Genomic DNA, 144179 nt, shown 5'->3' with positions numbered 1-144179 from the left:
AGCTCTGCAGCTGCCAGCCCCTGACTCCTTGTAGCACTGCGCCCACAGAGCTCCTGATGTTCTTTTCCTATATCTGCTTCTCTTCTCTGTCTCTACTTCTTCTCTACTCACTAACCCTGCCTCAGCCCTAGGTTTATATAGGGGAAGTTCTTCCCCTCCCAGGACTGGGCAGGAGGTGTGGCATGCACAGGATCCCTGACCAAGAGACCTCCCACCTGCTCTCAGACATAACATTGCTGTTACTGTGGAAACCAGACCCCTGGGGTGCCACATTCCCCCCTAGTGAAATTTAGTACTCCGGGACTAAACATATTTTTAAACATAACAAGGTATAAACAATAATAGTACAATAAGAAAAACATATAAAGATGGTCACGGCGTGTCCGCAACCGGGTGCAGTTTTTGAAGAAAAGCAAGGTGTCCATTTCACCAAAACAGGGAGACGTAACCAGGTAGGGGTCTGTCCTGCCCCGAGTCCTTAACAGTCTTTAGTCCATTCCTAGGTTACGCTCCAACCATGTACAAGGATTCCCGGTAAATCCACCAAGGACTCCTATAAATAACTAGAAACACATAATTATACACAAGCAACAAGAAAAACAGGTAACCACAAATAAAACAATTTATACACTTCAAATCCTCCAACGTGCGGGTAACTGGCCTCTAGTGGCCCTAGTGGACCTACGGAGCTGACTGTCTAGCCCTGAACTACAGGGTGTAGGAGCTGTCAAGGGTAAACTGGGCAGCTGTCTACCGGCTCTTTGGCTCACTAGGGGTACGGCAGGCTCACTATAAGCAGAGGGTTGATCCTCCTGTTCTGCTTGTGTGGAGTCTTCTGCCTCCTGGACCGGCTGCTCTTCCAGCTCTACCTGTTGCTCCGTAGGCACTTGGGATGCTGGTTGGAGGAACGTGAGGACGGGTACCACAACTGCACCATTGACTTGAGTCCAGGACCGAGGGAAGTCTCCGAGCACAGTACTAACCATATCTTCCCTTTCCTCTACGGGTCGATGGTCTTCTTGTTCCTCTTCAGGGTTCCGTAGCTGTTCAGGACACTTCTTCAGGTGATCCCGGGATACAATGGCTATGGTCTCCCCTCCGTCTTTACTGATGGTACAGACTTTCGGGTTCTCGTGGCTTGAGGGCAGTACGGTGTACGGGTCCTTCTCCCACTGGTCGTCCAACTTGTGGAGCCGTCTTTTCCTCTTCAAGACCTGCTCTCCGGGTACCAGGGGAACAGCGGGAGCATACTGGTTGTAAGTTTTCTCTTGTCTTTCCCTAGCCTGACAGAGACTTCGCTCCACGCTCTCCTGTACTTTCCGGTACTGCCGCTGCCTCTCTGTGTCCCAGTCTGCTTCTGGTGAAGTGTCCTCGGGTGTCAGGACTCCCATTTCCAGGTCAACAGGTAACTTACCAGGTCTCGCCCTCATTAGGTAAGCCGGGGTACAGTTGGTGGAACCTACCGGGATGTGGTTGTATAGGTCCACTACATCGGGCAGCTTCTCAGGCCACAGACTGCGTTCTTACAGGGGCAATGTTTTCAGGAGATCCATTACCACCTGGTTCATTTTCTCACAAAGTCCATTAGTTTGCGGATGATAGGGTGTCGTCCTTATCTTCCGGCAGCCATACAGATTGCAGAATTCCTGGAAGACCTCCGCTTCAAAGGCAGGTCCCTGGTCCGTCAGCACTTGGTCCGGGTACCCGTGTGGACGGCAGAAGTGCTGCTGGAAGGCTCTAGCTGCTGTTTGAGCCGTTAAGTCCTTAACGGGGACGACAACCAAGAACCGGGAGTAATGATCCACAATGGTTAACGCGTAGACGTAGCCACTTCTGCTTGGGGTCAGTTTTACATGATCCAAGGCTACCAGTTCCAACGGCTGCCGGGTGACGATGGACTGCAGGGGAGTCTTCTGGCTGGCACGGTCCTTCCTTCTTAGGTTGCACGGGCCACAGTCTCTGCACCACCTCTCGATGGTTCCCCTCATGCCTACCCAGTGGAACCGCCCACGCAGCAGGAACTCCAGCTTCTTCCATCTGAAGTGTCCAGCCCCGTCGTGGTATGCCTCCATCACCATGGCTGCGTCTCTCCGTGGCACCACTACTTGCCAGATTAGTTCATGCGTCCGGGAGTTAACCATTCTGCGGCACAACTTCCCGTTGTAAAGGAGCAGTCGACTCTTCTCAGCCCACAGTTGCTTGGCTTCCTCCGGAGCGTCTGGGTCAAGGCGAGCCTCTGGCCGAGTCAGCATCTCCTTTACCAGCCGGACGGCAGGGTCACTGTCTTGCGTTTCCTCCCAGTTGTAGTGAGGCAAGGGGTTAAACGTAGCGACATGCTTACTCCTTACCCAAAGGGAATACTGGATAGTCCCATGACGGTGGAACACGGGGAGTTCGACTTCTTCCAGTCCCTCTGGATCTTCTCCTACGTCCGGTAGGTTTGGCATCCTGGACAGGGCGTCCGCGTTGGTATTGGAGCGTCCTGCCCGGTATTTGATTGTGAACTCGTAGTTGGACAGACGGGCCATCCATCTCTGCTCTAGGGCACCGAGTCTTGCCGTGTCCAGGTGTGTCAACGGGTTGTTATCCGTGTACACGGTGAACCGGGAAGAAGCGAGGTAGTGCTTAAAGCGTTCGGTGACTGCCCACACCACTGCCAGGAACTCTAGCTTAAATGAGCTGTAATTCTCAGGGTTTCTTTCGGTGGGTCGCAGTTTTCGGCTAGCGTAAGCGATTACTCGTTCTTTCCCCTGCTGGATCTGGGACAGTACGGCTCCTAGCCCGATGTTACTTGCGTCGGTGTAGAGGATAAAGGGCTGGCTGTAATCAGGGTACGCCAGGATTTCATCCCCCGTGAGGGCCATCTTCAGCTGGCGGAAGGACTCTTCTTCTAACTTCTCCCATTTGAAGGGCGGCTTCTGGTTCTTGGCCTTCCGGGACTGGCCTATCAGGAGGTCCTGCATAGGAGCTGCCTTTTTGGTGAAACCGGGGATGAATCTGCGGTAATAGCCTACCAACCCGAGGAACTGCCGCACTTCCTTTACACTGGAGGGACTTGGCCATTCCTTAATTGCGGTGATCTTATCAGGGTCGGGAGCCACTCCGTCAGCGCTCACCACGTGTCCCAGGTACTGCACCTTTGGTTTCAAGAGGTGACTATTGGAGGGTTTTACCTTTAAGCCGTAGCCTGCCAGAGCTTCGAACACTTCCGCCAGGTGTTTCAGGTGGTCCTCATAAGTCTTGGAATATACGATGACATCGTCCAGGTACAACAGGACCGTCTCGAAGTTTCTGTGGCCCAGACAGCACTCCATTAATCGTTGGAAGGTTCCCGGTGCGTTGCAGAGTCCGAACGGCATGCAGGTAAACTCGCTAAGTCCCATCGGGGTGGTGAATGCGGTCTTCTCCCGGTCCGCCTCTGCTACAGGAACCTGCCAGTACCCGCTAGTGAGATCCAAGGTAGAGAAGAAGTTAGCAGATCTTAAAGCAGCCAAAGACTCCTCTATCCTTGGTAAGGGGTACGCATCCTTGTGTGTGATACGGTTAATTTTCCGGTAATCTACACACATCCTCATGGTGTTGTCTTTCTTTTTGACTAAGACTAGTGGAGCTGCCCAGGGGCTACAGCTATCCCTGATCACCCCAGCCTCCTTCATGTCCCTAAGCATCCCCTTGGCGTGTTGGTAGTGTGCAGGGGGTACGGGTCGATACCTCTCTTTTATGGGAAGATGGTCTCCCGTGGGGATGTGGTGTTCTACCCCTTTGACTCGCCCGAAGTCTAACGGGTGTTTACTAAACACTCTCTCGTACTCTTGAACCACCCGATAGACTCCCTGTTTCTGGTGTGAGGGAGTGGAGTCAGTACCCAAATGTAGTTGCTGACACCAGTCCTCCATTGTTTCCTTAGAGCCGTTACCTTCCTCCGGGGAAGATGGAGGCAAGGGCTCCACGGACTGTATGGAATTTTGATTGATGGTATACAATTTGGCTAGCGTGGCATACCGGGGCAGGTACACTTCCCTCTTCCCGATATTTATTATGCGAACGGGCACCCTCCCATGGCGTACATTGACCACCCCCCGTGCTGTCAAAATGGTGGGCCTACTGTCTGAGTAAACTGGTTCTACCATTGCCTGGTAATCTCTACCTCTCAGACCAATAGCTGCCCGGCACCAAATCATCATTTCACTTTTTGGGGGCATGGCAATAGGGAAAGGGTCACACATTCTTACGCTACCAATCTCACCACCGGAGAGTTCTATCTGTTGCCGTCGCATCAGTGCCCGGATCTCTTTCTGGAGCACTCGCTGCTGGCCGGAGCTGGCGTTCTTGGCAACCTGTTGTAAAAGGAAAATCACCTCTGCAAGACAATTTTCAATTACATTAGTTCCTAGAGTTATCTTTGGGTGACTCTCGTGTTTATCAATGTCTACAATGATCAGTCCCTGTGCTGCCAGTTCGACTCTATCGATTTTAATGGTCACCTCTTTAAATCCAATCTGTGGCACGGGCTGACCATTGCTGGCGATGATACTCAAGTCGTCGTCAGGGTAGCGGGTGATATCCGAGTCATTCCAGTACTGCTTGAAGAGCACGTACGGGATAGTGGTGACCTGTGACCCGGTGTCCAATAGGGCACTCATAGGGATGCCATCCAGTACCACAGGCAAGACTGGACGTCCTCCCACATATCTGTCGCGCCAGTTCGATGGGCCTGATGATCTTTTTCCTGTGGGTTGGCCCTCTACCCCAGGTTGTGCCAGTTTAAAGGACAGTACCTTGCCATATGTCCGGGTTGATTGCAGCGGCGGCAGATGGGTTGTCCGTCCTCGTTGTATCGGTCGCTGGGTCTTCCTCTGGCCGGTGGGGTCCTCCTTGGTCGACGCCACGGGATGTCCTCCGGTCCGGATGCCAGCTGGATCTTCCCTGGAGTGGAAACCTGTAAAGACTGCACAGTTCGGGTTAGCGCAGCAACGTTTTTAGCTAGCTCTTGGACCTGATGGTGCAGGTCTGGAGCCGGGTCATTGTTCAAAGCCTGTGCATCAGCTCCCACAGGCCCTGCCGACAAGGGCGCCGCCTCCTGGTGGTAAGTGGTAGTGCGGCGTCTGTGGGTCACAACGCCACCTGGTGCTGGTTCTCGGAGCACCCGGATGGCTCTGTCCTTGAACAGTGCAAATCCCAGATGAGGGTCCTGTAAGGCCATTGCCCGCAACTGGGTTCGGTGGGCATTGCAATATAAACCCTCTATAAATTGTTCAGTCAACAGCCTGTCCTCGTCTCCCACGCCGTCAGGGTCGGTCTGCTTAATGGCTCTCAGGGCCTCTTGTAGGTTCAGGGCATAGTCCCTTATACTCTCATGTGCCCGCTGTTTGCACCCGTAGAATCTAAGCTTGATCTCGGCTGAGGTGCGGGTATCAAAGGTGTCCCTCAGCCGGGTTAGTATCTCTGCGACAGTCCTCCTCCCAGGTGGCCAGGACTTTACCTCCCTTTGGGCTGCCCCGGTTAATTGGGCCACCAGGATGCTCACTTTTTGCTCCTCTGTGAGGGGATACACCTGGAAGAGGCTATCCAGCTTTTCTCTAAAGTCATGCAGGGTATGTGACTCCCCTGAGTACTGGGGTAGCCAGGCTGCCCCCGGGATATAGGGCATGGTGAAAGGCATGACCGCAACAGCAGTGGCGCTGGCGGGGTTTGAAGCAGTGAAGCTCTCCTCCGTATCCGACATCCTTCTTCCCCCTAGTGGACCGTGGCCTACCTTGCGATGATCCTCTTCCGTAGGCCGCGGCTCCGCAGTGGATCGTCAGGGTTGAGGACCTTCCGTCGCGCTCCTGTGACGTCGGCGTCTGCTGGGCTCCTTCCAGGACCTTACGCAACGTCCGGACGTGAGGCGGGGCTTCAGTTTCTCGCGCGCTTTCGGAGTCCACGCCCCTCTTCTTCCCGCGCGGCGTCCTCAAGATGGCGTCCAATGGCGGGAAAACTCCACGGCTGGCGGGAAGAAGGCCGAAGATGGCGCCGAATGGCGGGAAAACTCCACCGATGGCGGGAAGGAAGCGGAAGATGGCGCCGGATGGCGGGAATCTTCACCACAGGTAAGTTTGAACAGTCTTTTTCAGGCACGCAGTACCCGGTGGTTGTGGGCACGAAATCCTGCCGACTACGCCAAAAGTTGACGCACCCCTGGGCCTGTATCGCGCAGCGTTGCGCACGCGGGAGCTTACCCGGAGCCGGATCTGTTGAGGGTTGTAGTCTCGTGGCGGTGACCCGGTCCGTGCCCAGGGAGTCAGACTAAGTGGCGCTGTATTAGCGGTAGATGTTGTACGACTACGCCACCCGTTGAATGCAGCGAAGGAGCTGCCGCTGCAGGGCAGACCGCTGAGGCCGGTGGTAGGATTGTGCAGCGTGATAGTATCACCCCCAACGGGAGGGGTATGGCCTCAGGGCAGCCGACGTGGATGATGGGGGTAGCAGGAACCACTCGGAGACGGTACGGTGTAGTTCAGGGTCTTTACTGGTGACAAAGATAGACCCTCCCGGAGTACTGCTAGCGATTGGGGCCTGGTCAGTCCTTGAGCAGATGGGATCTCCCCTGGCCAGGCGGAGTTGTAGGCCTCCCAAACTAACTGTACTCTTCTGGCTACCTTGCTAGAGGCGGGTATAAGTAGCCCACGTCCCTGAGTGTACCGTGTGGTGCTCACCCGTATGGCCGGTGACTCGGGGCCTTCTAGTAGCTTCCGCTCCACGACGGCGGTGCTGGTCCCACGCGTGTGACCGTGCCTTCGGGTTTCTTGGCCAGAGGACCTGAAATCCCCTGCCGGGCGGTTTCTGCTGCTGGGTAAGAGTTAGTCCCCACAGCCTCGGACTCCGGGTCCGGTGATAGCTTCTCAGTCAGGGCGAGCTCTGCAGCTGCCAGCCCCTGACTCCTTGTAGCACTGCGCCCACAGAGCTCCTGATGTTCTTTTCCTATATCTGCTTCTCTTCTCTGTCTCTACTTCTTCTCTACTCACTAACCCTGCCTCAGCCCTAGGTTTATATAGGGGAAGTTCTTCCCCTCCCAGGACTGGGCAGGAGGTGTGGCATGCACAGGATCCCTGACCAAGAGACCTCCCACCTGCTCTCAGACATAACATTGCTGTTACTGTGGAAACCAGACCCCTGGGGTGCCACACATGCGCCCGTCAAGATGAGGTTTCACTTATATGGCACATGCCTGGGTTGGAGTGCATCTGCACTCCAGTCCACTTCCTGTATATTTGATATGACACATTTCCAGGCCGCATCCTGAATTCCAGCCCACCTACTGCATACAATGTCCATGTGCGGCTCGGTCAGGGCTAAAGGCATTTCTGGGGTCGACATCCTAAATGGCGCCATATGTCCATTATGGCATGTGGTGACAACTTGGGCATCATTCCCTTGGCAATTTTAGAATGGATACTGTCCTCATGACCTAGAAACTACTTAACAAATGTCTGTTACACAGCTTTCTAACTAAGTATTCTTATTTGATATTTTTATACATGGGATTACCTCTTCCAAGTTTTTCTTGTCTATATGAGGTATGTTCTCCTGATGAACCTATTTAGGGGAAACGCTTTGAGAATAGTGACGAGCGAATGTGCTCGAAACTGCTCAGTACTTGCCCGAGCATCTCACTGCTTGAGATGTTCGGCGCTCGGCGAGTACTTTCGGGATATTCGGGCGGGAGCTCGAATCCCCACCCCTCATGTTTGGCACTGTTTTAACAGCGAATAAACATGCGGGGATTGCCTGCCACTCACTGTAATGCCGCAGCCATGTTATGGCATTACAGTGATTGGCTGGCCACATAGCGTCATCGGGTCTATATCAGACCTGATGACCCTATGCTTGTCACAGTCTACCTTTCAGACAGGCAGAGTAGGGAGAGCTTCAGCTGAGTGAGGGAGAGAATTGGTGGTTGATTTAGTCAGGTATTTGACAGCAATATACCTCTAAACTAACAGTCCTTCTAAGGACTATTTCAGATGCATATATTTATTACTGGTGATAGCAGGAGTTAGGTAGGCAGTGGACACTGTAAACAGCAGAATAAGGTCCATTGCACATTCTTTATGCTGCTGTTACAGATATCCATAGCCTCTAGATATCCGGGATAATTTTTTTTTGCTCTTAATCCTGAATATTTACTTAAAATGCAATACAGTACACCATTTTACTGCTCCATTTGCTTGTTAGCAGAATATAGCCAGATTTTTTTGATTGTAGTAGCATTGCTGTATTGTGGAAGCAGAGAAACTTGTCCATCAGACGTGATCCCATATTACTGTGGTAATAATTGTGACATTTTTTGTAGCGTGCCAAATATTACACTACAGTTAAAGTCTTCCAGTTGTGTGTTGTTCAACCTATTCACATTTAGTCCCTGACCAATACCATATCTCTAACGCCACTGCCTAAAATCGTGGTCATCAGACGTGATCCCATTTACTGCAGTAATAATCGTCACATTTTTTGGAGCATGCCAAATATTACACTCCAGTTAAAGTCTGCCAGTTGTGTGTTGTTCAAACTAATTCACACTTGGTCGCTGACCAATATCATACTAATAGGCCACTGCCTAAAACCGTGGTCATCAGACGTGATCCCATATTACTGCGGTAATAATCGTGACATTTTTGGAGTGTGCCAAATGTTACACTACATTTAAAATGGGCAAGGCACGTGGCAAGGGACGGGAAAGTGGATGTGATGCTGATGGTGCACACAGAGGCTGAGGCCATTGGCAAGATGGAACTGTGACTGCAAGAAAAAAGGCGTATGTTTTCTTTGTGGGAAAAAGGGACATTTTGTTGGGACCTGTCCTTCAATTTCTAAACAAAAAGAGACTCGATTGACTCTTGGTAGTCTGGAGTTGTATAAACAAGGGGTGCATTTATTGCCAACCTGCAGATCCCGCTTTATCCTGACAGCAGAGGTGGTGCTAGAGAGCAAAACCAAGAAAATGTCTGTGTCTGTGTTTGTTGACAGTGGAACCAGATGATTCCTGTTTTTTACTAGGTTCAATTTTGTTGTAACTTTTCGTCCAGGGGTCAAAATTGTCAAGGCTGATGCTTTGGTCCCTGAGCTTCCCTGGTGGTGGTGACCATGAGAACCCTGCCCCGATATTACAGAAAGGGGTAGTCATTTCAGCACTGTATCTTGAACTGGAGGGTGAGGTGTTGGAGGCTCAAGGGGACGCACCTGACTTCTGCCCTTCAGGAAGGTTATTTATGCCAGAAAATCTGCACCGCAAAGTAATTAAGGAACATCATAACTCTGTGCTTGCTGGGCATCCAGGTGGTAAGGCAACCGCGGACCTCCTCTCTTGTTGTTTTTGGTGGCCAGGGTTGCATTGGGATGTGATTGAACACGTAGCTGCTTGTAGTATTTGCGCGCATTCTAAGGTTTCGCATACCCGTCCATCTGGTACTCTTCTTCCGCTACCTATCCCTAGTGGGCCATAGACACACTTGTCCATGGATTTTATTACTGACCTACCGATTTCTGCAGGCAAAACGGTGGTTTGGGTGGTACTAGATGGGTTCAGTAAAATGGTTCACTTCGTTGCATTACCTGCACTTCCAAATGCCAAAACACTTGCTCAGGTGTTCATAAATGAGATTGTGAATCTTCACGGGCTTCCCTCCGATGTGCTGTCCTTTTCCTCTGCCTTCCACCCTCAGTCCAATGGACAGACTGAGCGTGTCAATCAGAATTTGGAGACCTATCTGAGGTGTTTCGTCTCCAAAAATAAGGAGGATTGGGCATCCTACTTACCGCTGGCTGAATTTGCCATTAATAATCATCATCAAGAATCCACTGGCAGGTCACTGTTATTCGGTGCATACGGTTAACACCCACAGTTTGGTACCTTTAGTGGGGGAGAAGCTTCAGAAGTTCCTGAGGAGGAACGGTTAACTCTCCTTGGTGTGGCAGGGTGTTCTGAGTAATTTAAAGATCATGGGAGACCGGTATACTATGATACCCCTTCAGTGCTATCTTGGTCATTGTGTGCAGACAGGAAGAGGAGGAGCCTGTTGGTGCTGGGAGTTTGTGCTGCTGTAGGAGCTGGGAAGGAGGGAAAAACATCTCCAGGACTTTTTCATCTGACCCCTTCCCAGCTACAGAGAGAGCACGTGACCGGAAGTGAGAGCGCGCGTGGGGTGTGAGCACGTGGGCTGTGGTGTGGCTGTGGTGAGCGGCGTGCGGCGAGGTCCGACTCGGCTCGCGGCCCTCCGGCGAGGGAGCCAGGCGGAGGTGACCGAGTGGACCGGGTGGACCGGTAGGAGGCGACCGGAGGGACGAGCGCAAGAGAGCGCTGTGATAGCATGCAGCGCCGGCCGGCGGAGGGCGCCAGGTGGTGGTGACCAGGAGGTGACCAGGAGGACCGGTAAGAGGCGACCGGAGGGGCGAGCGCGCTGTGATAGCATGCAGCGTCCCTAGAGGAGGTGAGTGAGGGGCAGGAGGCCGCGATAAGCGGCCCTACTGAACCCGAGTGTGTACTGTATTGTATTTGTATTTGTATTGTAATTGTATTATATTTAAGTGCTCCCCCCCGGCCTTATTTAAATTAACCCCCTGTCCATACTTGTTCGATCTCCCCCCTATCCATATTTAATACAACTCCCCCGACCATCTTTAGTGATCCCCCAGTCCTTATTTAATTGATCACCCCCGTTCATATTTAAATTGATCCCCTGATCACCCCCCGTGAATATTTAACTGATCCCCCTGACCACATTTAAATTGACCCCCCGTCCTCATTTAATTGATCCCCCAACCACCCCCGTCCATATTAAATTGATCCCCCTGACCACATTTAACTGATCGACCCCCCAGCCCATAATCAATTGATCCCCCTTGTCCATATTTAATAGATTCCCCCTGTCCACTTTTACTGATCCCCAGTCCCTTTTTATTTGCCTTATCCCCATCCATATTTAATTAACCCCCTGTCCATAATTAATTGATTGATTCCAAGTCCACAATTAATTATTTCCCCAGTCCATATTTATTGATCCCCAGTCCATAGTTAATTGACACACCGTCCATACTTAATTAATCCACCTGACCTACTTAGCTGATTCCCCCGTCCATACTTGATACTTAATTGATCCCCCGTCCATACTTAACTGATCCCCCGCTGATATCTAATTGATACACTTGCACATCCCTAATTGATCCCCGTCCATACACCTATATATAAATAATTGTGTTTTGTACTTGTATAAATATACTGACTGTATCCCCATATTTAGAATGACGTCCAAGTTGGCCGGAGCCGTGCAGTGTACATCTTGCGCAATGTATGCATTCCATGAGCAACCGCTCGAGGATCCATACTGCTGCGAGAGATGTGAGCATATCGTGCACTTGGAAGCCCAAATTCTGGATCTAAGTGCTCAGATAGCGATACTGGGGAGCATCGACAACATGGAACGGAGTTTGCTGCTCACCGAGCAGACACTCAATGGGTCAATACTGGGGGTGGAGCATAGAGGGGAAGTACAGGCTGAACAGGCAGGGAGCTGGATAACAGTTAGGAGGGATAGAGGGAAGAAGTATAGGAAGGCTGGTTCAGAATCGGCATTATTGGAGCACGACAGATCCTCTGACCGCCGGGGGAGTGTATGCTCCAGTAATGAGGGGGAGGGGGGAAGTGTAGGGCAGGCAAGACAGGTCCTGGTAGTGGGTGACTCTATTATTAGGGGGACAGACAGGGCAATCTGTCACAAAGACCGGGATCGCCGAACGGTGTGCTGCCTCCCTGGCGCTCGAGTCCGGCACATCGCGGATCGGGTTGACAGGTTACTGGGTGGGGCTGGCGAAGACCCAGCGGTCATGGTCCACATCGGACCAATGACAAAGTGAGTGGTAGATGGAGGGTCCTTAAAAATGATTTCAGGGACCTAGGTAGGAAGCTTAGGGCAAGGACCTCCAAGGTAGTTTTCTCAGAAATACTACCAATCCCGCGAGCCACACAGGAGCGCCAACGGGAAGTTAGGGAGGTGAATAAGTGGCTAAAGAGTTGGTGCAAGGCAGAAGGGTTTGGGTTCATGGAGAACTGGGCCGACTTCGCGGTCGGCTACAGGCTCTACCGTAGGGACGGGCTGCACCTCAATGGGGAGGGTGCAGCGGTGCTGGGGAAGAAGATGGCTAATAGGTTGGAGGAGTTTTTAAACTAGAGACTGGGGGGGGGACCAACGAGATAGGTGGGATGTGAGGCAAGTAAGGGGGAAGGGGAGAAGTGAATATATTGAGGGTGGAGAGGGGGGTGGGGATAGTACAGTTAGATCGTTAGAGAAGAATAGGATGCTAAATAACCCCAAAGTTTTATCTTGCATGCTGACCAATGCAAGAAGCCTGACCAATAAGGTGGATGAGCTGCGGGCGCTTATATCGGAGGAGAGGTATGACATCGTAGGTATAACAGAGACTTGGCTAGACGATAGCTACGACTGGGCGGTAAATTTATTAGATTATAGTTTATTTAGAAGGGACCGGAAACAGGGGAAAGGCAGAGGAGTCTGCTTATATGTAAAATCATGTCTAAAGCCCAGACTAAGGGAAGATATAGGAGAGAGAGAAGAGGGGGTCGAGTCCATGTGGGTAGAGATAGAGGGGGCAAAAAATAATAATAAAATATTACTGGGGGTCTGCTATAAGCCACCAAATATAACAGAGGAGAATGAGAATCTGCTATTAGGACAAATAGAAAAAGTAGCAAAACATAATGAAGTGATTGTAATGGGGGATTTCAACTACCCGGATATTGACTGGGAAACAGAAACCTGTAGATCTCAGAAAGGAAAAAGGTTCTTGACAAATATTAAGGATAATTATCTCTCCCAACTAGTGCAGGAACCAACGAGAGGGAAGACCGTGTTGGACTTAATATTGACTAATAGGCCTGATAGAATAACTGAGGTACAGATAGGGGGGCACCTAGGTAATAGCGATCATAATATTATCGACTTCAAAATGCCCTTCAGTAGGGTTATCAATAAGGGAACAACAAAAACATTAAACTTTAGGAGGGCGAAGTTTGATCAGCTGATAGAAAACCTTCAAGAAGTTTGATCAGCTGATAGAAAACCTTCAACTTATTGACTGGGACAAAGTTCTTAATCAAAGAATAGTAAATGGGAAACCTTCAAAAGAATTCTGAATACTCAGTGCGAGAGGTATATACCGTATGGGAATAAATGGGCCAGAAATAAGAGGAAACCAATATGGTTGAACAAGAACGTAAAAGGGGCGTTAAATAGCAAAAAAGAGGCATTCAAGAGATTAAAACAGGAAAACAGTAAGGAGGCACTAATGTGTTACAAGGAAAAAACGAGAACCTGTAAAAAACAAATAAAAATAGCGAAGGAGGAAACAGAGAAACGTATTGCTAGGGAAAGTAGATCAAATCCCAAACTGTTCTTTACGTATATAAATAGTAAAAGGATTAAATCGGATAATATTGGACCGATAAAAAGTGAGGAAGGCAAAATCATAGAGAAAGATGAGGATAAAGCTAATCTATTAAATAATTTTTTTTCGACAACTTTCACAAAGGAAATAGAACTAACAGGAGAAATGAGAAGTGACAAGCTTAATCCTCCACTAAGTATGACTAATCTAACCCAAGTTGAGGTACAGAAACGCCTCAGTAACATTAAAATAAACAAATCACCAGGACCTGATGGCATACACCCACGGGTACTAAGGGAACTAAGTAATGTGATAGACAGACCGCTATATCTTATATTTAAGGACTCTGTTGAGACTGGGTCTGTACCACTTGATTGGCGACAGGCGAATGTAGTGCCAATATTCAAAAAGGGAGCAAAAAGTGACGCCGGAAACTATCGGCCGGTGAGTCTGACGTCCGTTGTGGGCAAAATTTTTGAAAGCTTCATTAAAGAGGCAATTACGGAGCATCTTGATGCTAATAATCTTTTAATCCCGAATCAACATGGATTCATGAGGAATCGCTCCTGCCAAACAAACCTGATTGTCTTCTACGAGGAGGTTAGCTCTCGAGTAGATCAGGGGGAACCAGTGGATGTCGTGTATCTCGACTTCTCAAAAGCGTTCGATAGCGTACCACATAATAGGTTGGTATACAAAATGAGAATGATGGGGCTGGGGGAAAATGTTTGCAAGTGGGTAGCAAACTGGCTAAGGGATAGAAGGCAGAGGGTGGTTATAAATGGAATATACTCAGATTGGATAAGCGTCACTAGTGGGGTACCACAGGGGTCTGTACTAGGCCCAATGTTATTTAATATCTTTATTAACGACATAGTCAACGGGATAAATAGTAAAATATCAATATTTGCAGATGACACAAAGTTATGTAAAACAATTAATACAAAAGAGGACAGTGCAGACCTACAGAGGGATTTGGATAAGCTGGGTAGGTGGAGCATTAAATGGCAAATGAGGTTTAACGAGGAGAAATGTAAGGTCATACATATGGGAAGGAAAAATGGAAGTCACCAGTACTCACTGAATGGGAAATCATTGGGGAATTCAGAGATGGAGAAGGACTTGGGCATCTTGATTGATAGCAAACTAAATTGGAGTGCCCAAAGTCAGGCTGCTGCTGTAAGGGCAAACAGGGTAATGGGCTGTATCAGAAGAGGTATAGCTGCAAAGGATGAGAACATTGTTCTTCCACTGTACAAAGCACTGGTCAGACCACACTTGGAATACTGTGCTCAGTTATGGGCCCCAATATATAGAAAGGATATAAATGAGCTTGAAAAGGTACAAAGGAGGGCAACAAAATTAATAAAGGGAATGGAGGGACTGCAATACCCAGAGAGGTTGGCAAAACTAGGACTATTCAACCTGGAAAAGAGAAGGTTGAGGGGGGACATATTAAATGTGTACAAATATGTTAGGGGACAGTATAGAGATCTTGCCCGGGATTTGTTCAAAAGGAGGGATATTACGGTAACAAGAGGGCATTCACTAAGACTGGAAGAGAAAAGGTTTCAGCACCAGCATAGGAAGGGGTTCTTTACGGTAAGAGCAGTGAGAATATGGAAATCACTGAGTGAGGAGACGGTAATGTCGGATTCACTAAACCAGTTCAAGCGGGGACTGGATGCATTTCTAGATACCAGGCAGATTTCAGCGTATACTTAAAAATAAAATAAAATAGTAGGTTGATACAGGGATTTATTCTGACTGCTGGTTTCAGAGTCGGGAGGGAATTTTTCCTCAGGTGAAGCTTGGCTAAATCATTTGGGGTTTTTGCCCTCCTCTGGATCAACTTTAGCAATTACAGAACTAACAGGTCGAACTTGATGGACGCAAGTCTTCATTCGGCTTTACAAACTATGTTACTATGTTACTATATAAACATATGGATGACAGAAAACGGTTGCCAGGTCCGGACCTGAATGTGAGTGACTTTGTGTGATTGTCTACCAGGAATATAAGATTGAAAGTTCCTTCTTGGAAGCTGGGACTTAGGTTTATTGGTCCCTATAAAATAACCGCTGTCATTAACCCAGCAGCGTTTCGTCTTGAACTTCCTCAGGCCCTTAAGGTCCACAACGTGTTCCACAGGTCCTTACTCAAGAAGTATGTGGAACCTCTTGAGCCCTTACCTCTACCACCTCCCCCAGTAATTGTTGATAGTAATCTGGAGTTCCAGATTTCGGGGATTGTAGATTCTCGTCTCCAATGTCATTCTCTACAATACTTGGTGGACTGGAAAGGCTATGGCGAGAGGAGAGGATGTGGTTTTCAGCATCAGAGGTGAACCCTCCCAGGTTGGTTCGTTCATTCCACACCTCTTATCCTTATCCTGAGTTTCCCATAGACTTACATTGGGCTCGTTAGTCGGTCCGAGCACCTGAGCATTCCAATTTGCTCGACTTGAACAACGAGTACCCGAGCATTTTAGTGCTCGCTCATCACTAATTATCACTGATAGGTGCCTCCGCCTGTCAACTGAAAATACTAACAGGCTGACTTTTATAAAAATGAGCAAGGGCCGGATTGGGCCAGACTTCTCAACACCACCCGATGATAGTAGTGGAACATAGAGTCAAATCCGTGCTTTTTTGGGGGGGTCTATTCCCATGCACCTCTTCACAACCATACATGAATATACGCTTCCTGATTTTGTTTACTTTCTGTTGTCCTCCTCCTTCTCCTTCTCCTCATCGTCCACCACCATATCATCAGGGTGACCGTGATGCATCACCCACATAATTTTTTTGTAAGGGTGTTTATGATGCCCGAATGAAATTTTTTTAGAGGCCTACCTCTAACATTCTGTATGTTATACAGTATGTTATATAGTATGTTCATGTATACCCCTCAGGGGTAAATGTTTTTCAGCCCATGCACTTAGTATACTAGTATAGGAGGCCCACTCCTTAACAATGGTAACAATTTTATTTAATGAGGACCTCCTCTACGTTTCTTCAAAGGGGTATTGGAGTGTGTCCAATTTTTGGCAGCCCTTGCAGTTACTGCATGGGCATTACCACTATAGGAGACCCACCCCTTAATAATGGGACAATTTTTTCAATGAGGCCCTCCTCTATGTCTCTTCAATGGGGTATTGGGGTGCATCCAAATTTTTGGCAGCCCTTGCAGTCACTGCATACGCAATAACAATAGTGAGGGCCAACTGCTGGCCCTTCAACAATAGTAAGGGCCACCTGATGGCCTTGTAAAAATAGGCTTGGTGACTTTCAGAGTCCTTCCAAAAGGACTTTGATTTCATAAATGAAACAGGATGTGCCTGATCATGTCTCACACACCACATGGCCAGATAAGGTTAAAATGACATTTACTGGTGAGTGTATTTTTCACCATTGAAAGCAATGCAAAAATGCATCAACCAAAATTCTACTTGTGAACATAGCCCAAGGTGTGGAGGAGCATTTTTTGTTTGTTTGTTTTTTTGCCTAATATGCAAGTCATTACCCTGGAAAGAATGTTCCTTAATGTTTTTTCCAGGAAAATCCATTTTGGCTTCATTTTTGTTTTTGCATGTTTAATTGTGTGTCCGGAAAAATGGCGTAATACTCTGACAACATTGTTCACAGCAGTGACCTGAGAGTCAGAGATGCTTCCATTGATCTTCCCCATGCTGTTCCCATGTCATTTCAGCACTGTTCCCATTGATTTGGGTAATATTTAGGCCCCCTGTAGACCTTCGAGGGGGCCGCTGGAAAAATGCTTGAGTTTCCCATTGACTTACATTGGACTCGTTGCTCGGGTTGAGCACCCGAGCATTACGATTTGCTCGCCCCGAGCAAACAAGCACCCAAACATTTAGTGCTCGCTCATCAATATTCGAGAATAAGAAATACTGATAACATGACATGCTTCATAAATATATAGAGAATTGTGTTGAATTTGCTACATTTCTCTATACTACTAGGAATATTTTCCTTTATGCCTGATATACCGTAATTTATTGCACTACACTAATGGGATATGCTTAGTACTGTTTGCAGCTGACCTGTGTTTACTTCGTGGATCCTAAATCTACAGTACAATAAGAAATATGAGATACTGTATAAATTTTACCTAATCTAGTTTGGGATTATGTATGAGAGATATTTGTGGATATTATGATTTATTATTACACCATTATTATCTATTGTTACACCATTATATGCCTGACGCTTGATTAAGACTATACGAGTGGTTTATATAGAGTCATCTGTTTTGTGGCTTGATCATACGTTTGATTAGAGTATTCAGGTACATTGAGCAGATTGTTCTAAACAGTGAGATCAACCAATATAGATGACAATGACTACTATTTTTAACATCAAATGCTTGTTTATTATTTTATACATCTTTGCATGAGCATATTAGGACTAGCCTTAGGTGAGCGCGGGGTGCCACTTGCGTCCCTATGGTGCCAACCTCCACTGTAAATTTGGGATAGGATAGGCCGTTAACAGGGTCTTTCTTATTTCCTTTCCTATAGGTTTTTTTCTGGTCAGGTATTGGTTACCTGTATTTAATTTTAACATATTTTTGATAATATTTTCTTATTTTAACAGATTAATAAAAGTAATGTTTTAATATTACGTCTATAGAGTGCATGGTCCTAAGAATAATTTAATGTCTTTTATCATGATAATGTGAGTTATTCATGTTTTATCTCTGCAAATGCAGAAATATGGAACTTTATTTGATTAATATGAATATGTACAAGAGGTATTTAAAGGAGTTCTCTATAAGAGTACATTTCTGTGGGGTCAATCTGCAGTTCCCGTGAATATGTAGTACATTTTCCATGCAGAAAATGGTCTGCAAATTATAGTGGTAGATTTGTAAATGACATTTCACGAAATCTAATTCACACGCTGCTGAGAAAATCTGCAGCGGCAATTGATCAATGCTACAGATTTAAAACCCACAGCTTGTCAATTGGTGCTGTGGAGGTCACTTCGTATTTCACCCTTTGAAATGCATATGCTGAAAAGATGCGCCTTTCCTACAACGTAGTCTGAACAGGTATTTACTGCAGAGTGCTCCAACACATTTCCATTATTCTTACTGATTAACATGATTTAAAACACTATTTTTAGTAAATGCTCTCTAGAGAAGCATAGAAGCAAATAATACCTGTAGAGTACAATAGTGCATACTGTGCACAGGAGGTCCTACCACGTTGAGCAGCACATGCAGTACCATCTTGCAGGCAACCAATGTAGGATGCTTCGTTTTAAAGAAGTGTGACATGAAGAACAGTGACATTTACATCATTATTTTATTTTATTTTTTTTTAGTAAATGCCCTCGAAGTAAGTTTTAAAGAAAATAATAACTTTGGGGTAGAATAGTGCATACTGTGTATAGGTGGTCCAGCCACATTGAGAAGCACATGCAGTACCATCTTGCAGGTTATCACCTTGAGATGCTTCGTTTTAGCGAAGTGTGACATGAAGAAAAGTGACATTTATATAGTCAATTTTCTTATTAGTAAATGCCCTCTAAGTAAGCTTTGAAGCAAATAATAACTGTAGAGTAGAATAGTGCATACTGTGCACAGGTGGTCCGACCACGTTGAGTAGCACATGCAGTGCCATCTTGCAGGCAACCACCGTAGGAGGTTTAGTTTTAGAGAAGTGTGACATGAAGAATAGTGACATTTACATAGTCAATTTTCTTGTTTTAGTAAATGCCCTCTAAGCAAACATTGAAGCAAATAATAAGTGTAGAGTATATTGTGTGCACAGGTGGTCTTACCACTTTGAGCAGCACATGTAGTGCCATCCTGCAGGCAACCACCATAGGATGCTTAGTTTTAAAGAAGTGTCACATGAGGAACAGTGACATTTATATAGTCAATTTTCTTTTTTTAGTAAATGCCCTTTAAGTAAGTTCTAAAGCAAATAATAACTTTGGGGCAGAATGGTGCATACTGTGCACAGGTGGTCCTACCACATTGAGAAGCACATGCAGTACCATCTTGCAGGCTTTCACCTTGAGATGCTTAGTTTTAGAGAAGTGTGACATGAAGAAAAGGGACATTTACATAATCAATGTTCTTATTAGTAAATGCCCTCTAAGTAAGCATTGAAGGAAATAATGACTGTAGCATAGAATAGTGCATACTGTGTGCACAGGTGGTCCGACCACATTGAGAAGCACATACAATGCCATCTGGCAGGTTACCACCTTAGGATGCCTAGCTTTAGAGAAGACATGATGAACAGTGATGCTTTTCGATTTCTCTTTTTTTTCCTTAAATGATGTGAAGGTGTGATATAGTGCCTACTGATGCCTCGGTATATGACAGTTGAAAGCACAAGATAATGTTCACTATTGCTGCAATGATTTATTTTGCTTCTCAACATGAAAAATCACTAAATTATTTGTATTACTTTTGTTGGTTTACAACTATATGTAAAAACAAAAATGAAAGTCTGTCTGGTCTAACAGCATTTATTTGCATTGGTTTTCCTAGCGATTTTTGAGTCAAGAAATGCTGTGGTTAAATTTTGGCTGTAAGTCGATAGAAAATAATTACATTTATTTTGTGTTTCTTTATTTAAAATGTTTTGAACCATTGTCTTGTGCCCTGGATTTTTCTAATACTTACCGTATTCTATGTCTGGCATTTTTTTCAGGCCTTTCTTTTAGGACTGGAAAAAAGCATGAAAAACTCCACTCAAACAATGAAGAAAAAAAATAATGACATTTGTTAAAAGCCATCCAAAAAATGATTGCAAAAAAAAAAATTACATTTGTAGGCAATGTTTTTGAGTAAGCCTGTGAGCTCTTGCAGCCCCTCAACCAAAAATAGTGATTGACAAATTCGTAACCCCTTCCTGCTTATCGGCATACCTGTACGTACTGCGCTGGGGTGACAGTGTGGGCAGAGGGCTAAGCTCCCTCCATATGAAACAGATGTCGGCTGTGTTAAACAGCCAGCATCTGTCTCTAACAGCAGAGGCTGCTGCTGTGCTCCTATTGCTGTTAACCATTTAGATGCTGCTGTTAATCTCTGAGAGCAGCATTTAAATAATGTCATCGCTGGTGCACATGCGCCTGATCCATCGTCCCCCCACAAAATGATGACGAGACGCCGATGGGTTACCTTCTGAAGGTCTCCATCACTCCTATCTTCATACTCCTGTGAATCAAAGCCACAGACAGAGTTTCATATGAGACTGCGATTTACAATATATACTGCAATATTGTAGTCCCTTTGGGAACTTGAACCTGCGATTGTCAGACTGGTTAAATTATAAACTGCAATACCATATAATGTATATAAGGGGCATTGTTACTTTAAGGGGACACTCAAGGGTATTTATTTCTTGATGGGGGAACTTGAGGAATTATAACCTTCAGAGCAGAATAACGGCCTTATTACGTTTTAGGATGCACAATGGGGGCACTAATACTTTCTATGAGACACTATCAGTTTTAGAGGAACTCTCTATAACACATCCTGTCTGTGTAGCATTTATTTTGGAGGGAGTAATCGTAGTAATGACACCATTATTGAAGTATTGGGGTCACTGTTCAATGCCGCAGATGCAGGCAGGATGATGAGTTTTTGTAGGTTGGGAATAGGGACTGTGCTGAAAATATAAGAAGTAAAATGTTCTTTCTTTTAAGCTCTGCAGACGAGAAGAGGCTGGAAGAAGTTGTCATAATGGTCAGGCCCAACGTCTGCACCCGGTGCACCCGGGCAAGTGCCGGGGCCCTGAGCAAGCGGAGGGACCCACTCGCCGTCACGGACACCGGCGCGCTATGGGGTCCATGAGTCGGGTGAGCCCCATGCCAGTGCCTGCGAGTGGGTCCTTCTCACTTGCTCAGGGCCCTGGCACTTGCAATAATTACCTCTCACTGTTCCACCGCTGCCCGGTGTCTTCCACGTCTTCTGACTGTGATGTCTCAGGACAGAGGGTGTGATGATGTCACTACAGCATGCCCTCGGCTGAGCAGTCACAGTGCAGAGAGCGGGAAGTCGGTGAGGCTGAGGAGTCCGGAGCACTGCAGCGGCAGCAGGGAATGAGAAGAGGTGAGTATTTGATTTTTTTTTATGTATGGAGTATTATATGGGGCCCATTAAGTATGGAGCAATATATGGGTCCAAATATGTATGGAGCATTATATGGGGCCCATTATGTATGGAGTATTATATGGGGCCCATTATGTATGGAGCAATATACGGGGCCCATTATGTATGAAGCATTATATGGGGCCCATTATTCTGTATGGAACATTATATGGGGCCCATTATGTATGGAGAATTATATGGGGACCATTATGTATGGAGCATTATATGGGGCACTTACTATATGCAGCCCATTATTCTGTATGGAGCAATATATGGGGCCCAATAATTCTGTATGGAGCATAATATGGGGTCCATTCTGTATGGTGCAATATATGGGGCTCATTATACTGTATGGAGGACTATGTGGTGCCCATAATACTATATGGAGGACTATATTGTCCGGTCTGCACTGTGCGCTGCGAGGATTCGCCGGTTTCTGAGCTATAGTAGAATTTACAATAGATATCGGTCATGTAACGTAAGAAGTGAAATCTTTGGCATTGTACACTATATATATATATATATATATATATATATATATATATATATATATATACAGTACAGACCAAAAGTTTGGACACACCTACTCATTTAAAGATTTTTCTGTATTTTCATTACTATGAAAATTGTACATTCACACTGAAGGCATCAAAACTATGAATTTACACATGTGGAATTATATACTTAACACAAGTGTGAAACAACTGAAAATATGTCTTATATTCTAGATTCTTCAAAGTAGCCAACTTTTGCTTTGATGACTGCTTTGCACACTCTTGGCATTCTCTTGATGAGCTTCAAGAGGTAGTCACCGGAAATGGTCTTCCAACAATCTTGAAGGAGTTCCCAGAGATGCTTAGCACTTGTTGGCCCTTTTGCCTTCACTCTGCGGTCCAGCTCACCCCAAACCATCTCGATTGGGTTCAGGTCTGGTGAATGTGGAGGCCAGGTCATCTTGCGTAGCCCCCCATCACTCTCCTTCTTGGTCAAATAGCCCTTACACAGCCTGGAGGTGTGTTTGGGGTCATTGTCCTGTTGAAAAATAAATGATGGTCCAACTAAACGCAAACCGGATGGAATAGCATGCCGCTGCAAGATGCTGTGGTAGCCAAGCTGGTTCAGTATGCCTTCAATTTTGAAAAAATCCCCAACAGTGTCACCAGCAAAGCACCCCCACACCATCACACCTCCTCCTCCATGCTTCACGGTGGGAACTAGGCATGTAGAGTCCAGTTCACCTTTTCAGCGTCGCACAAAGACACGGTAGTTGGAACCAAAGATCTCAAATTTGGAGTCATCAGACCAAAGCACAGATTTCCACTGGTCTAATGTCCATTCCTTGTGTTCTTTACCCAAACTTGTCTCTTCTGCTTGTTGCCTGTCCTTAGCAGTGGTTTCCTAGCAGCTATTTTACCAGGAAGGCCTGCTGCACAAAGTCTCCTCTTAACAGTTGTTGTAGAGATGTGTCTGCTGCTAGCACTCTGTGTGTCATTGACCTGGTCTCTAATCTGAGCTGCTGTTAACTTGCGATTTCTGAGGATAAACTTATCCTCAGAAGCAGAGGTGACTCTTGATCTTCCTTTCCTGGGGCGGTCCTCATGTGAGCCAGTTTCTTTGTAGCGCTTGATAGTTTTTGCAACTGCACTTGGGGACACTTTCAAAGTTTGCCCAATTTTTCGGACTGACTGACCTTCATTTCTTAAAGTAATGATGGCCACTCGTTTTTCTTTACTTAGCTGCTTTTTTCTCACCATAATACAAATTCTAACAGTCTATTCAGTAGGACTATCTGCTGTGTATCCACCTGACTTCTGCACAACACAACTGATGGTCCCAACCCTATTTATAAGGCAAGAAATCCCACTTATTAAACCTGACAGGGCACACCTGTGAAGTGAAAAGCATTTCCGATGACTACCTCTTGAGGCTCATCAAGAGAATGCTAAGAGTGTGCAAAGCAGTCATCAAAGCAAAAGGTGGCTACTTTGAAGAACCTAGAATATAAGACATATTTTCAGTTGTTTCACACTTTTTTGTTAAGTATATAATTCCACATGTGTTAATTCATAGTTTTGATGCCTTCAATGTGAATGTACAATTTTCATACTCATGAAAATACAGAAAAATCTTCAAATGAGAAGGTGTGTCCAAACTTTTGGTCTGTACTATATATATATATATATATATATATATATATATATATATATTCCTCTGCCATATCTGTGTATCATGAATCGTGGTATGTGTTAAAGGGGCCCACTAAGACTCTTTCGCCCGGGGCCCACGAAAACCTGGAGCCGGCTCTGATAATGGTCTGGGCCAGATGGAAAAATTCCAGAAAAGTGAATGACTCCAATCAGAAAGAACGTCAGCTGTAAGTCACTATATTGTATATACCTGAACTGTAACCACTTATATGCTCTGCAGGACTGATATCTACTGCTATATGGCCACAGTATGGTGGCCACACAGTGTTTTTTTTTTTTCTCTTTTTTTTTATTTAGGATCAGTTTAATGTATTTAAATCATTATGTGGAAGGTATATGGTGGAATCAATAGTATTATTGTGTTTTGTTATGTAGAGATATTGGTGATATTATTATATTATGTACTAGCTATTGAACCCGTTCTACACCTGGGTGGCGAGCATTTTTATTGGTATATGGTCTCCCATGCTGGTATGTGTGGTATGTGCTGCCTCCCTCCTGGTATTTGTGCTGCCCCCATCCTGTCCCCACCATCCTATCCTGGTATGCATGGCACCCTTCATTCCTATTCTGGTATGCATGGCACCCCTCATCCCCAATCCCAGTATGCATGGCACCCCTCATCCCCAATCCCGGTATGCATGGCACCCCTCATCCCCTATCCCCGTATGCATGGCACCCCTCAACCCTTATCCAGGTATGCGTGGCACCCCTCACCCCCAATCCTGGTATGCGTGGCACCCCTCATCTCCAATCCTAGTATGCATGGTACCCCATCCCTCATCCCTATCCTGGTATGTATGGTACCCCATCCCTCATCCCCATACTGGTATTCATGGCCCCTCATCCAAATCCTGGTATGCGTGGCACCCCTCATCCCCAATTCCGGTATGCGTGGCACCCCTCATCCCCAATCCCGGTATGCGTGGCACCCCTCATCCCCAATCCCGGTATGCGTGGCTCCCCTCATCCCCAATCCCGGTATGCGTGGCTCCCCTCATCCCCAATCCCGGCATGCGTGGCTCCCCTCATCCCCAATCCCGGCATGCGTGGCTCCCCTCATCCCCAATCCAGGTATGCGTGGCTCCCCTCATCCCCAATCCCAGTATGCGTGGCTCCCCTCATCCCCAATCCCGGTATGCGTGGCTCCCCTCACCCCCAATTCCGGTATGCGTGGCTCCCCTCATCCCCAATCCCGGTATGCGTGGCTCCCCTCATCCCCAATCCCGGTATGCGTGGTACCCCGCACCCCCCAATCCTGGTATGCGTGGTACCCCTCACCCCCCAATCCTGGTATATGCATGTTCCCCTCACCCCCCAATCCTGGTATATGCATGGTCCCCTCACCCCACAATCCTGGTATATGCGTGGTCCCCTCACCCCAAAATCCTGATATGTGTGGCCCCCTCTTCCCTACACACATACAAAAAAAAAAAAACAGTTATACTCACCTTTCTTCTCTGTACTCCAGCGCTGCTGCGTCCTCTTCTGCCGGAGGCCGGGGGAGGAGAGCGGCGCCGGAGCACCGCGCTGTCCAGCGCCATTTTGCTGAAGACACACTGTAAATGTGTCTTCAGTAAAATGGCAAAGGATAGCGCTATGGCAAGCGCCGATCCGACGCCTCACTCCTGCCCCCGGTCTCCGGCCAGAAGAGAGGCGCTGCGGCAACGCTCCTCCCAGTCAGGTAAGTATGCAAGTATGGCGCCGGAGATCGCGGTATGCGTTCAGTGTGTACGCATACCGCGATCTCCGGCGCCATACACCTCCTCTTACCTGTAACGGCTGGATGCCTGCTTCTGTCTGGAGCCAGACTACGCGTCACGCATGCGCAGTCTATCGAGGCTTCAGACAGAGGTACACATCCCCGGTTATATTATAGATTCGCTATGTAGTGGTAATGGTAGTGGACATTGTGTACTTGTATTATTTGGGCTTGCATTGTAGTAATTGTAGTAACATAGACCTATGTATAGTGTGTTTTAAGGTTATCAACAGCAGTATGCAATACTTATATATGTATATATTCTCTATTTATTAACAATTGGTTGTTGGGGTGGGGGGTTGTATGTGGGGGTCATCTATTTTGGCGCTTGAGGCTCATCTTTTAAGACCCTAGCAATGCCCCTGCCTCTAGCAATGCCCCTGCCTCTGGCAATGCCCCTGCCTCTGGCAATGCCGTGTGAATACACCCTTAGACTGAAATCTTCACTGGCAGCTGCTGGATGTGCAATGAACTTTGGCATTAACTAGTAACACATTAGAAATATCTGGAGTCATGGAAAGCAGGAAATGGTGACCTCTCACACAAACAGATGTAAGAAAAGCTTCCATTACATCAAAGGTCCTGAATGAATTAACTCTTTCATCTAGGAGGGGAATCAATGTCACATAGATGGGTAACCTGGAAAAATAGATATCAATGACAATTTTTTAAAATAACCTTTACTGATTGCATTCAGTTCATTACTCATTACTGAGTAGAACAATTACTCAGTCATTTTTAATTATTAACTGTCAAAGGGAACCTGACAGCTCATACATCCTACGTGCCACGGGCAGCATGTATCAGACGCTAGGTGGATGATCGCTGCCAGGTATGTCTGACTCAGAAACGCTGAAGCATTTAAGAAAAAAAACATACTTTAAAAGCCACCAGGGGCAGAGCCTGCTTCTCTGCAGTGACAGGTTTCTCCTCGAGGCACCCAGGAGAAACTTGTCACTCCAAGGGAGCGGGCGGGAAGAAGTTGCCAGGGACCCAAGTGTCCGACTAGTCTCCCTTGTGGTTTGGTCCTTGATGGCCACTACAGTATGTTTTTCGCTGAAACACCACAGTGTTTCAGACTCTCAAGCATACCTGGCTGAAATCATGCAGCCAGTGTCTGATGTGTACTATCCGTGGATCAGGCTGCTTGTATCAGCTGCCAGGTTCCCTTTAATAATAACACCAAACATTCTGACATACAAATATAACAAACAAGTATCAATGGTAAAATGAATAATTATTCTACGATATTTATTGGAGAATTTTTTGCATGTCCTGTAGCCACTGTTAAAGTATATTTAATTTTTACACATTGGTGGTCTTCAAGCTTACTTCATTCAATATGGGATCCATTGCTGATAGCACCCAATATCTAAGCTGTTTATTTTGGGAGGGGTGTGATAATAAGGGCCTTGCTTTCTCTGAGTGAAAGCTATGACGCAATTCAGCCCTATAAAGAAGTTCAATAACAGGCCTTAGTCAGATTGCACTTATTGTTGGGGGGAAGGACAAAGAACAGGGCACAGAAATCCTATGTGTCAAATACTTATTCTCCACCAAAGTTTGTTATGGGAGACAAGCTACCCTAAGGCTAAGTGCCCACGATGCAGAAATGCTGCATATTTTTTTTGCATCTCCCTGGCAGGAAAAAACGCATGCGGATTTTACATGCGTTTTTCCCGCCAGGTAGAAGCATTTAAGCGTTTTTGCAGCATTTCCGCATGCGGGTTATCAAGCGCTTTTCCAAGCGATTTTAGCATCACTTGGAAAAGTGCTTGACAACTTGGTCACACTATAAAAATCCATACAACCGGCATAGATTTATATAGTGTGACCAAGTAATAGTTAAAAAAAAAGAAAAAGCATGGTAAAAAATAAAGATTATACTTACCTTCTGATGGCCCCCGGTCTTTTCTCTGCTGCGTTCGGTCTCTTGTGTGGCTCGCGGTGGTGTGAAAGGACCTTTCATGACGTCATTTAGTCATGTGAAAGGTCACGCGACCGCCGACGTCAGCAATCGCGTGACCTGTCACATGACTAAATGATGTCATGAAAGGTCCTTTTAGACCATTGCGAGCCACCCAACACACCGGACGCATCACTGAGGAGACCGGGGGCCATCGGAAGGTAAGTATAATCTTTATTTTTTATTTTAAATTCTTTTTTTATAGTACCCGGGTCTGGATGAGAGTCTCCTCTTCTCCAGACCCGGGTACCATCCGCACATTGAATCGCTTAATATCCGCATGTGCACATGTAGTCATGCGAATATTAAGCGATTCAATGCAAGTCAATGGCGACAATTACGCTGTGTGTCCGCAAAATTAATGGACATGTTGCATATTTTTCCGCAATGATAATCCGCAGCGGAAATTTCCCCAGCATGTGCACAGCACATGCGGATTATCATTGGGGACCATGGGGCACTTATTACCAAGCGTTTTTTAAGTGTTTTCGCTGTGGAAATTCTGCGGAAAAAATGCTTGAAAAACGCATAGTGGGCATGCAGCCTAATAAAAATTATTTTGCCAGTGATATTGGCCATCTAATTGGCCATTAGACTGTGATGGGTATCCCAAATGGACGACCTCAGTAATTATGAAGGGTGACATATCAACCTTGCCAGAATGGCTAATTATAGACAACAGATAATATCCAACACTAAATATAATGTTTATAAGAAACAAGACATGAAAACATAAGATCAGTGTGGCCTTCATCATCATCGTCTTCATCATCATCATCATCATCATCATCATAAAATACAAGAGCCATGGTTAATCAAATTCATCTCCAGCCATGTCATAGATACATTTTATATTAGTGAAACAGAGGTGTAACTATAGTGAGTATAGGGGTTGTAGTTGCACCCGTGCAATAAAGCACAGGGAGGCCCAAAATTTCCATTTGGCCCATATAATAATCAAATTCATTTAAAGACTCTTAATGAAGATTTTGCATTGGGGCCAACAAGCTTCAAGTTACACCATCGTGGTGATAACTATATTATAACTATATTATATGGTCTCCCTGCTCAGAAATGTATATTACTGAAATTTAAAACATTCTAGGAAAATGGCTATTGATTTGTAAACTTCCTTGCATAAAATACAGTGCCAAAGTTTGGTCCTTAATCTGTCAATAGCAATCTCTGAGTGGTGCCAAAGGAAACCAAAGTCATAGACTACAACAATTTGACATACTATAAGATCATTTTGACTTCTCTTTCCCTTGGGGACACACATTTAGGGTAAAGAGTAAGCAAGACAAAGATATGGTAATCTGAATACTTTCCACTGAAAGTCTGTGAAGCAAAACATTGCATCCTTAAAACAGAAGGTAGGATCTTACGTCCAAAGTTACTAACACAGTTAGTGGTGCAGATGCCGCCTTCCCTGCTCCTCCTGTGCAATTCCCAGGATCTACTAAAAAGCTCAGCTGTAAATCTCCTAACTATACCACAACACTTGGAGCCCTTCTTACTGAGAATACTATAGTTAGAAGCTCTTGAAGCTCATGGGCCCAAATGCAAAATGTTTAATAATTCCCTTCACTATGTCCTATTTAAAGAGAACCTTTCACCAAATGTTTCATGTTGAACTAGAAACATGATATAATTCTTTTTTTTTATTTTGCCTCTCCATTATGGAGATATTACCAAAGTATTTAGCATCCAATGAGTTAATTTGCATTACGTCCAAGTGGGTGGTATCAGAGTTTTCACTGAGGACATGTGATACCCCATTGTATGATGTTTACCAATCATAAGTAGGCAGAAACATTCAGGGGAAATAAGAGTATGCCCCAGTATAGCTCAGATCAGGCTACTCCTGGTGAGACCTCTGACAGCCCTGATCTCAATGCAGAGCTATTACAAGTTGCCCTCAACACAGCAGACCTGAGTGTCATTACTGAGAACTTTGAGCTTTTATCTCCTGCCATTTATATGTGGGAGGAGAGGCAGTATAGCTAAGTTTAACTGTGTTACATTCCAAACCCTTCTATCAACTCTCAGTTCATAGCACCATCACCTCTGATGTATTGCCCCTTGTAACATACCTGGCTGCGTTCTTGCATAGGGCACCATCTCCCACTATGCAAGATCGCAAACTTGATCATCAGTCCAGTCTGCTAGCCTGGCTTCTTTCCATGCTGTCTGCTTGCCTCTGTTCTGGCTCCTTAGGGCGGCGGCCCGGTCACTTCCTGTTTCTTGTAGCTGCTGTGGGCACACCCCTAATGCGTCCTCAGCCTATTGCTGTCTGTCACTGGATATTTAAACCAGCTTCACCTGGAAGCTGATGCTGAGCAACTTTAACATTCAGTGTTCTCCTTGACTCTGAATGTGCCAGGTCCTGTTCGGTTTTTCCCTGCCTGTCCGCCTTCCTGGAGGCTGTATTTCCAGGCCTGTCTGAACACGCTCCTAGCCTGTTCATTTCTGCCTCTGGGGGCTGTATACCCAGGCTCATTCCTGTATTTTGTTGCAGTAACAGTTCCTGTCTGAACTGTCTCCTAACCTGTTACTTGTTTTGTCTCTGTCCGTTTCCTCCCTTTTGCTGCAGTGTCTGAACCAGCACTTGGCTTTACCTAGGCTCGTTCCTGTATTTCGTTGCAGTAACAGTTCCTGTCTGAACTGTCTCCTAACCTGTTATTTGTTTTGTCTCTGTCCGTTTCCTCCCTTTTGCTGCAGTGTCTGAACCAGTACTTGGCTTTACCTAGGCTCGCTCCTGTATTTCATTGCAGTACAGTTCTTGTCTGAACTGTCTCCAGGCCTCTTACCTGTTTTGTCTCTGTGTCTGTTTCCTCTCTTTTTCTGCAGAGTCTGAACCAGCACCTAACTCCTACTCGTTGTCGCTATACTTCTGTTTGTGAGTTTGGAGCCACTCGTTACTTCTTTGCAAGTACCTTGTGTGTATCTGGTTCTGCCTTTCCCTTCCAGTCTGTTCTGTGTGAACAGAGCCCTGTCCCCTCTGCTCTGCTTTATTTACCGCTCTGGCGGTTTCTGCCTGCTCTGCTCAGCCTTGTCCACCGCATCTGCGGTTTCGCTCTGCTCAGCCCTGTCCACCGCATCTGCGGTTTCGCTCTGCTCAGCCCTGTCCACCGCATCTGCGGTTTCGCTCTGCTCAGCCCTGTCCACCGCATCTGCGGTTTCGCTCTGCTCAGCCCTGTCCACCGCATCTGCGGTTTCGCTCTGCTCAGCCCTGTCCACCGCATCTGCGGTTTCGCTCTGCTCAGCCCTGTCCACCGCATCTGCGGTTTCGCTCTGCTCAGCCCTGTCCACCGCATCTGCGGTTTCGCTCTGCTCAGCCCTGTCCACCGCATCTGCGGTTTCGCTCTGCTCAGCCCTGTCCACCGCACTTGTGGTTTCGCTCTGCTCAGCCTTGTCCACCGCATCTGCGGTTTCGCTCTGCTCAGCCTTGTCCACCGCACTTGCGGTTTCGCTCTGCTCAGCCTTGTCCACCGCACTTGCGGTTTCGCTCTGCTCAGCCTTGTCCACCGCATCTGCGGTTTCGCTCTGCTCAGCCTTGTCCACCGCACTTGCGGTTTCGCTCTGCTCAGCCTTGTCCACCGCATCTGCGGTTTCGCTCTGCTCAGCCTTGTCCACCGCATTTGCGGTTTCGCTCTGCTCAGCCTTGTCCACCGCACTTGCGGTTTCGCTCTGCTCAGCCTTGTCCACCGCACTTGCGGTTTCGCTCTGCTCAGCCTTGTCCACCGCATCTGCGGTTTCGCTCTGCTCAGCCTTGTCCACCGCATCTGCGGTTTCGCTCTGCTCAGCCTTGTCCACCGCATCTGCGGTTTCGCTCTGCTCAGCCTTGTCCACCGCACCTGCGGTTTCGCTTTGCATTGCTTGATGACCGCATCTGTGGCTCTGAACCCGTCTCCTAGTCTGTACTGGACCCTACCCAGCCTGTGCTCTAACCTGCCTGTTCCTGTATTCCCCGGTGTGGGTCAACAGCCGTGTCCAGGGTCTGACCTGGAGTCGCACCTGGTCCCTCTGCTCGGTTCCTCCCTGGTGCACAGGCGTCGTTAGCCGTCGTGCAACCTTTGTCGGATCGGGTAGATACTTAGTTACGCCCCTCCAGGCACTCTCCGGTTCATGGTCCAGTGGGATCACTAAACACGCACACGCCAGTCAGTACGGGCGTGTGCATAACACCCCTAATCTAACACTGCCTTAGATGAAAGCTCTACGGTGTGAGTAATGACACTCAGATCTGCTGTGCTCACAGCACCTTGTAATCATTTTGCAGTGAGATCAGCACGGGCTGTCATTGCATCTCACAAAGGAGTAACCTGTTCTAAGCTATGGTGGGAGAGTATTCTTCTTTTCCCTGCCTGTTACTGCCTGCTTAGAATTAGTCAATGTGTTACAGGGGGAAGAAGTACACGCCCCAGTGAAAACTCTGTGATAATGCCCACTTGTACTGGACGAAAATTAACTCATTAGTTGCCAAATTCTTTGATTGCTAATATTTCCACAAAGGAGAGGCGACATTAAAAAAACACAAAAACAACAAGATCACATTATGTCCAGTTCAACATGAAAAATTTGATGATAGGTCCTCTTTAATACTAATAGTATCTCAGAAGTATCCCAGAAGCTGTTGCAATCTTGACATCCTCCATAGCTATGCCTCGGTCATAGTTGAAATTGTTACTGACTATACAATAGCAAACAGACTTAACATTGACTACATCTCCAAATTACATAAGCCTCACATCAACTACAATTTGTCTGTTGCCAATTAAAAGAAACCATCTCTTACCAACAACATTTTGTTAATTTTTCTCTACTTTACTTCCACAGAAAACTTTCAAGTTCTTTCTTCAATTAATTAAAATACAGTATCACAAATTTCTCTATTAAATTGTTTTTGTGAGTTTTCCCTGAATAAATATTTTATAAGCTACTTGGATTGTACTCACAGAAACTTCATTAGTCTGTCACTCTTTAATTGGTTAATATTGGGCCATTGCGCTCAATACAATGTAGCTTTATAGTATGGTCTAAGTCTGACAACAGCAGGATCATAACAAGTTTTTTCTGTCTCCCGTAGGCGCCATGCTGTATATTTGGTCATGAATTTGCTGGACTATTACTATTTCTCCTTAGTGGATATGTAAAGGAGTGGAAGAAGTGTCAGCACCCCTTCTGAAGATCTGCTGTAAAACATATTTTTGAATGTGATACATTTATTTGCTTTAAAAGTGAATTTACATGCTTAGTGTTCTGCAGCAGTTTGCACTTCCATAGATTTAGCAGGAGAGCAGAGACACTGACCAACGTTGAGGGAAACACATCTGTGGCGACGTTTCAGGGGACCTCCCCATTTCTCAAAGTTATTTCTATTACTTGAATATATATACTGGAAGAAATATTTTGGGATAAATTATGAAGAAATACAACTTGTTGCGCCCTTTTCTGTTTTGTATGGACTATAGCCAGTTGGTGGGAGCAACTGCTATGCGGCTATTATAGGTCTGGGACTTTAGTATTAAATAAGTCACTTTTTCAGGTTTAAGTAGAAGCTTCCACTGACCAGGAAGGAGCATTGGGGACTGTACCACAGTGGAGGATATTGATAGTGGGAGAAGAAAGACTCTGTCACGCTGATACTGTAATGAACATCTTGTTATGATGTTTATTATGAAACAAAGCTACAGTTGTGCTCAAAAGTTTACATACACCAGCAGAATTTTTCCTTTCTTGGCCTTGTTTCAGAGAATATGAATGATGGCAAGAAAACTTTTTCTCCACTCATGGTTATTGGTTGGGTGAAGCCATTTATTGTCAAACTACTGTGTTTTCTCTTTTTAAATCTTAATGACAACCAAAAACATCCAAATGACCATAATCAAAAGTTCACATACCCTGGTGATTTTGGCCTGAAAACATGCACAGAATTTGACACAAATGGGTTTGAATGACTACAAAGGTAACATCTTCATCTGTTTGCTTGTAATCAGTGTGTATGAATAAAAGTTGAGAGAGTTTCGGGGATCCAGACAGACTCTTGCATCTTTCATCCAGCCATTAATGTTTCTGGATTGTGAGTCATGGGGAAAGCAAAAGAATTGTCAACGACTGTACGGGAAAAGGTAGTTGAATTGTATAACACAGGAAAGGGATACAAAAAGATATCCAAGGAATTGATAATGCCAGTCAGCAGCGTTCAAACTGTGATTAAAAAAAGGAAAATCAGGGGCTCTGTAAAAACCAAACTATGGTCAGGTAGACCAACAAAAATTTCGGCCACAACTGCCAGGAAAATTGTTTGGGATGCAAAGAAAAACCCACAAATAACATCAGCTGAAATTCAGGACTCTCTGAAAACTTGCGGTGTGGCTGTTTCAAGATGCACAATAAGGAGGTACGTGAAGAGAAATGGGCTGCATGGTCAAGTCGCCAGACAAAAGCCATTACTGTGCAAATGCCACAAAGTATCTCGCCTAAAATACGCCAAACAGCACAGAGTTAAACCTCAGAACTTCTGGTACAAGGTAATTTGCAGTGATGAGACCAAAATTTAACTTTTTGTCCACAACCATAAACGTTACATTTGGAGAGAGGTCAGCAAGGCCTATGATGAAAGGAACACCATTCCTACAGTAAAGCACGGAGGTGGATCGCTGATGTTTTGGGGATGTGTGAGCTACAAAGGCATAGGAAACTTGGTAAAAGTTGAAGGAAAGATGAATGCAGCACGTTATCAAACACTGGAGGCAAATTTGCACTCATCAGCCTGGAAGCTGCGCATGGGACGTACTTGGATGTTCCAACATGACAACGATCCAAAACACAAGGCCAAGTGGACCGGTCATTGGCTACAGCAGAACAAAGTGAAGGTCCTGGAGTGGCCATGTCAGTCTCCTGACATTAATAACATTAAGCCACTCTGGGGAGATCTCAAGCGCGCAGTTCATGCTAGACAGCCCAGGAATTTACAGGAACTGGAGGCTTTTGGCCAAGAAGAATGGGCAGCTTTACCATCTGAGAAAATAAAGAACCTCATCCACAACTACCACAAAAGACTTGAAGCTGTCATTGATGTTAGAGGGGACAATACACGGTATTAAGAACTGGGGTATGTGAACTTTTGATCAGGGTCATTTGGATGTATTTCATCCAATAAATGGCTTCACCCAACCAATAACCATGACTGGAGAAAACGTTTTTTTGCTATCATTCATATTCTCTGAAACAAGGCCAAGAAAGGAAAAATTCTGCCGGGGTCTGTAAACTTTTGAGCACAACTGTATGTGCTTTTGCCTTATGCAGAAGCAGTGTACAAGAGAATGCATGCCTGTTACCAAAGGTTGAGAACCATATTGAAGAATTCAATTAAACATGTTTTAATTGAATGATGATTTGCGGCATGAATTTAAGGAACACTTTCTATTGTACCACTTTTGGCGCAAACAGGGGAAAGCAACGAGTCTCCACAAAGCACATGCACACTCAGGGGTACCGGAGCAGGCTGTATAGGGACACGGAAGTAACCACTGGATGGTCTTGTCCCTTACAGACAACTTTTTGTTTACAGATGTTTTTGTAAAATAGTTTTTTTTTTTAAAATGACCAAAAGCTCTTCCTATTATCATGACTTTCCCATCAGACTGAGAATCTAAGGGTATGTGCACATGGCGTCTTGTAGAGTTTCCTCAGGCAAAGACACTTCAGGTAAACCTTGACAGTTGTTTCCCTGAAGTGGCTTCTCTGGAGTTTTTGCCATCATTCTTGCGTCGCCATTGTCATTTGTCATTTACCTTAAATAAATGCCACACAAAGAATGAGCATATCACTTTTTTAACCACTTCAGGGTTTTACATTTTGAAATTGCTGTACATTATGTTCATTTTATGGGCGTTTTTGGAATGCAGGAGGATTCCGGGAAGCGTCCACCTGAAAAAGACGCCGTGTGCACATACATTTAGAAGTTAAATCATTTATTGTTGCATTTGTTGATATTCCTATTTGACTTCTAAGGAAGTTTAGACTAATGTAAAAGTTAGTTTGCATCACTTTTGTCCCAGGAGTATCATGAAGCTCCTGGGTGCAATATATAACTTTTAGGGCTCGCGCACACGACCATAAAAATCGAACCAGTGCTATCTGTCATTTTGACGGATAGCACTCATCCCCTTGTTATTCTATGGGGCCGTGCACATGTCTAATTTTTCCTCGGACTCGATTGGATCGCACTTGGCGATTAACGTCTATGGGTTCATGGAAAATATCGCACTGCACTTGGATGACAGAGTGTGGTCTGATTTTCACAGACTGACAGAATGGAGAAAATGGAGAATTTTATTTTTTTATATTCTCCACATCCGAGAAAATTGGATCACACGCTGGTGAAACTCTGATCAGAGTTTGATCACAGTGTGATTAGCATAATCAGCCCAATTTTCTTGGATGAGAGAAAATTGTTTGTGTGACCCTTGCCTGATTCTGCAGGATTCTGTGATGACATAACTTCTGGTGAAGGTAGAAGGAAAACTGTGAAGTTGTCACGTGAGAGTGACACAGATCTAGTGATCAAGAAAAGCAAGCAGCATATATGAGCTCTCCACCCATGCTGTAATCCAGAATACGACCATGTGTCTTCTAAGGAAAAGGGGTGTTCTTAGGTATTAGATTCTAAGTGCAACTTCTAACTTTGCAGTGTCTACAGCTAGGTTTTTGAGATCTGTCATGATGATGGGTGAAAGAAGCAGATGCCAACAGCTATGTTCACATTAGTCTTTGTGGTTACCATTGTTTCTATTGCTCTAATAAAATTAATTAGGGTCAACACTAGTACAGAAAAGCTGCTTTACGGCCCTTTGATGCTCCTAAAAGAGATGTAGACTTTACAAAACTTCACGTTCCATAAATACTCGTATCGGTAGACATTTACATAGACTGATATAGTTCTGCTTCCTATTTTTTTATTCTATATCAGGAGCAGAAATCGCCTGAATTCAACACAAGTATAAAGAGAGATAAAAGAAAGGATAGAGAAATTATTTACAGTAATGGCATGTAGAGTATTAAATTGCACGGAAGCCGATATAGTTGTAGGCTGATACGAGTCAGCCGTGCCATTGTGTGCAGTTGTGCCGTGTTCTGGCATCCCGTATTTTCACAAATGGTTCTGCCTATTTTAACAAGGAATAATGAAAAATAAAGCAATTTAGTGAAACGGAACTATTTTTATACAGGGTCCAAAAAGTATTTTAAAAAACATACAATTCTAAGAATTGAAACGTCTTATTGAATGCCTTTGAAGTTTTCCAGGCTGTGTGACTATTTGGTGAGAATATATATATGCTTTATATACATAGCAAGTGAATAAATTAAAGGTGTTATTTCGGGCCAAATAACATAACGTTCCCAGGAGCAAGAAGATACAGTGATTTCTTGTAGAAACAAGTGGACTTATATTCTCTGTAGTTGTTTATCAGTGACCCATCATGTTCTTTAATGTGGAATTCTCAGAGCCTAAAAAAAAGAAACAAAGTAATACAGTATATATTAATCAGATGTATAAATGCAATGTACAACCTACAATCTGACTATACACTTATGCTACAGCAGAAGATCTGGCCTTTAGGGAAAAGGGCTATGAACAGTAATGGAATTGAATTATATACTGCTAAAAAATGTAGGATATCAATTATATAATGATCAGGAATAGTGTTATTCCTCATGTGTATACTAATGACAGCTTGACACTTGTGGAGAGATGAAAATCATATAAAAGGTTAAGAATAGTGTTATTCCTCATGTACACACATGACAGCTTATGTCACCTGTGGATGAGTGAGAAATGTCCTTTGTGGGACAACTGCTTTTATTTTTAACAACTTCTGCATAGTATTTGAGTATTAGGCAGGGTCGGACATACCATTGGTGCAACATGTGCAGCCGCACAGGGGTCCGAGTGTAATGGGGCTTACCTCCCCCTCCAAAGCAGCAAGGAGCTTCTATCATTGGAGAACTATTGGACTGCAAAGGGCCCATATACCGTTCTTGCACAGGGGCTCTTTTTGTCTGTGTCCACCACTGGTGTTAAGTGAATATTAAAAATGTTATGACTTTTCTTGCCTTTCTATTTTTTCTACATTATTTTATCATTATTTACACTGGTCTCCTATTACCTAAGCTTCAATATAACATGAATGCCACGGCCAGACTAATCTTACTAACCATTTCACTATCACCGCTTGTCTCTGTCAAGGGCTTCATAGATTGCCAATCAACTTCAGAATTCAGTCTAAATGTCTTAATCTGTGTCTTCTGTAATCTCTCCTTAGGTGTCTAGTTGAGCTCTCCATTTGGCAAAGAACTCCTAACTAAATATAGCCACCTACCATTTCCGTGTCCAAGACTTCTCCCATGCTGCCCTTCTTCTTTAAAATTCTCACCACTGTTCTATAAGACCAATGCATAACTTTTTGAGAGAGAACTCCAAAAATCCTACTCTTCAATGAAGCCTACCACGACAACTGTCATGTCAACTATACCACCGTTTCTTCTCTTTCTGTTCTATTGCTGTCTACACTTCCTCCTTGCTGAACTTTGGATCAGAGAACTACACTGGATGGCTGATCCACTCAACCGATTCTGCCCTTATGAATACTAGAGATGATCAAAACTGGAGAGATTCGAATTTAGGAAAATTTGGCTAAATTTATGAGAAATTTTATATGAATTGAATGGTACTTCTTTGCTTTGGGGGAATCTGAAAATCCCAGAACTTCACTGCTCACCTGTCCTTCAACCCCAGCATCCGGCCGTCTATTCCTTTAAATCTCACGTGCATTCTTTTTGATATGCTTCATTCTAAACCAGGTATTCCAGCACCAAGTAGGCTTGTAATCTCACTGTGCACTATGCCACCATGGTGCATGTTGTTACGTCATGATGTGCATCGACCGTGACCTAGTCAGCACCTCAGGGGACGCACGTTGTGATGTTATGACCAGTGTTGTGGAAGCATAAGCTTGCATTACATCAGAGGCCTACTTGGCACTAGAAGCCTCAGTGAAGGAGGCTGAAGTGGATGTGCATGACTGGTGTGGAGGACTGGACAGCAGATTGTGGGGCGGCTAGACAGGTAAGCAGTGAAATTAGTATTTTTTTTTTCACTGTTTACCGGCCCTGTATGGCTCATCAAAAGGCAGCCAACTGGTCTCTATTTTGTTGAGTTCACATGGAGAAAATTGCAAAAGCTCAGTATTTTTAATTTTTATAACATTCGAGGAGATTCAATTCTTCTTGACTAAATTTGCTGATCACATCACATCATAATTTAAGCTTGTTTGCTGATAATTATTGGTTGAGTAGTGCAATATATACAATCTACAAGCAAAGACAATGATACAGTAGGAACAAGCATAAGTTTGCCAACCAGACCCTCTCTCTTAATATTTTATTGTGAGATTGTATCTCACGGTAATTTCATGTCATTGCACCCTGTATATTTTGGTACAGTGCTGCACAAAATTATTATTATTACTGTTTTTATTATTATATTTTTTCGCTTTATTGTAAAGACCAGTTATTTTTTAAAGTAAATGTATAACATTTTTTTAAGAAAGATTATACTGAAAATATAATATACTACTGTTATCAGCACCTAAAGGTGAGCTGAGCTTTCCCTGGGTATTCATTTGTTATGTGGAAGGAAATTTCTGTGTCCCTGAGCGTGATCTGAATATTATTTGGCCCCATAGTGAGATACAAGTCTTACTACTGGCCCTATGAAAACCAGTGGTAGATTATTGCTGAACCTTGTGGTGAGATGAGAAAACTAGGTGCAATGACAGCTTGTCTAATACCTTATTTTAGCTGGAGGTTTCAGAAGGATAAGTAAGGGAATTACTAGAGAGAATGACATGCTTTTAGGACATTGATATGTGAACCGCACATGCATCCGATCTGCTGAGTAATCTACCTCTACAATTCGTACAAGTACAGTCATTTAGATTTCAATCCATTCTACCTGTTTTCATTATAAAAACATCTTTAGGTCTTCACCTCTCGTTCGAAGGTCTGGACCTCATTTATACCAAGGCTCAGGTTCTTCCTTCTTTACCCAACTAAAAAAGCAGCCAGAAAAGAAGATATAAGTCAAATGAAATTATTATTTTTCTCCCCGGCAATCGAACAGATAAAGGACATTAATGGACTGATCTTATGAGATTTGGAACACTGATTGGGTTAAGATTGCCCAAGAAGTTTCTTTCACGGCAGTTCTTTGAAGCTGATAGAATCAAACCCCATAAGTATTATACAGCAGCTCATTCAGCAGATGGAGTCAGTGTGACCGCGATACAAAGTAGCAGAAATCCCCATCAAAGCATAGGAAGTTCTGAGTGCTCACACTGCCCAGTATCTGCATCCAATTCAGGTCCTGAATCCTTCAGGAATAAAAATCCACCCTGGCTGACACCTGACCATAGCTCGTGCATGTAATTAGTGAGAGCATACACTCACAATATATTCACAAAGAAAACATATGAGCAGACACACAAACTCATTATACACATGTCCACTTACAAATACTGAACATACACACATTCACTAAATAGGTCACATGCACTCACCACATTAGGCTATGTTCGCACGTTGCTTTTTTGCTACTTTCTTTCTGCAGTTAAAACCATACATCTTGGCAGTAAAAAAGCTGCAGCCAAAACACAGGTTTTGCTGTTTTTCTTGCTGTGGTTTTGCTGCATTTTTCAGGATCCCAAAGTTCAGGTTTGATTCCACCTTACAAGCATGAATAATACAAGGTGTTAAGCCAAAAATGCAAGACGTATGTGAAACCATAAAACATTTTTGGAAAAAAGGGCAATGTCATCAAATTATTAAGTGGAAAAAGTTTTTTATGTCTGAAAAAATAGTGACTATTCTGAACAAAACAGCTGGATTCATCTATGAAGCACGACGGTGAACTAAGTTTACGTGAGTTCATGAAAAATTACACAATTTGCAAACGTTAAAACAGCAGGGGGAAGTTGCATTGGACGGGCATTGTTTACCTAACACATTGGTAGGGCATTGAGTTGGTAGGGCATTGTTTACTTAAACACATTTCACTAATTTAATTAAACTGTACTAATATCTACAGTAGTGGCCAAAAGTATTGGCACCCCTGCAATTCTGTCAGATAATACTCAGTTTCTTCCTGAAAATGATTGCAATCACAAATTCTTTGGTATTATTATCTTCATTTAATTTGTCTTCAATGGAAAAACACAAAAAGAATTGTCCTAAAGCCAAATTGGATACAATTCCACACCAAACCTAAAAAAGGGGGTGGACAAAAGTATTGGCACTGTTTGAAAAATCATGTGATGCTTCTCTAATTTGTGTAATTAACAGCACCTGTAACTTACCTGTGGCACCTAACAGGTGTTGGCAATAACTAAATCACACTTGCAGCCAGTTAACATGGATTAAAGTTGACTCAACCTCTGTCCTGTGTCCTTGTGTGTACCACATTGAGCATGGAGAAAAGAAAGAAGACCAAAGAACTGTCTGAGGACTTGAGAAACCAAATTGTGAGGAAGCATGAGCAATCTCAAGGCTACAAGTCCATCTCCAAAGACCTGAATGTTCCTGTGTCTTCCGTGCGCAGTGTCATCAAGAAGTTTAAAGCCCATGGCACAATGGCTAACCTCCCTAGATGTGGACGGAAAAGAAAAATTGACGAGAGATTTCAAAGGAAGATTGTGCGGATGGTGGATAAAGAACCTCGACTAACATCCAAACAAGTTCAAGCTGCCCTGCAGTCCGAGGGTACATCAGTGTCAACCCATACTATCCATCGGCGTCTGAATGAAAAGGGACTGTATGGTAGGATACCCAGGAAGACCCCGCTTCTTACCCAGAGACATAAAAAAGCCAGGCTGGAGTTTGCCAAAACTTACCTGAGAAAGCCTAAAACGTTTTGGAAGAATGTTCTCTGGTCAGATGAGACAAAAGTAGAGCTTTTTGGGAAAAAGCATCAACATAGAGTGTACAGGAAAAAAAAAGAGGCATTCAAAGAAAAGAACATGGTCCCTACAGTCAAACATGGCGGAGGTTCCCTGATGTTTTGGGGTTGCTTTGCTGCCTCTGGCACTGGACTGATTGACCATGTGCATGGCATTATGAAGTCTGAAGACTACCAACAAATTTTGCAGCATAATGTAGGGCCCAGTGTGGGAAAGCTGGGTCTCCCTCAGAGGTCATGGGTTTTCCAGCAGGACAAAACACACTTCCAAAAGCACTATAAAATGGCTTGAGAGTAAGCACTGGAGACTTCTAAGGTGGCCAGCAATGAGTCCAGACCTGACTCCCATAGAACACCTGTGGAGAGATCTCAAAATGGCAGTTTGGAGAAGGCACCCTTCAAATATCAGGGACCTGGAGCAGTTTGCCAAAAAAGAATGGTCTACAATTCCAGCAGAGCATTGCAAGAAACTCATTGATGGTTACCGAAGCGGTTGTTCGCAGTTATTTTGGCTAAAGGTTGTGCAACCAAGTATTAGGCTGAGGGTGCCAATACTTTTGTCTGGCCCATTTTTGGAGTTTTGTGTGAAATGATCAATAATTTGATTTTTGCTTCGTTCTCTTGTGTTTTTTCCTTGCAAGCAAATTAAATGAAGATAATAAGACCAAAGAATTTGTGATTGCAATCATTTTCAGGAAGATACTGAGTATCATCTGACAGAATTGCAGGGGTGCCAATACTTTTGGCCATCAATGTATGCTCATGTGAGAATACCAAGACATTAAACTTGGGAGAATCACAAAAATAAATGGGTTTCACATCCTACCCGCATTTTTTTTCACCAGAAATGCTGCAAAAACTGATGGCAGCGTTTTTGCTGCGATTTTGATGCTTTTTTGCACTTACTCATTGCTTTCTATGGGTGAAAAAATGCTGAAAGAATTGACATGCTGCAGGTTTCAAAAACACAGCAGTTTTCCAATTCTTTCAGGTAAAAACTAATCCAAGTATGTACATGAGTAATTTACTGGTACCAGTGGCATACCACCAATGGCGGCAGGCCATGCGACTGCGATGGGTCCCGTGAGCTGGGGGGCCCAGTATCAGCGTCCCCACCGGGTCCACCCTCCGCCTGTCAGCAAGGATGATGGAGGAGGGGGCGTCAGCAGATGCTTACCACCAGGGACGGCTCCAGGTTTTCGTGTGCCCTGGACGAAAGAGTCTCAGTGGGCCCCTTTAGCACATACCACGATTCATGATGCACAAATATGGTGGACAAATATAGGTATACACCACAGGGCCCAGCCTGCCCACTCATCCTTCACATATGCAAACATGCACGTACACACACAGTATGCAGACATGCACACAGTACGCAGACATGCACACACGCACGCACACACACAATACGCAGACATGCGCACACACAAACAATACACAGACACGCACACTTTCACAATATGCAGACACGCACACACAGTACGCAGACATGCACACGGTACACAGAAAAGCGAACACACATGGTATGCAGGCATGCACACACAGACACATGAACATGGTACACAGACATACACACACAATACGCAGACACGCACAGATACATACACCTACATATTTGAGCACATTCTTAAAAACACATAAAACAGACATAAATATATATACACAGTTATACACACTGACATTCACATCATTCATGCACACATACATTAGAAATATTTTTAATATGGGGATTGGGGAAGCTCGCTCACCTGCCCCCGGCCTGTGTCCCGTCCAGCTCCTCAGTCTTGTGGCAGTGGAGGGCCTCCGGTGTGCCACATGGCCACATGGTCCAGACATGGCCACGCGCTGTGCGCTGTGCGGCTGTGTCTGGTAGCAATGACGCGGCAGGTGCGACACACAAGCACAATTAAAGGCGCAGTGTCGCCCCTGCGTGTCATTACTACCAGACACAGCCGCACATCGCACAGCAAGCGGCCATGTCTGGTAAGTGACAGCACTAGACCTGATTGGTGGAGCAGCAGCACACTGACCGCACACTGCTGCTGCTGCATGAAGCAGAGCAGGGCTTGAACAGCACTGCTGGCCCAGCACAGATGCCGGGGAAGCGGCCCGGGCCCCTATGGTGAGTGGGCCCCCTTGATGGTCCAGGGCCCCGGCACTTGCCCGGGTACGCCGGGTGCTGACGCCGGCCCTGCTTACCACCCCCATCATTCTTCCTTGATGTCTGACATCAGATGTGCGGCACTTCACACCACACGCTCAGAAGACCAGAGCATTGGGTGGAATGAGGAGAGGTGAGTGTTGTATTTATTTATTTTTTTAAGTGACTGGTGGCCATAATAGAGTATGGAAGACAATGGGTAGGTGCATTCAATTCCATGGAGGACCATGGGGAGTGCATAACAGTGTATGGAGAACCATGGGGGTGCATTATATTGTATGGAGGACCATGGGGGTGCATTATATTCTATGGATAACCATGGGGACTGCATTATATTGTATGGAGGATAATGGGGAGTGCATTATATTCTATGGTGGACCATAGGGGGTGCATTATACTATATGGAGGATTATGGGGGGTGCATTATACTATATGGAAGGCTATGTGGAGCCATTATAATATTTGGAGGGCTATGTGGGGGCCATTATACTGAATGCAAGCAATTATACAGTGTGAAGATTTGTGTAAGGTCCATCATACTGTGTGGAGGGCTGTGTCGGGGCTATTATACTGTTTGGTGGGCTAGTGTGGGCCATTATACAGTATATAGGTCCATTAAACTGCATGGAGGGCTGTGTGGGGGTCACAGTTGGGGGATCATACTGTGTCGAGGTCACCATACTTTGCCTTGCGAGTTGACGTGGGGTACAGTAGCATGGGCGTACCCACCGTGGGGCAGCTGCCCCCCCCTAGAAGCAGGGCCGCACGCCGCACACCAGGGCCGACGTCAGCACCTGGCGCACCCGGGCAAATGCCGGGGCCCTGAGCAGGCGGGGGGGCCCCTCACCGTCAACGCCCGCTCCCCCCCGCTTTCACAGGGCTCCGGCACCCGGCAGAATACTTACCCCTCCCCGTGCCTCCGCAGCAGCTCCGGTCTCTTCTGCGACTGCTGCACTGTGACGTCTCAGGTCAGAGGGCGCGGTGACGTCTTTACACCGCGCTCTCTCCTGAGCAGTCACAGCGCAAAGCGGGATGAGGCCGGCGACGCTGAGGAGTCCGGAGCAGCGGCAGCAGCAGGTGAGACGTGAGGTAATTGTTTTTTTTTTTATTGTATGGAGGCATGGGGGAGTATAAGGGAGGGGGGTGAGGTGGGGGTGTGTGACATCCAGCATGGGGCATTATAAGGGGGGGGTGACATTCCTGCGTGGGGCATTATAAGGGGGGGGTGACATCCTGCATGGGGCATTATAAGGGGGGAGGGTGACATCCTACATGGGGCATTATAAGGGGGGGGGTGACATTTTTTTCAAATATATAACCCTTTGCATATATGTACATATAAAACATTTCTTTAAGTAGAAAACACAAACTATTTTCAGCAGCATTCTTGCGACGAAGTCTCTTTAGCAGGTCACAGTCCTTGTCGCGACCAGGCATCCATGTCACCTAACAAGGTGCAATTGTACTAAGTGCAACAAACATCTTCAGACATCTTTTTAGGTAGATGTATATAAAACCAGTAGAGGGCACTTTAAGAAGTGCAACTATTTACAAAATGTGGCTGCTCCCAGTCCTCAGCCGGATAGAAAAAGGGTTGGCTGCTACCAGTCCTCAGCCGGATAGAAAAAGGGTTGGCTGCTCCCAGTCCTCAGCCGGATTACTCACAGACCCTTTTTGGGTAACTTCCAGCAAACATATAAACTTTTACAACAACCCTTAACCGGGTAAACTTTCTGTAATCCACCAACGGCGTGGCACTGAACTTGTTCACCCTGGCGGGTAACTATGTACAATCTCTTATTGCTGCGCTTTAGTAGCGGTATCCTGGCACCTCATCCACTTCAGGCTCATCCGCATCCGGGTCCTCTGCATAGCAGGGTTCAGGGTAGTGGTGCTCTTCCACCCTCCGGACGTTAAAAGCGTACCACCCTCGCAGTCCTCGATGTCGGGTGTATGTTACCCGATCCCCCGGAAAGAGATCCCGTTTCGGATGACCAGCGGGCAGACGACTCTCCACATCCCCTCGGTCAACATAGAGGTCTGTGTCGGTTGTCGGGTCCCGAATAAAACCCCACCCCTTCTCCTGGTGGAATTTGACCACGTTCCCGGTTACTGTGGGACCGCGTACAGCTTGGGGGTCTCGGCGGGTCCGGGTCTTCTCTTCCGCGCTCCGGGCCTGCAGCTATTCCTGCCTCTGGCGCCACGCCCGCTTCTCCTTCTCTAGTTGTTCCATCTCACGGCGGCAGAATTCCCGCCTGCGAGCTGCGTCCGCCCGCGTCTCCTGCGAAAATCCCATTAGGTCCTCCCCGGTCTGGTCCCACTCTATCTGGACCTCTTCCTCCGGGAGCTGGGGGACGGTGACTGGCTGCGGAGCGGAGCAAGCTGGGCTTCGGCCCCTGCGGACAGGTCCCTCCGGTGGCAAGGGTGAACCCATCCGCGTGGCAGGGGGACCGGCTCTCCATGAGGCCCGGCGAGCTGGCTGTATAGGTCGGTCCCTAGGGATGGTAGTGCTGGGACCGGGGGCGCTCGCGGTTGGACGGCGCCTGGGGACATCAGGCCTTGCGACCGGGCCTGGAGCGGGCCGCTTCCGGCCGTACCCGGGATCAAGGGGCACGGCCTGGGAGGTGGTCCGGCGGCTGCGCTTGGGGTTTTGGGCCTAGGTGCAGGCAGCGGGAGCGGAGGAGGAGGTGCAGCGACTTCTGGGGCGATCGGCTCCGTGACGGGGTCCAGGGGCAGGTTAGTGGCGTCCCGGCTGGTATCAGGGGCATCCCCCTTACTTGCTACCTTTGCAGCGCTACTCTCGGCCTCCGATGGTCCTCCTCCATCCTCAGGGACAGGCACGTCGTCGTGTGGTTGCAGCGCCTCTTGCTGCCGGGCCGCGACCCGCTGGCCCATCTCTTCTCTCCAACCCGCGATGGCCTCCTGCTGCGCCCGGACCATCCTCCAGTCCAACTCCTCCAGTCCAGCCCGGAGGAATTCAGGGTCCTCTCTGGGGAGCTGGGCCATTAGCTCCGTGAGGCTGCACGGAGCCGCTCCAGCCTGCAGCAGGCCACTGGCACGGGTACTGGGGCTGGTGCTGCTCGCCATCTCCGGGTGTGGTCTGCCGAGACTGATCCAAACCACACCCTGCCCCTCAATTTTCTTGTCCTTCTGCCCCTGTTGGGGGTGGTCCTGGGGCAATCTGCTGACAATCAGTCTCAGGGGCAGCCCCCCCACGTTGATGGACATCTCTACAGCAACACTCATGGCTGTTGGGGGTGGGCTCCGTCTTTGGCGCCATTCTGGGACGTGGCTTCTTGTTGTCTTTTGGTGTGCACATCATGGCGTCCGTTCTTCTGGGGCGGGCGCCACATTCAATACAGTGAAACAGTCTCTAGGCACACAATACCCGATGATAACAGGTTGGTTTCGATCCTGCTGACTACGCCAAAGTTGACGCGCCCCCTGGGCCGTGTGTGTAGGGGAATACTCGGAGCAGAGTCTCTGTGTAACGCTGGGAGTTGTAGTCTCCGTGGCGGTGACCCGGTCCCGTGGCTCAGGGTGGTCAAACCAGTGGCGGATCTGTTTATTTGGGGTTTTGTAATGCTTAAATGTCCGACTACGCCACCCGTGGATTGCGGTCACTGAGAACCGCCGCTGCGGGCAGACCGCTGAGGCTGATGTTGTGTGCGCAGCAGGGGGTAGTATAACTCCCCACGGGAGGAGTATAGCCTCAGGGCAGTGAGTGCAGATGGTGGGGGTAATGGTGCACGGGAGCAGCAGTAATGACTCAGAGTCCAGTGATGCAGTCCAGGGTCTTTACTCACAGTTTTACACTCCAAGCCACTTCTGCAGATGATGGCTGCCCACGTCATACTGTGCTCACCACGTGAGGGGCTCGGCCAACTCCCAGGCACCTTTGGAATGCTTTTCATGACCCCCTTCGTGTGTCCTTTCGCTGGCCTGTCGTACCTCACAAGTGACCACGTTTCTGTCCAGCTGCCTCGGGCCTTGGCAGGCAAACGTATGTTCCGTTTTCCTGGGTCCTATGTGGTGCCTTCCTAACGGGTGTAGTGAGGGGCCGTGCACGTACAATGCCACGGCCTCCGGTTACTAGCTGAGGGTAGTTGCTCTCCTCCACTAGATGAGGGATCCGGTTCCCTTTCTTGGCCTGACCCCCCTACTCTGGTAGCGGCGGGCGTGCGGTGGCGGCTGGCCGGTCCGCACCCCTGGGGTCCCTTCAGTCTGCTCTTAGAGCTTCCTCCATTCTTCTTCCTTCCTTCCTTCTCCTCCAGGCCCAGGCCTTAAGACTTGGCCTGCCTGCGGAGCAGAGACCATGCAGAGCCTCTGCTCCCAGCCTCCTTCTCTCTCTTCCCTTCTACTACAACTCCTGACTCTAAGATGGTGCCCACAATATATACTCCCCTATACAGTGCACCCTGGATCTACTCTCCCCACACACACACACTACCGGGTTCCCCCTTTCTAGGTGTTCCCTCCCCCCATTCCAGCCAGGGACAGGGACAGTTGTGCTCACCCTTGGGAGCATTGTCGCCCTGTCCCCCAGAAATGTGGTGTAGTGCATGTGGGTGTTAGGGTCCTGAGCCATACTCCATCTTTACCTGGAAGTGAGATATCACACCTCTGGGTGAGATGCAATACCTCTGTAGCAACCGAACCCTCGGGGCGCTACATTTGCATTGTACTATATATATATATATATATATATATATATTTCTCTTCGGTATCTGTGACCATGGCTTGCCCCCTAGTTTTGATCCTGGGTACGCCCATGTACAGTAAGGTCATTATACTGTGCATGTAAAGGTTAATGTGGAGGAATTCACCATGGGGGTATCATACTATGTTTGGGGGGTGCAATGAAAGAGGAATTGAGGACTTCAGCAGGAGGAAAATTACTATGTAAAGGCTGGAAAGTTGTGAGATATGCTCTTCTGTGACCTCGACAATTATTTATTTATTTATTTTTTATTTGTGGGGGTAAGGCCCAATTAGAACTTCTGCTATGGGGCACCATGATTTCTATGTACGCCCATGACTGGTGCTGTGAAAAGCAGCTTTTAATTTGAAAAACGCAGCAAAAACGCAATGTGTGAACAAATTCAGAGGAATTGCAGAACTCTAGACTCTGGAGTTAATGCTACACTCTTATACCCAGGGTCTGCCCCACCTGGGACATTTGTGCCATAGCGACACAATATGCCATAAATTTCTGATAGCTGTAGTTCCCATATCTATCTATAGAATGGGAATTTAGAGGTGTTCAGCTTTCTCCATAAATTTGTATAGCAGTTAATTGCTGAAGATGCTTGAATAGCAATTTTCATTACTCTTATACAAGTGAATAGAAAGACGCTTACAGTGGGGCCGCGTTCTGGCAAAGGATACATGTCCCAACTGTCAGAAATGTATGTAATTTCCTGTGGATATGCCATAAATGTTGCAGATGAGAATAATCATTACCTTTTTCATGTGGGCATTAGTGCGGTAAGTTGCTGTAATACTGTGATATCTCAAGTTGCTTTTATTCAGATAAGCTACTGCGACATCAAAAGAGAAGCCGAGAAGTGAATAGGGAATCAGTAGGGAATCTGCGGTGACATCACAACAGTTTCAGTCAGGTAAACTGATATAACATTAAAGTTAGATAGTTTCACTCAGGAAACCTACCATGACATCACAAATGGGGTTTAGTCAGGTAGGCTGCCGCGACATCGACAAAGGATCTCGGTAGGGTAAGTTACTGTGATCTCACAAGCCGATCTCAGTCAGGAAAACTGCTGTGAGATCATAAGCCAATCTCGGTCAGATAAACTGTTGTAACCTCAGAAACGGATCTCATTTGGGTAAGCTGCTGTGACTTCATAAGAGAATCTCCGTCTGATAAGCTGCTGTGATCTCTTAAGGGGATCTCAGTTAGATAAACTGCTGTAACCTCACAATTGAATCTCAGGTAAGCTGCTGTGATCTCACAAATAGTGTTGAGCCACCCCCATAGTGTTCGGGTTCGGTTCGGTTCGTCGAACACCGGGATGTTCGAGGAACTGTTCGTCGAACACCTTAGAACACCGAACACCGTTAAAACCAATGGCAGGCAAACAAAAACACATAGAAAACACCTTCAAAGGTGTCCAAAAGCTGACAAACTGCTCAGAAGACACTCTCTTTAAAAAAGCCGGCCGGCAAATTCAGCAGCGGCATACACCGGTACCCGACAATTTAGACAAGAAGGAATAGAGCATCACACATAGATTAGATAGATAGAAGCATGTCAGTCACATATATAATAAGTACAGTGACAGTGTTGCTTACTGTACTTGTCATTTAGTGTAAAGGATTTATTTAAAAAAATAATAGTGTTTTCATGCACTGTCTCTTTAAAAAAGCCGGCCGGCAATTCAGCATCTGTACTCGACAATTTAGAACAGAAAGATAGAGCATCACACATAGATTAGATAGATAGAAACATGTCAGTCAGATATATAATAAGTACAGTGATAGTGTTGGTTACTGTACTTGTCATTTAGTGTTAAAATAAAGGATTTATTAAAAAAAAAATTAGCGTGGGGTTCCCCGTAATTTTAGTCTCTAGCGGAGGTTAAGCAGACGGCTGGGGCAGATGTTTGAAGCCTGGGAAGGGGGTAATACCCACGGAGCTTCCCAGGCTACTAATATCAGCCCCCAGCTGAATACCTAGCCTTTACTAGCTATTAAAATGGGTGACCCCCCAAAAAAATGACATGGGGTCCCCCCTATTTTAGTAGCTAGCAAAGACTAGGCAGACAGCTGGGGGCTGATATTAATAGCTCAGGAAGGGTGCCATGAATATTGGCCCCCTCCCAGGCTAGAAACACCAGCCGTCAGCCGCCCCAGAAATGGCGCATCCATAGGATGCGCCAATTCTGGCACTTAGCCTCGCTCTTCCCACTGCCCTGTAGTGGTGGCAGTGGGGTAATAGGGCTGGGGTTGATGTCAGCTTATAATGCCAGCAGACATCAAGCCCAGGTTAGTAATGGAGAGGCGTCTATAAGACACCCCCATTACTAACCCCATAGTCAAAGTTAAAAAAAACACAAACACCCAGAATAAAGTCCTTTAATTGAAATAAACACACAATTCTTTATTGTTCTAAATTAAACCATACTTACCGTCACGCCCATTCCAGCTGAAGCCAACGATCTCCTACAATAAAAATAAAATAATAAAGCAACATCATCCTTACCTTTCGATGGTTCCCAGGACAGCTCCAGCTCTGCTACATCGAGATGACAGGCTGGACCGCAGCAGAACGCTGCCATCCAGCCTGTCAACCCGCAGACACTGAGAAGAGCAGGCTTGCTTCGCTCCTCAGTGTCTCGCTGTGACGGCATCCAGATGAGCCGAGGTCATGTCCAATGAACTCGGCTCACCTCATGCACGTCACTGACAGCGTGGGAAAATTCTCCTGCACTCAGCGCTTCAGCGTGGGAGAATTCTCACGCTGAAGCGCTGAGTGCAGGAGAATTTTCCCACGCTGTCAGTGACGTGCATGAGGTGAGCTGAGATCATTGGACATAAACTCACCTCATGCACGTCACTGACAGCGTGGGAGAATTCTCCTGCACTCAGCGCTTCAGCGTGAGAATTTTCCCACGCTGTCAGTGACGTGCATGAGGTGAGCCGAGTTCATTGGACATGACCTCGGCTCATCTGGATGCCGTCACAGAGAGACACGGAGGAGCGCAAGCATGCCTGCTCTTCTCAGTGTCTGCGGGATGACAGGCTGGATGGCAGCGTTCTACTGCGGTCTAGCCAGTCATCTCGATGTAGCAGAGCTGAAGCTGTCATGGGAACCATGGAAAGGTAAGGATGATGTTGCTTTATTATTTTACTTTTATTGCAGGAGATCGTTGGCTTCAGCTGGAATGGGCGTGATGGTAAGTATGGTTTAATTTAGAACAATAAAGAATTGTGTGTTTATTTCAATTAAAGGACTTTATTCTGGGTGTTGTGTTTTTTTTAAATACTTTACTAGAAATTCATGGCGGTCATGTCTAATACTGGCGTGACCCCATGAATTTTGGGCTTAGGGCCAGCTGATAATACCAAGCTGGCCCTAATCCCTTTATTACCCAGTGAGCCACCGCACCAGGGCCCTGGATGAGTTGGGTACAGCGCCAGAAGATGGCGCTTCTATGAACGCGCCATTTTCCGGGGTGGCTGCGGACTGCAATTTGCAGCGGGGGGGGGGCCCAGAAAGCTTGGGCCTCCCTGCGCTGCAGATTCCAGCCCCCAGCTGCCTAGTTGTACCTGGCTGGACACAAAAATAGGGCGAAGCCCCACGTATTTTTTTTTTTATTATTTCAGGAAATTCATGAAATAATTAAGAAAAAAAGGCCTTCTCTATATTGTTGTGTCCGGCCAGGTACAAATAGGCAGCTTGTGGTTGGGGGCAGCCCGTTCCTGCCTGCTGTACCTGGCTGGACACAAATATAGTGCGAAGCCCCACTTCAATTTTTTTAAATTATTTCAGGAAATTCATGAAATAATTAAAAAAAAATTGACGTGGGGCTTCGCACTATACTTGTGTCCAGTCAGGTGCAGCAGGCAGGAACGGGCTGCCCCCAACCACCGGCTGCCTATTTGTACCTGGCCGGACACAACAATATAGGGAAGACCTTTTTTTTTAAATTATTTCATGAAATAATTTAAAGAAAATTGACGAGGGCTTCGCCCTGTTTTTGTGTCCAGCCAGGTACAACTAGGCAGCTGGGGGCTGGAATCCGCAGCGCAGGGAGGACCAAGCTTTCTGGGCCCCACCCGCTGCAAATTGCTGTCCGCAGCCACCCCGGAAAATGGCGCGTTCATAGAAGCGCCATCTTCTGGCGCTGTACCCAACTCATCCAGGGCCTTGGTGCGGTGGCTCACTGGGTAATAAAGGGGTTAGGGCCAGCTTGGCATTATCAGCTGGCCCTAAGCCCGAAATTCATGGGGTCACGCCAATATTAGACATGACCACCATGAATTTCTAGTAAAGTATTTAAAAAAAACACACAACACCAAGAAAAAAGTCCTTTAATTGAAATAAACACACAATTCTTTATTGTTCTAAATTAAACCATACTTACCGTCACGCCCATTCCAGCTGAAGCCAACGATCTCCTGAAATAAAAGAAAAATAATAAAGCAACATCATCCTTACCTTTCCATGGTTCCCATGACAGCTTCAGCTCTGCTACATCGAGATGACAGGCTGGACCGCAGCAGAACGCTGCCATCCAGCCTGTCATCCCGAAGACACTGAGAAGCGCAGGCTTGCTTGCGCTCCACAGTGTCTCTCTGTGAGGGCATCCAGATGAGCCGAGCTAATGTCCAATGAACTCGGCTCACCTCATGCACGTCACTGACAGCGTGGGAAAATTCTCCTGCACTCAGCGCTTCAGCGTGGGAGAATTCTCACGCTGAAGCGCTGAGTGCAGGAGAATTTTTCCACGCTGTCAGTGACGTGCATGAGGTGAACTGAGTTCATTGGACATGAGCTCACCTCATGCACGTCACTGACAGCGTGGGAGAATTCTCCTGCACTCAGCGCTTCAGCGTGAGAATTTTCCCACGCTGTCAGTGACGTGCATGAGGTGTGCCGAGTTCATTGGACATGACCTCGGCTCATCTGGATGCCGTCACAGAGAGACGCTGAGGAGCGCAAGCAAGCCTGCGCTTCTCAGTGTCTGCGGGATGACAGGCTGGATGGCAGCTTTCTGCTGCGGTCCAGCCTGTCATCTCGATGTAGCAGAGCTGAAGCTGTCGTGGGAACCATGGAAAGGTAAGGATTATGTTGCTTTATTATTTTTCTTTTACTGCAGGGGATCGCTGGCTTCAGCTGGAATGGGCGTGATTGTAAGTATGGTTTAATTTAGAACAATAAAGAATTGTGTCTTTATTTCAATTAAAGGACTTTATTCTGGGTGTTTGTGTTTTTTTTTAACTTTGACTACGGGGTTAGTAATGGGGGTGTCTTATAGACGCCTCTCCATTACTAACCTGGGCTTGATGTCAGCTGGCATTATAAGCTGACATCAACCCCAGCCCTATTACCCCACTGCCACCGCTACAGGGCAGTGGGAAGAGCGAGGCTAAGTGCCAGAATTGGCGCATCCTATGGATGTGCCATTTCTGGGGCGGCTGACGGCTGGTGTTTCTAGCCTGGGAGGGGGCCAATATTCATGGCACCCTTCCTGGGCTATTAATATCAGCCCCCAGCTGTCTGCCTAGCCTTTGCTAGCTATTAAAATAGGGGGGACCCCACGTCAATTTTTTGGGGGGTCCCCCATTTTAATAGCTAGTAAAGGCTAGGCATTCAGCTGGGGGCTGATATTAGTAGCCTGGGAAGCTCCGTAGGTATTACCCCTTCCCAGGCTTCAAACATCTGCCCCAGCTGTCTGCTTAACCTCCGCTAGAGCCTAAAATTACGGGGAACCCCACGCCAATTTTTTTTTTAAATAAATCCTTTATTTTAACACTAAATGACAAGTACAGTAACCAACACTATTACTGTACTTATTATATATCTGACTGACATGTTTCTATCTATCTAATCTATGTGTGATGCTCTATTCCTTCCATTCTAAATTGTCGGGTACCCTGCTGAATTGCCGGCCGGCTTTTTTAAAGAGACGGTGCATGAAAACACTAATATATTTTTTTAATAAATCCTTTACACTAAATGACAAGTACAGTAAGCAACACTGTCACTGTACTTCTTATATATGTGACTGACATGTTTCTATCTATCTAATCTATGTGTGAAGCTCTATTCTTTCGGTTCTAAATTGTCGGGTACCGGTGTATGCCGCTGCTTTTCATGTTTCACTGTGAGCACAGTTCTCATCGATTTGGGCAATCACTCTAATGCCACAACCACCATGGCTGTGGCATTACAGTGAGTGGCAGACATTCCCTGCATGATTGGTGCTCTAAATAGCGCCAGACATGCAGGACACGCTTTTGGTGCACGAACAGTTATCGAACATAACCTTGAACAGCCGAATTTTTTGCAAATCGTTCGGGTTCGTCGAACAACTCGAACACCGCCCAAAACAGCTCGAATTTGAGATTGGCGAACAGTTCTAGTCGAACACCGCTCATCTCTACTCACAAACTAATCTCAGTCAGGTAAACTTCTGTAATCTCATAAGGGGATCTCAGTGAGGTAAGCTGCTGTGACCTCACAAATGAATCTCAGTCAGGTAAACTGCTGAGACCTCACAAATTAAAATCAGTCAGGTATGCTGCTGTGACCTCACACAGCAGATCTTGGTCAGGTAAGCTGTTGTAACCTCACAAGCAGATCTCAGTCTGGTAAACTGCTGTAATCTCATAAAGGGATCTCAGTTAGGTAAGCTGCTGTGAACTCACAAACAAATCTCAGTCAGGTAAGCTGCTGAGACCTCACAAGGGGATCTCAAACAGGTAAGCTGCTGTGACCTCACAAACGAATCTCAGGTAAGCTGCTGTGACCTCACAAACTAAAATCAGTCAGGTAAGCTGCTGTGACCTCACAAACGAATCTCAGTCAGGTAAGCTTCTGTGACCTCACGAAGCAGATCTTGGTCAGATAAGCTGTTGTAACCTCACAAGCAGATCTCAGTCTAGTAAACTGCTATAATCTCATATGGAGATCTCAGTTAGATAAGCTGCTGTGACCTCACAAACGAATCTCAGTCAGTTAAGCTGCTGAGACCTCACAATCGGATCTCAATTAGGTGCTGCTGTGACCTCACACAGCAGATCTTGGTCAGATAAGCTCTTGTAACCTCACAAGCAGATCTCAGTCTAGTAAACTGCTATAATCTCATAAGGGGATCTCAGTTAGGTAAGCTGCTGTGACCTCACAAATGAATCTCAGTCAGGTAAGCTGCTGAGACCTCACATGCGGATTTCAGTCAGGTAAACTGCTGTGACCTCACACAGCAGATCTTGGTCAGATAAGCTGTTGTAGCCTCACAAGTGGATCTCAGTTGGGTAAAGCCCCCGTCTGACATAGCGAGATCGCTAGCGAGATCGCTGCTGTGTCACGGTTTTGGTGACGCAACAGCGACCTCACCAGCGATGTCGCTATGTGTGACACTTTGCAACGATCAGGCCCCTGCTGTGAGGTCGCTGATCGCTGCAAAGTGTCCTGGAACATTTTTTGGTCGTTGCTCTCCCGCTGGTCAGCACACATCGCTGTGTGTGACCAGCGGGAGCAGCGATCAGGCTGGTAACTATGGTAAACATCGGGTTACTAGGGTCACACGCGCACTTAGTAGCCCGCTGTTTATCATGGTTACGAGCCTGCTAAAGTGAGCGGTAACCTCCCGCTCACTGTAGCAGAGTGGTAACCATAATAAACAACGGGTTACTAGGAGCGCGTGTGCCCCTAGTAACCCGATGTTTACCATGGTTACCAGCCTGCTCCTGCTTCAGCAGGCTGGTAACCGGAGCAGGACATCGTGGAAAGATTCTTTCCACGATGTCGCTGCTCCCCTGATCGTTGGTGAGCCTGCCTGTTTGACAGCTCATCAGCGACCACATAGCGACGCAGCAACGATCCCTGACAGGTCGTATCGTTGTCGGGATCGTTGCAGGGTCGCTAAGTGTGACGGGGCCTTAAGCTGCTATAACCTCACAAGGGGATCTCAGTCAGGTAAGTGGCTGTGACTTAACATGTGGATCTCATTCAGATAGATGGCTGTGGACTCACGAGTGGATCTCAGTCACGTAAGGTGCTGTGATCTCACAAACAAATCTCAGTCAGGTAAGTTGCTGTAACATTACAATGGAAAATCAGTCAGGTGAGCTGCTGTGACCTCTCAAGTGGAACTCAGTCTGCTAAATTGCTGTGATATAACAGAAAGCTGTCAGCTATGTAAGCTGGTGTGACATTTCAAGGGGATCTCAGATAAGTCCACTGGTGTAACATTATAAAGGGCAGTCAGTCACATAAGTTTCTAGGACATCACAATGGGTTTTCAATCATGTCAGTTGCTGTGACATCACACTTGGTGTTAAAAGGGATTATCCAGAGAAAACAGGTTATCACTTTTTCACAGAAAAGCAGCTAACGTATTGATTGCTGGGTGTCCGATCACTGGGAGTAGCACTGATTGGCAGAAGAGGAAATTTGTATTCCTGATGGATAACTTTTACAAAATGGATCAGCAGGTCAGACACCATTCATGCTCTATGGGGCTGCTGGAAAAAGTCGAGCAAAGTACTCAGCAGTCCAAATGAATGGAGCGGCAGTCAAAAAAAGTTCCCTGTTCTGCTGATCGATGCAGGTTCCAGCAGTTGGGCACCCACTGATCAATCAGATATCATCTAATCTGTGCTAGCCACTTTTACACAACAAGGGGCCCTTTGTTATGTAGGCTTCAATGGTATCACAAGAGCATTTTAGTCAGGTAAGCTCCTGTGTAATCATAAGTGGTTATCAGTCAGGTAAGCTGGTGTGACATCACAAGGGGCTGTCAGTCATGTAAACTGCTTTGACATCACAAGTGGTTTTCAGCAATGTCACTTGATGTTAAAAGGGATTGTCCAGTGAAAACAAATTTTCACCTATCAACAGGAAAGGAGATAATTTATTGATTGGTGGGTGTCTGACCATTGGGACTAGCACCGATTGGCAGAACAGGAAATTTGTATCCCCTGATGGATCACTTTTATCCCTGTTACAAAATGGAGCAGCAGGTCAGATGTCATTTATTCTTTATGGTGAAAAAGCAAAGCAAAATACTTAGCAGCCCCAGAATGAATGGAGTAGTAGTCAAAAAAAAGATAACCATTCTGACAATCTGTGCAGGTTCCAGTGGTTGGATATCAACTGATCAATAAGTTATCACCTGAGCTGTGGAGGGGTGAAACCTTCTTATTTTCACAGGATACCCCTTTAAGTCAAGTAAACTACCATGACCACATTATTTCCGTTTATCCAAATTCTTTTATCTGAAATTACATAATACAGTGATTTTTATTCCCAAAGCTTTAATGTACTATACTTTTGGCTATACTGTACCTTATTTCTTGGTTGAAAAGGGCAGTTTTCATCAGGTAGATTGATGCATTTGTAATACCCAACGCTGTGAAACCAAGCAAAGGCACCAACTGCAGAGAGTGTAAGAAAGTAAAATTATTTTATCTTTTCAAATGATCTATGCCTATCAAATACAATTTTTGGCTACATAACATATAATACGAAGAGACATTATTATCTTTTCCAATATCATAGTGTCTCATTTTTTATTGGTTGTACACCTACATATTCTGCACTTTTGTATAGAGATTATCATTGCTGGGATTCACAATCTAAATTCCCACATGTAGCACACACATTTCACACATACACACTGTGGTAGATTGGTTCACTCGGCTGCACATGGAGGTAGACACAGGAACATTATCTCTTTAAATCTTCCGCTGGGTTTATTCAGAGTACTGCATAAACCATAGCAATGTTAGAAAAACAAACAAGGCCTTCCCAGCCTAACAGGAAAACAAAACATAACGTATGGCACAGTCCTTGTTAGTATTGGAAACCACCCGCTCCAGGAACAAACAACCCAAGGTTTTGCTTTCCTTCACATAACCATAAAGCTCCAGAGCTTGTACCTCCAGACCCACCCCCCGCCAAATGCTCTAAAAGGCTTGGAATTTATCCTCTGAACTCCTCTCTCTCTACAGGTGTTTAATCACCCTAGCACTAAACATGGCTAATTAACCTCTCTCTACACTTCGTGTGCTGGAACATTTTTTCTATGTTTATATTACTGGAGCTAACAATCTCAGTGCTACATATCTCTCCTCCAGTACTTTGCCAGTGACTTTGTCACAACAGATGCATACTCCCTAGTGACAGTTTCAAAAGAACCAATTCACCATTGAGCAATAATAAAAGAACCAGCAATATTTGAGTATTATGAGCTTACTTGGGTAAGCTCATAATGTCTAAAACTAACCCCCCCCCGTTTCTGGATACGAAACTTGAAACAGCCCTGTTAAACTTTATTCGCTCCCTGTTAATCCCCTTCACTGATCTAGCCTCCCTCCATTTTAGTCTTGGCACAATATCCAACCAAACTGTGAATACTTCCGGAAAAGACATCAACAATCTAAGAAAATCAAAACGTATGTCTCTTATCAATTCTCTATCAGGCCTTGGCCCCAAATCGTTCCCCCCCATGTGCACCACTAAAATATCTTGTGTTCTATCCAACCGTGTCGCCTTGTGGAATTCAGGAAGAAGCCTTCTTCAAACCATTCCCCTAAAACCCAACCACCGAACCACTACCTGCTCTCTGCAAAAACCCAGCTGCCTACCATCTCGTCTCACGTCAGCTCGCAACGCCCCCTAGTGCACGAACGAATGACCGAGAATCCATGCTAACAAGGGAACGCTACCTGTAACAACAACAACATATTATTCAGATGATAATTACACACTGCCCAACGTTGCCTAACTACGAACAAAAGACAAATACCCATTAGAACTCCACCTTCCAGTCCACTTTATCACCTCACCTAACCCTACCCTGCCCGCTTCAGACACCGCCCCTATTCTGAAAGAATGTGAACCATACACTTCCGGACTAAGGCCCAATTCCTGAATTCCTTTTTTGAAAACTGCTATAAATTGAAAGCGCGATAAAAACTCACCACTTTCATGACATAACGGATCTACTCTCCCTGACCAGACTTGCCAATATGCTACTAAACATGCTCTGCCCATTTGATCAGTCTTTGCACGCCTGATCCAAAAATCAATGCCCCCTGCCCAACAACTTACATTCTCAGCCAACAAACCTCCAGCTTTGTTTTTACTAGGAGCCACCAACTCTCCTACTCTCAAAGCCCCCAAAAATGCCAAAGTAAATGCTAACCGAAACAGTATTCCTTCGAAACTGGAACGACAGATCCGATCCAGCACTAAGCCCAACCTTTCCAACATACTAAAGGACAGTGGTCTACACTTATCCAGAGTCCTAACACCCCTCCTAAAACCCCTTAATGCCCGCTTAACCAAAAAGGATTTTGTCACATCAGTCATGCCTTGCAACTTAAAACCAAAAGCCTACCCTGCAATGAATTTGCTAACCCTGATCACTGACCACCCAATGTCCGCTGCCCTACTAACTAAAAACAGTACCGCTAATGTTCTATCTTCATCACGCTCCACCGGGCCCCATTGCGACAACCAGCTAAGCCATACTCGCCATGCTCCTTCGTATGATGACCAAGTCTGCTTTGTAATAGACTCCCTTATCAACTGTCCTGCTCGTCCATAACCAGCTGCCACAGATGCGAAGGGCATTGCTGTCCCACATCCACCACCTCCGACGCCAATGCCCGGAATTGATCCCAATGTAAATGAGACAAGGAATCTGCAATAGAATTCTGCACACCTAGGACATGGACCGCTGTAATCCAGGCATTCAATTCAAGACAACGAAGAACCAACTCCCTAACCAACTTAATCACCGGAGGAGATGTAGCTGACAAGCTGTTAATTAGGCTGCGTGCCCACGTTGCGTATTACAAGCGTATATGCTGCGGAATTTCCGCAGCGTAAACGCTTGTAAAACGCATGTATATCCGCACCCCATGGTCCCCAATGGCATTCCGCAATGTCAATGCCCATGCTGCGGATTTTTCCGCAGCGTATATGCTGCGGTCAAAAATCCGCAGCATGTTCATTAATTTTGCGGAAGCGCAGCGGAATCAATGTGCGGATGGTACCCAAGTCTGGATGAGAGGAGACTCTCATCCAGACCTGGGTACCAAAGAACCTGTAAAAAAAAGAAAAAATAAAGTTTATACTTATCTTCTGATGTCTTCCCGGTGTTTTCCCGCCGTCGCGCTGTTGTGTGAAGGACCTGCCACGTCATTGAGTCATGTGACCCATCACATGACTCAATGACATCACCCCGTTCCTGCACACAACAGCGTGAGCCGCTCAAGACTCCGGACGGGGCAGAGAATGCATCGGAAAGTGAGTATAAACTTTATTTTTTTATTTTTTACCATTCTGATTCTTTTATTTTAACTATTACTTGGTCACACTATATAAATCCTTGCCGGTTGCACGGATTTATATAGTGTGAACAAGTTGTCAAGCACTTTTCCAAGTGATGCTTAAATCACTTGGAGAAGTGCTTGATAACCCGCATGCGGAAATGCATGCAAAGACGCTGCAAAGACGCCTCACAAACGCTTCTACCTGGCGGGAAAACCGCATGTAAAATCCGCATGCAATTTTCCCGCCAGGGAGAAGCGTAAAAAATATGCTTCAGTTCCGCAACGTGGGCACATAGCCTTACTGACCCTACACCCATATTGTCACAATGGAAACACACTCTCCTATTTGCAAAATTCTCTCCCCAAATTGAAACTGCCACAAAAATAGGAAATAATTCCAACAATTCCAGGTTTTTTGTAAAGCCCTTCTCTATCCACGACTTCGCCCATTCACCAACACTCCACCGACCCTTACAATAGGCCCCATACCCGACGCCACCAGCCACGTCCGTATAAATCTCACAATCAAAACTGCTCATAAAACTCATGTTGAATTAGAGACCTACCATTATAATTTACCAAGAACAACTTCCAAACTCGCAAATCTCCCTTCAGTTCCTTGTTTAACCGGATGAAATGGTGGGGCGCCCACACACCTGTTCTTGTCTGTGACAACCTATGACAAAAAATCCTGCCTATTGCACGCAAAATTCAATTTACCTATCAGTGACTGCAACTCTTTCAAAGTCACCTTGTGTAACTTTCCAACTCTGACCACCTCTTGCCTCAGGAGACTCAGTTTATCCTCCTCCAAGCGACATTCCATCCTATCTGAATCAATTAAAATCCCTAAAAAACTTATAACGGTGCAAGGCCCTTCCATCTTCTCCTTCGCTAATGGAAATCCAAACTGCTCTGCTACCCACACCATTGTTGCCAACAAATTCCTACATACGAATGACTCCGGAGGGCCGATAAACAATAAATCATCCAAATAATGAATGACCGACTGCACGGATGCCACTTCCCTCACCACCCATTCCAAAAAGGTACTAAAAGTCTCGAACAAAGAACAGGAAATTGAGCAACCCATCGGTAAACATTGATCTACGTAATACTCGCCGTTCCAAAAACAACCTAACAACACGATACTCTCTGGATGCACAGGCAGCAACCGAAATGCCGACTCAATATCAGTCTTAGACTACCGTGACCCAGGCCCGTATCTCCTAACCCACTGCACCGCCGCATCAAATGAAGTATACTCCACTGAACATAACTCTTGCGCGATACCATCATTAATTGAAAGCCCCTTTGGGTACAACAAATGTTGAATCAACCGAAACTTATTGAGTTCCGTCTTAGGTACCAACCCCAGCGGAGAAATAATCACGTCATGACGCGGTAAACTCTGAAAAGAACCTGCCATCCTACCCAGCTCCACCTCCTTCCTCAAATTCTCGCTAACCACTCCCGGGTAAAGTGACTCCGACCTCAAATTTTTTACTGAAAACCGAACACTATGACTGGGTGGCGGAATCCTAAAACCTTCCGAAAAACCCTAAAAAATAACAGCGTCCTTCAACCGATCCTGATACCTATTTAGAAAGGGGGCCATAGCGTGAGGTCTCACTGGAGTCACCCCCTTGACTGGAACCCACTGAAGGATTCCCTTTCCCTTTTTTAAAACATTTTTGATGCAAATTGGGAGCTTCCGCTGCAATGGGAGCACACATGTTTAAATTTACAACTGCTCCCATATTTACACTGGCATTAAATTGCCAGCATGTTCCTGTCTTTGCTTTTGAACCTTGTGCCCCCTGATTGCTTCCTCCATGACCAACTTCTTGTGCCCCATTGCTTCCACTCCCGTGAAAGGACTGCCAATACCTAGCTGGAGCCATAACCTTTAGCCACAGCCCTAGGTCCTTTTGATTAGAGATGAGCGGTGTTCGACTAGAACTGTTCGCCAATCTCAAATTCGAGCTGTTTTGGGCGGTGTTCGAGTTGTTCGACGAACCCGAACGATTTGCAAAAAATTCGGCTGTTCGAGGTTATGTTCGATAACTGTTCGTGCACCAAAAGCGTGTCCTGCATGTCTGGCGCTATTTAGAGCACCAATCATGCAGGGATTGTCTGCCACTCACTGTAATGCCACAGCCATGGTGGTTGTGGCATTACAGTGATTGCCCAAATCGATGGGAACAGTGCTCACAGTGAAACATGAAAAGCCGGCAATTCAGCAGCGGCATACACCGGTACCCGACAATTTAGAACCGAAAGAATAGAGCTTCACACATAGATTAGATAGATAGAAACATGTCAGCCACATATATATGAAGTACAGTGACAGTGTTGCTTACTGTACTTGTCATTTAGTGTAAAGGATTTATTAAAAAAAATAATAGTGTTTTCATGCACCGTCTCTTTAAAAAAGCCGGCCGGCAATTCAGCAGCGGTACCCGACAATTTGGAATAGAAAGAATAGAGAATCACACATAGATTAGATAGATAGAAACATGTCAGTCACATATATATGAAGTACAGCGACAGTGTTGCTTACTGTACTTGTCATTTAGTGTAAAGGATTTATTAAAAAAAATAGTGTTTTCATGCACTGTCTCTTTAAAAAAGCCGGCCGGCATTTCAGCATCTGTACCCGACAATTTAGAATAGAAGGAATAGAGCATCACACATAGATTAGATAGATAGAAACATGTCAGTCACATATATAAGAAGTACAGTGATAGTGTTGATTACTGTACTTGTCATTTAGTGTTAAAATAAAGGATTTATTTAAAAAAAAATTGGCGTGGGGTTCCCCTTAATTTTAGGCTCTAGCGGAGGTTAAGCAGACGGCTGGGGCAGATGTTTGAAGCCTGGGAAGGGGGTAATACCCACGGAGCTTCCCAGGCTACTAATATCAGCCCCCAGCGGAATACCTAGCCTTTATGACGTGGGGTCCCCCCTATTTTAATAGCTAGCAAAGGCTAGGCAGACAGCTGGGGGCTGATATTAATAGCCCAGGAAGGGTACCATGAATATTGGCCCCCTCCCAGGCTAGAAACACCAGCCGTCAGCCGCCCCAGAAATGGCGCATCCATAGGATGCGCCAATTCTGGCACTTAGCCTCGCTCTTCCCACTGCCCTGTAGCGGTGGCAGTGGGGTAATAGGGCTGGGGTTGATGTCAGCTTATAATGCCAGCTGACATCAAGCCCAGGTTAGTAATGGAGAGGCGTCTATAAGACACCACCATTACTAACCCCATAGTCAAAGTTAAAAAAAAACACAAACACTCAGAATAAAGTCATTTAATTGAAATAAAGACACAATCCTTTATTGTTCTAAATTAAACCATACTTACCACCACGCCCATTCCAGCTGAAGCCAACGATCTCCTGCAATAAAAGTAAAATAATAAAGCAACCTCATCCTTACCTTTCCATGGTTCCCACGATGGCTTCAGCTCTGCTACATCGAGATGACAGGCTGGACCGCAGCAGAACGCTGCCATCCAGCCTGTCATCCCGCGGACACTGAGAAGCGCAGGCATGCTTGCGCTCCTCAGTGTCTCGCTGTGACGGCATCCAGATGAGCCGACAATGAACTCGGCTCACCTCATGCACGTCACTGACAGCGTGGGAGAATTCTCCTGCACTCAGCGCTTCAGCGTGAGAATTTTCCCACGCTGTCAGTGACGTGCATGAGGTGAGCCGAGTTCATTGGACATGAATGAGCTCACCTCATGCAAGTCACTGACAGCGTGGGAAAATTCTCACGCTGAAGCGCTGAGTGCAGGAGAATTTTCCCACGCTGTCAGTGACGTGCATGAGGTGAGCTCATTCATGTCCATTGAACTCAGCTGACCTCATGTACGTCACTGACAGCGTGGGAGAATTCTCACGCTGAAGCGCTGAGTGCAGGAGAATTCTTCCACGCTGTCAGTGACGTACATGAGGTGAGCTGAGTTCATTGGACATGACCTCGGCTCATCTGGATGCCGTCACAGCCAGACACTGAGGAGCGCAAGCAAGCCTGCGCTTCTCAGTGTCTGCGGGATGACAGGCTGGATGGCAGCGTTCTGCTGCGGTCCAGCCTGTCATCTCGATGTAGCAGAGCTGGAGCCATCGTGGGAACCATGGAAAGGTAAGGATGAGGTTGCTTTATTATTTTACTTTTATTGCAGGAGATCGTTGGCTTCAGCTGGAATGGGCGTGACGGTAAGTATGGTTTAATTTAGAACAATAAAGAATTGTGTGTTTATTTCAATTAAAGGACTTTTTTCTGGGTGTTGTGTTTTTTTTAAATACTTTACTAGAAATTCATAGTGGTCATGTCTAATATTGGCGTGACCCCATGAATTTCGGGCTTAGGGCCAGCTGATAATGCCAAGCTGGCCCTAACCCCTTTATTACCCAGTGAGCCACCGCACCAGGGCCCTGGATGAGTTGGGTACAGCGCCAGAAGATGGCGCTTCTATGAACGCGCCATTTTCCGGGGTGGCTGCGGACTGCAATTTGCAGCGGGTGGGACCCAGAAAGCTTGGGCCTCCCTGCGCTGCAGATTCCAGCCCCCAGCTGCCTAGTTGTACCTGGCTGGACACAAAAATAGGGCGAAGCCCCACGTATTTTTTTTTTTAATTATTTCATGAAATTCATGAAATAATTAAGAAAAAAAGGGCTTCCCTACATTGTTTTGTCCGGCCAGGTACAAATAGGCAGCTGGTGGTTGGGGGCAGTCCGTTCCTGCCTGCTGTACCTGGCTGGACACAAATATAGTGCGAAGCCCCACGTCAATTTTTTTAAAAATTATTTCATGAAACTAGATGGTGGCCCGATTCTAACGCATCGGGTATTCTAGAATATGTATGCGGCAGACCCGGCGCAATCAGCAGAGCGGTGTTTAAATTTGGCGCCAAAATCGCTGACTGGTCGCGGCCAGCAACCGCGACCAATCAGCAAAGCGGTGTTGAAATTTGGCGACTATATCACTGATTGGTCATGGCCGGCGGTCGCGAATAATCAGCAGAGCGGGGTTTAAATTTTGCGCCAATAATGCTGATAGGTTGTGGTCGCGACCAATCAGCAAAGCGGTGTTTAAATTTGGCGCCAATAATGGTGATTGGTTACGACCTCGACCATTCAGCAGAGTGGTGTTTAAATTTGGCGGCAACAATGTTGATTAGTCGCGGCCGGCGGTCGCGACCAATCAGCAGAGCGGGGTTTAAATTTGGCGCTAATAATGCTGATTGGTCGCAATCGCCGGCCGCGACCAATCAGCAGAGCGGTGTTTAAATTTGGCGTCAAAATCGCTGATTGGTCGCGGAAGGCAACTGTGACCAATCAGCCGAGCGGTGTTTAAATTTGGCGCCAATAATGCTGATTAGTCGCGGCCGGCATCAGCGACCAATTAGCAGAGCGGGGTTTAAATTTGGCGCCAAGCTCGCTGATTGGTCGCGGCCGCTATTTAAATGTGGCGCCCAAATCGGTGATTGGTCGCGGGCAGCGTCCGCGACCAATCAGCAGAGCGGTGTTTAACTTTAGCGCCAAGATCACTGATTGGTCGCTAATCGTATTGGTGAGGACCGGGGAGCGCTGCTGCCTGGTCGGATACTTCCGTTGCGAGAAGCTGGGAGATGAGCGACTGCTCGCAGCAGAAGTATCCCGACCCGCAGCGCCGCTCCCCGGTCCTCCCTTCACACCCTAGCCGCTGATGTCCCCACAGTATCTGCATGGTGTTACAAAGATCCGGATATTTGCGTTAAAAATCACTGATTGGTCGCTGGCGCTGCCCGCGACCAATCACCGATTTGGGCGCCAAATTTAAATATCGGCCGCAACCAATCACCGATCTTGGCTCCACATTTAAACACCGCTGTGCTGATTGGTCGCCGACGCTGGGCGCGACCAATCACCGATTTTGGCGCCACATTTAAATAGCGTCCGCGACCAATCAGTACAGCGGTGTTTAAATGTGGAGCCAAGATGGGTGATTGGTCGCGGAGGATATTTAAATTTAGCGCCCAAATAGGTGATTGGTCGCGGCTGATATTTAAATTTGGTGCCCAAATCGGTGATTGGTCACGGGCAGCGCCAGCGACCAATCAGCGATTTTTAACACAAATGTCCGGACCTTTGTAACACCATGCGGATACTGTGGGGAAATCAGCGGCTAGGGTGTGAAGGGAGGACCGGGGAGCGGCGCTGACATCCAATTGGTCGCGGCCACTATTTAAATGTGCCGCACAAATCGGTGATTGGTCGCGGTCTTGGCGCGCGACCAATCACTGATCTTGCCGCCAAAGTTAAACACTACCGTGCTGATTGGTCGCGGACGCTGCCCGCGACCAATCACCGATTTGTGCGCCAAATTTAAATATCAGCCTCATGCACGTCACTTACAGCGTGGGAAAATTCTCCTGCACTCAGCGCTTCAGCGTGAGAATTCTCCCACGCTGTCAGTGACGTACATGAGGTGAGCTGAGTTCATTGGACATGACCTCACCTCATGCACGTCACTGACAGCGTGGGAAAATTCTCCTGCACTCAGCGCTTCAGCGTGAGAATTCTCCCACGCTGTCAGTGACGTGCATGAGTTGAGCAGAGTTCATTGTCGGCTCATCTGGATGCCGTCACAGAGAGACACTGAGGAGCGCAAGCATGCCTGCGCTTCTCAGTGTCTGTGGGATGACAGGCTGGATGGCAGCGTTCTGCTGCGGTCCAGCCTGTCATCTCGATGTAGCAGAGCTGAAGCTGTCCTGGGAACCATGGAAAGGTAAGGATGAGGTTGCTTTATTATTTTTCTTTTATTGCAGGAGATCGTTGGCTTCAGCTGGAATGGGCGTGACGGTAAGTATAGTTTAATTTAGAACAATAAAGAATTGTGTGCTTATTTCAATTAAAGGACTTTATTCTGGGTGTTTTTTTTTTTTTTAACTTTGACTATGGGGTTAGTAATGGGGGTGTCTTATAGACGCCTCTCCATTACTAACCTGGGCTTGATATCAGCTGGCATTATAAGCTGACATCAACCCCAACCCTATTACCCTACTGCCACCGCTACAGGGCAGTGGGAAGAGCGAGGCTAAGTGCCAGAATTGGCGCATCCTATGGATGCGCCATTTCCTGGGCGGCTGACGGCTGGTGTTTCTAGCCTGGGAGGGGGCCAATATTCATGGTACCCTTCCTGGGCTATTAATATCAGCCCCCAGCTGTCTGCCTAGCCTTTGCTAGCTATTAAAATAGGGTGGACCCCACGTCATTTTTTTGGGGGGGTCCCCCATTTTAATAGCTAGTAAAGGCTAGGTATTCAGCTGGGGGCTGATATTAGTAGCCTGGGAAGCTCCGTGGGTATTACCCCCTTACCAGGCTTCAAACATCTGCCCCAGCCGTCTGCTTAACCTCCGCTAGAGACTAAAATTAAGGGGAACCCCACGCCAATTTTTTTTTTAATAAATCCTTTATTTTAACACTAAATGACAAGTACAGTAATCAACACTGTCACTGTACTTCATATATATGTGACTGACATGTTTCTATCTATCTAATCTATGTGTGATGCTCTATCTTTCTGTTCTAAATTGTCGGGTACAGATGCTGAATTGCCGGCCGGCTTTCTTAAAGAGATGGTGCATGAAAACACTAATATTTTTTTAAATAAATCCTTTACACTAAATGACAAGTACAGTAACCAACACTGTCACTGTGCTTCTTATATGTGTGACTGACATGTTTCTATCTATCTAATCTATGTGTGATGCTCTATTCCTTCTTGTCTAAATTGTCGGGTACCGGTGTATGCCGCTGCTGAATTGCCGGCCGGCTTTTTTAAAGAGAGCGTCTTCTGAGCAGTTTGTCAGCTTTTGTACACCTTTGAAGGTGTTTTCTATGCGTTTCTATGTGTTTTTGTTTGCCTGCCATTGGTTTTAACGGTGTTCGACGGTGTTCTAAGGTGTTCGACGAACAGTTCGACGAACAGTTCCTCGAACATCCCGGTGTTCGACGAACGAACCGAACCCGAACACTACGGGGGTGGCTCAACACTACTTTTGATCCCACCTGATCTCGGGCCTTACCGCCTTCCTCTGCCGAAACTGCTCATCATATCTTAACCACGTTTGCCCACCATAAATACGATGTGCCTCCCAAATAGAGTCCTGGTAACAAAAATGGCCCAAGCAATTTTCCGGTGCTTTTTCCCCCAATAACACTAGCTAGTATCGCAAATGCTTGCAGCCAGTTAACGAATGTCTGAGGAATCAGCCTCCACCTCCGCTTCTCCTCCTCTTTTTTTTTTTACTATCAGCCTTCTTCCCCTTATCCAAATTAAACTTTTCCAAAGGGAGGAGTGAAAAAATTTCCACATATTCATCCTTCCAAATTTTTTCTTTCACTTCCTTCTTCAAATGTACTCCCAACGGCCCCTCAAAGCACACGTAAACCTCCCCTTTTGCTCGATCGTCAAGTTTAAAGGCCTCCCCTTTCTCTTTCTCTGTCTGCACAGACACAGATACACCAGAGAATGCCCCATCCACACCTGCCACTGCCCTGCTTGACTCCCCACAGACCCGCGGTGCAACCAACTGCCTGGGAACCCAAGCCTCTGCGGGCGAAACCCCTTCCCCAACCGCTGACCTACCATCTAATCTTGCCAGAAACTGCGACAAACTAGTTAAAATATCCCTGAGCCCAGGTATAACTGTCCCAGTCACCCCGCTAACATTTCTCCCACTAGTCCCTCAGAAATGACTACCCTCCATTCCTAAAGACATTAAACCAACCGGTAGCAGACCAGACATTGAAGCATACTCAACGAGATGCGCAGGTGCTGTGTCCCCGCAAGCCGTAAGTCCCGACTCCCACAGATCACTTTCACCGATGCCGTCTCCACCAAAATCCGATTCCTCTGACTCCTGATGCTGCTCAAGGCCTGCGCCCCCGGCTTCCGCATCACCAGGGAGGACCCGAACAGATCCTGCATCACCCTCCTCGTCACAAACCACTGATCGCCTCAGTGCGCCGCTCCTTGCAGCAGCTCTAGACCCGTCCCGATCAGAAGACCCAGACGATCCGGCCTGGTCCTTGAAGCTCTGACGATGACTGCCAGGCAGCTCCCTGTTGCTGCCCGCCGCCCCACACGCCACACTCTGCATATTAAAACCAGGCTGCGGGTCCAGGAAACTCTGCTGCCTGCTTGCCGACCATCCTTGCGCCGCATCCCCGCTGTTGTGACTAGCAGGCACACCGACAGGAGCATTGCGTGGGCCTGCTTCCTCTGTGCCTGCTCCTTGCTGTCACGCGCAGCTGTGAGCCTCGTCTCCCGTGTCCACTTCTGTCAGAAGTTGTTTGCCTAGTCTGCCTGCGACCTCTGGGAGGCCGCGCTACTGATGCACCTGATGCACCCGTCGCAGGCCCCACTTCCAGTGTGGTGCTACCTTGATTCCGAGACCGCGATGTAGGCCGCACTTCCGGTGCGGCCGGCACTTCCGGAACGAGCAGCGTTCGCCGTGCTGCAGCGCCAGCAGACCGGCTGGGCGGATTCCCGCCGGTGCAAGCCCGCCTCACTCACCTCCCGCAGGGACCCCGGTGGGGCGCCGAAGCCTGCGCCTGGCGCACGTGGTCACCTCAGGCGAAAGTCTCTCGGGGGTCGTGTCCTCCTAGATCTCCTTCCTGACCCCGATGGCGCGTCCTCGCTCCTGGCAGTCCCAAGCAGGTCTGATAGCTGGGACTGCAGCCAACCATCGCTGCTGGAGCTCGCTGCGCCCCGCAGCTGATTGATGAGGGCCTCCACTGGATCCATGAGGTAGATATATATTTGACTGGCTGTGTCCTCTTCCTTTCATGCCTTCCAGAAGGAATGGCAGGTTCCCGCCTTTCCCTTTTATATATCCCCCCCCCCCTAGCTTCCTTGAGCCAGCCCCCCTGAGCGTTTCTACTCAATCCCAAACTCCCGCTTCTTTTAAATCCTATAATCCTACTTCCTGGCCCATCCCGGTCATGTGGGGCCTTCTTCCAGCTCTGCTTGCCTCCTGCCCCCTCCTGGAAAGGCGATGTCAACCAGGCGCCTCATAAGCAAAACAAATCATACAATACAACACATTTCATACAGACTAAATCATGTAGTCAATGACTAGTATTTTCAGCATGTCTACCATCGAATAATCACCCACAAGTTTTTAGATTGGCAAATGTTTATCACAATGAGGCAATTTTATAGTGATGTAACATGAGCACAATTTAGTGTATACGTTGTAAAGGAGTGAAAAGTTGTCTGACTTCCCCTGAAGACTTTTAAATTGTAGTTTTTAGGTGTTATTGTTTGTGAAATACAGTTGTAATAATTATTATTATAAATACAGTTATGTGATTGGAATTATTCCCCTGTTCTGGGCTGAGGAGATTAGGCAGCTGGGAAAGAAAGGATTAGTGCAGTTGACCAATCCAGATGGTGGGAGCAGTTGCAAATGAATGAGGGGGAAGTGCCTTCCTGTGTTTAGTCTTTTAAAGTTATAATTAGTGATGGAAGAAGGTGACATTTCCAGACCATCATATGGTAATGTGTGCTAAGGAGGGGATCTGGAAACACAGGTAGCAAGACCTAAAAGTAACTGGTGAAAGAAGTGGCAGAGAGACCAGAAGACAGCAGGCAAGCCGGAGTACCTTATTTGTGGGAAAGCGAGAAACTAGATCAGAGAATTCAGCTTCTGAAGTACAGAGCTAGAAGTCTAAAGGAGGTAGCAATGATTAGTGGGAACCCTGAATCGGCACAGTGGAATAGAGGGACTAAGGCTGATGTGTATGTGTGGCGCCCCTGAGGGTTCAGTCGCCACAGAGGTACTACAATTGGTGGTGCCTCACTCTCTGGTAAGGAAAGGGTACAGCCCGGGACCCCAACACCTGCATCCAACACTACACTGCTCCAGGCCGGCTGGAAGGGCAAGATGCACTGTGTTCTGCTGAGCCCTGTCCCTGGGGGGTACCAGAGTGAGGGGGAACCAAGTAGTGGGTGTGGGTAGAGGAAGGAGTTTAGGGGAGCATTTGTTAGGAGTATAAATAAGGGATCCATCTTAGTTATAGAGAAGTAAAAGTAGTGAGTCTGAGAGAGAGGAGCAGGTGCTCTGCAGGAGCTCTGCTCCAGGTTGGGCCTAGTGAATGAGGCCCAGCAGAGGAGAGAAGAGGAGGAGAGCAGAGGAGGAAGGCTCCGGCAACTGAAGGGGTCCCAGGGGTACGGAAGGAGCAGGAAGCCACCCGTACGCTCTAATCTGTCGAGTGTCAGAGGGACCAGGCCACAAGAAGGGAACCAGTCCCTGGACTAGTCGTGTCACTTTAGGTCTCGGCTAGGAAACCGGAGGCTTCTGGCCTTTATGGTACAGTTGCTACAGCCTCACCCTAGTCGCCGAGGAGGACCACAAGTAGGTCCGGGAACTCCAGGTTGCCCGGAGGGACTTCAGAGCACCCTATCGGGACTTTGTGTGGGGAAGCGCAGGGCTGGAGGGAGAAGACCCAGCGCGGAAAGTCGGCTGAGAAAAGGAACATATAGAAAAGGGGTCCTGATAAGTAGTCTCGAATTGCCGGAGGGACTTCTGAACCCCGGCTTGGTGAACGCAGCGGGAAGCGGTAACCTGTACAGTGTACCAAGGAATCTAGAAAGAACTGTGAGTGAAATCGGATGACTGCATTCCACCGTCCCTGTTGGTTATTACCGCTGCGCCATCATCCCTCCTACGTTACAAAGCTCTGCATCACATTCATCAACCCTGCCGCTCCGCCTGTGGGGAGCAGAAACATCCCAGCTGCCATCCCATCACCCCCCAGAGGTCTGCAGCAGTGCTGGTAACTATTACCAGAAACCACAGGTGGCATCACGAGACAAACTGTACACTAAAACCCCTTTTAAAGAGTGACCCAGAGGAAGGGCCCGGGAGCGGACTGCCATGACATCCCCAGAAGGTAAAGGCCCGGGTACCGAGTTTCCCCATATCTACCCTGGGCGAGACCCCACTCTTTCCTGGCGTCACGAACAGGATTTCGTGCCCGTTGCCACCGGGTACTGTGTGCCTTATTTGAACTGTTTTTCTTCACTGAATGTGGCGCCCGCCCCAAAAGAACGGGCGCCATTATGAGTGTACTCAAAGACAACAAGGAATCACCTTGGGTTCCAGAATGGCTCCAAAAGCGAGGCCCGCCCCAAGCAACCGTGACCATGTATGTAGATGTGTCCGTCAAAGTGGGGGGGCCGCTCCTGGGAGTGACCGACAACAGGCTGCCATGGAACCGCCCCCGAAAGGGGAGAGGAGGAGTAGAGAAGAAGTGGAGACAGGGTGTGGTCTTAACCAGTCTAGACAGACCGCACCTGGCAGCCAGCATGGAAGGAGGTCAGGACCAAACCTCTGCCTCTGGCCTGCAGGAGCTGGCGACCCCTCTCACCCTGGAGGGGGCATAAGTGAAGCTTTCCCCCGGAGGAGACCGAATTCCTCCAGGGTGAGGTACTGGATCTGAGCCAGCAGCTGGAAAAGACCCAGCAAGCGACGATCGCCAGGTGGAAAACGGAGCTGCTGGCAAAAATCACAGCCTGGCGGCAGTCAGCGCTGCGTGCCACCTGCAGCACTCCAGCCCTGGTGGAGCATGATGAGTGCCAGGAGGCCGCGTCCAGCACAGGAGCAGGTAGGAGAAGTTCCCCTGTCCCGGGCGCTGCAAGCACCGACCTGCTCCTGGGCCTCCTACAGCACCCTCCGGCCCCAGCCACGTACACCCTGGAGCAGCTGCTAAGCCCGAAACCACCACCCCCAGGCGCTGACTCCGCGGACCTCTTGCTCGGCTCCCTCCCGGAACCGCCAGCCCCGGCACCCAAGTGGGTGTACAGAGCGCCTTCGTTTGACTGGTCTGCCAAGTTCGAAGCCCAGCAGCAATGCCCTCTTCTTCCCGAACCAGCACCCCCGGCTGCCCGCCATGAAGGAGAAGAGTATAGGTGGGACAACCAGAGGGGGGACCTGATGGGGTTTCCGCAGGAGACCCAGGCCCAGGCCCTGCAGAGAGAGGAGTTCTGCAGACGGGAGCTCCAACAGCTGGCAAAAGAGCGGCGCACCCGGCAGGTGCGCTCAGAGCAATTGGAGGCCAGAAACAAGGCCGCCAAGGCGCAGGTAAGCCAAAATGAGACCATTCGGCCAAGTCCACGGGAGGAGGGACTAATAGTCAAATTCAACCTAGAAGCCGGATGGGGCTTTATTCGTGACCCAGAATTTGACCGGGACATTTTTGTGAACAGGCGGGATGTCGAGTCCCACCTAGAGCAAGGACACCCTGACCGGAATTTATATCCTGGTGACTGTCTCCTACACCAGGCACCATGGGGAACGCGGGTGGTATGCCCTCCGAGTCCATCGCGTGTTTAAGGAGGACGAGGACATGCCCCTGCAGCCTGAGGCTGATGACCCGGCCGGGTCAGTCGGCGAGCACCAGCAACATCCCCAGTGGGGATACCACTACTAGTGTAAAAGTAGATGGAACTGAAAACTGTACATAAGTTGCCCAGAAGGGTGCAGTGACTTAGTGTTTGTTACCCAGTTACTCGTAAGGGTACAAAGACTGACAGGCTGAGGACTGTGAGCAGCCAAAGACTTATATCTGTAGATAGTTTGCGCTTCTTAAAGTGCTCTTTATTGGTTTTATATACGTAACCACAGACCTCAGAACAAAAACCCATTTGGCGTGGCCGAAGCCGAGGTCCAATATCTGGATCGTCTATGCCCTGCAGCCACGCCCAGGGCCTACCTTGAGGGTTTTCGGACGGGTCCCTCATGCTGCTGATTTTGCACCTTGTTGAGAAGGAATGGACACCTGGTTACAGATCGCGCTGTAGCCGGCTGAAATCGTTTTATAAAAGAAATGTTTTAGTTTTATAATGTTTGATAACAGTACCAGTAACGTTCAAGTAATGTGCCTCCTATAAAAGGGAAGAAAAAGTTATGATCAATCTTATATGTGAACGCATTCAAAAATTTTTTGTATGTCTAAAATACCCTGTTTTTACTCTGTTCCAGCCTGCGGACGTGCTGTGTTTTACCAAGGGGGAGTGTGGCGCCCCTGAGGGTTCAGTCACCACAGAGGTACTACAATTGGTGGTGCCTCACTCTCTGGTAAGGAAAGGGTACAGCCCGGGACCCCAACACTACACTGTTCCAGGCCGGCTGGAAGGGCAAGATGCACTGTGTTCTGCTGAGCCCTGTCCCTGGCTGGAGTGGGGGGACCCAGAGTGAGGGGGAACAAGTAGTGGGTGTGGGTGGAGGAAGGAGTTTAGGGGAGCATTTGTTAGGAGTATAAATAGGGGATCCATCTTAGTTAGAGAGAAGTAAAAGTAGTGAGTCTGAGAGAGAGGAGCAGGTGCTCTGCAGGAGCTCTGCTTCAGGTTGGGCCTAGTGAATGAGGCCCAGCAAAGGAGAGAAGAGGAGGGGAGCAGAGGCGGAAGGCTCCGGTAACTGAAGGGGTCCCAGGGGTACGGAAGGAGCTGGAAGTCACCCGTATGCTCTAATCTGTCAAGTGTCAGAGGGACCAGGCCGCAAGAAGGGAACCCGTCTCTGGACTAGTCGTGTCACTTTAGGTCTCGGCTAGGAAACCGGAGGCTTCTGGCCTTTATGGTACAGTTGCTACAGCCTCACCCTAGTCGCCGAGGAAGACCACAAGTAGGTCCGGGAACTCCAGGTTGCCCGGAGGGACTTCAGAGCACCCTATCGGGACTTTGTGTGGGGAAGTGCAGGGCAGGAGGGAGAAGACCCAGTGTGGAAAGTCGGCTGAGGAAAGGAACATATAGAATGGGGGTCCCGATAAGTACTCCCGAATTGCCGGAGGGACTTCTGAACCCCTGCATGGTGAACGCAGCACGACGCGGGAAGCGGTAACTGTCTTGACCCAGGGGGATATATGGGGGGATAACTCGGTACCCGGGCCTTTACCTCCTTGGGATGTCACAGCGGTTGGCTTCCGGGCCCATCCTCTGGGTCACTCTTTTAAAAGGGGGGTTTTAGTGTTTTTGTTAATAGTTTGTCTCGTGACGCCACCTGTGGTTTCTGGTAATAGGTACCAGCGCTGCTGCAGACCTCCGGGGGGTAATGGGATGGCAGCTGGGATGTTTCTGCTCCACACAGGCGAAGCGGGCCCCCGGGGCAGGGTTGATAGAAGGGATGCAGGGCGTTGTAACATAGGAGGGATGATTGCGCAGTGCCAATAACCGACAGACCGTGGAGTGCAGTCATCCGATTTTACTCACAGTTCTTTTTTAGGTTCCACAGGTACACCGTACAGGTTATCGCTTCCCGCGTTGCGCTGCGTTCACCAAGCAGGGGTTCAGAAGTCCCTCCGGCAATTCGAGAGTACTTATCTGGGCCCCTTCTCATATGTTCCTTTCATCAGCCGACTTTCCGCGCTGGGTCTCTCCCTCCTGCCCTGCGCCTCACAAACTGAGTCCTAAGATGGCGTCCTCTGATCCCTCAGGGTCACCTGGAGTTCCCTGATCCTACACGGCTGCCCTTCTTGGCTACTCGGATGTGAGTATGGCAACTGCACCATAAAAGTCAGAAGCCTCCGGTTTCCTAGCAGAGACCTGTAGTGACACGACTAGCCCAGGGACCGGTTCCCTTCTTGCAGCCTGGTCCCTCTGACACTCGACAGATTAGAGCGTACGGGTGGCTTCCTGCTCCTTCCGTACCCCTAGGACCCCTTCAGTTACCGGAGCCTTCCTCCTCAGATCCCCTCCTCTGCTGGGCCTCATTCACTAGGCCCAACCTGGAGCAGAGCTCCTGCAGAGCACCTGCTCCACTCACTAGACTCAGAACTCTCTCCTTACTGACTGCATACACTCTCTCTAACTAAGATGGATCCCCTATTTATATTCCTAACAAATTCTCCCCTAAACTCCTTCCTCCACCCACACCCACTACTTGGTTCCCCCTTACTCTGGCCCCCCCCCACTCCAGCCAGGGACAGGGCTCAGCAGAACACAGTGCATCTTGCCCTTCCAGCCGGCCTGGAGCAGTGTAGTGTTGGATGCGGGTGTTGGAGTCCCGGGCTGTAGCCTTTCCTTACCAGAGAGTGAGACACCACTAATTGCAGTACCTCTGTGGCAACTGAACCCTCAAGGGCGCCACATAACCTGTACAGTGCACCGAGGAATCTAGAAAGAACTGTGAGTAAAATCGGATGACTGCATTCCACCGTCTCTGTTGGTTATTACCGCTGCGCCATCATCCCTCCTACGTTACAACGCCCTACATAACATTCATCAACCCTGCCCCGGGGGGCCCGCTCCACCTGTGAGGAGCAGAAACATCCCAGCTGCCATCCCATCACCCCCCGGAGGTCTGCAGCAGTGCTGGTAACCATTACCAGAAACCACAGGTGTCATCACGAGACAAACTGTACACAAAAAACCCCTTTTAAAGAGTGACCCAGAGGACGGGCCCGGGAGCCGACTGCCGTGACATCCCCAGAAGGTAAAGGCCCGGGTACCGAGTTTCCCTCATATCTCCCCTGGGTGAGACATATGCCAGACCTGTAAGCTACCAGATACTGAGCATGCCAGGCTGGGACACGTGTACTAAAAGAGAGAGCATAGGAAAAAGAGAGCAGAAGATGGAGGGTCCAGTTTATGTGTATTGTACAGTATTAAAGCAATGTTGTTCACAAGATGTGTACCGCCACTGCAAATCTAAGGCATGAACCCCTATATTGTGCAGGAGATGTAAACATTAAGTTTGATTCCTGCTACCTACCGTACATATGTTATACCTATTCATTCAATAAATAACCTTTATTTTTGTACCACTGAGCGACTCCTCTCCTATGAGGTTACTGGGTCCTGGTTTGTTGTGTCACCCAGCAATATGTGGTCAGGGAGAAGAATCAAGAAAAGCCACAACACATACAGACAAGCCTAGAAACTCGTTTAATTGGTGATTGGGGTTGCAGTGCTACTGTCACGCAACGTGTGGGAAAGGCTTGCAACATAGGGGGAAGAGGGAACAGGAGCCCAGACCCTAGGGTAAGGGGGGAATGGAGACCTCCTAGTCTGGACTAGTGTCACCCTGTTTCAACTATCGTCCCTATGTTGGCTCTTAATAAATCGCTGAACGCGTGCCTCGCCCTGACTTTCCTTGGCGTATGGCTAAGGCTAGGGAAGGAAGGAGATGAGCACTAGTCGTTCTCCACTAAACTCTATAGACAACAAGGGTAGACAAACAGGGGGAAATTGCTTAGCTTTAGAGGACTCCAAACAAATGTGCACACGGCCTCAAGCTCCAGAGAGGAACGAAGTACTGCTCTTGCTGAAGCCTCCCAAGTAGTAATGAATATCGCTGGCACCTCCCTCTCAGACACACCAGGTATTTATGCACCCAGGCCAGAAAGCTAATTAGCCAGAGGGAGGTAGCCGCTGGGTCCTAGAGACAGACAGCCTTTAAGAAGAGGTCTGTAATGCCAAACATAGAGATCTCCTGCAACCAACTGCAGGGCGACTGTCAGTCACCTCTTACACACCCGTGACAGCTACACCTCGACCCATACAACACTTACAATGTGATGGCCACATTACCTGTCCTTTCCATGTATCATTAGAGGATTTTATTATAATATAACCCTGGTATAGTAGAATTATGATAAGTCTTTACACTTGATGGGTCTGTACTAGAGCCCTGCAAATGCGAACTTACTCTATGACATTTAAGTATTCCACAAAATAGGATCAGCACAGTGTGCGGTCAACTAACATAGAAGGGAGAGGTCCAATGCTTTAGTATTAAAAAGAAACTTCTTCCAAAAGTGGAATTTCCCATTGGACTTTCCATAGGGGACCTTTATTTTTTGAATGCATTGTTTGTCAAGCAGCGACCAAAAGTCTTCAGGATAGTGCTTAGCTCCAAATATTACCGCAATGACAGCCATGTTACAGATATCGGGCATTTCTACTTACTATTTGGAACAATGAGCTGCCATGATGCAACAATGGCACATTATGGGTCATAATGTGCCAAAATTCCTACAAATTAGGCATTTCTTCACAACTCTATAGTGCAGAAAATTGGATCCTATGTGTAATATTTTCTTAGAAATTTAATTTTATATGGATTGTGCAACACTCGCTAGTTACAAATTGTGGATTGCTTTTCCTTAAGAGTAGGCAGCCTGCTTATAGATTAGTCAATCTTGAGACTAGTCTTGAGAAGTGAGCAATCTTAGTTATAGTAAATGACACCAACATAAATGTTAGAGGTGATCAAAAAGACCAGAATCATATAATCAGAAAAAACGTATCCATCCCATGAATTTGGACTGAAAAGTCACACATATGGGGGAGGAAAGAGATCAAAATTTTTTCATCTCACTTTGGAGCGCAGACTAATTTGGTTCTTTGTATCTCTGGGAGCCTAAAGGTGCATTTACACTGCATGATTATAGGGAGCGAGCGCTCCTACGAACCCTTATTACCTGATCAGGAGTGTAAACAGATTGCCAGTCACCCAATTAACGAGTTAAGCACTAATTTGCCAGTTGAAATTATTTTTTATCCCTTCACAATGGGGCCAATTTTTGTTTTTGCGTTTTCACTTTTTCCTCTCCTTCTTCCCGGAGCCATAATTCTTTTGTTTTTCTGTTCACAGACATTATGGAGGGCTTATTTTTTGCGGAACAAGTTGCACTTTTGAATGACACTATTCATTTTACCACATGACCTGCCAGATATAGGGTGGGCTCACCCCGTGATCCTGCTCCATACACCCCCTCCCGATTGGCGTCGTACATGTATGGCGCATGTGGCGATGAGATTAAGCTCATTCTCAGCAGCATATCATCCTGCATAAAGAGGACAAGTGCTGCTAAGAACAATAACAGTCTTCTGTGCACAGGACGATCTATTAACAATCGTTCTGTGCACATCAAAAGTTCAGTTGGCCTGTTTAAACACACTATTAAATGCTGCCAATCAGCAAGCAAGTAGTGGTCGTTCAGTGTAAATTGGAGCCTGAGAGCGCTGAAAATACAATGCTGCTCTTTTTCTAAATATGCAGTATATGTGCGTCAGAATGAAGTTAACCTTGAGAAAACTTGTATTATATCAAAGAAATTCTCCTTTACTATTGAAAGAATGAAATTAATTTTCTTCCCACCATGTAGCCCATAGTAATTGTGTTATTGAAGACTATGATGTCACAGCTCTGAATAATTATGTTACAGAACCATAGGTATTATTATAAGCTCTCGGTGGATTCTGATCTTTTTATTACTTATTTTTAGCAGCTACTTCTTTGAGACAGGTTTGAAAGTAACTGTAAATAGCTGAGATTTACCAAGTGTTCATACAGTATGTCATATAATATAGCGATAAACTTATATATCTATTATATCTCTTATTTTTACTGCGGGGGGAGGGGTGTAATGGACATCAACAAAGGGAAACATTTTATATAAACCATTTAAGTCACATTACGTTTCGTCTTGCACATTAATACAATATATATGACAGTTGTATATGCGTTTTCATTGTTCTTACGGTAGCATATTCCATCTGGTTAATACCTGAAACATAAGGGCAATTGAACCATGGATATAAGCAATGTGGCTGATATTTGGACCAGAATTTCCTGTATTTCTTAAGCATGAGCCACAAGTCTATTTTCTCCTTCAAGTCACAGGTAGGAGGACCAACAAGCATCAGGAACGGGGTGGTGTTCGGTTTGACATATTGCTCCTCTATGTTCACCTCTTAGTACTTCTAAGCCAGTAATATTAGGCTATTTTTATTATTTGCTACTACTTATCTTTATGGCATCTTTCCATTATAACATTGTTAAACTAATTTTATTAACATGTACTATAGACAAATCACACATGTAATCTGACTGAAAAATTCTGAAAAAAAACAGCTATTTGCTGCATTTTACAGGCAGCATTTTACTGCAAAGAGTGAAGTTTTGGCTGCAGAGAAAAATGCTGCAAAAGTGCCACGTATGAACGTACTCTGATTGGCAAATAGTCCCAGTTACCAACTGAAGTGGTTGTCAGTAGTGTTGAGCCACCCCCGTAGTGTTCGAGTTCGGTTCGGTTCGTCGAACACCCGTGTGTTCGCCGAACTGTTCGTCGAACTGTTCGTCGAACACCTTCGAACACCGTTAAAACCAATGGCAGGCAAACAAAAACACATAGAAACACATAGAAAACACCTTCAAAGGTGTCCAAAAGCTGACAAACTGCTCAGAAGACACAACTAACACATGGAAAAGTGACAAGTACATATAGTCATGCGAAAAGAAAAGAGGTGGAGGAGTAAAAGGAGGGGGAGACACAGATATAGGCATGTCATGCCCTTCTAAAATCCAAAAAGTGAGAAGCCGAGACGGCCAGTCCGCTCCTGCCCGTGCCACCTCCGTGTCGCCGGGTTTGTGCCAGAGCCGCGGTGAACCCTGACGGCCAGCCCCCCTCTCCCAATACTGGTGCCTGTCCGCTGGTGGGTCGAGAGAGCCCCCCTGTGGTGGAGGCAGCTCTAAGCTTTTTAATTTAAATTGTCCCTCTAATTTGAATGAATACACTTTAAATCCATTTACAAGGATCTATTGGAGGGCAAGTCTCATGCCAGCAGCCGCGTAATTCCAGCTCCAGTAGCATCCACTAAAGCTGCTGCAGTTAAAAAGCTTTTATAAGGATCGAGCTCGGCTGTCCACCGCAAGGCATCCTAGTGCCAGTCCCAGCCCCTATGCCTTGGGGTGCCTCCTGATGCTCTTCACTAAGTATCCCGTGGTCCCGAAGCATTTCCTTTGAAAAAATTAAGTGTCCAAACTACAGGTGGTGTAGCTTGCTTAACAGCCGGGATAATCCGCTGACTAGCAGACACTGCTACTAGGCACAAAGTATTTCCTGGGCTAGATGCAGTTAAAAATTTGTAAGTAGATACTCTTGTTGGATGCTGAGAAAGCATTCCATAGAGTCTCCTGGCACGCCATATATGATTCTCTTAAAAAGCTTGGGGTAGGGGTCTAGGGGACCCTTTTATAGCCAAAATCACGGCCCTGTATCACAATACGTCACCTAGGCTGAAGATAAATGGAACTGTAGCACCGAGGGCTCGGTTGCTACAGACGTATTGCACCTCACCCAGAGGTGTGATATCTCACTCTCAGATAAGGATGGAGTGTGGATCAGGACCCGACACCTGCATGCATTACACCACATTGCCGTGGGGCAGGGCGACCAATATGCCCCTGAGATGGGCACGACAGTCCCTGTCCCTGGCTGGAGTGGGGGGAGGGAACACTGAGGAAGGGGAACCCTGCAGTGCAGGAGCAGGGAGGAAGCAGTTCCTGGGTGCATTGAGAATGGAGTATAAAAGGTGGGCACCATCTTAGTTCAGTGCAGAGAAGTCTGAGCAGAAGTGGCAGGGAGCAGGGGCTCTGCATGAGCTCTGCTCCGGAGGCGGGCCTAGTAACAGAGGCCCAGGCCTGCAAGAGGGAGAAGGAAGGAAGAGGAGCGGAGAAGGCTCCAGGAACGAGGAATGAAGGGATCCCAGGGGTGCGGACGGGCGAGTCGCCACCGCACGCCCGAATCCACCTGCGTGGAGGGGTCAGGCCAAAGGGGGAGACCGGTCCCCGAACTAGTGGAGGCAGGAAACGACCCTCAGCTAGAAACCGGAGGCTCTGACATTTTATGTGGCGCAGCCCCTTGCTCCACCCGCTAGGAAGGCACCACATAGGGTCAGGGAAACTGGCGCCAAGTTTACCAAGAGGAGGCCCGAGGCAGCCGGACAGAACTGTTGGTAAGAAAGGCCAGACAAAGGACACACAAAGGGGGTCCTGTGAAGCGCTCCAAAGTTATCTGGGAGTTGTCTGAGCCCCTCACCTGGTGAGCACAGTACGACGTGGGCAGCCGTTACCTGCAGACGTGGTCTGGATAATAAGAACTGTGAGTAAAGGCCCTGAACTGCATCACTGACTCCGTGTCGTTACTGCTGCTGCCCTGCACCATCACCCCCATCCTCTGCATACACTGCCCTGAGGCTATACTCCTCCCGTGGGGAATTATGCTACGCTCTGCTGCACCCACAACACCAGCCTTAGCGGTCTGCCCTGTAGCGGCGGTTCACTCTGACCGCAATCCACGGGTGGCGTAGTCGGACATTTAAACATCAAAACCACATAAATAGTTCCGCCACTGGTTTGACCGCCCTGAGCCACGGAACCGGATCGCCGCCACGAAGACTACAACCACCAGCATCCACCAAAAAGGGTCCGGCTCCGGGTGTCCCAAGGCCCAGGGGGTGCGTCAGAACATTTTCATCACCTTTCACAATCACCAATGGGACAAGGCAGGGATGTCCTCTGTCCCCTCTCTTATACATCCTAGTGACGGAGCACCTGCTCTCATCAATTCGCCATAACCCCAATATTAGGTGGATTGAGGTGGGAGGCACCGAGTACAAGTGCTCTCTATTTGCTGATGATGTCCTAGTATATATCACTCAATCACATATATCCATCCCTGCTGTTATGGCTGAAATAGATCACTTTGTTACATGGTAAAATTTTAAAATCAATGCAGCGAAGTCTGAGGCCCTCGATGTCTCCCTCCCTAAATCCATATAGGATTCCATCCAGTCCAACTTTCCCTTTGCCTGGCCCTCACAGGGTATCAAATACTTAGGAATTCCTATTCATAGAGACCTCTCCCATCTATGTTATCTTAATTTTGGGCCCTTTATTGAACAATTCCATACAGACCACGGTTGGCAAGTTGGAACTGTGAGATTCACTACGTGCACCACTGGTATTTTGTGGAAAAGCACATGTAAGATTCTGCAACAGTCTCTGCTGATACTCCTGCATGCGTGCATCCCTTTCTATGGCAGGAATAATTTCTGCAAATTTACTTTTGTACCGGGGATCTAACAGTGTGGCAACCCAGTAGTCAGGATTATTTCTAATTCTCACAATTCGAGGGTCATGTTGCAGGTAGTGCAGCAAGAAGGCACTCATGTGTGTTGCGCATCCAGGAGCACCAAGTCCCTGTTGTGTTGGTGGCGAGGTAACAATCATGCTTCCTTCCTCTGTCCTCTCCCCCCAACCTCGCACAACAGAAATGTGATCAAGGTCTCCCTCATCTGATGAGTCTTCCATCAGTTCGTCCTCCACTTCTTCCTGGGCTCCTGCACCTTCCTCACTAGTTTGGCTGCTACCATGCGCCCTGGTAAAATCATCTCCCCCACCCTCACATGCCTGCCGCCCTGGTGCTGCCGACCGTCTGGACCTTGCAGATGTTAGCCCTTCCGCATACAACTCCTCCTCCTCTACTTCCTCCACCTCCTCTTGTGCCACCACCTGACTCCGAATTCTGTTTAACATGTGCTCCAGCATGTAAATCACCGGAATAGTCATGCTGATAATGGCATCGTTAGCACTAAACATCTTCGTCGCCATTTCAAAACTGTGCAGAAGGGTGCATAGGTCCCTGATCTGAGACCACTCCTCCAGCGTGATTTGCCCCACCTCTGAATCTCGTTGGCCCAGGCTATACGTCAGAACGTATTGCACCAGGGCTTGTCGGTGCTGCCACAGTCGCTGCAACATGTGCAGAGTTGAATTCCACCGGGTAGGCACATCGCATTTTAGCCGGTGAAGTGGCAGGCCCAACGACTTCTGTAGAGATGTAAGTCGCTGAGCTGCGGGATGCGAACGGCGGAAGTGAGCACACAGCGACCGTGCCCTCTGCAGAAGGCCATCTAGTCTGGGATAGTGGGCTAAAAATTGCTGGACAACCAGGTTCAACACGTGAGCCATACAAGGCACGTGTGTGACATTGCCCCGGCGAAGGGCCGCACCCAGGTTTGCAGCATTGTCGCACACGGCCTTCCCTGGTTTCAGGTCCAGTGGAGACAACCATTCATGAAATTGGTTCTCCAGAGCTGACCACAACTCCTCAGCTGTGTGACTCACATTTCCCAGACATTTCAATGTAAAAACCGCCTGATGACGTTGAGCCCTACTGCCAGCATAGTAAGGAGGTGTGCAGGATCCCTTCTGCGCAGTTAGAAAGCTTGTGGCATGACCAGACAGGCTTTGGGTGCAGGTGGAAGACCGAGAGGAGGTTGAGGAGGCAGAAGCAGTGGAGGAAAAATGACATAAAGAGGATTGACGCACAACTCGTGGGGACGGCAAGACTTGGACATCAGCCCCTTGTCCTGCTGTCACCATAGTTACCCAGTGCCCAGTCAGCGACATGTAACGCCCCTGTCCATGCCTACTCGTCCAAGTGTCTGTGGTGAAATGCACCCTGTCACACACAGAGTTTCTCAAAGAAGCGGTGATGTTGTGTGCGACATGCTGGTGGAACGCAGGCACACCTTTCTTTGAGAAGTAGTGCCGACTGGGCATCTGGTACTGGGGCACTGCGACGGACATAAGGTCTCGAAAATCCTCTGTGTCCACCAGGCGGAAAGGCAGCATTTCTGTAGCCAAGAGCTTGCAGATGGTGAAATTCAACCTCTTAGCTTTCTCATGGCTAGGAGGAAATGGTCTTTTACTTGTCCACATCTGAGGGACCGAGGGCTGGCTATTGTGCTTAGACGGGGTTGATAAGGGTGTCCCCGGCAAACTGCCGGTCTGTGAGGAAGATGCAGGCGGACATGTTAGGTTGCCTTGATCCAAAGGTGGTGCTATCGATGTCGGACAGCGCTCAAGACCAGCTGGTGTTACCACCTCCAAAGAAAATGATGACCTGCCAATCACGCTGGCTGTTGCGGGTAAAGAGGTGGCAGGTCTGCGCCCCAAAACAGGCGTGACTGCTGTCCCCCCAGTCACAGAGGATGAAGAGGCCGCGGATGCACAAGATATGGCAGACGGTGGTTGGCCCGGCCGGCTAGACCGCATTGTAGCACACTGAGCTTCCCACTGCAACTTATGCTTCATGTCCATGTGCCGGTTCATGCATGAAGTACTCAAACTATGTATTTTTTGGCCTCTACTTAGCTTTTGCTGACAAATGTTACAGATAACACGAGTTGGGTCATCTTTATCGATCTGAAAAAATGCCCAGGCTATGCAAGGCTTAGCACCCATGCGACCTGAAGAGCCACCACGACTTGTGGTGAGAGGCAGAGTTGTGTTTGAGGATGCAGTTGTTGACGTGCTTCCAGTACTACGTCTCTGTCCAGGAAGGCGCAACCTGACCTCGTCGTCACTAGCATCTTCCTCCACCTCCTCTGCTGACCTCATCTCTTGGCTGACTGTGGGTTGACAGTAAGTGGGATCTCCGACCTCATCATCATCACCCTGTGCGTTATCACACCCGTCGTCCTCAGAGCCAACCTGTTCCTGCCCTGACAAAAAACTAAAGTTGTCGCTCCAATCAGGTATTTGAGTCTTATCATCGTCTTCCTCATTGTCTCCACCAACAGGAGTTACAGTTTGGGAATGAGGGTCTACATTATGGTCAGAACCTTCTGCGTCTGGTCCTGGATCCGACTCATAAAGATTCTGGGCATCAGTGCAGATCATTTCCTCGTCTGGATTCACAGAAGCGCTGGAGTCGACCTCTGATTCCCAGGCTATAGTATGAGTAAACAGCTCTGCAGACTCAACCATCTGTTCTACCTCATACTCAGACGGGCAGCTGGAGATTTGGGAGCTGTGAGGAAGCAAGTGCGATTTGGGTGACACCTTTGAGGACTGGAGTATTTGTGATGTTGAAGTTGATGTGGAGGAGAGCCCACTTAAAGGAGCACTTGATATCCGTTGAAGCACCTGCTGTTTTTGTGCCTCATCTGGAATTTGTAGCGATTGGCGTGGCCGTAAGAAAGGGATCTTATCACATTGTCCGCTAAAAGAAGTAGACATTTTAGTTTGGCTGGAAGATGGTCTTTCTTCTGCACCTACCCCACGGACACAACCTTTTTTCCCCTTCCCAACACGCCTATTCCCCTCTCCACCAGCAGCAGGCCTTTTTCCACTCATTTTGGTGGTTAACTAATTCACAACTCTGGAGTTGTTTGCACAAAAAAACAATGGATGGTAACCGAGCAGAGCTGAGTGGCCAAACTGTGGTATTAGGCCAAAACTATTGGCTGGGTTAGATGCAGAAAAAAATTATTTTTAATTTGCAACCTGATGGAGGTCAGTATAGATGGACTAATAGACCAAGTCCCACACACCGCTAGAAGCCCAAATATTTTTTCAGAGCTAGATGCAGAAATTTTTTTTATTCAATTTGCAACCTGATGGAGGTCAGTATAGATGGACTAATAGACCAAGTCCCACACACTGCTAGAAGCCCAAATATTTTTTCAGAGCTAGATGCAGAAAAAAATTATTTTTAATTTGCAACCTGATGGAGGTCAGTATAGATGGACTAATAGACCAAGTCCCACACACTGCTAGAAGCCCAAATATTTTTTCAGAGCTAGATGCAGAAAAAAATTATTTTTAATTTGCAACCTGATGGAGGTCAGTATAGATGGACTAATAGAACAAGTCCCACACACTGCTAGAAGGCCAAATATTTTTTCAGAGCTAGATGCAGAAAAAAATTATATTCAGTTTGCAACCTGATGGAGGTCAGTATAGATGGATTAATAGAACAAGACCCACACACAGCTAGAAGCCCAATATTTTTTCAGAGCTAGATGCAGAAAAAAATTATATTCAGTTTGCAACCTGATGGAGGTCAGTATAGATGGACTAATAGACCAAGTCCCACACACCGCTAGAAGCCCAAATATTTTTTCAGAGCTAGATGCAGAAAAAAATTATATTCAATTTGCAACCTGCTGGAGGTCAGTATAGAAGGACTAATAGAACAAGTCCCACACACTGCTAGAAGCCCAAATATTTTTTCAGAGCTAAATGAAGAAAAAAATTATTTTTAATTTGCAACCTGATGGAGGTCAGTATAGATGGACTAATAGACCAAGTCCCACACACTGCTAGAAGCCCAAATATTTTTTCAGAGCTAGATGCAGAAAAAAATTATATTCAGTTTGCAACCTGATGGAGGTCAGTATAGATGGACTAATAGAATGATGCTATGCCCAAAAGATTTTACTTCACTAGGTGCAGTAAAAAAATTGGTATTCTATACACAGGTGGTATATCTTGCAACACAGATAGGCTACTCCACTGACTAACACACTCTGCAATAGGCCAAAAAGGATTAGCTTTGCTAGATTCAGCCAAATGCTGTGAAAAAAACTTGCACAGCACTGGCACAGACCTGCCTGGCAAAAACTGATAGGAACTGATGTAACCTAGTCCTGAAAAGGACTCCAATTACAATTAGTCTTTACTCCCACAATCTATCTATTTAAGAGCACAGACCTGCCTGATAAAAGTCGTAGGAAATGCTGTAACCTAGTCCTTAAAAGGACTGCAATCACAACTATTCCCTACTCCCAAGCTATCTGTATATTTGTGCGAAAATTGGCTTGAAATTAACAAGGTATAGCGCACACAGCAACAGCGGTGCCGTCTAACACGCAGCTGCAGCAGTGAGAAAATGGTGGCGATGGGGAAAATGGCTTGGTCTTATAGGGCAAGGACATGTGACATACACTGCCAATCACACATGCCCTTGCTTGTGTGAAAAAAAGCACTTCGCTCCGTGTGTGCGCTGCTGATAGGCTGACAGATTGCACCTCCCCACTGCAAATGCGGGAAAGAGAAAAGAAAATGGAGATCTTCATTGTTCCTGCAGAGATCCATCCCCTGCCCCTCCCCCCGCCCCGCTGTACACTCAAACTGCGTATTAACATTAATTTTCATCATTACTGAGAAAAAATCCAGTTATGATTTTGGTGCACGAACAGTTATCGAACATAACCTCGAACAGCCGAATTTTTCTCAAATTGTTCGTGTTCGCCGACCGGCTCGAACACCGCCCAAAACAGCTCGAATTTGAGATTGGCGAACAGTTCGAGTAGAACAACGCTCATCTCTAGTTGTCAGCCAGAGAAATTCTGGATGGCTTATAGAAGCGCAGCCGCTGCCCTGTTGCCATGCTGCCTCGCTCAATACGTCCTTCAGTTGTGGTCTATTACAGGACGGTAGAAACTTGGGAATGGCACCTTCAGGTAAATTAAACTTTGGGGTAAAACAGATCTTTATAACTCTAGACATAATGGCATTTCCAGCTTTGCCCAAGGTTAGGCTTTAGCTAGGCGTTTTACATTTACTTTCCAGGCTAACAGTAACAGATAGATACCTTAGAAACAAATTTTTCCTTTATTTGCCATCAGGTACTTTTTTTCTTTTTTCGCTTATTTTTTCTACACTGATCAGTCAATGGTGATTGTTAGCCCTAAGCAGAAATATTGTGTGTGGTTTTATTTTGATAATGTCATGAAGCTATTTAGAGCAGCCAGTGGCTGTCGAGGCATTCACACTGCCGAGTTTAAATAAATCATATTCCTGTAAGCGTTAAACCTAAACAGTGGGGTTTACTTAAAAGATCACTCCAAGAAAAGTGTTAATTATATCAAAGAGTCAAGTAGAAGCTCAGTTCACAAACTTGTGCCCAACCTCACCTTTAGGGCTCTTTCACACATCCGGATATTTACGGTACAGGAAAAAACAGTACTGGAGATATCCGTGTCCGTGTGTATGATACGTGTGGCAACCGTGTGCCACATCAGGATCACACTTACCGGCACTTGGGAATCAGCAGGGCAGTTAGCGCTATTTCCAAGCACCGGGTGCTGAACGCTACCCTCATCATCGTTCCCTGCTGGCGCTGCGAACAGCACCAGCAGGGGACAATGTTGAGAGTAGTATTCTGCTCCCGCTGTGTCCAAAACCTGTAAAAATAAGAATAACATAAAAAATCCTTATACTCACCTGTCCTAAGTGTCCCATGCTGTAATCCACCTGACTGCACACGTTGAGGAGCAGAGGAGAATGACTCGCTCCAGAGAGCGGACCCCTTACCTGTGCTGAGCTCACAGAGCGGTGTCCTGTCACTTCATGAGCTCAGCAGTGGTCAGGGGCCTGCTTGCTGCAGAGAGTCATTCTCCTCTGCTCCTGTGTGCGATCAGATGGATTACAGCGTGGGACATTTAGGACAGATGAGCATAAGGATTTTTTAATTTTATTCTTATTTTTACAGGTTTTGGACACAGCGGGAGCAGAATACTACTCTCAACATTGTCCCCTGCTATCACTAATCACAGTGCCGGCAGTGAACAATGATGACAGATGCCTGCAGCACCTGGTGCTTGGGAACAGTGCGAACTATACAGCTGGTCCCCAGGCATAGGTACGTGTCACACGGACCAAAATACACAAGTGTTAATGAGAGCTTACGATGTTCCTATATACAGTGACTTGTGAAAGTATTTGGTCCCCCTTTAACTTTTCTACCTTTTGCCACATTTCTGGCTTCAAAAATTCAGATATAAAATTCTAATTTTTTGGGGAAGAATCAACAACAAGCGGGACACAATCGTGAAGTGGAATGAAATTTATTGGATATTTTAAACTTTTAAAAAAAATAAAAAACTGAAAAGTGGGGCATGCAATATTATTCGGCCCCCTTGAGTTAATACTTTGTAGGGCCACCTTTTGCTGCGATTACAGCTGCAAGTCGCTTGGGGTATGTCTCTATCAGTTTTGCACATCAAGAGGATGAAATTCTTGCCCATTCTTCCTTGCAAAACAGCTCGAGCTCAGTGAGGTTGGATGGAGAGCGTTTGTGAACAGCAGTTTTCAGCTCTTTCCACAGATTTTCGATTGGATTCAGGTCTGGACTTTGATTTGGCCATTCTAACACCTGGATACGTTTATTTTTTAACCATTCCATTGTAGATTTTGCTTTATGTTTGGGACCATTGTCTTGTTGGAAGATAAATCTCCATCCCAGTCTCAGTTTTTTTGCAGACTCCAACTCGTTTTCTTCCAGAATAGTCCTGTATTTGGCTCAGTCCATCTTCCCATCAATTTTAACCATCTTCCCTGTCCCTGCTGAAGAAAAGCAGGCCCAAACCATGATGCTGCCACCACCATGTTTGACTTTGGGGATGGTGTTTTGAGGGTGATGAGCTGTGTTGCTTTTACGCCAAACATATCGTTTTGCATTATGGCCAAAAAGTTTGATTTTGGTTTCATCTGACCAGAGCACCTTATTCCACATGTTTGGTGTGTCTCCCATGTGGCTTGTGGCAAACTTCAAACAATACTTTTTATGGATATCTTTGAGAAATGGCTTTCTTCTTGCCACTCATCCATAAAGGCCAGATTTGTGCAGTGTACGACTGATTGTTGTCCTATGGACAGACTCTCCCACCTCATCCAGAGTGATCATGGGCCTTTTGGCTGCATCTCTGATCAGTCTTCTCCTTGTTCGAGATGAAAGTTTAGAGGGACGGCCGGGTCTTGGTAGATTTGCAGTGGTCTGATACTCCTTCCATTTCAATATGATCACTTGTGTGGCACCCTGCTGTTCACAGGTACCACAGGACCCAAAAGGGTGCATGGATGGACTTCTCCACAAGAGACCCTCGATACAAACAAACACCTACACCCTTTCACCTCATACCACCAGAGAGAGCCCGTTAGGGATATATATAGGGGGTGGAGCCAGGCAGTTAGTTAGTGAGTTTAGTCAGAGAGTGTGCTGCCACTGAGAGCAGTGAAGAAGCAGCACATCTTCTGCTGTATTGAGGGCCCCGAGTGTGGCCGAAGGCAAGGAGGAGAGGTGAGAGGAGTTGAGGGGGCAGAGGAGCATCATAGGCTCACCCCAAGACATGAACCGGACACCGGGTCCGCGCCTACAGTATACCCAGTAGGGATCACCAGCATACCAGGAGGACTACAAGTCCCTGGTCGACCTGAAGCTAAACCCTTGACAGGACTAGGAACCACGAAGGCCCCGGCGTCCAGGGATAGTGGTTGCCAGAAAAAGGTCCTACTACCAAGCGACAGGTGAAGGAACAGCATGAAACAGAAGCTAGGCCCAGTTGCAGGCAGGCCAGAAGCTTAGAGAGAGGGAGACATGGACCAGGAGGCCTTATACCCGCTCACTGGGGAGAAGTCCTGAAGTGCACCCTTCCTACCGAGTACCCTGGACCGTACCTGACATCCGCACCAGTAAAGGTACTGAAGTGAATCTCCTGTCTCTGTCATTACTCCTGCTGCGCCATCTCTCCTGCACTGCAAGCCCCAGCATCACCACCATTTGCACCTACACTGCCCCGGGATCCCGCTCTGCCTGTGGGGAGCAAGAACATCCCAGCTGCCATCCCATAAGCCTTGGAGGTCTGCAGCAGCACCGGTTACCATTACCGAAAACCACAGGTGGTGTCCCGAGACAAACTGTACACTAAAATCCCTTTTTAAAAAGAGAGACCCAGAGTACGGGCCCGGGAGTCGACTGCCGTGACCTCCTAAACAAGGTAAAAGGCCTGGGTACCGAGTCCCCTATATTCCCCCTGGGTGACACAGCTCTCTTTCCTGGCGTCACGATCAGGATTTCGTGCCCGTTGCCACCGGGTACTGTGTGCCGTAATTGAACTGTGTTTGTACTGTGGTGAACATCGTCGCCATTGCCGCGCGGGAAGAAGAGGGGCGTAACCGCGGGAACCAGAGAGGCGTGACTGTTGGAAGCGCGTGAAACTGAGGCCCCGCCTCGCGCTCTGACGCAGCACCAGGAAGCGTCAGGTCCTGGAAGGAGACCGTCGTCTGCGGAGGTGCGGCCTACCCGATTAAAGTAAAGGAGGTAGGCTATGGTTCTCTATGGGGGCGCAACCATGGCTGACGACCAGCAAGACGCCGGAGCACCGGTTAACGCTCCTGATGCTCAACTTGCGCCCGGTGCTGCTCAGGCCGGAGTGGCCGCCCCACCAGCAGGGGTCGTGACTCCGTTAATACCCATGGCCCTGCCGTATATCCCTGGAGCAAAATGGCTTCCCAAGTATGACGGCAAACCAGACACCTTGTCAGGATTCAAAAGGAAAATATGCGGTGTACTGGATATGTACTGAATGACTGGTAAGCAGAGAGCCACTGTTGTGCTGGGACAATTGACTGGTGCCGCAGAGCGGGAAGTTGAAACCTGGCCAGCCGCAGTCCAGGAATCAGTATCCATTACCTTTAAGAGACTGCAAACTGTCTTTGAAAACCGCACTGAGACAGATCTCCAGATGAGGTTCTACCACTGTGCCCAGAAACCTGAGGACAGTATCCGGGACTATGCCTGGCACTTACAGGAAGCCCTGCGGGCCCTGAAACAGGTTAGTCCAGCCAGCCTACATGGTGAGGACAAAATGCTGACAGAACAGTTCATCCGGGGGTTGAGGTCCCCGGAGGAGAGCAGAACCGTATGGTGGTGGTCCTTAGATCATCCAAATGCCACCTTTGATGCCCTGAAGGACATGGCTATTAAGGGTCTGCAACCCCTGGAACCATCAGATACTGCTATCCAGCATTACCAGGGTGGGGCCACCCCAGTGCCCACAGCGCCCACTGCTCCTTCATTAACGGCTGAAACAAAGATGCAAACAGTGCCCCCTAGCGAGCTGGACAGCCTGCGCTCTGAAGTGCGTCAGCTAAGTAAAACCCTGACCACTGTCCTGAGGATGTTCCCTGGATGAGGAGAAGAAGAAGGACAACGCCACCCCGTAGGAGAACAACGCCACCCCGTGGGAGGACCAACGACCAACGTCGCCCTCCAGGAGACTTCATCTGCTACCGTTGCCACAAGGCAGGCCACACCACGTGTAAATGTCCTTTAAACGGGCAAACCCTGGGGCCAAGGGCCGACACCCAGGAGTAAATCAATCAGGCCCATCAAGCTGGTACGACCGGTTTGTAGGAGGAAGACCTTTCCTGTCCATCGTGCTGGACGGCATAGCAACACCTGCATTACTTGACACCGACTCACAGGTAACCATCATACCTGATGTCCTCTACAAAAGGTACTGGTCCATAGATGAACTCCACCCGCCAGCCCCAAACCTCTCTGTGCATGCCTCTAATGGCCTTCCTCTTAACCTAGTAGGGGTTAAGGACGTGACAGTGAAGGTGGGGAGAGTGGAACTAAAGGACCAAGGGCTAATTGTCATAGAATCTAACCCTGCTGATACCAATCCGCATATGATACTTGGTACAAATATTGTTGGTAACTGTTTGGGAGAAGTGTTGTTTTTACTCCAACAGATTGCTGACACTGCCAAACCAGGGCAGAGGAAGGTGCTCCAGAAAGAAATTCGAGCCCTCCTGTACCAGCAACAGGTAAAGCTAACAGGTGGTGAGATTGGTAATGTACGGGTGACAGACCCGATACCCATTGTGATTCCCCCAATGAGTGAGATGCTGATTTGGTGTAGAGCAGCAATAGGTCTTAAGGGACAGAACTACCAGGCGGTAGTAGAGCCCATTAGCTCAGAGCACAGACCTGCACTCTTAACTGCTAGAGGGGTAGTTGATGTACGTAATGGAAGGGAACCCGTACGTCTCCTAAATTGTGGGGAGAAGGAAGTTAAATTGCCAAGATACGCCACTGTTGCCAGATTGTATACTGTGAATAATGATGCCATACACACAGTGGAATACTTGACCCCACCAGACACAGTGGAGGACAATGACTCCGAAGCTCAGCTGGAGGATTGGTGTCAACAGCTCCATGTTGGAACTGACGCCACTCCTGTCCATCAGAAACACGGTGTTTACAGAGTGGTTCAGGAATATGAACAAGTGTTTAGTAAACACCCACTTGATTTTGGAAGGGTTAAAGGGGTACAACACCACATACCCACCGGTAATCATCCACCCATTAAGGAGCGTTACAGACCCATACCACCAGCACATTACCAAAAAGAAATGTTGCATGACATGAAAAAGGCAGGGGTAGTAAAGGATAGCTGTAGCCCCTGGGCAGTTCCCCTGGTCCTGGTCAGGAAGAAGGACGGTAACATGAGGATGTGTGTAGATTATTGACAAATTAATTGAATAACACATAATGATGCATACCCTTTGCCCCGTATAGAGGAATCCCTGGCTGCACTAAAATCTGCCAATTACTTCTCCACATTGGATCTCACTAGCGGGTGCTGGCAAGTCTCTGTTGCTGAGGAAGACCGGGAGAAGACAGCCTTCACCACCCCGATGGGACTGTGCGAATTCAACAGCATGCCGTTTGGACTCTGCAACGCACCCGGAATGTTCCAGAGGTTGATGGAGTGTTGCTTGGGACACCGGAACTTTGAGACAGTGCTGCTGTACCTGGATGATGTTATCGTGTACTCGAGGACACATGAGGACCATTTGAAGCACCTGGTGGAGGTGCTTGAAGCATTATCCTGGTATGGGATGAAACTAAAACCTTCTAAATGCCACTTGCTCAAGCAGAAGGTTCAGTACCTGGGACACGTAGTCAGCTCAGAGGGAGCAGCACCAGACCCGGAGAAGGTCACGGCTATCCAGAAGTGGCCTGAACCGAGAAGCATCAAAGAAGTACGGCAATTCCTGGGACTGGTCGGGTACTACAGGAGGTTCATAAAGGACTATACCAAAAAGGTAGCACTTCTACAAGATCTCCTGGTAGGACAGTCCAAAAGAGGAAAAAGTCCCCCATTCCAGTGGGGCAAAGAGCAGACTGAGTCCTTTGCATCAATGAAGGAAGTACTAACTAGTGAAGAAATCCTGGCTTACCCTGACTACAGCCAGCCTTTCCTGTTGTACACCGATGCCAGCAACGAGGGACTGGGAGCGGTGTTGTCCCAGAAGCAAAACGGCAGAGAGAAGGTAATTGCGTGTGCCAGTAGGAAGCTTCGCCCTACTGAGAGGAACCCAGAGAATTACAGTTCCTTCAAGCTGGAGTTCCTGGCCTTGGTCTGGGCTATCACTGAAAGATTCAAGCATTACCTAGCCTCAACTAAATTCACAGCCTTTACTGACAATAATCCCTTGACACACCTGGAGACAGCCAGGTTGGGAGCCATGGAACAGCGTTGGGTGGCCAGACTGTCGAATTATCAGTTCACAATTAAGTACCGGGCAGGTCACAAGAACAGTACCGGGCAGGTCACAAGAACACCAATGCAGATGCCCTGTCAAGGATGCAGTGGATGATCTCGAAGAAATTGACCTACCTGCTTTCCACAGAAATGGAATGGTCCACTAGCAACACGCCTCCAGAAGATGTCATGTCAAACCCTCTACCTCATCACAGCTGACCAAGCAATGTGAACTGAGGTCTAAGATGGAACACATGCAAGTAATAGGAGCATGTTCACACTAGCAAAAAGAAGCAAAACCTACAAAAGACAAAAAATATATCTCATACCCTACCATCATTATATATAAATGTAAAGCAAAGTTGCATAATAAATATAGGGTACTTAGTGAACTATTTTTGATCAAAAAAAGTATACAAGCCGTCCCACCAGCGGCAAGGTGACCCTAAATTGGGACGGTACCTATACTGTCTATATTAAAAACCTTACTGTATATCAAAGTTGAAGTAATGCATATAAAAGGGTAGACAAATAGGACCGGGTCCCAACTCCAGACCACCCAGGCCCGTGGTAAGCTACATATATACTAATCAGCTCAACAAAGGGCATGCCACACCCTTAAATTGCACAGAATGCAAACTAGACAAGAAACCAAGCAATGTGAACTGAGGTCTAAGATGGAACACATGCAAGTAATAGGAGCATGTTCACACTAGCAAAAAGAAGCAAAACCTACAAAAGACAAAAAATATATCTCATACCCTACCATCATTATATATAAATGTAAAGCAAACTTGCATAATAAATATAGGGTACTTAGTGAACTATTTTTGATCAAAAAAAAGTATACAAGCCGTCCCACCAGCGGCAAGGTGACCCTAAATTGGGACGGTACCTATACTGTCTATATTAAAAACCTATTTGTCTACCCTTTTATATGCATTACTTCAACTTTGATATACAGTAAGGTTTTTAATATAGACAGTATAGGTACCGTCCCAATTTAGGGTCACCATGCCGCTGGTGGGACGGCTTGTATACTTTTTTTGATCAAAAATAGTTCACTAAGTACCCTATATTTATTATGCAACTTTGCTTTACATTTATATATAATGATGGTAGGGTATGAGATATATTTTTTGTCTTTTGTAGGTTTTGCTTCTTTTTGCTAGTGTGAACATGCTCCTATTACTTGCATGTGTTCCATCTTAGACCTCAGTTCACATTGCTTGGTTTCTTGTCTAGTTTGCATTCTGTGCAATTTAAGGGTGTGGCATCCCCTTTGTTGAGCTGATTAGTATATATGTAGCTTACCACGGGCCTCGGTGGTCTGGAGTTGGGACCCGGTCCTATTTGTCTACCCTTTTATATGCATTACTTCAACTTTGATATACAGTAAGGTTTTCAATATAGACAGTATAGGTACCGTCCCAATTTAGGGTCACCTTGCCGCTGGTGGGACGGCTTGTATACTTTTTTTGATCAAAAATAGTTCACTAAGTACCCTATATTTATTATGCAACTTTGCTTTACATTTATATATAATGATGGTAGGGTATGAGATATATTTTTTGTCTTTTGTAGGTTTTGCTTCTTTTTGCTAGTGTGAACATGCTCCTATTACTTGCATGTGTTCCATCTTAGACCTCAGTTCACATTGCTTGGTTTCTTGTCTAGTTTGCATTCTGTGCAATTTAAGGGTGTGGCATCCCCTTTGTTGAGCTGATTAGTATATATGTAGCTTACCACGGTCCTGGGTGGTATGGAGTTGGGACCCGGTCCTATTTGTCTACCCTTTTATATGCATTACTTCAACTTTGATATACAGTAAAGTTTTTAATATAGACAGTGTTATGCACACGCCCGGGCTAAGCGGCGTGTGCGAGTGATTGGTAGTGATTCCACTGGACCGTGCCGGAGAGTGAATGCCTGGAGGGGCGTGACTAAGTATTCACCCGATCCGACCAGGGTCGCACGACGGCATACGACGCCAGTGCACCAAGGAGGAACCGAGCAGAGGGACCAGGTGCTACTCCAGGACAGACCCCGGACACGGCTGTTGACCCACACAGGGGAATACAGGAACAGGCTGGTAGGCTGGCACACAGACTGGTGGGTATAGGCAGGCACGACTGGTATGCAGGCAGGCGGGTATGCAGGCAGGGGGGTAAAGGCAAGCACAGCTAGAGTGCAGACAGGGAGGCACTAGCAGGTAGGAACACAGGCGGGATAGGACCCAGTACACACCGGGACTCAGGAACAATACAGGCAGAGGGTTACAGGCAAGCACGGCTAGAGTGCAGACAAGGCTGAGCAGGGAGGACAGGGCTCTGTTCACACGGAACAGACAGGAAGGGAAAGACAGAGCCAGACACCCACAGGGTACTTGCAGTGAAGTAGCGAGTGGACCACAAACTCACAAACGGGAGTACAGAGACAACTGGCAGGAGTTAGGTACGAGTTCAGACTCTGCAGAAAAAGGAAGGGAACGGACATAGAGGCAAAACAGGTAAAGGATAGGAGAGAGTTCAGACTGGAACTGAGTGTACGGAGGAGACCGACACTGCAGCGGGATACAGGAGCGGGTCTGGGAATACGGCCCCCAGAGAGGCAGGACGAACAGGCAAGGAGCGTGTTCAGACAGGACAGACAAGATACAGGAGCGGGTCTAGGTAATCGGCCCCTAGAAGGCGGGAGGAACAGGCTAGGAGCGTGTTCAGACAGGACAGACAAGAGAACACAGAAAGGACTCAGTTCAGACACGGGAACTAATACCGAAAAGCAGGAAACATACAGGACTCAGTTCAGACACGGGAGCTGATACCGCAAAGCAGGAGACATACAGGACACAGTTCAGACACGGGAACTGATACAAAAAGCAGGAGACAAGAGACGGGACCTGGCACCTTCAGAGTGCAAGCACACACTGAAGGAAACACTATGCTCAGGCAGGGATAGAAGGGAGCTGCTGAGCTATATACCAAGTGACAGACAGCAATAGGCTGAGGACGCACAAGGGGTGTGACCCACAGCAGGTACAAAAGGCAGGAAGTGATCGGGCGCCGCCCTTAAGCAGCAGAAACAGACACAAACAGACAGCATGGAGGGAAGCCAGAGAGACATTCTGGACAGGAGATCAAGTGCGCCCTCTTGCACAGTGGGAGATGGACCACCATGCAAGGACGCCGCCAGGTATGTTACAGTACCTCCCCCCTTACGCCCCCTCTTCTTCAGGCCTGCCAGAATCTTCCGCAGGGAATTCGAGGGCCAGTCGTTCACTGGGTTGGAGGGGGACAGAGACTTAAGGGTAATCTCTGCTTCGAGGTACATCTTGTCAAGCTCACAGGAAGAAATAGACGGGTTATCACGTACATAATGAGGAAAAGTCACTGTCTCTTTGTTATCTGGTGGTATCCCGGAGGATTCAGGAAACAACTGGAGGTCCTCCGCCGGGTCAGAAGAGTGCAGAGGCTCAGAGAAAACAACTGCTTCAGAGTACACTAGGTCGGACTCACTGGAGGAAGCAGGCGAGGTATCGGGTACCGAGTATAGGAAAGTCTCTGTCCATTCACCACCAGGTGGCACCCCGAAGGGTTCTGGAGACAGCTGGCGGTCCTCCGCCTGGTCAGAGGGGTGTAGAGACTCACGGGTAACCTCTGCTTCAGAGTACACTAGGTCGGACTCACTGGAGGAAGCAGGCGAGGTATCGGGTACCGAGTATAGGAAAGTCTCTGTCCATTCACCACCAGGTGGCACCCCGAAGGGTTCTGGAGACAGCTGGCGGTCCTCCGCCTGGTCAGAGGGGTGTAGAGACTCAGGAGTAACCTCTGCTTCGGAGTACACTAAGTTGGACTCACTGGACGAAGCGAGCGAGGTATCAGGTACAGAGTATAGGAGAGTCTCTGTCCTTTCGCTACCAGGTAGCACCCCGAAGGGTTCAGGAGACAACTGGAGATCCTCCGCCTGGTCGGAGGGGTGTAGAGACTCGGAGGTAACTACCACTTTGGGGTACCCATTGTCAGGCTCACAGGACGAAGCGGACAAAGTATTGAGTACCGGGTGTAGAGAAGTCTCTCTCCATTTGTCATCGAGTGGTATCCCGGAGGGTTCAGGAGGCAACAGGGGATCCTCCGCCAGGTAGTAGAGGTGCACAGACTCTGAGGTAACCACAGCTTTGGAGCATCCTTGGACATGCACACCGGTTAAAGAGAAAGAAGCATCTGATGCCGGGTGCAGGAAGTTCTCCTGTGTGGAGTCTGGATGGGCAGAAGTCTCTTCGGCCAGGAGAACTGGTGCACTACCCACGCACATTACCCATTGGGGTTTCTCCGGGATACAGGGAGATGAAGCTTCAGTAGGGACTTCAAGGTTGGGGTCAGGAGGTCTCAGGGAGGACAGACCCTGGCGTGACGGCTTGCCTCTAAGTCTAGCACGTCTGGACTGCCTCTTGAGGTTGAGAGAAGTATTCCGGAAAGCGTAGTCACCCTGTGAGGATTCCGGGTGGGCAGTAGTCTCATTGGGCTGGAGGACTATTGCGCTACCCACACACATTACCCGTCGGGGCTGCTCCGGGATATTGGGAAGTGAAGCTTCAGCAGGGGCTTCAGAGTTAGGGTCCTCGAAGACCATACGAAAGGCCACCAGGAAGGCCTGCAGGTCAAGGATGACAGGATCCCATGCTTCCCATAGGGGGGTGACCCATTTCAAGGCATCACCCGCTAGGTAGTCAATCATAAAGGCCACTTTAGCCCAATCGGAAGGAAAATAGAGAGGGTAGGCCTTAAAGTGTAGCATGCATTGCTCCACAAATGCACGACACTGTCTTGGATCCCCATAGTAACGTGGCGGATCCGCAGGAACGAGGGCTGATAGATCCATCTGGACGGGTGCGTAATTCGCCTGGAACTCAGCTAAAGGGGGAAAAAAATTTATTTATTTTATTTTAATGCATGTATTCGCTGGAAAAACTTCTCAAAGAGCGAAGGCCGTGGGGCTCAACGGGAACCATGGCCTGAGCATGCTGTTATGCACACGCCCGGGCTAAGCGGCGTGTGCGAGTGATTGGTAGTGATTCCACTGGACCGTGCCGGAGAGTGAATGCCTGGAGGGGCGTGACTAAGTATTCACCCGATCCGACCTGGGTCGCACGACGGCATACGACGCCAGTGCACCAAGGAGGAACCGAGCAGAGGGACCAGGTGCTACTCCAGGACAGACCCCGGACACGGCTGTTGACCCACACAGGGGAATACAGGAACAGGCTGGTAGGCTGGCACACAGACTGGTGGGTATAGGCAGGCACGACTGGTATGCAGGCAGGCGGGTATGCAGGCAGGGGGGTAAAGGCAAGCACAGCTAGAGTGCAGACAGGGAGGCACTAGCAGGTAGGAACACAGGCGGGATAGGACCCAGTACACACCGGGACTCAGGAACAATACAGGCAGAGGGTTACAGGCAAGCACGGCTAGAGTGCAGACAAGGCTGAGCAGGGAGGACAGGGCTCTGTTCACACGGAACAGACAGGAAGGGAAAGACAGAGCCAGACACCCACAGGGTACTTGCAGTGAAGTAGCGAGTGGACCACAAACTCACAAACGGGAGTACAGAGACAACTGGCAGGAGTTAGGTACGAGTTCAGACTCTGCAGAAAAAGGAAGGGAACGGACATAGAGGCAAAACAGGTAAAGGATAGGAGAGAGTTCAGACTGGAACTGAGTGTACGGAGGAGACCGACACTGCAGCGGGATACAGGAGCGGGTCTGGGAATACGGCCCCCAGAGAGGCAGGACGAACAGGCAAGGAGCGTGTTCAGACAGGACAGACAAGATACAGGAGCGGGTCTAGGTAATCGGCCCCTAGAAGGCGGGAGGAACAGGCTAGGAGCGTGTTCAGACAGGACAGACAAGAGAACACAGAAAGGACTCAGTTCAGACACGGGAACTAATACCGAAAAGCAGGAAACATACAGGACTCAGTTCAGACACGGGAGCTGATACCGCAAAGCAGGAGACATACAGGACACAGTTCAGACACGGGAACTGATACAAAAAGCAGGAGACAAGAGACGGGACCTGGCACCTTCAGAGTGCAAGCACACACTGAAGGAAACACTATGCTCAGGCAGGGATAGAAGGGAGCTGCTGAGCTATATACCAAGTGACAGACAGCAATAGGCTGAGGACGCACAAGGGGTGTGACCCACAGCAGGTACAAAAGGCAGGAAGTGATCGGGCGCCGCCCTTAAGCAGCAGAAACAGACACAAACAGACAGCATGGAGGGAAGCCAGAGAGACATTCTGGACAGGAGATCAAGTACGCCCTCTTGCACAGTGGGAGATGGACCACCATGCAAGGACGCCGCCAGGTATGTTACAGTACCTCCCCCTTACGCCCCCTCTTCTTCAGGCCTGCCAGAATCTTCCGCAGGGAATTCGAGGGCCAGTCGTTCACTGGGTTGGAGGGGGACAGAGACTTAAGGGTAATCTCTGCTTCGAGGTACATCTTGTCAAGCTCACAGGAAGAAATAGACGGGTTATCACGTACATAATGAGGAAAAGTCACTGTCTCTTTGTTATCTGGTGGTATCCCGGAGGATTCAGGAAACAACTGGAGGTCCTCCGCCGGGTCAGAAGAGTGCAGAGGCTCAGAGAAAACAACTGCTTCAGAGTACACTAGGTCGGACTCACTGGAGGAAGCAGGCGAGGTATCGGGTACCGAGTATAGGAAAGTCTCTGTCCATTCACCACCAGGTGGCACCCCGAAGGGTTCTGGAGACAGCTGGCGGTCCTCCGCCTGGTCAGAGGGGTGTAGAGACTCACGGGTAACCTCTGCTTCAGAGTACACTAGGTCGGACTCACTGGAGGAAGCAGGCGAGGTATCGGGTACCGAGTATAGGAAAGTCTCTGTCCATTCACCACCAGGTGGCACCCCGAAGGGTTCTGGAGACAGCTGGCGGTCCTGCGCCTGGTCAGAGGGGTGTAGAGACTCAGGAGTAACCTCTGCTTCGGAGTACACCAAGTTGGACTCACTGGACGAAGCGAGCGAGGTATCAGGTACAGAGTATAGGAGAGTCTCTGTCCTTTCGCTACCAGGTAGCACCCCGAAGGGTTCAGGAGACAACTGGAGATCCTCCGCCTGGTCGGAGGGGTGTAGAGACTCGGAGGTAACTACCACTTTAGGGTACCCATTGTCAGGCTCACAGGACGAAGCGGACAAAGTATTGAGTACCGGGTGTAGAGAAGTCTCTCTCCATTTGTCATCGAGTGGTATCCCGGAGGGTTCAGGAGGCAACAGGGGATCCTCCGCCAGGTAGTAGAGGTGCACAGACTCTGAGGTAACCACAGCTTTGGAGCATCCTTGGACATGCACACCGGTTAAAGAGAAAGAAGCATCTGATGCCGGGTGCAGGAAGTTCTCCTGTGTGGAGTCTGGATGGGCAGAAGTCTCTTCGGCCAGGAGAACTGGTGCACTACCCACGCACATTACCCATTGGGGTTTCTCCGGGATACAGGGAGATGAAGCTTCAGTAGGGACTTCAAGGTTGGGGTCAGGAGGTCTCAGGGAGGACAGACCCTGGCGTGACGGCTTGCCTCTAAGTCTAGCACGTCTGGACTGCCTCTTGAGGTTGAGAGAAGTATTCCGGAAAGCGTAGTCACCCTGTGAGGATTCCGGGTGGGCAGTAGTCTCATTGGGCTGGAGGACTATTGCGCTACCCACACACATTACCCGTCGGGGCTGCTCCGGGATATTGGGAAGTGAAGCTTCAGCAGGGGCTTCAGAGTTAGGGTCCTCGAAGACCATACGAAAGGCCACCAGGAAGGCCTGCAGGTCAAGGATGACAGGATCCCATGCTTCTCATAGGGGGGTGACCCATTTCAAGGCATCACCCGCTAGGTAGTCAATCATAAAGGCCACTTTAGCCCAATCGGAAGGAAAATAGAGAGGGTAGGCCTTAAAGTGTAGCATGCATTGCTCCACAAATGCACGACACTGTCTTGGATCCCCATAGTAACGTGGCGGATCCGCAGGAACGAGGGCTGATAGATCCATCTGGACGGGTGCGTAATTCGCCTGGAACTCAGCTAAAGGGGGAAAAAAATTTATTTATTTTATTTTAATGCATGTATTCGCTGGAAAAACTTCTCAAAGAGCGAAGGCCGTGGGGCTCAACGGGAACCATGGCCTGAGCATGCTGTTATGCACACGCCCGGGCTAAGCGGCGTGTGCGAGTGATTGGTAGTGATTCCACTGGACCGTGCCGGAGAGTGAATGCCTGGAGGGGCGTGACTAAGTATTCACCCGATCCGACCAGGGTCGCACGACGGCATACGACGCCAGTGCACCAAGGAGGAACCGAGCAGAGGGACCAGGTGCTACTCCAGGACAGACCCCGGACACGGCTGTTGACCCACACAGGGGAATACAGGAACAGGCTGGTAGGCTGGCACACAGACTGGTGGGTATAGGCAGGCACGACTGGTATGCAGGCAGGCGGGTATGCAGGCAGGGGGGTAAAGGCAAGCACAGCTAGAGTGCAGACAGGGAGGCACTAGCAGGTAGGAACACAGGCGGGATAGGACCCAGTACACACCGGGACTCAGGAACAATACAGGCAGAGGGTTACAGGCAAGCACGGCTAGAGTGCAGACAAGGCTGAGCAGGGAGGACAGGGCTCTGTTCACACGGAACAGACAGGAAGGGAAAGACAGAGCCAGACACCCACAGGGTACTTGCAGTGAAGTAGCGAGTGGACCACAAACTCACAAACGGGAGTACAGAGACAACTGGCAGGAGTTAGGTACGAGTTCAGACTCTGCAGAAAAAGGAAGGGAACGGACATAGAGGCAAAACAGGTAAAGGATAGGAGAGAGTTCAGACTGGAACTGAGTGTACGGAGGAGACCGACACTGCAGCGGGATACAGGAGCGGGTCTGGGAATACGGCCCCCAGAGAGGCAGGACGAACAGGCAAGGAGCGTGTTCAGACAGGACAGACAAGATACAGGAGCGGGTCTAGGTAATCAGCCCCTAGAAGGCGGGAGGAACAGGCTAGGAGCGTGTTCAGACAGGACAGACAAGAGAACACAGAAAGGACTCAGTTCAGACACGGGAACTAATACCGAAAAGCAGGAAACATACAGGACTCAGTTCAGACACGGGAGCTGATACCGCAAAGCAGGAGACATACAGGACACAGTTCAGACACGGGAACTGATACAAAAAGCAGGAGACAAGAGACGGGACCTGGCACCTTCAGAGTGCAAGCACACACTGAAGGAAACACTATGCTCAGGCAGGGATAGAAGGGAGCTGCTGAGCTATATACCAAGTGACAGACAGCAATAGGCTGAGGACGCACAAGGGGTGTGACCCACAGCAGGTACAAAAGGCAGGAAGTGATCGGGCGCCGCCCTTAAGCAGCAGAAACAGACACAAACAGACAGCATGGAGGGAAGCCAGAGAGACATTCTGGACAGGAGATCAAGTGCGCCCTCTTGCACAGTGGGAGATGGACCACCATGCAAGGACGCCGCCAGGTATGTTACAGACAGTATAGGTACCGTCCCAATTTAGGGTCACCTTGCCGCTGGTGGGACGGCTTGTATACTTTTTTTGATCAAAAATAGTTCACTAAGTACCCTATATTTATTATGCAACTTTGCTTTACATTTATATATAATGATGGTAGGGTATGAGATATATTTTTTGTCTTTTGTAGGTTTTGCCTCATCACAGCTGGAAGGAGACCCAGGACAGTGACCCGGTTGTCAGCCTCATCAAAAGACTGATAACCCAAGAAGGTTCTCACCTGGAGAAGGATGTTCCCCCACAAGCCAAAAACCTGTGGAATGAGAGAAGCCGGCTGTTCATCTACAGAGAGAAGCTGTGCAGAAGGTATGTCAACCCCAAGACCCATGAAATGGTGTGGCAGATTGTTGTACCCAGGACAGATAGCCAGATGGTGTTAGAGGCCTACCACGATCAAGCAAGTCACTTTGACTGGAAGAAGCTGGAAACCCCGCTGAAGGACCGGTTCTATTGGGTTGGAATGCGGAGCTCCATAGAAAGGTGGTGCCGGAATTGTGGGCCCTGTAGCCTCAGAAGGGAAGACTACGGCTGCCAGAAAGCAGCCTTGCAGTCCATCAAAACAACCCAACCCCTGGAGATTGTCACTCTGGATCACGTCAAACTGTCACCCAGCAGATCAGGCTATTCCTATGCCCTGACCCTGGTGGATCACTATTCCTGGTTTCTGGTGGTAGCCCCTGTCAAGGACTTGACAGCAGAAACTGCAGCAAGAACATTCCAAGCCTACTTCTGCAGACCCCATGGATATCAGGAAAAGGTGCTTACAGATCAAGGCCCTGCTTTCGAAGCTGGGCTATTCAAGGAATTCTGCCACCTGTATGGATGCAAGAAGATCCGGACTACGCCATATCATCTGCAAACCAACGGTATGTGCGAGAAAATGAACAACATCGTTATAGACCTGTTGAAAACCTTACCTTTGGAAGAAAGGAACCAGTGGCCAGAAAAGCTACCTGACCTAGTGGACCTGTATAACCACATAGCCGTGAGTTCTACTAATTGTACCCCAGCGTACCTTATGAGAGCAAGACCTGGAAAATTGCCCATGGACCTGGAGCTCAGAGTGTTAGAACCTGCTGCAGATACGTCCACTGAAGACTGGGACACAAGTCGGCAAGAGCAGTACAGGAAGGTACAGGCCTGTGTCGAAGACAGTCTAAACAAGGTGAGGGAAAGACAGGAAGAGCAGTACAATAAACATGCACCAGCAGAACCCTTGGCACCTGGAGAGATAGTGCTGAAGCGGAAAAGAAGAGGTCACAAGCTTGATGACTAGTGGGAAAGAGAGCCCTACACTGTGTTAAACTCCAGATTTGACAACAGTAAAACCCGCCTGATTAGTAAGGATGGAGGTAAGACAACCGCAACAGTCTCAAGAGACCACTTGAAGGTGTGCCCAGGTCTACTGAAGACAACAGAGGAAGAAGTACCTCTTATAGCACCGGAAGAACCCAAGGAAGATGTGCTTCACACAGTTCTAGGAGATTTCCCTGCGGACTGGCCTCAACTTGATGGAGCAGTTATTATACCAGTAATACACTTCTATCAACCACAAGAAGAACCTGTGAGCGACCTAGAGGAACCTTCTCAGGAACAGGAAGAGTCCCCAGTCAGAGGAAGATCACTCATTGAAGCAGAGCCTGAAGGCCCAGTAATCAGTGCACTTGCCAGTCCCATAGAGAGATTGAGGCAATTTTATAATCTACCAGCATGTACACCTGATAGGTTAGCAGAGAGTGCATGCACAGACACCAGTATCACCCCAGTGCTACGAAGGTCCACACGCAGCACACAAGGACAAATCCCTGCCATGTTTAGGGAATAAGCACAAAGTGCCTACATTATAAATAGTTACCCAGTTGGGTATTGCCTATTGTTTATTGTGTAAACTGAAAATAATGTGTGCATTTAGTTACCCGTCAGGGTACAGAGACTTGTAGGCTGAGGACTGTGAGCAGCCAAAAACTGTCCTTGTAAATAGTTGCACTCATCAAAAGTGCCCCCCTAATTGACCACTGAACAAAACCCATTTGGTGTGGCCGAAGACGTGGTCCAGCACCTTGATCACTTATGCCCTGTAGCCACGCCCAGGGCCTACATTGAGGGTTTTCAGGCGGGTCCCTCATGTTACTCATTTTGCACTTTCATGGGTGAAATGGACACCTGGTTACGGGACTTACTGTAACTTAATTATTGTTATTGTTATTAGAATTACTGTTATTGTTGTAACTGGTTACAAAATGCTTCAGTCCAGGAGTACTGAATTGTACTAGGGGGGAATGTGGCACCCTTCTGGTCACAGGTACCACAGGACCCAAAAGGGTGCATGGATGGACTTCTCCACAAGAGGCCCTCGATACAAACAAACACCTCCACCCTTCCACCTCATACCACCAGAGGGAGCCAGTTAGGGATATATATATGGAGGGTGGAGCCAGGCAGTTAGTTAGACAGTGACTTTATTCAGAGAGTGTGCTGCCACTGAGAGCAGTTAAGATGCAGCACGTCTTCTGCTGTATTGAGGGCCCCGAGTGTGGCTGGAGGCAAGGAGGAGAGGTGAGAGGAGTTGAGGGGGCAGAGGAGCATCATAGGCTCACCCCAAGACACGAACCGAACACTGGGTCCACGCCTACAAGGTCCTTTATACCCAGTAGGGATCACCGGCATACCATGAGGACTACAAGTCCCTGGTCGACCTGAAGCTAAACCCTTGACAGGACTAGGAACCACGAAGGCCCCGGCGTCCAGGGATAGTGGTTGCCAGAAAAAGGTCCTACTACCAAGCGACAGGTGAAGGAACAGCACGACACAGAAGCCAGGCCCAGTTGCAGGCTGGCCAGGAGCTTAGAGAGAGGGAGACATGGACCAGGAGGCCTTATACCCGCTCACTGGTGAGAAGTCCTGAAGTGCACCCTTCCTACCGAGTACCCTGGACCGTACCTGACATCCGCACCAGTAAAGGTACTGAAGTGAATCTCCAGTCTCTGTCAGTTACTCCTGCTGCGCCATCTCTCCTGCCTGTGGGGAGCAAGAACATCCCAGCTGGCATCCCATCACCCCCGGAGGTCTGCAGCAGCGCCGGTAACCATTACCGGAAACCACAGGTGGCGTCACGAGACAAACTGTACACTAAAATCCCTTTTTCAAAGAGACCCAGAGTACGGGCCCGGGAGCCGACTGCAGTGGCCTCCTAACAAGGTAAAAGGCCAGGGTACCGAGTCCCCTATATTCCCCCTGGGTGATACACTTGCACAGTGCTCCTTGAGATGTTTAAAACTTGGGAAATCTTTTTGTATCCAAATCCGGCTTTAAACTTCGCCACAACAGTATCTCGGACCTGCCTGGTGTGTTCCTTGGTCTTCATGATGCTCTCTGCACTTGAAACAGAACCCTGAGACTATCACAGAGCAGGTGCATTTATGAGACTTAATTACACACAGGTGAATACTATTTATCATTACCAGTCATTTAGGACAACATTGCATCATTCAGAGATCCTCACTGAACTTCTGGAGTGAGTTTGCTGCACTGAAAGTAAAGGAGCCGAATAATATTGCACGCCCCACTTTTCAGTTTTTAATTTTTTTAAAAAGTTTAAAATATCCAATAAATTTCGTTCCACTTCACGATTGTGTCCAACTTGTTGATTCTTCCCCCCAAAAATTAGAATTTTATATCTTTGTGTTTGAAGCCAGAAATGCGTCAAAAGGTAGAAAAGTTCAAGGGGGCCAAATACTTTCACAAGGCACTGTAACTATGAATAAAGTCTACTGGCAGGCATGTTTTTGTTGTGGACCTAATTCACACTTCTGTGTGTGTGCTAACTGTGTTTTAAAAGGACATATTATAGTCAATGGACCCAAGTCATCAAGCAGTTTATGGCAAGTGACTTTTGGTGTTTTCTCACCATTCATGGGCCATCTCCACCAACATTTTAAAAAGTGGGCAGAGCCTCGCTGGGAGGGGGTGTGGCCAAACACAGTTGACAAATTAATCACAATTAATGCAAAAAACTGTGGAAATTGCAACAAAAATATACTGTGGTCCTTGACTGGGGGTCCATTTCTTGTAGTGCGTACAACTGTTGAAAGATGCACCAAATTCATTAAGGGGCACATGCCTATTGATGAGTTTGATACATCTTCTTCCAATACATGGTTCATCAAGACTCGCGTGCAAAATATCAGTTTTTATGAATCAGGGCCCAGGTTTTGTTTTTCATTGCGGAGACATGTTACTTTTGTCCGATTTGAGACTCATCTATCCAATTGAATGGGTCTATATTTCAAATGAACAGCATGAAGAGGTTATACATGTTGCATATCTGCTCAATGTGTGAATAAAGCCAAACACTACCTTACGTGAACACATTTCTAATGGAACTCAGTTTTCACAACACAATTTTCCCCTGTATAGTCAAACTGCTGTGATATTCCATTCATATCAATGTAACACCTTACCTATGTGAAATTGTGAAATCTGTGTAGTCTGCACATACCCTTAAGGATCGTGATTTTTTTAAAAATATTTTTTGAGCCAAAGCCAAAAAAAGTCAATTAAGCAAGGAGACATATTATTAATCTCAACCATTTAAAATAATTCCACAATTTTATTTTAGTATCATTAAAATTTTTCCAGGTACAAGCATGATTAAGGACAAATACATGTCTAAAACACATAGGGTATTACTATAATTCTTTGCTTGAATGGAATTGTACTTGGAACAATTCTAATGATGCTGAAATAAAATTGTGAAATTATTTTATTCGAAACATTTCTGTACCACATTGAGGATTCTTAAAAGCCAAACTCCACTTTTGGCTCCAAACACTGCAAGAAAAATCTGCCGTGCCATATTTCAAATTATGGATAAAACCACTCTCAGAGCAGATGCAGATTACCCGTTTTGTCTCCATCCAAGAAAAATGGTCCGATTATGTTAATCAGACTCTGATCAGAGTTTGATCACAGTTGAATCCATTTTTCTTGGATGTGGAGATTTAAAAATAAATAAATAAGAAAATCAGACCACACTCAGATGTCATCCCCACAGACATGTATGGGTGAATACCATCTGATTATCAGAGGCAAGTCATTCAGGCTGTGATTTTTTTACTCGGACCATGGGAAAAATCTGACGTGCACTATGTGGAGATTTCCACTCAACAGTAGGTAGTGTTCCCACATGCACTGAATTCTTGTGTCAAAACTTTGTGACTTTTATTTCCACTGGCAGTACCAAAACAAAACCATAAATATAAATCCCTAGCCTTGTCCAGGCACTAACTAAACAATACAGACCTTAGCTACTTCAAACACCGCTGATCTAGTCCCAGTTTGATCCTACCAAACAGCTATCGTCCATAGCAATCAGTAATATTTGCAGTTTGGTGCATACGGCCTGTGGAGTCTCTTCTCAGAGAGAGACTCTGGCTTGTCTTGCTCTTTAGCTCCAGGATAATCCAGTTTGCTCAGCTTCCCCAGCAGACTAACTAAGGTGAAGACCTAGCCTGGTTAAATGCAGAACTAGCCAGGTGCACCTAATCAGATCCTGCACAGCTAGGATTTAACCCTAACCTACCTGGCTTTGCTACAATTGCCTCATTGAATAACACTGACCCAAATGCAAGCCGATGTTTTGATGGATCGCACGCTGACCAAAACTACGGTCGTCTGCACGAGCCATTGGGGTATGTGCAAATAAGGCCCTTTCCAAGCCAGTAAAACCTCTGAGTTTTTCAAAAGGAAGATGCTTCAGGTAACGCTGGCGTTTTTTTTATCTTGAAGCGTCTTTTTTTATTAAGGTTTTTTTTTTGTCGTTTCCCTACCAATTTTTTGAATGTTTTTAATTGAGGCATGTTTGTGGCATTTTTTACTGGCATTTTCTAGATGTTTTTTAACTCCATTTAACAATGAAGAAGCCACTGGAAGTTTTCAAGAAAAAACTCTAGCAAAACACTCAAAAACACACTTAGTCATCTTCTGGGTATCTTTTGAGTCTTCCCATTGACTTGCATGGTAAAGTATAGAGCGTCTTCATATTGGAAAATTCCTAAAGAATGGGCTGCTCACTTCTTTTAGCTGCTTTGCATCTTTGGAGACGTGATGCAATTTAAAAAAATGCTCTAAAGACTGAACATATGAACAACAAGGTTGTTTTTACATAGAAATGCATATGTTCATTCTTATGACCATTTTCTGGGCGTTTTTTCAGTTGGGTTTTGGAGTGAACCCGCCAGAAAAAAATTTTGTGTCTCATGCACATACCCTTAAAAGTCTCTTACAGCCCTTGAGAGTAGATATTGAAGGACTCGTTCAGGGAACTCTCGCCCTGTTTGTTCTGAATTACTAAGGAATTTGTAAAGCATTGAAAAGTGTGAGCGACAATAGTTCTCATTTGTACTAATTCTGTGTTGAAAAGATGAATAATTTCTTTAAATTAAAATTTCAATAAGAAATCTAGTTCAAAAACATTTTCCTTCCTACTAAGTTAGGGAACCATATTATATATTGTTTAACAAAACAATTGTACAAATTCTAGCTGTATTTTTTAACATCTATTTCTAAACTTTTCTGAGATTAATTGCTTGCAAAATGAAACAAGACAAAAAATCGTATAGTAATCTTCGTAGCAATTCAACATCACAGCCGCATCCCCAGTCTGTCCAGCACCTGATGGGTCAAACCCCTACCTCCTTAGCGCACTAATAAGAGTTTTGTTTCTCCATTTCTCAGAATAATGGCTTTTGTTGCTGTCTTCAGGTCTACTTTGCCTGTGTTTGTCCCAGGGGAAAGAAAGCTTTGCCCTCAATCGGATACTATACACAAGCATTTGACCTTAAGTAAGCTGGAGTCCCCTGCCAGGCTATGTACTGCTGCTGATTGCCTCATTTAGAGCGGACCAATTGCACACAGAATAGCTCTCACATACAAACTGTGGAAATAATAAAAATGTGGAGGGCGGTAAACGATTTAGAACAAGTAGACTTGTCGGTGTTTTTGGTGAAGACTTAGCATTTGTGCATACAATTTTCTTATTGTCTAAAGCTATATGTTAAATATGTTGCAAATGTACAGAGAGCTATATGTTTAGTTGTTTCAGTTTTTAGAAATTTTAAAAGACAAAGAAAGGGAGTAAAAAAGGATAAAAGAGGTAGTTTACTGAAAAGTTATTCAATACTCAAGCTGCATCTGTTAGGGCCGGTGCAGACAGCCGTAGATTTTGTCATCTGAGAGAATCGGGCATATTATGCAAATGACACTCTGATCAAACTCTGATCAGAGTATGATCCGAGAGTCAGCACAGTGTGATCCGATTCTCTCGGATGAGAGAATCGGAGCACACTTTGAGGAGAAGATGTGGAACAAAATTTCTCCATCTTCTCCATTGTGTGAGTCAGGTGACATCCGAGTGCAGTCCGATGATTTCCACACACTCATTGACTTCTATGACCAAGTTTGATCCAAATATTGGTTCAAACTGTGATGTTAGGTGGTATTGATCATTTTGTTACTCATAACTGTTTTTCCAGATTTGTGTCTGTCTGGTACACAGTCAACTCTTTGTCATGATAAATTTGGTAAAGAACTTGCAGTAGTAAGTTGTTCTGACCTCAGATGTATATTACACTGCAGGTCTCCTCATAGGGAGAATTTGTCACTGTTCACATTACATTTATAGAACGTAAGCAGTGGGAGGTCTGCTGTATATACATCACATAGAAGACACTGGTGCTAGAGCATATATATCACATAGGAGACACTAGGGCTGAAGCATGTACATCATATAGGAGATGCTGTGGCAGGAACATATACATCACATATGAGACAATGGGACTGAAACATATACATCACTTTGGAAACTTTGGGGCAGGAACATACACATCGCATAAAAGACACTGGGGCTGAAGCATATACATCACATAGAACACTTGAAGCTGGAGTATGCACATCACATAGGAGACACTGGGGTTGCAGAATATACAGTGTATTGTGAAAGTATTTGACCCCCTTGAACTTTTCTACCTTTTGTCACATTTCTGGCTTCAAACATAAAGATATAAAATTCAAATTTTTGGGGGAAGAATCAACAACATGTGGGACACAATCGTGAAGTGTAACGAAATTTTTTTGATATTTTAAACTTTTTTTAACAAATTAAAAACTGAAAAGTGGGGCTATGAAAATTGTACATTCACACTGAAGGCATCAAAACTATGAATTAACACATGTGGAATTATATACTTAACAAAAAAGTGTGAAACAACTGAAAATATGTCTTATATTCTAGGTTCTTCAAAGTAGCCACCTTTTGCTTTGATGACTGCTTTGCACACTCTTGGCATTCTCTTGATGAGCTTCAAGAGGTAGTCAACAGAAATGGTCTTCCAACAATCTTGAAGGAGTTCCCAGAGATGCTTAGCACTTGTTGGCCCTTTTGCCTTCACTCTGCGGTCCAGCTCACCCCAAACCATCTCGATTGGGTTCAGGTCTGGTGACTGTGGAGGCCAGGTCATCTGGCGTAGCATCCCATCACTCTCCTACTTGGTCAAATAGCCCTTACACAGCCTGGAGGTGTGTTTGGGGTCATTGTCCTGTTGAAAAATAAATGATGGTCCAACTAAACGCAAACCGGATGGAATAGCATGCCACTGCAAGATGCTGTGGTAGCCATGCTGGTTCAGTATGCCTTCAATTTTGAATAAATCCCCAACAGTGTCACCAGCAAAGCACCCCCACACCATCACACCTCCTCCTCCATGCTTCACGGTGGGAACCAGGCATGTAGAGTCCATCCGTTCACCTTTTCTGCGTCGCACAAAGACACGGTGGTTGGAACCAAAGATCTCAAATTTGGACTCATCAGACCAAAGCACAGATTTCCACTGGTCTACTGTCCATTCCTTGTGTTCTTTAGCCCAAACAAGTTTCTTCTGCTTGTTGCCTGTCCTTAGCAGTGGTTTCCTAGCAGCTATTTTACCATGAAGGCCTGCTGCACAAAGTCTCATCTTAACAGTTGTTGTAGAGATGTGTCTGCTGCTAGAACTCTGTGTGGCATTGACCTGGTCTCTAATCTGAACTGCTGTTAACCTGCGATTTCTGAGGCTGGTGACTCGGATAAACTTATCCTCAGCAGCAGAGGTGACTCTTGGTCATCCTTTCCTGGGGCGGTCCTCATGTGAGCCAGTTTCTTTGTAGCGCTTGATGGTTTTTGCAACTGCACTTGGGGACACTTTCAAAGTTTGCCCAATTTTTCGGACTGACTGACCTTCATTTCTTAAAGTAATGACGGCCACTCGTTTTTCTTTACTTAGCTGCTTTTTTCTTGCCATAATACAAATTCTAACAGTCTATTCAGTAGGACTATCAGCTCTGTATGTACCTGACTTCTGCACAACACAACTGATGGTCCCAACCCCATTTATAAGGCAAGAAATCCCACTTATTAAACCTTCACACCTGTGAAGTGAAAACCATTTCGGTGACTACCTCTTGATGCTCATCAAGAGAATGCCAAGAGTGTGCAAAGCAGTCATCAATGCAAAAGGTGGCTACTTTGAAGAACCTAGAATATAAGACATATTTTCAGTTGTTTCACACTTTTTTGTTAAGTATATAATTCCACATGTGTTAATTCATAGTTTTGATGCCTTCAGTGTGAATATACAATTTTCATAGTCATGAAAATACAGAAAAATCTTTAAATAAGAAGGTGTGTCCAAACTTTTGGTCTGTACTGTACATATACAAGAGTGGGAGTAGAGGGTTGCATTGACAATCCAAGACAATGGGCAGCACTTTGAATACATTTTATAAGTGGTCATAAACTTGTAAAAAACTAATGACAGAATAAAGTTACGTTAAAACCAAGCACACCATTGTTTATCTTATGAAATTCTCAATAAGTTTGATGTGTCACATGACCCTCTTCCCATTGAAAAAAATAAAGTTGAATCCAAAATGGCTGACTTTAAAATGGCCGCCATGGTCACTACCCATCTGGAAAAGTTTCCCCCCTCCCATATACTAATGTGCCACAAACAGGAAGTTGATATCACCAACCATTCCCATTTAATTTTCTTGTATCCATATAAATGGCCCACCCTGTATATACATCACATAGGAGACACTGGTGATTGGGCATGTACAGTATATATGAGAAGCTAGGGATAGAGTATATACAAGGGGAGACTCTAGTGTTGGAGTATATACATCAGAAGAGACATTGAGGCTGGAGCATATACAGCACAGGAGACACGGGCTGGAGCATATACATTATAGTAGACAGTGGAGCAGTAGCTGTTTTTATATATGGAACAGGATAACTCCGCCAACAAAGTACATCCTGACTCTGACACTGGCCAGTGTCAGGACTTAATCCTTCAATGCATACGCCACAGCATTCAGTAGTGAACACTGCATGTCTGTGCTCATAGTACAATAAGGATTTAAAGGGCTGGAATAACGAATCTGCGGTCTCCATGAATCTGCCCGGGGGGCAAGAGGTTCCCCACTCGTGGCCTTAAAAGACTTCAAATTCACAACCATCTGTTACAACCATACAAAAAGTGTACAAACAATTTTAATAATCCCAACATTTTGTAATAATAATGGGATGAGGATGTGTGAGTGAGTAACTTGTCTCTGTCCCAAAGGTATGAGAACCCCTTGATCCTTCTCTTTAAATCACCTTTCAAAAACTCACCTCTCTCTTTTCTGATATCGAATAGAGTGACAAGACATCACTATTAGTGATGAGCGAGTATATTCTGTTAACCCTTTCGGCGAGTATGCTCGGGCCGAGCACCGAGTAGTTACAGCTGCTCGGTGTTATGTTTGAGTCACTCCCGTGTGCATGATTTGCGACTGTTTGACAACTTTAATACATGTGAGGAATGTGTAAGAAATAGACATTCCTTACATGTACTAAAGCTGTCAAACAGTCGCACATCATGCACACGGGAGTGATTCAAACATAACACCGAGCAGCTGTAAGTACTCGGTGCTCGGCCCGAGCATACTCGCCGAAAGGGTTAACAGAACATACTCGCTCATCACTAATCACTATTGAACGCCCTCAGGTATAAGCTGTGACAGCACTAAGTTTATTAGCCCTATTTCTTGTCATCACTGTGTGCATTGTTGTTTTGCAGCCCTGGGGTCCTGAGTAGTGATGAGCGAGCACTAAAATGCTCGATGCTTGGGTCAAGCACATTGGAATACTCGTGTGCTCGACCCGAGCAACGAGCCCAATGTAAGTCTATGGGAAACTCGAGCATTTTTCAGGCGGCTCTCCCCCGGCGGTCTGCAGAGGGCCTAAAAATTGCCCAAATCGATGGGAACAGCACTCAAATGACATGGGAACAGAATGGGGAAGACCCCTGGAAGCATTTCTGACTCCCAGGTCACTTCTGTCAACAACGTTGTCAGAGGTATTACACCACTTCTACAGACTCACAATAAAACATACCAAAATGAAACCAAAATGGATTTTCCTGGGAAATATGTTAAGGAACATCCTTTCCAGAGTAGTGACTTGTATATAAAGCAAAATAAATAGGCAAAAATAAAAATGCTCCTCCACACTTTGAGCTATGTTCACACGTAGCGTTTTTGATGCGTTTCAACCATGACAAATGCATTCACCAGGAAATGTCATTTCAACATTTTACAACCTTATCTGGCCATGTGGTGTGTGAGATATCATCAGACACATCGTGCTGCATTTATGAAGGAGGGTCTCTGAAAGTCACAAAGCCTATTTTTATAGGGCCATCAGCTGGACTTTACTATTCTTAAAGGGCCAGCAGTCGGCCCTCATTATTCTTAGAGAGCCATCAGCCGGCTATGTTTTATTGCTCCCATTACTACAGAGTGGGTCTCCTATACTGTTATTGTGTATGCAGTGAGAGCCAGGGCTGCCCAAAATTTGGATGCACTCCAATACCACTTTGAAAATTTGGATGCACGCCAATAACCCTTTTGAAGAGACTTAGAGGAGGGCCTCCTGAAAACAATGTCCCTTTAAAAAAATTATGTGGGTGTTGCATCACGGACCACGGTCACCCTGGTGATATGGTGGTGGACAATGAGGTGAAGGAGGAGGACAAGAGCAAATAGCCAAAATCAGGAAGCGTATACCCATGTCTGGGTGTGAAAAGGTGCATGGGAATACACCTCCCAAGAAAAGACACTGGATTTGAGTTTATGTTGCGCTGCTATCATTCAGTGGTGTTGACAAGTCTGGCCCAATCCAGCCCTTGTTCATTTTTATAGCAGTCAGCCTGTCGGCATTTTCAGTTGACAGGCGAATGCTATTATCAGTTATAATTCCACCAGTGGCACTAAAAACCCGCTCTGATAAAACGCTGGTGGCAGGGCAGGCCAGGACCTCCAAGGCGTAGAGAGCCAGTTCATTCCACGTATCCAGCTTGGATACCCAATAATTATAAGGCACAGAGGAATCACGGAGGACGTTGGTACGGTCGGCAAGGTACTCCCTCAGCATCTTCCCAAACTTTGCACTCCTTGTGAGAGTACCCCGCGCCTCAGGGCTTATGCGATGGGAGGGGTTGAGAAAATTCTCCCAGAACTTTGACAGTGTTCCCCTACCTCTGCTGGATTGAAGTTGTGTCTCTCTCGCCTGTACTCCTTGGTTGCCCAACGAAGTATGACCTCTGCCGCCAGCATTTTCAGATGGGAATTTTTTTAATAGTTCCGCAACAAGGGCCTTCTAGTACAGCCCCATTTTTGTAGACCTGTCCGCCTCAGGAATAAAAGATATAAAGTTCTCCTTGTAGCGTGGGTCTAAAAGTGTCACCAACCAGTAATGACTATCATTCAAAATTTTGAGAACGCGAGGGTCATGGGAAAGGCATAAATATAAACTCAGCCATGCGTGCCAGACTACTAACAGGCAAGACTTCGGTGTCCTCACCAAGAGGATGACTGACCATGCTCTCCTCCTCCTCCTCTCTGTCCTCTGGCCATCCATGCTAAACAGACAGTATGACAGCTGTGCAGGTAGTACAATCTATAGCGCATGAAACTAACTCCTGTTCTTCCTCCTCCTCCTCCTCTTCCTCATTGTCCCCCAATCCACATTGGGATGAGATGAGTCTGGGCTGTGTGTAATCACCATGCATGGTTCCTTGCTCCATCTCATCGTGCTCCGCCTGCAATGCATCCTCTTTGATTGTGAGCAGAGAGCATTTCAGAAGACAGAGAAGCGCGATGGTGATGCTAATTGTGGTGTCATCGCCCCTCACTATCTTATTGGAGAATTCAAAGTTTTGGAGGATGGCACATATGTCTGACATCCATGTCCACTCCTGAGGTCTTATGTGTGGAGTCTGAACTGAATACTGATGGCCTTGTTGATGCTGGTACTCAACAACTGCCCTCTTCTGCTCACAAATCCTTCCCAACATCTGCAGTGTAGAGTTCCAACGCGTGGGAAGATCACACACCAGTCGGTGAGCCGGAAGCTGCAAACGCTGCTGAAACATGGCAAGGGCAGTGGAAGCTGTAGGTGACTTTCGAAAATGGGCACACAAGCGGCATACTTTGACAAGCAGATCCGGCAGCTCCGGGTAGGATTTGAGAAACCGCTTAATCACGAGGTTAAGCACATGGGCCAGACATGGTATGTGTGTGAGCTCGCCTCGCTTCAGAGCCACCACCAGGTTCTGGCCATTGTCACACACAACCATGCCTGGCTGTACGTTCGGCGGTGTGAGCCACAGATCTGCCTGCTCTTTCAGAGCTGTCCACAACTCTTCAGCATTGTGTGGTTTGTCACCTAAGCATATTAGCTTCAGCACAGCCTGTTGCCACTTGGCCGAGGCAGTGCTGCAGTGCTTCCAGCTTGTGACTGATGTGTCATTTTGGAGATGGAGGCTGAAGAGGAGGAGGAGGCTGAGGAGGATGAGGTGCAGGAGCTGTAGACCATGGGGGCAACCCTGATTGACCTAGGGCCTGTAATCCTTGGCTTTGGGAGGACCTGTTCGGTCCCAAGGTCCGACTGGGTCCCGGCTTCCAGTATGTTAACCCAGTGTGCAGTCAGCGAGATGTACCGTCCCTGCCCACAAGCACTTGTCCACATGTCCGTGGTTAGGTGGACTTTCATGGTAACTGCGTTGTTGAGGGCACAGCTAATGTTTTGGGACATGTGCTTGTGTAATGCGGGGACGGCACACCGGGAGAAATAGTGACGGCTGGGGACCGAGTACCGAGGGATGGCCACCACCATCAGGTTGCGGAATGCTTCTGTCTCCACAAGCCTAAAAGGCAACATTTCGAGCGCAAGCAGTCGTGAAATGTGTGAATTTAGTAGTGTGGCCTGTGGGGTGTTGGCTGCGTATTTGCGCTTGCGTTCCAAGTACTGGAGTATGGACAACTGAACGCTGCACTGGAACAAGGACGTGGACGTGCTTCCTGATGCGGCTACTTGAGAGTGTGCAACGACAGGTGCAAGGCAGGAGGCATCTTCGCATGCACCATGGACAAGGGATTGACTTGCATGCACAACAGTGGAAGCAATGGTGCCACGTGCCTTGCCCATTTTAAATGGAGGACAATATCTTCCACGCTCACTACAAGTGATTGAATTTGGAGCGAACTTATATGTGATTCGTGTGACGGAGAAAGCACAGTTTTAAATATCTGGCCTGTAGGTAACTATTTTGAACAGCAATCTGGTGTCAATTGCTTCACTGACACACTGAAACAAATTTTTAATGGAGGTCAGAAATGGCAGTATTTTCTGAAAACGTATATGTGATCCGTTTGACGGAGAAAACACAGTTTTAAATACCTGGCCTGTAGGTAACTATTTTGAATAGCAAACTGGTGTCAAAAACTTCGCTGACACAGTGGAAAAAAATTGAATGTAGGCCAAAAATGGCAGTATTTTCTGAAAACGTAGATGTGATCCTTGTGACGGAGAAAACACAGTTGTAAATAGCTGGATTTTTAGCACTGTAATATGGAAAGGACCTGGCTGTATTCTGCAGTGCCAACAAGCAAATGGCGCAGAAAAACGGTGTTCTCTGGATTGCTTTTTAAGCAAATAATGAGGATTAAGATCCGAAAAAAATTATTCCTGGCCCCTGAGACCTGGGCCTATTTCTAGAAATATCTAACAGCAGCAGAAGGCAGAACTTAAATGGAGCCTCTTGTGCTATATGCACTGCAGTCTGCTATATACACTGCCTGCCTGATATCTCTGCAGATGGATTAGTCCTGAGAAGGACTGTTTGTTGAGATGGATATGTGTAATGTACTTGCTTTCTCCCCACACTACCTAATACACAAGCAAATCTCTCCCTAGCTCAGCAGCACCTCTACCTACACTGCCTGATTGCAGAGTAGGCTGACGAGCACAGCGGCGCCAGGTCTGATATAGACCTGATGATGGTGTGCGGCCTGCCATGGCTGCAGCATTACAATGAGTGGCGGGCAATCCCTGCATGTTAATTGGCGCTCTAAAGAGCGCCAAATATGCAGGGAGGGGACCCGAGCATTCGCCCAAGCATCTTGCTAGTACTCGGCGAGCTCCGAGCATCTTGAGTACTGTGATGCTCGGGCGAGTACTTGCGAGTATGCTCGCTCATCACTAGTCCTGAGGTCAAATCCCACCGAGGACAATATGCTGTATGCAAGTACTTTGTATATTCTCCCCATGTTTGCATGGGTTTACTCAGGGAACTTTGGTTTCCTCCCACACTCCAAAGACATACTGATAGGGAATGTAGATGTGAGCCCCAATGGGGACAGTGATGATGTCTGTAAAGTGCTGCAGAATATATAGCACTGCATAAGTAAGAAAAATGCATAAATAAAGAAAAATTATGGGCACCTATTGATAGTATCTAGTTAATTCAAGTAGCAACCATTGTACCAGGCTGCAGACTCAGCATAATGGACACTATTATCTAGAGCCAGAGAACTGAGATCATAGGATCCCCTTTTTGCAGCACTTCAGTTACGGTGTAATGCCTCTATGGATGAGATGTAGAATTGATGAATTATGTTACTAAGGTCCTCACACTGAGACAATCACAGAATACAGAGGTAGTTATTCAGTAAAAGCTCTTGATGAGATTAGTGGGAATAATCAGGGATGTATCCAGGGGGAAGACGGGTCCTGGGAAGTGTACTCTTCTTCTGGAAATCTTCCAAATTATGGACCTTTCACCCTGTGGTGTTAAACATAAGCAATCCCAAGAAGATGAGAGCACATACAAAGGCTCGCTTTCATCTTTATGGAAAATATACACATACACAAAAATGATGTACATGGAAAACTAGCAATACACTACACCATGGGATGAAAGAAGAAAATTAGTTTTGAATTATACCTTTATTTATCTAGTCATTATAATGGTCACTTACTATCACATTATACATTATTTTTAGACTGGAACATTAACTGTTTGTACTGAACTTTAGAAAAATTCTACTAAAATTACTATTTTTTGTATATCACTGAAAAATGCTAAGGTGAAACGGAGTAAAAAATGTTTTTGCGTAAAATTTTCATACATGTAGAAAAAGAACTAAACGCAATATGTGCTCTATTACATGTATACTAAATGAATGAACGGCATAGTTACAGGTGTCTCTATATCACCTATAGACATGAATTGAGAGAGCTGAGTACATGTATAGCCACATCTTGATTGCCTAAGACCACGTTCACTTGTTCAGTAGTTGGTCAGTACTTTACATCAGTATGTGTAAGCCAAAATCAGGAGTGGGTGAAAAATTCAGAAATGGTGACGTGTTTCTATTATACTTCTTCTCTGTTTGCTCCACTTCTATTTTGGCTTACAAACACTGAGCTAAAATACTGACCAAAGGCTGAACGTGTGAACGTGGCCTAAGGCTGTTGGATGCCCATTCTCCTGATTAATTGGTGTCGCAGAGGGACGTAGACAAGTCGTCAATATTTCAGATAAGAATACCTTTTTTGAAGATCTGTTTTAAAACCATTTAAAAAATTATTATATTCAAGTATGTTAGAACTGAATGACTAGTAATTCCCTAATCTTGATATAGTGCTCCAAGGAATTCCCATTCTCTGCCACTTCCACCAGCATGACATCTGTATTCTCTACACTCTGCAGGCACTGGCTAACATTACCTATTAAATCTGCAGGTAATTTTACTGGATTGGTCTTATCTGTAACGGAGGAATCCAGTTATGGCAACAGCACACAAGAGAAGTGTTATTTGTGTGGTTCTCTAATATAAATATAATATATGGTTTAAAGTAGATTTTCATCTGAAGTAAATGATAAATAGAGTGAGCATGGCTGAATATATAGTTTTTTTTCAATTGGCATCCTGCACCTCAGATTATTGCAAGTTCCCTTGCATTCACTATGGGCAGGTGTAGACAACCGTTGTCTCCACATCTGAGAACATCAGTCCGATTATGTTTATTAAACGCTGATGAGAGTTTGATAAGAGTGTGTTCTGATATTTCCAGAGATGGAGAAAAAAAAAATTTCTACACCTAATCTATAATGTCAGTCTGTGAAAATCGGACCGCACTCGAATTTTATCCGAGTGCAGTCTGATTCTTTTCCACTGACTCATTGAGTTGAATGGGTGAGCGCCATCCAATTCTCGGAAGCAAATCATGCATGCTGCTATTCGGTCCAAGGAAAAAATTGTACATATGCACAGCCTCATAGAATAACATGGGGATGAGTGCTATCCTTCAAAACGATGGATAGCACTTTTCTGAGTTATACGAGCCCTAACACCTAGACCCTTGAAGCAAGAATATGCATGGGATTAGGAAACACAAGCTAGAAAAACCTTTATTATTATAGTGTTTTTCATGGGGGATTACATCTGTACGTTGCAGCCTTCAGCAAACACTTTAGGTCAACAGTCCCGTGGAATCCCTTGTTCCAGAGATATGGCTCATCATAGCATCACATCACTAGATATTTCTCTGTCTGGTCCATAGTGGTCTCATCAAAATAATCCCTGCTCATATGATTCATCCTAGCAATCTGGTGGTGTAACAGATTTGAGGTTCACCAGTAGAATGGAGTCATGATCCTTGTAAGATAAAACCATTTGACAATTCCTCTTGTGTGTAGTGTTTTTACATCTACTACATAAAACAAAATTTCCTATGAAACTAGGTTACTATGTGTCAGCTCCCTTGCATGTGCTAAATGGTATTGAGATATGTGAAGAACATGTATCATTATCTAGGTGGTGTAATGAGATAGTGGTCCACCTATTGATATGACTCCTCAATCTTCATAGACAGCTGCAATCTCACAAATAAGTGCAAGAACACTAAGCAGCTGCTTTTGCTCTAATATACTGTGAATTCATAACAAGTACTTATGAATTGTCACTATATACAGATATTCCAAAAACCTCTGCAAACATAGTGCCTTCTACAATGCCGGCTACCAACTTACAAGGTAACAGGTAAATTACTTAAAGGTAAGAATGAAAAGTGCAGGACTTACTCCTGGATGCTTCTTCATCTGCTTTGAGAATGCTGAAAATCTAGACCACATTCTGTCCCAGTAAGTTTTCTTTCCTGTTCTGCTAACTTCTGCAAGCAACAGGTCCCAGCATATGTCTTTGCTCAAGAGAGTCCTATTTAAGGAGGGGGTGACAATTGAGGGTGGGTGTACACAGTATATCTGCAGCTTGCCTCTCTGTAAAACCCACTCCTACACCTCTTAACATAATTTTGTGTAATGAGGCTGTAGAGGATGTAATTTAATTATTCCTCTTACTTCCATCATAGTGCATAGCGTACATCGCCCCTGGTATTCATGCTTCTATTGATCTCTTCTTTTTTTAGTGACCATTATTTATTTTAGTGTAGTGTCTTTAAATGATTGAATGAGTGATGTAGTAAATGATATTACATTTTCTCAGGGCATATGCTTGTGCCACTTCATTCGATAATTTATAAAAGACAATTAGCAGTGGAAAAATAATAGAGATAAATTAAAATGCAGCCCTCAATTAATCATGCCTAATTATGAGCGTTGTCTCTTACTGAGCCTTTTTGTTCTTTTTAGAAACACCAAGTGCCTGATTCATTATTGCCATTTTCGCCTTTTTTGTCTATTTTTTTTTTTATTGCCAGGTTTTTCATTTGCGCCTTCGTCAAAGTCCATTTTTTATCATTTTCCTCTGTTTTTTGTTTATGTCATTTTTGGAGGAAAATTAAAACAGTTTCAAATGATTTTATGTGCAGCAATTTAAATGGTGATTTGGTTATGCTAAAAAGTCGCAAAACAAGTGAAAGACAAGAATAAAGAGCATTTTTTATTTTGCAGAAAATTCATGAACTGTTTGTGAAATTTTGTAGAAAGAGCCACAACTTTTTCTACATTTCTGTTATAATGCCAGGTTTTTGTCATGTTAAAAAATCATACCAAGAAGAATTATTTTAGCCTATTATAATTGGTGAAGTGGTTGTGTTCAGAATTAGCCAATCACATTGAAACTCCTGTTAAATAGTAGTCAGTACACAGCTGCCATCATTTAAAGTGATTCTGTTTAATCCCATTTAATGTTTAGCTGTTCAAGTGAGATTCTCCTGACATTTTATAGCAAAAGTCATGGTCTGTAAACAGCTTACAACACAGCAAAGGGATCTCATTGTTAAAAGCAATCAGTCAGGAGAAGGGTACAAACATTTTTTCAAGGGATTAGATATACCATGGAACATTGTGAAGACAGTCACCTAGAAGTGGCTTAAAATTGTCTATACCTAGGACTGGATAGTGTAATTTTTTAACAGCTGAAATTGGGCTTCAGTCAAGGTGGAGGGAATTATGAACATTAGTAAATTTTTCATTTCAGCCCTCTGGTAAAAAGCTGCAGATGAAAATGAATTTCAACCTAAGCATACCTCCAAATCAATGAAAGAATGGCTTAACCAGAAGAAGATCAACATTTTGTAATGATCTAGCCACAGCCCAGACCTGAATCCAATTGAAAATATATGGTTTGTAAAATGTTAACCTTTTATGGTATTTTTAAATGAATTTTTTTTTGCTTAATCTCCCCCCCCCCCCATGACAAAAATTACCTGACCCTAAAAAGCTACCTTACTAAGTATAATAGAACAGAAGATGTGGCAGTAGCCTGGAGTGTTGTTGTGAGGCGTATAGTTATTAAATTGGACTAGCATACTGTTATGCAAAACAGTATTTTTTTTTGCATTTTTTTAATATATATTTTCTTTCCCACTTTGACAAAAATTATTTCACTCTTAAATTCCACATTGCTTAGTAGGTATTGCAGCAACAAATAGTAAAAAATACTTTGGCACACAAGTGATGAAAAGATATTTGATCTTGACATTTTATTCGTAAATCCTGCACATGCAAAACAGAAATAGTGACCAACATTTTTGCTATATAAGGCCTTCATCAAGGTTTATCTAGGTACAGAGAGAAAAAAAGAAATGACAATGGTAGTTGAGCAATTAAACAACAATAAAGTATTTACAATACATATACAGTATATGTATGGGATTATCACGTACAGCACGTAATATAGACAATTATGATTTTCGCCATGGATAAGCATGGAAATCAATTATATGGAGAGTGTATCCAAAGCAAAAGAGATAGTCATGGATAAAAGCTGCGAAGATTTTATTCATGTAGGCATATTCTATGGTATGGTCACGTGTATAACCAGTACTATGCGTCAACTTTATAGATATTTCAGTAGTTACCAAGTGCATATGCTACCTATAAAAGAGGGTAAAATAAGAGAAAGTATCCTTATACAAATGACAAATCTCAGGATGGACATACAATGGAAAACAAATAGTGTGACAAATTGACGATGTGACATGGAGAGACCATACAGTGAAGTAATGTTTAGGTAAGTATAAGAGTAAGGAAAGTGACATGTGTAAAGTCCTAGAGAAAGTGAAGAGTGACAACCTAAAACAAAGATAGTCATGCTGCAGAGAAGAGAACATATGAAGGGAAATATTAGGAGTGCAGCAAACAATACATGTATGTGGGGTGGTTGGGGATGCAGGGTGATATGGAACTAGTTGCTCCATGGCTTATTTCCGGGTTAAAGAGTGCTGCGTTATATGGCTTGTGGGCATCATAGAGAAGGTGTGTATCGATCGACCAGTGCGCTTGTGTCTCGGCTGGAGATGAGCGACAGAGGGTAAAAGATGCCGAAGATAACACAGACATACGCAAAGGATGCGTACAGAGGATACGAGAATATGGAGAATAGGATTAATGAGCAAGGAAATGAAAGGCACTAATGTCTAAATGACCGGGGGATAAAGGAGAAAACAAGTAAAGCCAGTACATCATGGGGTTAGTTATAGAGATGGTAAAATAGGACAAATAACAGATAAGAAAAAAATTAAGTAAAAAGCCAAGAAAGTGGAGGAAGGAGGGGTAGGAAGAAAGAAGGAAAAGATGTTGGAAAAGAACAAAATGGAGACAGAATGAAGATATGTGTGGATTGTTACCTGGTGATCACTATGGTATCTGTAAATGGGAAAAAAAGAGAAAAACAAATTAGCATAGCATTAACCAAAGTATCCAATGGTGTCCTACTAATGACACAGCTAAAATAATTTACCATAGTATATACAAATTTTGTAGCCTTTATTTATGACTATATGTTTTGGTTTGGATGTACTCTCCATATAATTGATTTCTATGCTTATCCATGGCTATTATCATAATTGTCTATATTACGCGCGGGACATGATTATCACTTACCTATACATGTATTGTAAATACTTCATTTTTGGTTCTTTGCAAAATTACCATTTTGGTTTCTTTTTTCTCTCTATACCTAGATAAACCTGAATAAAGGCCTTATATGGCCGAAATGTTGATCGCTATTTCTGATTTTCATGGGTGGGATTTAAGAATATAATATCAAGATTCAACATATTTTCATCTTTTGTGTGCCGAAGTATTATTTATCAATTGATGACCGGGTCATTCTTCTGAGCACCGTTTCTCAGTGAGGCAGTTTCAAGCAAGCTTATCCATTTTTCAAGGTGCGGCAACAGCCAGTAGTACTGTATTGTTGTGGTGAGTACAGTACTTAAATCGGTCTAATAAACAAGGTATGTAAAAATTAAAATGTGTCCTTTTTTATAAAGATTTAAAAAAAAATAATACTGGACTAATACAACATGTGTGCAAAAAAAATGTAATTGCAAAAAATAAAACACACACACTTTGTGAGAAAGACAGTTACATTCATGTTTCTGGAATGTAGATATTTTTCTTTGTTTTGAAAAAACTCAAAAAACTGTCTTTAAAAGCAAAAAAAATGCAAAAGGAATGCAAAAAATGATGTCACTTAAGATTTGTCTGTCTCACAAGCCAGGAAGCATACTTTCTCTGACATTGTTTGTAGTGTGTCAAGAAATAAAAAAAATGTTATCATTAAAGTGCTGAACTGCATTATATCACGGATCAATGAATTCACAGTCGCATTGTCAGAATTTTGTTGTCCTTCTGCGGATTGACCACAAGTGGCTGCTATTATTTACTTTACTAAATTGTTCTGCAATTCCACTCTTTACAATTGGAGGCTGTTGTTATGTTCTGCAATCGCCCTTTAGTAAGATGGACCATGTTGAACCTGTGGAAGCCATCTTGTTTCCTCCTTGGGCCTACTTAAAGCCACATGGAACATTAAATCATTGCTTGAGCATTGTGTCTAGCTGTTGTCTAGTTCCAGACTCCAGCTCCTTAACTGTCTTACCCAGACTGTTCCCACTCCTCTCCAGATTGTTTTTACAATGCCCATTGCTATGTACATGGACTTCTATCACCCTGCTTGTGCTCCTCCAGTCATTGGATTCCAGCCGTGCTCCACCAGTATCGTAACAAACGTAGACTCTACAGTTTCTGCACCTCTCTATCACTTGAATCGGTGTATTATTGTTCACACACTAAGACTACCACTCCCATTTTGCATGTTTTTCAGCACTGCAGTAGTACACCACATTCTGATTTAGGTCTTTCTATCCTTTTCTCTGAATATGAGCAGTGCACCCTGACCTCCTATCACTAGGCTGTAAAACCCTAAAATATCCACTGCTTTCCATGCCCACATCTTTTATAGTGCCTGTTAAGACTGGCTGTTACCATGTGATGTGATAGATGCAAGGCATTATGGGAAAGCATGCGTGACAACAATGCCTGACATCATGTGAGCCTGCTCTCTGTCTGGTGCAATCTTCAAAAATGTGTGAAATGTTGTTTGGCTTTTTTTTTTTGCAATCCTCATGAATTGAATCACAATTTGTTTGACTTTGGCAGAACCTGCAAATTTCAGGAAATTTGACTCAAAGTCAATTCACAGTGGATCGATTCAATCATCTCTAGTGTCCTATGTATATGTATGTGTATATGTGTGCTTAAGGTGTACATGTCAATGTATGTGCATATTTTCTATAGGTGTGTGTGTGTGTGTGTATGTGTATGTGTTTAACGTGTATTTTACACTCGTGCCCGGACTGACTGGCGTGAGTGTGATTAGTGATCCCACTGTACCATGAACCGAGGAGTGCCTGGAGGGGCGTAACTAAGTATCAACTCGGTCCGACCAAGGATGCACGGCGGCTCAGTCGACTCCGTGAACCTGGGAGGAACCGAGCAGAGGGACCAGGTGCTACTCCAGGTCAGACCCCGGTCACAGCTGTTGACCCACACCGGGAAATGCAGGAACAGGCAGGTTAGACTGGCATATTGACAGGTGGGCACTGGTAGGCACGGCTGGTATGCAGACAGGCGGGTACTGGCAAGTAGGAACGCAGGCAGGATAGGGACCAGTACAGACTGGGACACAGGAACGGAGCCGCAGATGCGGTGAACAGCAGAGCAGAGCAAAACCGCAGATGCGGTGAACAAGCAGAGCAGAACCGCCGGAGTGGTGAGCAAACAGAGCAGGGCGAAACCGCACATGCGGTGAACAAAAATGAGCGGAGCAAAACCGCACATGCGGTGAGCAAGCAGAGCGTAGCGAAACCGCAGGTGCGGTGAGCAAGCAGAGAGTAGCAAAACTGCAGGTGCGGTGAACAAGCAGAGCGTAGCAAAACCGCCGGTGCGGTGAACAAGCAGAGCAAAGCAAAACCGCAGGTGCGGTGAACAAGCAGAGCGGAGCAAAACCGCAGGTGCGGTGAACAAGCAGAGCGGAGCGTAGCAAAACCGCAGGTGCGGTGAACAAGCAGAGCGGAGCAAAACCACAGGTGCGGTGAACAAGCAAAGCGTAGCAAAACCGCAGGTGCGGTGAACAAGCAGAGCGGAGCAAAACCGTAGGTGCGGTGAACAAGCAGAGCGGAGCAAAACCGCAGGTGCGGTGAACAAGCAGAGCGGAACAAAACCGCAGGTGCGGTGAACAAGCAGAGCGGAGCAAAACCGCCGGTGCGGTGAACAAGCAGAGCGGAGCAAAACCGCCGGTACGGTGAACAAGCAGAGCGGAGCAAAACCGCCGGAGTGGTGAACAAGCAGAGTGGAGCGGAACCGCAGGTGCGGTGAATGAGCAGAGCGGAACCGCAGGTGCGGTGAACGAGCAAAGCGGAACCGCATGTGCGGTGAACAAGCTGAGCAGAACAGAGCAGAAGGTGCAGGCAGACAGGACAGGGCTCTGTTCACATGAAACAGACTGGAAAATACAGGAAGATGGTTAGAACACAGGAGGTAGATACGGAGGAAGGGAAAAGGGACAAGCAGAACCAGATACACACAAGGTACTTACAATGAAGTAGCGAGTGGACACAAAACTCACAAACAGAAGTACAGAGACAATGAGATGGAGTTAGGTGCAGGTTCAGACACTGCAGGAAAAGGGAAGATTTGGACATAGAGACAAACAGGTAACGGGTTAGGACACTGTTCAGACAGGAACAGAACAGGGAACAAGATACAGGAACGAGCCTGGGAACTCAGCCCCCAGGGTGGCGGAGACAGACTAGAAGTCACAGGTACAGGTAGAGGCCCTGGTTACTCAGCCCCCAGGGTGGTGGACAGACTAGAGTCAGGACAGGACCTGGCAACTCACAGTTGCACAGAACAGACTGTAAGAAAGTGTTGCTCAGGCCCCTCCCACTGGGTGGAGGGGGTTTAAGTATCCAGTGACTCACAGCAATAGGCTGGGGATGCATTAGGGCTGCGCACACTGTAGCTTTAAGAATTAGAAAGCAACAGCGCCGACGCCCTAAGCCAGCAGACAAGAGACATACAAACAGCAGGTACTGGAGCAAAAGTGTGCAGCCTGGCCTGAAAGGTAAGATTGCGGTCTTGCATGGTGGGAGATGGTAAACCATGCAAGTGTGACACCCCAGGGGTCTGGTTGCCACAGTGATAGAGATATTACGTCTGAGAGCAGGTGGGAGGTCCTTTGGTCAGGGATCCTGTGCATGCCACACCTCCTGCCCAGTCTTGGGAGGGGAAGAACTTCCCCTATATAAACCCGGGGCTGAAGCAGGGTTAGGAGTCAAGGAGAGTAGAGACAAGAGACAGTCATAGGAAGAAACAGCTGGAGCTCAGTGGGAGCAATACTACTACGAGTCAGGGGCTGGCAGCTGCAGAGCTCGCCCTGACTGAGAAGCTTTCTTACCGGACCCGGCGTCCGAGGCTGTGGGGACTAACTCTTACCCAGCAGCAGAAGCCGACCGGCAGGGGATTTCAGGTCCTCAGGCCCAGAAACCCGAAGGCACGGTCACACGTGTGGGACCAGCACCGCCATCGTGGAGCGGAAGCCAATAGAAGGCCCCGAGTCACCGGCCATACGGGTGAGCACCACACAGTACACTCAGGGACGTGGGCTACTTATATCCGCTTCTAGCAAGGTAGCCAGAAGAGTACAGTCAGTTTGGGAGGCCTACAACTCCGCCTGGCCAGGGGAGATCCCATCTGCTCAAGGACTGACCAGGCCCCGTTCGCTAGCAAGTACTCCGGGAGGGTCTATCGTTGTTACCAGTAAAGACCCTGAATTACACCGCACCGTCTCTGAGTGGTTCCTGCTACCCCCATCTTCCACGTCGGCTGCCCTGAGGCCATACCCCTCCCGTTGGGGGTTATACTATCACGCTGCACAATTCTACACCGGCCTCAACGGTCTGCCCTGCAGCGGCAGCTCCATAGCTGCAAATCAACGGGTGGCGTAGTCGACACTCAAATAACATCTATCAAGACTGCCACACACTGAGTCTGACTCACTGGGCACGGACCGGGTCCCCGCCACTCGGAGACTACAACCCTCATCTGATCCGGTTCCGGGTAAGCCCCCGTGCGCGAGACGCTGCGCGACACAGCAGGCCCAGGGGCGCGTCAACTTTGGCGTAGTCGGCAGGATTTCATGCCCGCAACCACCGGGTACTGCGTGCCTGAAAAGCAAAGACTGTTCAAACTTACCAGTGGTGAGGTTTCCCGCCATCCGGCGCCATCTTCTGCCTTCTTCCCGCCATCCGCGAAGTTTTCCCGCCATCCGGCGCCATCTTCGGCCTTCTTCCCGCCATCCGTGGAGTTTTCCCGCCATTGGACGCCATCTTGAGGACGCCGCGCGGGAAGAAGAGGGGCGTGGACTTCGAAAGCGCGCGAGAACTGAAGCCCCGCCTCACGTCCGGACGTTGCGTAAGGTCCTGGAAGGAGCCCAGCAGACGCCGACGTCACCGGAGCGCGACGGAAGGTCCTCAACCCTGACGATCTACTGCGGAGCCGCGGCCTACAGAACAGGATCATCGCAAGGTAGGCCACGGTCCACTAGTGGGGAGGAAGATGTCGGATACGGAGGAGAGCTTCACTGCCTTAACCACCGCCAGCGCCACCGCTGCTGCAGTTATGCCCTTCACCATGCCCTATATCCCGGGAGCAGCTTGGCTACCCCAGTACTCAGGGGAGTCACATACCCTGCATGACTTTAGAGAAAAGCTGGATAGCCTCTTCCAGGTGTACCCCCTCACAGAAGAGCAAAAAGTGAGCATCCTGGTGGCCCAACTAACCGGGGCAGCTAAAAGGGAAGTAAAATCCTGGCCACCTGGGAGGAAGACTGTCGCAGGGATACTAACCCGGCTGAAGGATACCTTTGATACCCGCACCTCAGCCGAGATTAAGCTTAGATTCTACGGGTGCAAGCAGCGAGCGCATGAGAGTATAAGGGACTATGCACTAAACCTACAAGAGGCCCTGAGGGCCATTAAGCAGACCGACCCTGATGGAGTGGGAAACGAGGACAGGCTGTTGACTGAACAATTTATAGAGGGACTGTATTGTAATGCCCACCGAACCCAGTTGCGGGCGATGGCCTTACAGGATCCCCATCTGGGCTTTGCACAGTTCAAGGACAGAGCCATCCGGGTGCTTCGAGAACCGGCACCGGGTGGCGTTATGACCCACAGGCGCCCAGCTATTACTTACCACCAGGAGGCGGCGCCCTTGTCGGCAGGGCCTGTGGGAGCTGATGCGCAGGCTTTGGACAATGACCCGGCTCCAGACCTACACCATCAGGTCCAAGAGCTAGCTAAGAGCGTTGCTGCGCTAACCCGAACTGTGCAGTCTTTACAGGTTTCCACCCCAGGGAAGATCCAGCTGGCATCCGGACCGGAGGACATCCCGTGGCGTCGACCAAGGAGGACCCCACCGGCCAGAGGAAGACCCAGTGACCGATACAGCGAGGACGGACGACCCATCTGCCGCCGCTGCAATCAACCCGGACATATGGCAAGGTACTGTTCTTTAAACGGGCACAACCTGGGGTAGAGGGCCAACCCCCAGGAAAAAGATCACCAGGCCCATCGAACTGGCGCGACAGATATGTGGGAGGACGTCCAGTCTTGCCTGTGGTACTGGATGGCATTCCCATGAGTGCCCTACTGGACACCGGGTCACAGGTCACCAACATCCCGTACGTGCTCTTTAAGCAGTACTGGAATGACTCGGATATTACCCGCTACCCTGACGACGACTTGAGTATCATCGCCAGCAATGGCCAGCCCGTGCCACAGATCGGATTTAAAGAGTTGACCATCAAAATCGGTAGAGTCGAACTGGCAGCACAGGGACTGATCATTGTAGATATTGACAAACATGAGAGTCACCCAAAAATAACTCTAGGAACTAATGTAATTGAAAATTGTCTTGCAGAGGTGATTTTCCTTTTACAGCAGGTTGCCAAGAACGCCAGCTCCGGCGAGCAGCGGGTGCTCCAGAAAGAGATCCGGGCACTGATGCGACGGCAACAGGTGGAACTCTCCGGCGGTGAGATTGGTAGCGTAAGAATGTGTGACCCTTTTCCTATTGCCATGCCCCCAAAAAGTGAAATGATGATTTGGTGCCGGGCAGCTATTGGTCTGAGAGGTAGGGATTACCAGGCAATGGTAGAACCAGTTTACTCGGACAGTAGGCCCACCATTTTGACAGCACGGGGGGTGGTTGATGTACGCCATGGGAGGGTGCCCGTTCGCATAATAAATATCGGGGAGAGGGAAGTGTATCTGCCCCGGTATGCCACGCTAGCTAAATTATATACCATTAACCAAAATTCTATACAATCTGTGGAACCCTTGCCTCCATCTCACCCGGAGGAAGGTAACGGCTCTAAGAAAAACATGGAGGACTGGTGTCAGCAACTACATCTGGGTACTGACTCCACTCCCGCACACCAGAAACAAGGAGTCTATCGGGTGGTTCAAGAGTACGAGAGAGTGTTCAGTAAACACCCGTTAGACTTCGGGCGAGTCAAGGGGGTAGAACACCACATCCCCACGGGAGACCATCCTCCTATAAAAGAGAGGTATCGACCCGTACCCCCTGCCCACTACCAACACGCCAAGGGGATGCTTAGAGACATGAAGGAGGCTGGGGTGATCAGGGATAGCTGTAGCCCCTGGGCAGCTCCACTAGTCTTAGTCAGAAAAAAAGACAACACCATGAGGATGTGTGTAGATTACCGGAAAATCAACCGTATCACACACAAGGATGCGTACCCCTTACCAAGGATAGAGGAGTCATTGGCTGCTTTAAGATCTGCTAACTTCTTCTCTACCTTAGATCTCACTAGCGGGTACTGGCAGGTTCCTGTAGCAGAGGCAGACCGGGAGAAGACCGCATTCACCACCCCGATGGGACTTAGCGAGTTCACCTGCATGCCGTTCGGACTCTGCAACGCACCAGGAACCTTCCAACGACTAATGGAGTGTTGTCTGGGCCACAGAAACTTCGAGACGGTCTTGTTGTACCTGGACGATGTCATCGTATATTCCAAGACGTATGAGGACCACCTGAAACACCTGGCGGAAGTGTTCGAAGCTCTGTCGAGTTACGGCCTAAAGGTGAAACCCTCCAAGTGTCACCTCCTGAAACCAAAGGTGCAGTACCTGGGACACGTGGTGAGCGCTGACGGAGTGGCTCCCGACCCTGATAAGATCACCGCAATTAAGGAATGGCCAAGCCCCTCCAGCGTAAAAGAAGTGCGGCAGTTCCTCGGGTTGGTAGGCTACTACCGAAGGTTTATTCCCGGTTTCACCAAAAAGGCAGCACCTATGCAGGACCTCCTGATAGGCCAGTCCCGGAAGGCCAAGAACCAGAAGCCGCCCTTCAAATGGGAGGAGCTGGAAGAAGAGTCGTTCCGCCAGCTGAAGATGGCCCTCACGGGGGACGAAATCCTGGCGTACCCGGATTATAGCCAGCCCTTTATCCTCTACACCGACACCAGTAACATCGGGCTAGGAGCCGTACTGTCCCAGATCCAGCAGGGGAAGGAACGAGTAATCGCCTACGCCAGCCGAAAACTGCGACCCACCGAAAGGAACCCCGAGAATTACAGCTCATTTAAGCTAGAGTTCCTGGCCGTAGTATGGGCAGTCACCGAGCGCTTTAAGCATTACCTCGCTTCTTCCCAGTTCACCGTGTACACGGATAACAACCCGTTGACACACCTGGACACGGCAAGACTCGGTGCCCTGGAGCAGAGGTGGATGGCCCGTCTGTCCAACTACGAGTTCACAATCAAATACCGGGCCGGACGCTCCAATACCAACGCGGATGCCCTGTCCAGGATGCCCAACCTGCCGGACGAAGGAGAAGATCCGGAGGGACTGGAAGAAGTTGAACTCCCTGCGTTCCACCGTCATGGGACTATCCAGTATTCCCACCGGGTAAGGAGTAAGCAGGCTGCTACGTTGAACCCCTTACCTCACTACAACTGGGCGGAAACGCAAGACAGCGACCCTGCCGTCCGACTGGTGAAGGAGATGCTGACTCGCCCGGAGGCTTGCCTTGAACCAGACGCTCCGGAGGAAGCCAAACAACTATGGGCAGAGAAGAGTCGACTGTTCCTTTACAAGGGGAAGTTGTGCCGCAGAATGGTTAACTCCCGGACGCATGAACTACTCTGGCAAGTAGTGGTGCCACGAAGAGACGCAGCCATGGTGATGGAGGCATACCACGACGGAGCTGGACACTTCGGGTGGAAGAAGCTGGAGTTCCTGCTGCGCGAGCAATTCCACTGGGTAGGCATGAGGGGAACCATTGAGAAGTGGTGCAGAGACTGTGGCCCGTGCAACCTGAGAAGGAAGGACCGTGCCAGCCAGAAGACTCCCCTGCAGTCCATCGTCACCCGGCAACCGTTGGAACTGGTTGTCACGGGTGTGTTGCCACGAAGATCGTCACGAGTACACAGCCTGACTTCTCGCAGCATTTCATTCAGACTGACAGAGCGGATCGTGGTGTTTGGAGTTGCTGAGATAAGTGTATTTGGAAGTGTTTTTCCCTTTCCTCGCTTTATCATTTATCTCCTTTCCCGTTGGTTTTCCCTCTGTTGTAGTTGAGTAGTTGTTTGTATGCAAGGTGGTTTTGGTTTGTCCCTTGTACTGTCTCGTTCGTCTAAGTATTGTGTTTGGGCATATTATGTCTTGTTCCCTTTGGTTGTGATCGGGGTCCTTCTCAGGACTAGATTACTGTGGTGCAGGGATCTTCAGGAGGTAGGGGTTACGCTGGCGGCCTGGACCTCTGTACCTTTAACAGTACCTCCAGGTTGAGGGATTAGTCAGGGCCCCAGCTTAGGGTCAGCTTAGGCCCCCTACCTCCAGTATACGGAGACAGCGTGACATTTTCACCGACCCAACTTAGTTTTTCTCCAGCTACCATGGATCCAGTAGCCGGTCTAGCTCGGCAATTGCAGAGTTTGTCCATGGAGCTGGCGGACGTTAGGTCCAAGGTTTGGCATCCTCAGGAGCAAGCCGGACCAGAACCTAAAGTAGCTCTCCCTGATAGGTTCACTGGGGGGCGGGACAAGTTTTTTGTTTTCCGGGAGGCATGCAAATTGTACTTTCGGCTCCGGCCTCGGTCATCGGGGAGTGAAGAACAAAGGGTGGGAATTGTCATCTCGCTCCTACAAGGGGACCCACAATCCTGGGCGTTCTCTCTTCCCCCGGGTTCCCCGGCTCTCCAGTCAGTGGATAGGTTTTTCGCTGCTCTGGGACTCGTATATGATGACCCAGATCGGATCTCCCTTGCTGAGTCTAAGTTACGTAGGATCCAGCAGGGACATCGTCCGGCGGAGGAATTCTGTTCGGAGTTCCGTAGGTGGGCCACGGACACCCAGTGGAATGACCCGGCTCTTAGGAGCCAGTTTTGTCATGGTTTATCCGACAAATTACAGGATGTGTTGGCACAGTATGACTCTCCCGTGTCACTGGAAGCCGCTATGGCCCTTGCTATTCGCGTGGACAGACGGCTTCGGGAGAGGTGCGGGATAATTCTACCCCCTGTGATGACTCCACCTCCTACAAGGTCCCCTCATATGGTGGTTCCCCTGGTCAGTCCAGAGGAGCCTATGCAATTAGGAGGGACATCATTTTGGGGGAGGGGACCGGTGGTGCGCCATAAGGCAGGAAGGTGTTTCTTCTGCGGGAGAAAGGGACATTTTATTGGGGGGTGTCCATCCCGTCCCTTGCAGAGTGAAGAGTCGTCGGAAAACTGTTAATCCCAGGTTGTGTGGTGGACGGCAATCTGGGAGTAGGTATTTCGTCCCTAGGTTCGTCTCAGTTTCTCGTACCGGCGGAGGTGGTGGTGGGTACGAGAACTGAGAGGATATCTGTTCTTCTGGATAGTGGGGCCGGGGCTAATCTGGTTGATGCTCGGTTTGCCCAGGTCCAAGGTATGCGGTTGAGTGAGTTGGCTAAACCCATCCCCATATTCTCGATCGATGCCAGGCCTCTCGGTCAGGGAAGTTTTTTGCAAGCTGTGCATGACGTAAAACTTCAAGTGGGGGCAATACATAAAGAACTGTTGTCTTGCTACGTGTTGGAGGGACTTCCCACTCCTATTGTGTTGGGCCTTCCTTGGTTAGCTAAGCATAACCCGGTTATTAATTGGCAAACCAGGGAGATAAGCCAATGGAGTAAATTCTGTAATAAAAACTGCATGAACACGGTCATTGGTGCGGTTACTCCTTGGGTCTTACCTCCATTTCTGGCGGACTTTGAGGATGTATTCTCGGAGAAAGGGTGTCAGGAACTACCTCCTCATCGCGTGTATGACTGTTCTGTAAAACTGCTCCCTGAGGCCAAGTTACCTAAAGCTAGGTTGTATAACCTTTCTGGTCCTGAGAGGCAGGCCATGAAGGATTATATCTCAGAAAGTCTGGCTAAGGGGCATATTAGACCTTCATCTTCACCGGTGGCTGCGGGGTTCTTCTTTGTTAAGAAGAAAGATGGAGGCCTACGCCCTTGCCTGGATTTCCGTGAACTTAATCGGATTACGGTCCGAGATCCGTATCCGCTCCCACTTATTCCCGATCTCTTTAATCAGATCGTGGGCGCCAAATGGTTCTCTAAGTTGGATCTCAGGGGGGCGTACAATCTGATTAGGATGAAAGAGGGGGATGAGTGGAAGACGGCGTTTAACACTCCGGAGGGGCATTATGAGAACCTTGTCATGCCATTCGGTCTGACTAATGCCCCGGCGGTTTTTCAACACTTTGTTAATGACATCTTTCGCCGCCTGGTGGGACAGTTTGTTGTCATATATCTGGATGATATCTTAATTTACTCGCCGGATCTGGTGTCTCATCAGGAGCACGTTAGGCAGGTGTTACAGATCTTGCGGGATAATAAACTGTATGCCAAGTGGGAAAAGTGTGTGTTCGCCGTACAGGAACTCCAGTTTTTAGGCTTCCTGGTTTCAGCGTCCGGTTTTCGTATGGACCCTGGGAAAGTGCGGGCAGTTCTTGAGTGGGATCGGCCAGAGAACCTTAAGGCACTACAACGTTTCCTGGGGTTTGCTAATTATTACCGGAAGTTCATTCGTAATTTCTCGTCCATGGTTAAGCCTCTCACAGACATGACTAAAAAGGGGACGGATTTTTCTAGGTGGTCTGACAAGGCTTGTCAAGCATTCTCCTCTTTGAAAAAATGTTTTGCCTCGGCGCCCATACTCATTCAACCTGATGCGTCTCAGCCATTCATTGTTGAGGTAGACGCTTCCGAGGTAGGGGTGGGAGCAGTATTGTCACAGGGTTCGTCCCCTGGTAAGTGGCATCCGTGCGCCTTTTTCTCTAAAAAATTGTCGTCCGCTGAGAGGAATTACGATGTCGGCAATAGGGAACTCTTGGCCATTAAGTTAGCTTTTGAGGAGTGGCGCCATTTTTTGGAGGGGGCAGTTCATCCGGTCACCGTCATCACCGATCACAAGAACCTGCTATATCTGGAGTCCGCGAAACGTCTGAATCCCAGACAAGCTAGGTGGTCATTGTTTTTTACCAGGTTTAATTTCGTCGTTACATATCGTCCTGGGTCAAAAAATGTAAAGGCGGATGCCTTATCTCGTAGTTTCCCGGGGGCCGGGAATACGGACGACCCGATTCCTATCCTTCAGGAGGGGGTGGTGGTTTCGGCAGTATGCTCTGAGCTGGAGGAGGAGGTATTGGAGGCTCAGGGGGACGCCCCTGTTGGACCTCCAGGGAGACTGTTTGTTCCAGATCAGTTGCGACAAAAGGTGATCGAGGCACACCATAACTCTGTTTTTGCAGGACACCCGGGGAGTAAAGCAACTGTGGATCTCCTCTCGCGTCGGTTTTGGTGGCCTAACTTACATAAGGAGGTGGTAACTTTTGTCGCGTCCTGTGGGGTTTGTGCGCGCTCTAAGACCTCACATACCCGTCCGTCTGGGGCCCTCTTACCTTTGAAGATCCCGGAGCGTCCTTGGACTCATCTGTCTATGGACTTTATTACGGACCTCCCTCCGTCTTCGGGTAAAACGGTCATACTCGTTGTAGTGGACAGGTTCAGCAAGATGGCACATTTTATCGCTCTTCCGGCTCTCCCTAATGCTAAAACTCTTGCGCAAGTGTTCATTGGGGAGATTGTGAGGCTTCACGGGGTACCCTCCGAGGTGGTGTCTGATCGGGGGTCTCAGTTTGTGTCTAAGTTCTGGAAGGCGTTTTGTGCACGGCGGGGGATGCAGTTGTCATTCTCTTCGGCTTTTCATCCTCAGACCAATGGTCAGACGGAACGTATGAACCAGAGCTTGGAGACATATCTCCGGTGTTTTGTGTCAGAGAACCAGGAGGACTGGGCTTCTTTCTTACCTCTGGCAGAGTTTGCTCTTAATAATAGGCGGAGCGAGTCCACTGGTAAGTCCCCGTTTTTTGGGGCATATGGTTTTCACCCCCAGTTTTGTACTTTCAGTAGGGGGGGCTCTTCGGGGGTTCCTGAGGAGGAACGATTTTCCTCATCACTCGCTTCAGTATGGAGAGGGGTGCTGAAGAATCTGAATACTATGGGGAACCGATACAAACGTATGGCTGATAGGAGGAGAGTGTCTGGTCCGGACCTAAGTGTGAACGATCGGGTATGGTTGTCTACCAGGAATATTAAACTTAAGGTTCCCTCCTGGAAATTGGGTCCCAGGTTCATCGGGCCGTACAGAATCAGTTCTATTATTAATCCGGTGGCATTCCGTCTTGATCTTCCCCCTACGTTTAAAATTCACAACGTGTTTCACAGATCATTGCTTAAGAGGTATGTGGCGCCGGTGGTACCGTCACCTTTACCTCCCCCTCCAGTGGTTGTCAATGGTAACTTGGAGTTCCAGGTATCGAGGGTCATTGATTCACGCTTTAATCGCCGGTCCCTTCAGTACCTGTTTCATTGGAAGGGGTATGGTCCTGAGGAGAGGATGTGGGTTCCTGCGTCGGATATTAACGCAGACCGATTAGTTCGGTCCTTCCACACGACTCACCCGGATAAACCTGGCCCTGAGGGTCCGGAGGCCCCTCGTAGAAGGGGGGGTACTGTCACGGGTGTGTTGCCACGAAGATCGTCACGAGTACACAGCCTGACTTCTCGCAGCATTTCATTCAGACTGACAGAGCGGATCGTGGTGTTTGGAGTTGCTGAGATAAGTGTATTTGGAAGTGTTTTTCCCTTTCCTCGCTTTATCATTTATCTCCTTTCCCGTTGGTTTACCCTCTGTTGTAGTTGAGTAGTTGTTTGTATGCAAGGTGGTTTTGGTTTGTCCCTTGTACTGTCTCGTTCGTCTAAGTATTGTGTTTGGGCATATTATGTCTTGTTCCCTTTGGTTGTGATCGGGGTCCTTCTCAGGACTAGATTACTGTGGTGCAGGGATCTTCAGGAGGTAGGGGTTACGCTGGCGGCCTGGACCTCTGTACCTTTAACAGTACCTCCAGGTTGAGGGATTAGTCAGGGCCCCAGCTTAGGGTCAGCTTAGGCCCCCTACCTCCAGTATACGGAGACAGCGTGACACTGGTAGCCTTGGATCATGTAAAACTGACCCCAAGCAGAAGTGGCTACGTCTACGCGTTAACCATCGTGGATCATTACTCCCGGTTCTTGGTTGTCGTCCCCGTCAAGGACTTAACGGCTCAAACAGCAGCTAGAGCCTTCCAGCAGCACTTTTGCCGTCCACACGGGTACCCGGACCAAGTGCTGACGGACCAGGGACCTGCCTTTGAAGCGGAGGTCTTCCAGAAATTCTGCAATCTGTATGGCTGCCGGAAGATAAGGACGACACCCTACCATCCGCAAACTAATGGACTTTGTGAGAAAATGAACCAGGTGGTAATGGATCTTTTAAAAACGTTGCCCCTGGAAAACGCAGTCTGTGGCCTGAGAAGTTGCCCGATCTGGTGGACCTATACAACCACATCCCGGTAGGTTCCACCAACTGTACCCCGGCTTACCTAATGAGGGCAAGACCTGGTAAGTTACCTGTTGACCTGGAAATGGGAGTCCTGACACCCGAGGACACTTCACCAGAAACAGACTGGGACACGGAGAGGCAGCAGCAGTACCGGAGAGTACAGGAGAGCGTGGAGCGAAGTCTCTGTCAGGCTAGGGAAAGACAAGAGAAAACTTACAACCAGTATGCTCCCGCTGTTCCCCTGGTACCCGGAGAGCAGGTCTTGAAGAGGAAGAGACGGCTCCACAAGTTGGACGACCAGTGGGAAAAGGACCCGTACACCGTACTGCCCTCAAGCCACGAGAACCCGAAGGTTTGTACCATCAGTAAAGACGGAGGGGAAACCACAGCTATTGTATCCCGGGACCACCTGAAGAAGTGTCCCGAACAACTGAGGAACCCTGAAGAGGAACAAGAAGACCATCGACCCGTAGAGGAAAGGGAAGATATGGTTAGTACTGTGCTCGGGGACTTCCCTCGGTCTTGGACTCAAGTCAATGGTGCAGTTGTGGTACCCGTACTCACCTTCCTCCAACCAGCATCCCAAGCACCTACGGAGCAACAGGTAGAGCTGGAAGAACAGCCGGTCCAGTAGGCAGAAGACCCCACACCCGCAGACCAGGAGGATCAACCCTCTGCTTGCAGTGAGCCTGCCATATCCCTAGTGAGCCAAAGAGCCGGTAGACAGCTGCCCAGTTTACCCTTGACAGCTCCTACACCCTGTAGTTCAGGGCTAGGCAGTCAGCTCCGTAGGTCCACTAGGGCCACTAGAGGCCAGTTACCCGCACGGTGGAGGATTTGAAGTGTATAAATTGTTTTATTTATGTTTACCTGTGTATTGTTGCTTGTGTATAATTTTGTGTTTCTAGTTATTTGTAGGAGTCCTTGGTGGATTTACCGGGAATCCTTGTACATAGTTGGAGCGTAACCCAGGACGGACTAAAGACTGTTAAGGACTCGGGGCAGGACAAACCCCTACCTGGTTACGTCTCCCTGTTTTGGTGAAATGGACACCTTGCTTTTCTTCAAAGACTGCACCCGGTTACGGACATGCCGTAACCATCTTTATATGTTTTTCTTATTGTATTATTATTGTTTTTACCTTGTTATGTTTTTCTAAAATATGTTTAGTCCCGGAGTACTAAATTTCACTAGGGGGGAATGTGACACCCCAGGGGTCTGGTTGCCACAGTGATAGAGATATTACGTCTGAGAGCAGGTGGGAGGTCCTTTGGTCAGGGATCCTGTGCATGCCACACCTCCTGCCCAGTCTTGGGAGGGGAAGAACTTCCCCTATATAAACCCGGGGCTGAAGCAGGGTTAGGAGTCAAGGAGAGTAGAGACAAGAGACAGTCATAGGAAGAAACAGCTGGAGCTCAGTGGGAGCAATACTACTACGAGTCAGGGGCTGGCAGCTGCAGAGCTCGCCCTGACTGAGAAGCTTTCTTACCGGACCCGGCGTCCGAGGCTGTGGGGACTAACTCTTACCCAGCAGCAGAAGCCGACCGGCAGGGGATTTCAGGTCCTCAGGCCCAGAAACCCGAAGGCACGGTCACACGTGTGGGACCAGCACCGCCATCGTGGAGCGGAAGCCAATAGAAGGCCCCGAGTCACCGGCCATACGGGTGAGCACCACACAGTATACTCAGGGACGTGGGCTACTTATATTCGCTTCTAGCAAGGTAGCCAGAAGAGTACAGTCAGTTTGGGAGGCCTACAACTCCGCCTGGCCAGGGGAGATCCCATCTGCTCAAGGACTGACCAGGCCCCGTTCGCTAGCAAGTACTCCGGGAGGGTCTATCGTTGTTACCAGTAAAGACCCTGAATTACACCGCACCGTCTCTGAGTGGTTCCTGCTACCCCCATCTTCCACGTCGGCTGCCCTGAGGCCATACCCCTCCCGTTGGGGGTTATACTATCACGCTGCACAATTCTACACCGGCCTCAGCGGTCTGCCCTGCAGCGGCAGCTCCATAGCTGCAAATCAACGGGTGGCGTAGTCGACACTCAAATAACATCTATCAAGACTGCCACACACTGAGTCTGACTCCCTGGGCACGGACCGGGTCCCCGCCACTCGGAGACTACAACCCTCATCTGATCCGGTTCCGGGTAAGCCCCCGTGCGCGAGACGCTGCGCGACACAGCAGGCCCAGGGGCGCGTCACAAGCACGCCGCCAGGGATGTTACAGTGTATAAGTATCTAAGACCAGTGAATAAGGCATTTGGAGTGATTTGTGCTAAATGATTTGACCTCTCATACAGACAAAAAAAATCAAATGCGCTGAAATTAACTTAAAGGGAATTTTTGGCCTATGCAGAGAGCATGTGGGCCTTATATACAGCTTTCTAGACTGCTATAAAAGAGACATTAAAAGTGGTGGCCGTAATTTATATTAGGAAAACCTGGTGACAGGTTCCCTTTAAATTAAAGGGTTATATTTTACTCTAAAACCAATTTCAGGTTGAGGAAGATGCAGCAAATTCCTTAAAAGATGCACAGCCCTTTACATACATTGGTGTATATTTGACTAAACTATAGTAAATCTTTCTGACCTTGCTTGGCCATGCCCCTCACACTTAAACCCTCTGAAGGGTAAAACAAAATGTACATTTTTGTGTAAAAATGGCTTATTCCAAAATATACAACTTTTTACACTATAAAAGTACTGTAAAGCTCCTGATAAATGA

General features: G+C 47.2%; 1 long non-coding RNA gene across 1 annotated transcript; it reads right to left on the bottom strand.

The window, feature by feature from the left end:
• Window positions 1-36451: 36451 nt before the first annotated feature.
• LOC141250969 (uncharacterized) lies at window positions 36452-123967 on the bottom strand. The gene is made up of 4 exons (XR_012312984.1): window positions 123780-123967; window positions 57725-57813; window positions 39531-39627; window positions 36452-37024 (listed from the first exon to the last, which is right to left on the bottom strand). It is a non-coding gene; the product is annotated as an uncharacterized lncRNA (long non-coding RNA).
• Window positions 123968-144179: the final 20212 nt, after the last annotated feature.

This window comes from Phyllobates terribilis, unplaced genomic scaffold (genome assembly GCF_046119375.1).
Source record: "Phyllobates terribilis strain yellow unplaced genomic scaffold, ASM4611937v1 Scaffold_2__4_contigs__length_985480577, whole genome shotgun sequence".
NCBI lineage: Eukaryota > Metazoa > Chordata > Amphibia > Anura > Dendrobatidae > Phyllobates > Phyllobates terribilis.
This window is presented reverse-complemented; position numbering and strand designations above follow the sequence as displayed.